The 122,264-nt window shown below is 40.7% G+C and overlaps 1 protein-coding gene across 10 annotated transcripts; it reads left to right on the forward strand.

The window, feature by feature from the left end:
- Window positions 1–14,570: 14,570 nt before the first annotated feature.
- TRIM9 (tripartite motif containing 9) lies at window positions 14,571–117,606 on the forward strand. Of its 10 annotated transcripts, none has more exons than XM_077761249.1 (13): window positions 14,571–15,441; window positions 68,871–68,966; window positions 71,081–71,203; window positions 83,091–83,201; window positions 84,535–84,688; window positions 92,665–92,822; window positions 94,020–94,158; window positions 106,397–106,585; window positions 109,421–109,462; window positions 109,862–109,885; window positions 110,743–111,046; window positions 113,391–113,553; window positions 115,581–117,606. In XM_077761249.1, exons 1-13 carry the CDS (start codon window positions 14,620–14,622, stop codon window positions 115,641–115,643), a joined length of 2,388 nt encoding a protein of 795 aa, XP_077617375.1. In that variant the 5' UTR covers window positions 14,571–14,619; the 3' UTR covers window positions 115,644–117,606. The 10 variants fall into 10 exon arrangements, 9 of the variants coding, with proteins under 9 accessions (XP_077617375.1, XP_077617377.1, XP_077617376.1 ...); XM_077761251.1 differs by having other exon boundaries at window positions 110,743–110,992; XM_077761250.1 differs by having other exon boundaries at window positions 92,677–92,822.
- Window positions 117,607–122,264: the final 4,658 nt, after the last annotated feature.

Consider the following 122,264-nt stretch of genomic DNA (forward strand, 5'->3'; position numbering starts at 1 on the left):
TATCATATGTGTGCACGTATAGGAGGATTAGGAGGAACTTGACGGAGGACCGTGGGGGAGAAGAAGGGCGGAAATGGTGGGGGAAAGGGAGAGAGGCAAACCATGAGAGACTCTTGAATGCTGACAAAAACTGAGGACTGATGGATGTGGGGGGGAGGGGGGATGGGCATGGAGGAGGGCACTTGTGGGGATGAGCACTGGGTGTTATGTGGAAACTAATTTGACAATAAACTATTTGTAAAAAAATAAAAAATAAACATGGAAAAAAAAAAGAAATCTAACTTGAGATCTGGAACCTATGCTTTTCATCTTCCAGGAGCAATCAAGTTGAAAGAATCAGTCCATTCAAGTCTTCATATTCAAATCCAGGATCTTTACAAATTCTCTTATCTTGCAAATATTAAAAAATATATAGATAATAACTTTATTCTTGCTTTTCTACTAGCTCAATGCAGGGAAAAGAGAATTGGACATGACATCATAAGTCCTGGCTTAAAATCCTGGGCTCTGATCATTACTTTGTAAGCTTGGAGAAGTCACTAGATTTCTTTAAGTCCCAGTTTCTGTACCTGTAAAACTAAAGACATCTGCCTAGATTATTTTGCAGAGTTTTGACAAAGAAGATAGTAAATGTGTATGTTTCCTAGAGGTTGTACAGTTCTGAATGAACACAGGCACGTTTGTTATATACTCTGTGATCTCCTGAACAGTTTTTAAAGGTTAAAAGAGAAGATTAGATGGGATGGAAACACAAATAATTCTGTTTAAATATAGAAGAGAAGAATAATGTCAGAGAATATGAAGCTCCAGCCCTCATTACCATACAAAGACACTGACTTAACAACAATATATGGACCTAAATGCCTTTAGAACTCTAGAAACTACTTAAGAAACCTGCTACCCCGAGTGAGTGCAAAGCCAGCTGTGTTAAAACAGCTGTGTTAAAATGGATAAAGACAACCACTGCATTCAATCTGCAGTTACCCCTCACCTCAGCTGGTATAGTTTAAGGGAGAAAAAGCACAACTCAGGGCTTCTCTCTTAGAATAGAGAAGAGTGGAATGTGCCTCTAATGTTCCAGCTGTCAAGACACTGGTTTCTGTCTGTGATGTTGGTACCAGCTTACTTTGTTTGGATGCCGGGAGTTGAGGGCGTGGCGCGGGGGGTGGGAAGGGAGGCAGGGCAAGGACAGAGAACAAAGAGTGCTGGGGCTTGTTGCCGCACCGTACAAACTGCAGTACCATAAACAGACACCAGGAGGAGCAAGAGATTTCAAGCTCCTAACAAATAAACCAGCAAACCTTTCTGATTGGAAAATTACATGCACAACAGGAAAGACACATCCCCAGAAGTCCTCAGAATCTCTGCCCAGTCTGACTAGGGCAGGTATTCCTCTGTACACAACTTCCCATAAAGAGTAGAAGAAGTGGCTGTTTTTTCTCAAATATTCAACTTTCAACAAGAACAACACAAATTCACCAGACTTGCGAAGAAACAGGGGAACATGGGCCAATCAGAGGAACAACAACAACAGAAAGCTCCAGAAATTGACCATAAAGAAACATCTGTGAATTACCTGACAAAGAATTAAAAATAGATGTCTTAAAGAAGTTCAATGTGCTTAGAACACAGATGGAAAACTAAATGAACCCCCTCCTCCCAAAAAGGATACATGAACAAAATGAGAATATAGACAAAGAGATAAGAACTAAAAGGGATCAAGTGAAAATTCTGGAGCTGAAATTAGGTGGTATAAAAGGCAGAATGGGGAGAACATCACTAAAAGTGGAGGAATAAATGACAATTTCATGAGATGAAGCTTCCATTCATGGCCTACTTATGCACAAAATGGTCCAGAGACATGAATTTAAGTGTGAGTTTTCTTTGGGGGATGATCCCGAGGGATACTACTAAGGAAGTGAGTAAAGAAAGACAAGCTATTATCAGGCCACGTTAGGCATCTTGAGCTTACAGGTACTCTGAGAGACAATGTGGAACATGCCTCAAAATTTTCTCAACCAAGAGATGTTAGGAACCTGTGTTTTTATCCTCCAAAACCTTCACCTACCCAGCAATATTGTTGGGGCTGCTTCCAAAGGCATTGACTCCCAGCACTTCCGGCTTGCCCTGTGTCTTGACTGAGCGCACGCCCTCAGTCAGAAAAATCCTTTAAAAACTCACAGATTGTTGCACGAAGCAGCCTTCAGCACAAAGAGGTACATGCTATGAGCACCAACAGCATCTGCCACAAGATATGAATATGTGAGTAATTAAAATGTGACTAACTGAATAATTTGATTTTGGTCTTTTGAATGCCAGGAAAAAAGGCACCCTTAAGCTAACCAAGAAAAGTTAAATATATTGTAGAGATACCAGTAGGTTTTTGAACATACAAAGTAATAAAGAAACCAAAGTAATGCTGGGCCTAATGGGAAATGTAATGAAATAAGCTATTAAGAAGCAGTACAGCTGCTTTGTTTCTTTCAAGGACCATACGCGTGAATGGTCTCTGCCTGTGTCTTCTACTCATCTCCCTTGACTATATTAGTCAGGATAGGCTACACTATGTTACAATAAGACATTCACACTCCTGTCTCTGGCTTAACATGGCAAAAGTAAGTTTCTCCTAAGTTGTTCTCCAGGCACTGAATCAATTCTGAGAGCTGTTTTCCCACGTGCTGATTCAATAATCTGGGCAGCCTCGATCTTATGGTACAACAAAATCTCAACACATTTTTCATAACATTGTACAGGAACTTTTTACTGACTCTGTCTGGTCACCTCTGTACACATTTCTTTGGCCAGAACTGGTCACAAAGTCTTCCCTAACAACAAAGGTGTGGGATGAATAGTCTTCTGCAGGTCCAGGAAGGATCAGCTCCCTGCATAATGCTAGGCACTGGTAATATCTACCACACCATCATGTTCCTTGAAACGTTCGCTTCTGTATAACCATATTGGCTAATTTGGCCTCTACTATACTTCTCATCCTTTCTGCTTAGGCACTCCCCACCTCAACTAATGGACTCAGTCTTTCCATTTTCAAATTTCAAACTCCTGAAGAATTCCTATACTCAGTGTCTTCTAGTATGACCAAAAGTGGTAAGAGCTAAATTTAAAAGAAATTGGGCATGAATGACTTCTGACTTTGAGACTTACACATTAGAGGCACCATTTACTGAACACCTAAAGAAAAAAGATTCTCTTAGCAAATTTATATCTCTATCAAACTATCTTCTTCTTTTAAAATTTTTTTTAATGTTTTATTTATTTCTGAGAGAGAGAGAGAGACAGCGTGAGCAGGGGAGAGTCAGAGAGAGAGGGAGACACAGAATCTGAAGTAGGCTCCAGGCTCTGAGCTAGCTGTCAGCACAGAGCCAGACATGGGGCTCGAGCCCACAAACTGTGAGATCATGACCTGAGTCAAAGTCGGGTGCTTAACCAACTGAGCCACCCAGGCGCCCAAAAACTATCTTCTTCTTCAAGGCAGGGGGAAAATATTTGAAAACTTACAGAATCTAGGGAAATTCACTGGAAAGAAAACTCCTGAGAACGTTATAAAAAACAATGGCATTGGAACTGTATTGAGAGTCCTAAGGCAGAAGTAGCTGTGATTTCTAACACAGACAGAGTAAGTGGTGTAGAGTCAGATTAACACCATAATAGCTTGTGGAAAGTAGAATTCCAAAATATAAGATCAGGAATATAAGAGGGGCTTCTGAATTCTAATATGTGACCATGTAGATTAGCTAGGAGAAAGGGGATCCCAAGGAAAAATGTTCACACTCCTTTGGAAATTAGTTCAAAATTCTCCTGAAAATTATTTATTAGATTACACATTTGTAACATACGCTTGTTACAAACATTGAAATAACCTAGTACCAAAGTATATAAAGACTAAGCCAATCATTTCTCTCTTTGCTCCTTTTTCAGCCCCTACTCAGAAGCAGCGCTGATGATATGGTATTCTGACCCTTTCTCCTTGTTCATACACATACATTCAAGTGAATATATTTATAGTGGTGTGTAGGTTGGTTTTTGTTTTTAATGTTTATATATTTTTGAGAGGGATGGAGGGGCAGAGAGAGAAGAAGATTGAGGATCCGAAGTGGGGCTTGAACTCACAAACTGTGAGATTATGATCTAAGGTGAAGTTGGAGGCTTAACCGACTGAGCCACCCAGGTGCCCAGGATTTGTTGGTTTTTAACAAAAGGGAATCATAATGTGCACATTAGCCTGCAATTTGCTCTTTTTCATTTGACAGGCTATTAGGATAACCATATATGTCACTATCTATACATCTAGGTAATTTTTCTTAAAACATGTGTGTGTATAAAATACATAAGACACTCATAAACTTTGTTTACACAGGTGGGATATCCTTTGTGCTGGCAAAATAGAATTGTTATTTTTAATGACTTCCATACTCTTTCTCCATCTCCACCTACAGACCATCCCCTGACCTCTTCATGTAACCATGGTTTATAATTGATGTACATGCTTTAATAAGTTTCTATGTGATTATATAAGCATATGCAAACATATTTACATAGGTGTTTTAAGGAGATGTCATTGTCAACCTACCAAAAACAAAATCAACTTGTGTATACTCTGTGTATTTTATTTTTCTTATTTTTTAATTTTTTAATGTTTATTTATTTCTGAGAGAAAGAGCACAAGTGGGGGAGGGACAGAGAGAGAGGGAGACACAAAATCCAAAGCAGGCTCTAGGCTCTGAGCCATCAGCACAGAGCCTGATGCAGGGGCTTGAACTCCTGGGACATGAGATCATGACCTGAGCTGAAGTTGGATGCTTAACTGACTGAGCCACCCAGGTGCCCCTCTTCCTTTTCTGAAGCAGCAAGAAGTGATCAAAATCCCTGTAAATCAAATGCTAACCAATTCCTTTCTTTTTTTAACGTCTTCATATTCTATAGTATGGATGCAATATAAGTTATTCAACATTACACTCTCAGTGAAAGTTATTGTCCCCCACTACTTTGGGGACAATCTGAACATCTTGTGAGTCTAAGCTTGTTCCATCCACTGCTCAACAGACCAGTAGTTCGAGAAACAAGATGCTGGGGTATGAAAAGCAACTTTAGAAATCCATCAAATCAAAGAGATTGTACACTATTGTCCTAAAGTACCACCTTAACTTAGCATGAAATTCAAGCTTCTTAGGTTAGGAAGATGGGGAAGTGGCAGATGATTGGAGTCAAAGGAACTGACATCCGTAGGTGCCTACAAGGGTCAAAGGGAAGTCATATAACTTCTTTGTCCTTGGTCAGTTGATCTTTGCATACAGGAATCTGGTCATATTCTTACTATAAATCTTAAATGCAGTGTTGTTACTTTTGTACATGCTTCTTCATCTGCTCAAGGTGGATTTCAGGTAAATGATACTTTTTGCAGATCTTAGCTGTAAGCACATTTCCTTTGATGATTAACATATGTATGTGCAAGGCTAAACAGTGTCTAACCTATAGGTCACAGCAGAAAGGGAGACAGAATCAACATGGAGTCAGGCATACTAAGTTTTTCCCACTACAATCTTTCTACATATTATATAATATTCTTACATATCAATCCTTTTTATAACATAGCTTCCTAGAATTGGTGAGTTGAACTTCTCAACTTTTTAAAAATGGTTATTTTGACTTTAGTACACGTTTCCAAACAGCTTCCATAGAATCTTTACCTACAATTAATTGACAATAGCTATGTGACTCTATTTCTAGATTCTTTCTGTTTCACAGATCTATGTCTGTTCTTAAGCCACAGACACAACATGTTGATTAACTGTAGCTTTACAGTACATCTTAACATAAAATAGTATCAGGGGCGCCTGAGTGGCTCAGTCGGTTAAGCATCCGACTTCGGCTCAGGTCATGATCTTACGGTTTGTGGGTTCGGGCCCCACGTCAGGCTCTGTGCTGACAGCTAGCTCAGAGCCTGTTTCAGATTCTGTGTCTCCCTCTCTGACCCTCCCCTTCTCATGCTGTCTCTGTCTCAGAAATAAATAAAACATTTAAAAAAAACATAAATTAGTATCAATGTTTCAAGTAGGATATTTTTTAAGACAGTTTTGGCTGTTCTAGCTTCTTTGTATCTTTAGGTAGATTTTAAAATCAGCTTGTCAGGTTTTACCCCTCACCCCCAAAAGTCTTCTGAAAATTTTAATTGGAATTGCATTGAATCTATAGATCAATTGGTGGGAAATTGCTATCTTACACAATATTGAGTCTACCAATCTTGCCATTTGTTAATGTTGCCTTTGAATTTCTCTCTGGAATGTCTTGTAGTTGCCAATGTATAGATATTCCACATATTTTGTTAATCCAATTTCATGTTTTTTGATGCTGTTGTAAATGCATCAGTTTTTAGTATCAGTTGCTAGTCGTGCAATGCCAGTATGATTGATTTTTGTATATCTTGTATATCCGATATGTTATCTTCATTCTGGCTGAATGGAATATGAATGATTCCTGGCCCTGTGTGTGCTCTGAAAAATTGTTTGTGTTACAATCCCAGTAATTACTCTTTCCTCAGAAGTCGTGTTGTCCAACCTAGTGGTGGGGGTGCACCCTGTATGCACACACACTGCATTCAGTCAGAGACCCAAGCAAATCCCTATGCTGAAATTCTTTGTCCTGCTCTTATCTCTCTGCAGATTCTAGCTTCCTTGACCTTCCCAAATCCAGTCTGTCTCCTCAACTCAGAGAGATTGGTGGTATTTGTTTGGGTTCCCCCTCCCTGGTCCACTGTCTAGAAATTACCATCTGGTAGAAAGCTTGGCTGAAGGTAGGACTCACCTCTTTGTCCTCTCAGGAATCACAGTGCTACACTGCCTATTATCCAATATCTGACAGTAGTTGTTTTCTATAGTTAATCCTGCTTTTAAGTATTGATGGAAGCAGGGTTATTCCCAGATGGTCCAAAGAGGGAATTGTTCCCCTTTAATTTTCCATGGAATAAATGGTGTTGATAGTTTAACTGATATTAGATTCCTGGGAAAATTCCTATTTGGTCATGGTTTATTAATCTTTTGAAACAATGCTGAAATCTATTTGCTAATATACTAGTTAGCACTTTTGCATCTATTACGTAGGTGATTTTAGCTTATAGTTTTTTTATTTATTGCATTTTCTGTTAACTGTATTATTAAATGTTATTGTTAAAGTTCTGATGGCTTTATAAAGCAGACTGGGGAACATTCTGTATTTTTCTTTAATTTATATTATCTTGATAACATTAACTTACTTGTTTTTAAAAAGTTAACCAGAACTCATCTGTGCAACCATCCTATCCTTTTTAATGATAAATCTGAAATTACCCTTCAAAATTGGTCTATTCAAACTTTTCACTTTGAGAGCATTTGGACATCTTTTCTTGAAGGTTCTTTTCTATTTATTTTTGCAATGTTATTCCATACAAAAGCAATAGAAACATAACAGTGCTAACAAGTTTACAATAGAATATTTGAACAGAAAATCTGTATGCATTATCCTTTACAGCAATTTTGCATGGTAGTAACTGATCATTTTAAAATATTCTTTTTAAACTACTCTGCTCTCTTAACTCTTGGAGTATTATGGTAGAAGGCCTACCTAGTGCTATTTACAAATACGAAATTAAGGCTGTATAACCTACAAAGAATCCATTAATTTAAGAGCTCAACTTATTATCTTTGACTACTCAGTACTCTGTATGAGGGGGAAAAATCTACCTTGATATATTGACAAAAAGCCAAAAGTTCAATTTCCATAAAAATATTAAAGGTATCTGATTCTGAGAATACCTACTCAGATACCAGGAAAGAAAGCTAATGCTGCACTGATGCTGGGTTTGAAGGATTAATTAAGCCAAAATATTTTTGACAGCATTCATTTTCTTTAGGTTTAATTTTATTTTTTAAATGTTTGTTTATTCATTTTGAGAGAGAAAGTGAGAGAGAAAGTGCATGCATATGCCTGAGTCAGGGAGGGGCAGAGAGAGAGAGAGAGAGAGAGAGAATCCCAAGCAGGCTCTGCCCAACTCAGGGCTCAATCTCAAGTTCGTGAGATCATGACTTGAGCCAAAATCAAGAGTTGGATGCTTACCCAACTGAGCCTCCCAAGAGCTCCCATTTCCTTTAGGTTTTAAATTTCGTTGTCCTAGAGTTTCACATAGTATTTTCCCACTGTTTGTTAATTGTGAGTTCTATTGTGCTTTCCATTCTATCAATCATTATATTTCCTCTGGTATGCACCTCATAATGCCCATTTTATTTACTATTGTGTACAAAATGAAAGATGCTAAGTAACCCCTCCAGCCAAAATATTCTATTCCTACCTTTCCCATTTCTTCTCTCTCTCAAGTAATACCAGGGCCTCAGGATACTTTTCCTTTTCCACTAGCTCCTTACCCTTACCATCTTGAGGACCCTGTTAGGAGTTGTATGTTACTCAGTTTAAAATCTTTTCTCTTGGGAGCGCCTGGGTGGCTAAGTCGGTTGGGTGTCCGACTTCGGCTCAGGTCATGATCTCACGGCTCCTGGGTTTGAGCCCTACGTCGAGCTCTGTGCTGACAGCCAGCTCAAAGCCTGGAGCCTGTTTCAGATTCTGTGTCTCCCTCTCTCTCTGACCCTCCTCTGCTCATGCTGTCTCTCAGAAATAAATAAAACATTAAAAAAATTTTTTTTAATCTTTTCTCAAGTATTTTTCTCAGATGGAATATGTGAGTGCTATGTTCTGCTAATTCTTGCAAACATTCTTTAACCTGACAATCAAGTGATCTCTTGGGTGGCTATGAAATACAGGATGGTTTTTGTTTGTTTGTTTGTTTGTTTTTGTTCTCTTTTTGTTTTTGTTTTTGGTGAGGTTTTTTTTTTTTTTTTTTAATTTTTTTTAAATTTTTTTTCAAGTTAGTTAACATACAGTGTAGTCTTGGCTCCCAGTGATTCATCTGTTACATATGCACCCAGTGCTCATCCTGAAAAGTGCCCTCCTAACGTCCATCACCCATTTAACCCACCCCGCAAACTCCTTCTAGCAACCCTGTTTGTTCTCTACATTTAAGAGTCTCTTATCATTAGCCTCCCTCTCTGTTTTTGTCTTATTTTTCCTTCCCTTACCCTATGCTCATCTGTTGACTTTCTCAAATTCCATATATGGGTGAGATCATATGATATCTGTCTTTCCCTGAATGACTTATTTCACTTAGCATAATACACTCTAGTTCCATCCACATTGTCGCAAATGGTAAAATTTCATTCTTTTTCATAGCAGAGTAGTATTCCTTTGTGTATATATACCACATCTTCTTTATCCATCCATCAGGTGATCGATATTTGGGCTCTTTCTATAATTTGGCTGTTGTTGATAGCATTGCTATAAACATTAGGGTGCATGTGCCCCTTCAAATCAACTCTCCCGCATCCTTTAGATAAATTCCTAGTAATGCAATTGCTGGGTCATAGGGTGGTTCTTTTATTTCACATTCTTGATGACTTCAAGACTGTAGAGAGAAGTCCAGTGCCAATCTGATTCTTTTTTCTTTATAATTAAGTTTTCTGTCTAGAAGCCTGTAAGATGTTCTTTTTTCCCTTGGAGTTCAAGAATTACATCCATATATACCTGGGTAATTTTTCTTCAATGCCATAATTCTAAAACCCTTTCAGTCTGCAATCTCACGTATTTTCTTTGATTCAGGACAATTACTTTTTCAGTTGTGATTTTTTTCCTTCCATCTGTGCCTTTTCCTCCTTCTGGGATTCCCATTATTCACACATAGGGCCTCCTGGATTTATCCTCCAACTCTCTTACCTTGATACCAGATTTATGAAACCTCCATCTTCCCAGATTCTCCTCCCTACCCTTTCAACAGTATTAGTAATATATTACTTATAGTTAGAAATACTATAGAATTTGAATATAGTAGTACTAAATGGGCAAAACACTTAATTTAATGTAATATTTTTGTAATTTGAAAGGCAATAGGATATCAATAAGAAATAAATATGGGAGTTATTAAAGGATGGCACAGGGGCACCTGGGTGGCTCAGTAGGTTAAGCATTCGGCTTTGGCTCAGGTCATGATCTTGCGGTTATTGGGTTCCAGCCTTGCATTGGGCTCTGTGCTGACAGCTAGGTCAGACCTTGGAGCCTGCCTCGGAGTCTGTATCTCCCTCTCTCCCTGATCCTCCCCTGCTCGCTTGCTCTCTCTCTCTCAGAAATAAATAAAAACATTTAATTTTTTAAAATAACGGATGGCACAAACATTACAAATATAAAATTAAATATTAATGGGCTAAATTACTCCATAACTTTCCTCAGAATTTCTTTTGAAATAGAACATCACCCCCATCGCTTTTCAAATAGTGCAATTTTTACAAACTACCATCAGCAAAATCCTTAATTGCAAAGCAAATACAGAATGTTTTATATATGTGTCAGAGAATCTTAAAGTACCAGAGCCTATAATGAGCTCGTTTAATTGATTCTTCCCCTTACAAATAAGGACTGAGGGCTCTAGGAGAGAATGCAGGGAGAAGAGAGAGACTTCTTTCTTCTCTGAGTGCTCATTCTTTAGAATCAAAGAGATTATTGTGTTAATAATCAAGCACTGTAGTCATAAAGTAAATAGGAAAGCACCTAAATTTTTCATTGGAAAGCATTTGTTTTTTAAAAAATGGAAAAGCTGCTAGTACATTTTAAATGTGCTCAACTCATTACTAAAGAACATCATTTGGGTGAATAGTTTAGTAAGTTTCAGAGTATAATAAGGCACTTTACACAAACGAGAACATCTGCAGTCACCCCAGGAATGATAAAATTACAGAGCTCTCAATCCTCATGCTTCAGGGTATGGGCTGATCACGAGCTGGAAGAGAGAAGATATTCCCTACAGTATTTCTATAATACCATCAATCATATTCAGATTTTTATTTCCCTTTAAACACAGTTCATTGGAGGAATTTAAAGTACATTATGGCCACATGAGGGGAAAATCTTCAAAAATTTACAAAACATTTTTAGAGAAATGAATTCAAGAAAAACAATAAACTCTCAGGGAAGGTAAACAGAATAATAGAAGCTAACAAAGATCATTTTGGGCGTGACTGGGTGGCTCAGTAGGTCAGGCTTCTGACTCCCTCGATTTCAGCTCAGGTCATGATCTCACGGTTCCTGAGATCAAGCCCCACATCAGGCTCCTTGCTGACAGCACAGGGTCTGCTTGGGATTCTCTCTTTCTCTCTCTCTCCTTCTCTCTTTCTACCTCTCCCTCTTTCTCTGCTCCCCGCCCCCACCACCACCCTTCCCTCTCATGTGTGCTCCTTCTCAAATAAATAAACTTTAAAAATAGAGAGAGAGAGATCATTTTAGGTATTTCTTACACACAGAGCTTGACGGAGTGAGAACTCAGCATTTGTTGAATGAATGAATGAATGAATGAACAAACGAACAAACAAAAAAGCAAAATTACTTGTGCTTGGATTCAAATCCCAGCCTCACCAATATTTGACCGTGAGTACTTTGTTTATTCTCAGATTATTCATCTTTAAAATGAAGATGATTATGCCCACCTCTTTTTGTTATCACAGAGATTGAACTAGGTAATCCATGTAAATAAATAAACCCACTGCCTGGAACAGAATGAACACTTAACAAATTACAGTCATTTTAATAGCTCTCTTGGAATTGATTTAGCTAATTCCTGGCCAAATAGATCTAACAATTAAATCATCTCAATATATTTCATGATAGGTCAATTCTTTGTGTATTGAATATATTATAAATCTATATTGTATCGAGTCTCTGTGAAACCAACAGTGTATTACACTTCAGACGCTTCCTAAAATTATCCTTTATTTTTTTAATTTTTAAAGTTTATTTATTTTGAGAGAGAGAAAAAGAACACAAACAAGAGGGGAAGAGACAGACAAGGAAAGACAGAATCCCAAGATGTTTCCGTGCCATCAGTGCACAGCCCGATAGAGTTCCAACTCACAAACCTTGAGATCATGACCTGAGCCAAGATCAAGGGTCGATTGCTTAACTGACTATGCCATGCAGGTGCCCCAAATTATCCTTTATTTTTAACTTAGGATATGTTTTCTGCTAATAAGCAGACCTCTTAGATGGTGTCTTTGTCTATTTGGGCTGCTAAAACAAAATACCACAGACAGGATAGCTTATAAACAACAGAAATTTATTTCTCACATCTGGAGGCTGGGAATTATAAGATCAAGGTGCCCACAGATTTGGCATCTGGTAAGGGTCTACTTTATCATAGACGGTGATCTTCTCACGGTAACCTCACAGGGTGGAAGAGTGTAAGGGAGATTTCTTGGGCCACTTTTAAAAGTGTACTAATACCGTTCATGAAGACTCTGCCCTCATGACCTAATCACCTCTCAAAGGCCCCACCTCCTAATACCACCACCTTGCAAGTTAGGATTTCAAGATATGAATTTCGGGGAGATACATATAATCTACAGATGATATACTCTGATAAACAAAGTTCAAACTCATAAAAGGAGTAACAGCTGCTCACCTTGAAATGTCCACAGCCTTGGCCCAAGGCTACTTTGACTTTCAGGCAAATGCATACAAAAGTCATGGAAAAGTTAGTAAATTATGAGTGGTACTGACACTCCTTTCTAGTAGTTTCTTCATAATTAACTATTTAGTGTTAGCAAATTCTTTCAGGACATGTAAATTAGATATATCCTGCAGATACAGATAATGTTCCAAGCCCACATGAAGAAACTATATGTGTGTAAACAAGAGTACATATGCCTTTGGATGCTGTGGACCCATGTAGTTAAAAACCAGACTAGTATATGTGATTAGTGTAACTTTAAATAACAATAAGAACTCCCCCCCTCCAAAATAATAATCAAGTGCTATTTTCATTGCAACTGGAAATGTTGGCAAGATAACCTAGTTTATTGGATTGGATTGTTTCTCCAAGGGCAGGATTATGGACCATTTTTTATTGGGCAATAAAGTGCCTTTCAAATTATAAATGTAGCTGCATATAATCAAGTTATCTTTTTTTTGAAGATGAAAATTGAAGATTTCTTAGACCTTGGAAAAAGTTTTTGCCATTTATTTATGAATCACTCAGCAAAAGGCAGGCATGTACTATTTCAAAAAGCTCCTATCGCAGAATGTCACTGTGTCACTTGACTCAAAGATTTTTCTTTCTTTTTTTCCTTTTGTTGGGGGTGGGGGGTGCTAGGGAGAGTTCCTCCTCCATTATCAAATTAACAGTTCTGTGGGCAAGGGACAGGACCAGATATCTCCATCAATGTTTGGGGACAGGGAGGAGAAGGGTGCTTAATATTTAAGGACTAACACTAGAACTAGCCCCCATCCCCCGACCCGCACCCCTCCACCCGCACCCCACGCACTTCACTGGAGAAAAGAGAGGAAAGAGAAAGCACCCACCATTCTGAAGCTGTGGTAAAGGCTCAGGCCACGTGACAGTGAATAATGCTGTTTGGATTCAAACACCGAGACTCCGCAATGACCGTGATTCATCTGCAGCTAGTTACTAAACTGTGGGCACTGAGAAATAGGCAACCCATACCTGCCTCCAACTGAGCCCAAGGTACTGCTGGCCTTGCGAAAGCTCAGCCAGGCGCTGAGAGCAGGGTGACAGCAGAGCTTTGGAAGGCAGGGAGAGTGAGGAGAGGAGGGGCACGTTCGCACCCTAGGGTTCACGCCACGGCTTGAGAAGCCTCTGGAAGCCTGAATATAAAGCGGGAAATGTAGGGGGCAGAGATTTTAACTAATATACCGAGCCTTTCAATCTGGCGACAACACTATGAAATTAATATTACTAGTCCCCTCTTAGACCCCAGGGACTGAGGGTGAAAAAAGCAAAGAGGCTCTTCCCGGGGCTCACGCCCGGCGCGCCAGACGCCAGGGATCGGGGAGAGCCGGGGAAGCGCTGAACCGCGTTCCTAGGGGGGAGAAGAACCGGCTGCGGTACCGAAACCCAGGCCTGGGTGAGGCGCCAGCCCAGGCTGCCAGCAGCGGAAAGAGAAGGGGGGAGGGTGGTCCTCGGAGTCGCGCGGCCCCAGCGGGTGGTAGGTCAGCGCAGAGACCAGAGCTGCAAGCCAAACACAGACAGTTGGCGAGAAGCACCCGCCCCCTCCGCCAGCCTACTCGCCGCGGGGAGGGGTTTCTCACGCCCCCTGCTCCTGGGTGACTGCACCGGAGGTCGGAAGGAAGCGGGGCGAAGGATGAGTCATCCCGCCTAATTCCTCCTTCCCGGTCCCTCGCCTCCGCACGCCGGCCCCCTCCCAAGAGCCTGCAGCCGGGAGCGAAGACTCGCTCTTCCTCAAGAGTCCGCTAAGAAACCCCCTGCGGCCTGCAGATGAGAGGAGAAGGACGGGGCGTGTGGCCAATGAGAGCTTCGCTCTCTCGCCGCCGTCCAATGGGCCGCTGTTTACAAGGTAGGGCGGGACTAGGAGGGGGCGGTCTGAGGCTGGCGCGCGGCGTCGCGATTCCTGGGCTCACAGGGAGAGTGGCTTGGAGAGAGNCTGGAGACGAGAGGCCGTCGGTCGCTTCACCAGCTCAGACAACCGTTGCAGCCGCTGCTGCCTCGCTCCCAGCCCGGTCCTCATGGAAGAGATGGAAGAAGAGTTAAAATGCCCTGTGTGCGGCTCCTTCTATCGGGAGCCCATCATCCTGCCCTGCTCTCACAATTTATGTCAAGCGTGCGCCCGCAACATCCTGGTACAGACCCCAGAGTCTGAATCGCCCCAGAGCCGTCGAGCCTCGGGCTCTGGGGTCTCCGACTATGACTATCTGGACCTGGACAAGATGAGCCTGTACAGCGAAGCGGACAGCGGCTATGGTTCGTACGGGGGGTTCGCCAGTGCCCCCACTACCCCTTGCCAGAAGTCTCCCAACGGCGTCCGCGTGTTCCCCCCGGCTATGCCGCCCCCGGCCACCCATCTGTCACCGGCCTTGGCCCCGGTGCCCCGCAACTCCTGTATCACCTGTCCCCAGTGCCACCGCAGCCTCATACTGGATGACCGGGGCCTCCGCGGCTTCCCCAAGAACCGCGTCCTGGAAGGGGTAATTGACCGCTACCAGCAGAGCAAAGCCGCAGCCCTCAAGTGCCAGCTCTGCGAGAAGGCGCCTAAGGAGGCCACCGTCATGTGCGAACAGTGCGATGTCTTCTATTGCGATCCGTGCCGCCTGCGCTGCCACCCGCCCCGAGGGCCCCTAGCGAAGCACCGCCTGGTGCCCCCGGCCCAGGGCCGCGTGAGCCGGCGGCTGAGCCCGCGCAAGGTCTCCACCTGCACAGATCACGAGCTGGAGAACCACAGCATGTATTGCGTGCAGTGCAAGATGCCTGTGTGCTACCAGTGCTTGGAGGAGGGCAAACACTCCAGCCACGAAGTCAAAGCTCTGGGGGCCATGTGGAAACTGCACAAGGTGAGTCCTAAACAAAACAAAACAAAACAAAACAAAAACCCACCCCTAACTCCCCGCGCCTCGGATCCTCCGGTTTTGCAGCAGACGGTCTCCCTTTTGCGCAAGTGCATCCCAGAGGGGGCGCAATGCAGGTCCTCCTATATTTGCTTCCCCCGTCTGGTGCACTGCAGAAGTGCAGGGGGACCTTACACCCAGCGCAGGGGAGTTGAATATCCCTAGAGTTGTTGCGGGGATGCCTTAGAGCGGGTCTCCCCGAGGGCGCTGCCTAGCACAGGGCGCCCCCCTTCCGCTGCGGAGGCGCCGCTTGTGGCCGCCGCCAGCTTGCTGGAAAGCGCGGCGTAACCTGGCCAGTGCCCGGAGCTCCGAGGCAGAGGCGGCTGCGGTCCGCTGGGACCCGGTGGGGGCGGTGGGGCGGCGCCGAACGCGGAAAGGCAGGCGTTGCGGGTAGGCGGGCGGGGTGATTCGCTGCGGGGGCGGGGAGAACTCCGCGGGTGGAATACTGATGAGTCTGCGCTGCCCCAAACCCGGAGTCTGCACTGGGGCCGATGCGCGACCTCGTGCTTTGCGCCCAGGATGCGGAGGAGTGGGGAGTGTAGCGAGTGGAGAGAAAAATCCTGCGGCCGCTAATGGCAACATGGCCTGATGCCGTTGGGCCCTGACCCTCCCTGGGGCTATGGACCTGGGGCTGAAATAGCAGGACCAGAGGTGTCTACCGTGGTCTGGGCCTGAAAGCTAGGCAGGTGCGTCTCCAAGGTAACCCGGTGCTCCCAACCACCACGCACCCGTTTGTCCGGGCTTCAACCCTTTTCCCCTTTAAATAGCTGTCCTGGCAAGCTTTGAGGCACCTGTTACCGTCAGATTTATCTTTCTGGTCTCTTTTGATGAAGCCTCCACCAAAGCTGGCTTCAAGAAGAGTGCCTTTAACTACATATAGGTCATGCCACTCCTCTGCTCAAAATCCTCCAAACGTCCCCCGTCCCCCACATTTCTTAGACGGTCCCTGGAATGGCCCACCAGGACCTGTTTGACCTGTTCACATTTGGTCTCATCGACCTTATTTCCTCCCACTTTTTTCCCCTCTGCTCCAGCTACACTGTTCCCAACCAACACCAGACACCTTCTGGCCCCCGGACCTTTGCATTTGATGTTCCTTCAGCCTGGGACAGTCTTACTCAAAACCCTATATTGAAATGGCTCACTCTCTTCCCTTCTTCAGATTGTTGCTCAGATGTCATCTTTGCAGTGAGACCCTTCTGGCCACAGTCGCTGCCACTGCTCTCAGACACCACTAGCTGGCAAGCTATATATGTTAATTATCTTGTTATTTTTGTATTTATTTATTGCTTCCCTCCTCACACACTAGAAAAAAAGCTTCAGGAGGAAAAAGATGTTGATAATGTTATGCCCACCCTGCTTAGAAGGAAGGAAACCACTCTTGAGGGGATGTGTATACATTTCACTTTTAATTTTTTAAGACTTAAAAATAATGTTTATTTGTTTATTTTGAGAGAGAGAGAGAGAGAGAGAGAGCAAGAGTGTGAGCAGGGTAGAGACAGAGAGAGGGAGAAACTCAAGCAGGCTCCATGCTGTCAGCGCAGAGCCGGACTTGGGGCTCAATTCCAGGAACCTTGAGATCATCATCTGAGCTGAAATCAAGCATTAGTAGCTTAGCCCACTGAGCCACTCAGGTGCCCCACTTCTGATCTTTAAGTAATTTGCTTCCTTGGGGATGCAAGGGATAAGACAGGAGTTCAGGATTTTTGTAAGGAGATTTTCTTCACATCACTGAGTTGCAAGCCCAAGGATCAGGCGGGGCAGTAAAGATGGTGTTCAGGCCTCCTCTGTGCCCCACTCAGGGTTTCCCAGCATTGCTTGGGGACTAGAAAGATTAGCTTTTGAGAGAGACCATGGGGTTAAAGGTAGAACATTTATATTTTATTTACAACAAGGAAAGAAACAAGGTATCACTATTTTCAGCCATCAAGGAGGCTTTGTGACTCAGTATTCATTGAATGTGACCCATGTTTACAGTCATTTGTGTTCTCACATATAACCTATTACATCTTATCTGTACTGATGAAAACTTAAATCAGCACAAATCTGAGCCCTGCGAGGCACATGCCACTATTTTTAAGACATTTCAATTTAACATTTTTTAATGATATTTATTTAATTTTGAAAGTTTTCAAAACTTTAGTTCACGACCAATTTTTTTCTTCATGTTATGATTTCACTCTTAAACTGCTAACTGTAGCCTCTGTTAAATTACCCTTCAAAGCTATCTTTGGTACTAAGACGCTAATCTCCCTGTCTGAAAAAATAGAGTCACCCGCTAATTAGGACGGTCAAACCACAGCATTATTTTTCTATGATGGAGAGCTTATATACTTTATCCATTAAGACCAAAAGCAACCTTTCATCTTTGTCAAGCCCTGTGTACATGTGAAATGTTAAACCATTCACTTTATGAGAAATGGAAATTGTGAGTAGATCCTGGTGTGGACCGAGTTGAAATTTGGATGTCTGTTAAAAAACCAATAATGTCAAAGCCCTTGAGACCTGACATAAGTAGGCTAGAAAAGGAAGGTTAGTTCGTTGGGGAAAAAAGACCATTCCTTCTCTGATCTATTGCACATTTTATTCCAGAATAGTGAATGGGTATAATTTTTGTTCAGTCAGTATCAGGATTATTAAACTGCCAAAAAATAAGGCAGAAAGATGACAGATTTTAGTATTTGCTTATCATCTTAGATGAACAACAAACATTACTCGCTGATCTTATCTTCTTAATAAAGTAATGTGTTAATGCTGAATTTTCTCATATATAGTCTCTTTATGTTCTCTTTCCACAAAAGCTCATAGACCAGAATTTCTATGTCCTTCAAAACAATGGAGAGCAAAGAATTACATTAAATGGCTTTCCCAAAGTTAGGCAATTAGTTAACAACACAGGTTATTACTAGACCTGAAAGTTTTCATTAATATTCTACTGTATTAATTAGTCATTTCTAGTGGCTAAAATTCTATGAATAAGTATTTCCCTCAAGGACTAAATCATCATCTTACACATTAAGACAAAATGGCTGAAGTTTATTTTTAGAGGCTTTAAATACAACTGGTTGAATTTCACTAGTTGTCAATTACTAAATTAAATACTTCTCACTTATGTATGGCCTTCAGAATCCATGAAAAATAATACTGCATGAAGTTGCCTTATAAGAAAAATATCTGGTAACCATTTATATTTAGTACTAGCATTTGCTATATTCCTTTACCCAACTTATGTTGGTATGAAGAATTGCTACTCAAAAAAATAATTTTGTAGATACTTTCAAATAGGCAATTGGAACCACTGTTTCTACCTTGTATTTTTAATTTTTTTTAATGTTTTTTATTTATTTCTGAGAGAGCGAGACAGCGTGAGCAGGGGAGGGTCAGAGAGAGAGGGAGATACAGAATCTGAAATAGGCTCCAGGCTCTGAGCTAGCTGTCAGCACGGAGCCTGATGTGGGGCTTGAACCCACAAACTGTGAGATCATGACCTGAGCCGAAGTTGGACGCTTAACTGACTGAGCCACCCAGGCACCCCATTACCTTGTATTTTTAGCAATTCATTTCTAAATCTAACATCCTCCTTGAATCCTTGGTATGTTTTATCAATCACCGAATCAGTAATATATTTTTAACTGTTCTTTTGTATTTGTGCAATTGAGCAAGGATTTTCTTTCCTTTCTATACTATCAACTCTGGATCTTGTTTCAAATGTTATTTTTCTCTTACCTTCTTTTTTTAATTAAAATTTGCTATTTAAGCTGCATTTTAAAATAAACTGTCAGTGCTTTAACTTTCAAAGTATTCTGGAAAACAGAGATCTGCTTTGTAGTATGTTGGCATCTCATCAAATATGTGTGTAGCAAAGTGTGTTGTTTAATGTAACTGAAATGATATTCAGTTAACTCTAAGCAGTAAACACAGTATAATCTAGATGTTCCTGTGGTAAATATAACAGGTAGCAGATATTCATGTTTTTTATGTTTTTAAATTTTACTTCTAGTTCAATCAGAACATTCCATGCACAGTGTAACAGATATTAAGGAGAATGTATCAGAAAAGTCAGTTCTTCTTTGTCCCGAGGCATAATAGAAAAAGCTAGATGACAAGAGATCCCATTCCAGACCTGATGCTGCCACTTAGTTGCTAATAGCTTGAAGAAAGTCTTATAAATTCCACGCTTCTTGCCCATAAAACTGTATTTGTGGAAATATTTTGAAAAAACAATTTAAATGTTTACCCATTTCAGTTTGGCACGAGAGAAAGTTTTGTGTAAGACAGAAGTTACTGTCTCCCTGGCCAACAATTATTGCATAAAAATCTCATGCCCCAGTGTGGGAGGCTTTGCTTGCTCCTCTCAGAGCACAGGATGCAGAACAAGGCTAGTCTTGAAGGTGGCCTGAAAGAGTGAGCCACACCACACCGTCATGGCTGGTGGTGGCGGGGGTCCAGAGAATACTCAGTTGAATTAATCTCAAGGAATGAAAACACTACACAAAGATTTATTTATATAGTAAACAAAGGTATTTTATTTTTCAATAACGAAGCTAAAATGATCATTGATAGGACTTTGTTTTTTAAGATTCTCCAATGAAGATAGTGTTATCACTCTGAAGTAGCAGAAATTGTTCTTCCTAGCCTAAGTGTCCATCAACAGATGAATGGATCAAGAAGATGTGGTTTATCTATACCATGGAATACTACATGGCAATGAGAAGCAATGAAATCTGGCCATGTGTAGCAACATGGATGGACCTTGAGGGTGTTATGCTGAGCGAAATAAGTCAGGCAGAGAAGGACAAATATCATATGTTTGCACGTATAGGAGGATTAGGAGGAACTTGACGGAGGAACAAGGGGGAGAAGAAGGGCGGAAATGGTGGGGGAAAGGGAGAGGCAAACCATGAGAGACTCTTGAAGGCTGACAAAAACTGAGGACTGATGGATGTGGGGGGAGGGGGGGATGGGCATGGAGGAGGACACTTGTGAGGATGAGCACTGAGTGTTATGTGGAAACTAATTTGACAATAAACTATTTGTAAAAAAAAAAAAAAAAAGAAATTGTTCTTCCTGTATATACCATGAAACAATGCTATTAATTGAAATTCCAGGTCAAGTCTCAGTTTGCATAAAGTAAGAAAAAATTATCATAGCTGTCTGTTATTGACTAATAAGAATAATACAGTCAAAATTATTGTTATTGTAATGTTATTGTAATTGTTATTGTAAATTTTCTCATCTAAGCATTTCTCAAAGTGTGTGCATGCATATAACTCAACCTTGACACGGGGGAGGATAGAACCCATTACATGGTAAAAAGAACAAAATCCTTCTAAATAATATCATTGTTATCAATTTTATCAGGGACTCTTGGTTATAAGGAACAGAAAACCCACTTAGGTGATCTCAGAGGACATCATGGGAAATGAAACAAAATCAGGTTTCAAAGAGAACAAACTGAAAAACTGGAAACTAAGTTTATTCTCTGTATCAGTAAGGTTAGACTAAATTATGCTACAGTAACAATTTCCTAATCTCAGTGAATTATAACAGCAGTATATAATTTCTTACTCACCTCAGTGCCCACTGAAAATCAGCTATGGCCCTTCTCCACATCTTCTTATTCTTAAACTTCAGCTGAAAGAGCATGTTTGGAACATTCCAACCTTTCGGTAGAGGGAAGAGAGCAAAGTGGAACTACTCAATAGCGCCTGAAGTTTCTACTCAGGTATGGCATGTCACCTCTGCTTATATTCCATTGGCTAAAACAAGTCATGTGGCCGTGCTCGGTGTCCCTGCTGCAGGCAATACACCCTTCCACCAGAGACAGGCACCAGAAAAGGACCCTGTAGAGGGGGGCAGAAGATATTTTGAACAAATAATAAAATCTGCCACATGCTTAACTCCCTCATTCTGTCCCTTGCAGTGGACCTCTTTGGCTTGCACAAGGCCTGGCATGACTCCTCCAGCCCCAACTCAGAATGACATTTCAGTGCAAGTGTCCCTTGTCATCTAAGTAGAGTCTCTGTGTCTCTTTACATTTTTAAGTTTAGAGAAAGAATCTGATTGGCTCCATGTGAGTCAGGTATCTACTGATGGTGCTCCAGATCATGACCTTACCCCTTTAGTGAGGTCCGTGCAGAAGACTAGGGTGAGGCAAATGAGGCACTCACCTTAGGTGCAAGATTTAAGGGGGCACTAAACCTTAGTAGTCCAGGAGCACCTGGGTAGTGCAGTCGGTTAAGTGTCTGACTTTGGCACAGGTCATGGTCTCATGGTTTGTAAGTTCAAGCCCCCATTGGGCTCTATGCTGACTGCTCAGGGCCTGGAGCCTGCTTTGGATTCTGTGCCCCCCTCTCTTTCTGCCCCTCCCCTGCTCATGCTGTGTCTATCTCTATCTCTCTCAAAAATAAGTAAACATTAAAAAATTTTTTCAAAAACTCAATATCCAGATACAAAATATTGTAATGCAATATCTTAAAATATAAAAATGAATGCAAAGAATTGATTATGGACAACATATCAACATTTTAAATAAAGGCAAAGTCAGGGGGCGCCTGGGTGGCTCAGTTGGTTAAACTTCCAGCTTCAGCTCAAGTCATGATCTCATGGTTTGGGGTTCAAGTTCCTCATTGGGCTCTGTGCTGACATCTTAGAGCCTAGAGCCTACTTCGGATTTTGTGTCTCCCTCTGTCTTTGCCCCATTTACATTCTCTGCCTCTCTCTCAAAGATAAATAAACATTTTAAAACATTAAAAACAATAAAAGCAAGGCCAGTAACAGTGCTATGCTGAGCCGTATCACAGCCTGTGTCAAAAAGAAATATCAGTAATATTGGTCCTGTCTTTGTTTACTATTTTGACCTTTGGTTCATCATAGGTTCTTTACATTAATTTTTTATTTAAAAAAAATACTGCATTAAAATACTATTGATGTTGATGACTAAAGTTTTTGGCATTCCCTTAAATTCTGCACCTGAGGAGAGTGCCTCACTCCCCATTCTCCTTCCCACCCCACCCCCAGCCCTGATGGACAGAGTCACATGACAGAACACCTGGCTCCTAGTCTGACTGGTCAACAGGAGGAAAGCTCTGGGCTGAAGGCCTTCGAGAGCAGCGGGGGCAGGGAGACATTGATTAGCACCTCTTGTGCAGTCTAAGAGGAAGGCCTTCTTGGTGCAGAAGAAAGCCCCTTTGCTCTCCTTGGATCTTCTGTATTTTAGCTCTAGCACTAATCTCTTGAGCTGCTTTGAAAGTGAAGAGTTGATGATGATGAAATAGAAGACAGAGAAATATAGAGAACACTGACAGCTGTAGCTTGGTGCTTTCTCTCCCCAGCAATGTTCCACCACCAAGTGGAGGGTGTCGTTATTACTATTATATATTATGGTGAAAGTGGCCACATCTGAGCAAAGCAGTCCCTCATTTGACTTATGTATGAGCAGAGGAAGGAGGACAGAAGGTGCCAAAGCATGATTTTGTACTAACTTTGGGTACCTCTTTTAAAGTATGTAGTCGGGTTAGGAGTAGGAGAAAAATAAAACCATGTAGTTTCATGTCAGTAATTGCATCTACTTCATAGAAGGAAAGAAGAGTTTTAGTAACCATGGCGTTCAACATTTTGTGTTGTCTTTTGGCCTCCTAACAGCAGTAGTCTTCTTGGTCTAGTTAAGTGCTTCCCTCACCAATTCCTACCACTGTACAGGCCCTGTGATTCTGATGGAGCTGCCAATCCTACGCCTTGCCTTACCGGGCCAGGTGGGAGGGCATGTGACATAGGCCTGGCCAATCATCACACCCTATCCTTCTGGCCCAAGTGATTAATTTAAAAGATTAGCGCATGACCCAAGCCAGTCCAACCAGCATCCTTTCTGAGGTTTGCATCTACCAAGTCAGGGACAGAGAGCCTTGCTTTCCTCTGGGCTTCTTGCAGCTAGAAGAATAAAAGCCAGGAGCTGTCTATGTCCATGCCTCTTCCTCCTACCACTCCATAAGTAGAAGCACATAAGGCAGCCCACAGAAATACAGAGCTGAGAAATGGAGAGAGAATTCTGAGAACAGTATCTGAGCTTCTGGAACCCATCATGACTGAGGCCAGCTACCCACTCCTGCCTTTTGAGTTACCTGAGCCAGAAAACCTCCCACATTTTTGCTTTGGCTAGTTTGTGTCAGTTTTCAGCCACTTTCAACTGAGAAGTTCTAACTTATAAAAACAAATTAACACATGTGAACATTTGTATTTGAAGATACTAATTCTTATTTATCTAGATATTGTCTCTAGAATATTATACATAGAAGGCTTGATTCTGATGCCAAAAATACAAATGGAAAGCACTTTCGATTTAATGAAGCAGAAATCATGTGTTATTTAATCTACCGCTGTCTACCCATTCACTGCTGTGTAGCCTCTACTAGCTTATTGGCTCTATTCTTATTGAGGGGTTGCTTACAAAGAAGCCTAAGGAAATTTCTTTTTTACCAACTTTAAATTCCTTGGTGTATGTGGTGATGATACTATTAAGGGCAACATGCTGTACAGGGAGATTCTGAAATCAATAATCAATTATTTTTTTTCAAAGTCAAGAAACTTCTGAAGACGTATGTTGCTTTGACTCGTCCTCTAGGTCAGAGTTTCTCAAACTGTGTTCCCATAAAGTTTCCATAATTAAATAATTTTGAGACCCTCCACTCTAAACGTGCTCCAGATGGTCCACATAGTACATTATTATATCAATGTACTGATCAATTTTGCAGCAAAAATATCCTGCTTGATTTAACCTAGAAATTTCTAAACTTGTCTTTGGAAACTATTTTTTGCTTATTTTTTCATTTTTCTCCAACTTTATTGTATATTGACATATAACATATGTAAGTTAAAGGTGTACAAAGTGATCATTTGATACATGTATACATTGTGAAATGATTGTTGCAATATGGTTTATTAGCACCTCCATCCCCTCACATAAGTACCGTGTGTGTGTGTGTGTGTGTGTGTCTGTGTGTGTCTGTGTGTGTGCGTGCGTGCGCATAGATAACTTTTAAGAATTACACTCTGGGGCACCTGAGTGGCTCAATCAGTTAAGCGTCCAACTCTTGGTTTCAGCTCCGGTCATGATCTGATGGTTCATGTGTTCAAACCCCACGTTGGGCTCTGTGGTAACAGCATGGATCTTGCTTGGGATTCTCTCTCCCCTTCTCTTTCTTTGTCCCTCTCTTACTCTCTCTCACTCTCTCTAAATAAGTAAATAAACATTTAAAAAAAAGAATTACACTCTCAACTTTCAATCATATAATACAGTATTGTAAATTATGGTCACCATGCTGTATATTAGATCCCTAGAACTCATTCATGTTATAGCTGTAAATTTGTGCCCTTTGACTAACATCTGTCCATTCCCCAGCCACCAACCACTGACAACCACCATTCTATTCTCTATTTCTTTGGGTTCAGCTTTTTTAAATTCTACATATAAGTGAGAACATAGAGTATTTGGCTTTCTCTGACTCATTTTACTTTGTATAATACCCACTAAGATTCATCCGTGTTGTTGCAAAAGGCAGACTTTCCTTTTTTATGACTGAATAATATTCCTCTGTGTGTATATATACCACATTTTCTTTATCCATTCATCTGTTGATGGACACTTAAGTTGTAGACTTCTTTTCTGGTGCCAAACAAATTTGGGAGACACTTTTCTAGACAATGATAAGTTAGTAGCAAAGTAGGTGTTCTTAATTTCTTGTGTATGCAGAGTAGACTACTCTAAAACTCTAGCCCTTACATAACTGTTCCAAATAAGACTATCCTTAAACCTTACATTGATTTTTTTTTCTTATTTTGAAAGAAAGAGAGCATGCAAGCAGAGGAGGGACAGAGGAAGAAGGAGAGATAATTTTAAGCAGGCTACATGCTCAGTGCAAAGCCCAACACTCTGCTTGATCTCACAGCCATGAGATCGTGACCTGAGCTGAAATCAAGAGACAGACCCTTAGCCAACTGACCACCCAGGTGCTTCTTGTATTAATTCTTAAAACATGTATTAAAAATTAAATTTGGGGCACTTGGGTGCCTCAGTGGATTAAGCAGCTGACTCTTGATTTTGAGTCAGGGCATGATCTCACAGTTCCGGAGTTCAAGCTTCCATCTGGCTCTGTGCTGACAGTGCAGAAATNTCTGAGCTGTCAGCACAGAGCCCAATACAGGACTTGAAATCAACAGACTGTGAGATCATGACCTGAGCCAAATTCAGTCCCTTACCTGACTAAGCCACCCAGGCACCTCTATGTTATTCTTTAAATATTAAAGTTAAAGATAGAAGTAAAAGCAATTAATGTAAATTTTGTAGTATTTATATACATATGTTCAATATGTATTACTTTCCTTTGTATTGTATTTAACAGAAAAAATTATTTTAGGCATCAGTAATACTAATGTAATATTAGAAATAACTGCTTTGATCCACTTTTGACTATTTTTAGACGTTGTGTACATGATGCCAAGTGACTTATTTGGTTGAGCTTGTCATTAAGTTGTGGTAGATAGAAATAGATTTTTTTTAAGTGCTTATGATTAAGCAAAAAAAAAGATAACTTAAAAGTTTAAACTCTAAAGTTGCTTCTGTGACAGCGTATCACAACAATTTATGAAAGTTCAAAAAGCAGTGCTTTGACTGTTATATTCCAGGCTTTGCTAATATTTCCATTTTTATTTTGACATTTGGAGTCAGTATGTAACCCTAGAAGAAGAGTTAGCTATAAAATGGCCCCAGCACTGTACCTAGATTATTAGAGACCATCTAGGTTTTATCAGCAGTGTGTCTAATTTATCCCAAAAGATATCTCAAAGCTAAAAACACTTTCCTGGGGGTGTTCTCACAACAGTTTTATCCAAACCCTAAACTGGACCCTTGTCTTAAATTCAGAGTGAGATTATTCAGAAAAACCCAAGCAGAATGCACAGAATGCACTTGACACATCATCAGGGAATTTATCACAATTTCACTTCACTTTTGTTCAGCCCTGTCTTCGCCATCTTGTTAACATTGACAGCTATGGTGCAGCATTTTGGCCAGGGATCCAGCCAGACTCCATACTCATCTGCCTATGTTCCCTCTTCCTTCTTGACCTGCATGGCTTGCCAGCTTCCCCACAAAGCCCTCTCTCTGTCCAGCAGCCCTGCCCTCCAGCGTGTTTTAAAACTCAACCTTCAGATCAGCTGAGCCAGCCCTGACCTGCCCGCCAGCCCTGGGCAGCCGGAAGCTCCTCCGTGCAGCTGTCATTCCACCAGCACCCACGCCACTCCCATCCCAGCTGGGTTTAATTACACTTTTTTTTTCTCAACTATAGAGTTTTTTTCTCCATTTTGACTGACTCATTTTAAGCTGAAAAAGCAGCAAAACTTGTCTTGAAATTCTAGTCATGAATAAATAAGCATCACTGACTCTTCTTTCTTCCTCAATAGAGACTCATCTACACCCTGGTGTCGCCTCCCACTTGCACCTGAATGCCTGAACCAGACAGCAGTCTCATTCCCTTTCACAATGTGTTCCCAGACTCTCTTCTATCTTCTGTGCACACCCCTCCACAGCTCCCGTCTCTGTGTTCCAACACTGAGCGTCCCCCACTGTATTCTAATTGTATATGTTAGAATCTTCCACTGGACTCTACTAACTCAAAGTCTCAAAGTTTCTTAATATGCCCTTGTTTCCTCCATTAATGCACTTAGCGGATGTTTGAAAAGGTTTAATGAAGAAAAGAGTCAACATGGGGCTCCTGGGTGGCTCAGTCGGTTAAGTGTCCGATTTCAGCTCAGGTCATGATCTCATGGTTTGTGGGTTTGAGCCCCGCATAGGGCTCTGTGCTGACAGCTCAGAGCCTGGAACCTGCTTCAGATTCTTTGTCTCCCTCTCTCTCTCTCCCTCCCCCACTCAAGCTCTGTTTCTCTCTGTCTCAAAAATAAGTAAATATAAAAAAATTTAAAACGAATGATCAGCAAATATTCTAATATTTTAAGTTTCTCCTATTAGTCTAACAATAATAATTAAAATTGAAAACATATTTTACACTTTTGTTCAAAATTTACTGAGCACTTACTACATGACAGGAACTGTTCTAAGCCATGTCCAAGAACTTTCCCATTTAATCTTCAGAATTCACACATCTTCCTATGACGAAACTGGGACACAGAAAGATTATAAAGTCATACCAGCTCTAAGTGGCAGAGCCAGGATTTGAATCTAGGCTGTCTGACTTCAGAGCTCATGTATTTAGCCACTGTCCTACCCTCTGATAATCACAGGACACACATGACCTATAAAGCACTGTTTTATGATGCTATAAATTAATGTGGCATAACAAAGAACTGAATTCCTTTAGTTCTCATGTATGAAGTCATTTGTCTCCTAAGTTTCCTGGTGACAAAATAAATTTAAAAAGGAAAGTATGAGACAGAGGGAAAGGAAAGACAAATATGTTGAGTATTTCATAGACCAGAACATCAGAGGGGCACTGGGTAGGCCACATTACCTTGGCAGGGGTCCATCTTGCCTCCTTGTCAGAACCAATCAAGCAACGGGCAGGCAGTGGGGTTCCATCAGTTCAGCCACTGATCCATTGTCCTCTTATAACAAAATAATCATCTCAAAATTTATAGGCAGAAATAACATAAAAGATTAAGTTGAGATTTTTTTGGCATTTTAAGTATCTTTATTTCTGCAACTCTAAAATATTTACAGGTCTATTCTGGAAAACACAAAAGTACACTTAAGCCCATAAGCGGGTATCTATCTGCTCTGTTTTCTTGAACCTTTTGCTGAGGTGGTTAAAAGAAAATTCATATATTTGTTTTCGAGGATATATACCTGGCCCTCCTTTCCCGTAAATGTGAAAAGGAATATATGAATTGGAAAAGCCTGTTGTTTAAGAATGGGTTTAAGCACTGCCAGATAAAATTTGTTTTTCATAAGCCCTGCACAGAACCAGAACTGTGCATTTTATACTAATAGCTCTGCTCAAAGAAGAAACTGTTCCTTAAAGAATTAGCTTTGGAAGTAGAATGCTTAACATTGTTCTTCGGTGTGGGAATAGCCACCTTCTGTCATTAGCCAGTACACATAGATGGTTAATTCTCATTGACTGCTGATTTATTCATGTGAAGCTGCCTTTCCAGCCAGATAGCATCAATTCAGCTTTATTGAGATTTTTGTTCACCCTCTCTTTACTGTTACTTTACTTGCAGCTTGCATTTTAAGAAGCAACTGTTTGACACTTACTCTCTCCCATGCTCCAGGAAAAGCCTGGGAGAGGGCCATGCTGCTCTGACCTATGCTATCGGCCAGTCTAAGACATTATCTAATCTCCAAAAAAGCTGGTTGCAGAGAGAAGTAAATGTGAATATAGGGGGATTAAATGATTTCTTCCTAAGGCAGGTCCTCTGAGTGGGCTTTTTGATTTTGTAGGGAGAAAATGCTTGGAAGGTCAAAAATATACTGGCTCAACTGTAATTACGACTCACCCAAAGCCAAAGGGAAATAACTCTATAATATAGTCTGTCATTTTTTACTGCCTTTAATTTGTGTTCATCACTACAAATAACCAACAGCTGATTTTACTATAGATCTGTGTAGTACATTTACATGGTACTACCGATGATGTTTCTGCCATCACCTGGACATACCATTTCATGATGAAATTGATAACTTGACAAAATGGTGTTGCCTCTGCTATGCCATCCCCACTCCTACACCTATGAAATGGTATCCCAAGAACATTCGTCACAAAAAGTCAAATGTAAAATTGGACTTCCATCCAATCTAATAAATCTGTGGTGCTTTTAGCAAGCAGATGTTATTGATTTCATTGACCATCAATCATCTGGCCAGACTTAGCAAGGAAATATGATAAATAGCTTTCAACACACAATCAATACAGTGTGAAGAAGCTTGATGTTTACATTTAACTCATGTTATCTGGCTACCTTCTGCCATTAAGGAAGCAAATCTGCCATTAGTGAAACTAAAATATTCAGCATTAAAAAATTTTTTCTCTAACTTTCTACCTTGAAAAACAAGAAATAAGTAAACAGGAACTTGGACAAGCATTGAATTTCCAGGCCAGCTTCAACAAGCGTAATAAGTAAGGGCACCTCGGGTAACTACCACTCTGTTACAGTTCAAAACTGTCACTTTTCTACCTAGACTTAGGACATGGATTTCTGATTGCTCTTGTTACTGCACAGAAACTAAACAGACCATGGGGGGAGGTAAGGGGAAAAAATAATTTCAAACAGAGAGGGAGGCAAACCATAAGAGACTCTAAAATACAGAGAACAAACTGAGGGTTGATGGGGGCCGTGGGGGAGGGAGAAAATGGGTGATGGGCATTTGCTGGGATGAGCACTGAGTGTCATATGTAAGTGAGGAATCATTGGAATCTACCCCCAAAACCAAGAGCACACTGTATATACTGTATGTTAGCTAACTTGACCATAAATTATATATTTTAAAAAATTCTGTGGAAAAGTTTGAATTGACAGTGACGTCCTGTTATGTAGATATAAAACATACTAGTAAATATTGGTGTTAATTGGCAAGTCAACACATAAATATTTTATATTAATTTTTAAAATCCATCAAACCAAAGAGAAAATCCATACTTCTAGCATTGGTAATATCCTTGATTCTTGATTTCCAAAGAGGCTGTACCATCTTACATTTCTACCAGCAATAAAATATATAAGGTTTCCAATTTCTCCATTTTTCCACCAACACTTTTTGTTTAGAGCCATCCTAGTGGCTGCAAAGGGATATGGCATGCGGTTTTGATTTGCAGTTCTCTAATGACTGGTGATATTAAACATCTTTTCATGTGCTCATTGGCTATTTTTATATCTTTTGTAGAGAAATATCTATTCAAATCCTTTGCCATTTTTATGTGGGTTATTTCCCTTTTATCGTTGAGTTGTAAGAGATCTTTTAAATATTCTGGCCACCCATTCACTCATTTAAAATGGAAGGAACAGAGATGTGAAACTCTTCACTCTCAAAGACACAGAAAGTAAAATGCAGACACAGAGCTGAGTATGAGGAAAACCTTATCAAGACTGTGGCCCACCAGGACCTGCTGCTAATTTCTTGCCCAATAACCTCCGTCAGCCAATTCTGAGACAGAACTCAGAAAAGCTTTACAAGAACTGGCTCCTGATGAATAGGAAACATGGAAAAGTCCAAAAGTAGGAGGAGGAAATAATTTGGTTATCAAGGTACCTGGATATGGTGGCTGGACTGCCTCCTCAACTTGAGCTACTCTTGTGCCAACGATGGTGGTGGTATTCACTTAGTATATGATAAAGTCCCAGTGGTGCTATGGCTTCTCTTACTTATAGATTATCACCATGGTATGAAAAAAAAAAAATCACCACCACCTTAGGGTTTCAAAATGATGGATTCTTCCCCTATATTTGAAAGTTATGAGTTGGATAAAATTGGGACACTAGATGTTTGAGATCACTTTCTAACCCCCTCCAAAAGGAAAGGAATATATCCCAGAATACTTCAGTAAATTACCAAAATAACACAGCATATATTACCAAACACACACAAAAAAAACAGACAAAAACAAAAAAATGTTGATTTTTTAGAACTTATATTAAGAATTCTGAACATCCCAGGACCATTTTCAGTTGTTTCTCTCTGTGTGTGTGCATATGTGTGTGTGTTCAGTGAAGTTCAATGAAAACACCTCTTCTCTTTTAGAGGCTCTTCTGTGCCCCTAGACAACTATAATCACAGTTTTTTCCTAAATGGCATGATCACAACTATCTAAGTTTACCTTAATCTTGTTGTTCTCTCTTTAAGGGGAAATTATATATGTTTATAGTATTGAATTAATGTCCCTCCTTTATAAATATTATTCTTTTTTAACACTGGCCCTCAATAGACAGTGCCTTTGCTCAAAGGATCAATTGAACATAGGAGTTTCAGCATAAAAGCTGGAAAGGGAAGAGTTTGTAGAAAATAAACTTTGCTTTGTCCCTTACACAGGGAACACTGATGCATTGCACTATGGCTGTCCCTGTGGATTGGCGGTCTGATTGGGTCCTGCCCTAGCCAAAAGCACAAAAGAAGTTTATAGGGTGAAGCAAGAGAGAGTGCCCTGTTGCTCTTCTCTCCTGCTCTGGTACACTAGTTGACAACTCTGTTGGCACCTTACTGACCACCAGTGCTCTCTGTTCCTCCCCTCCCCTCCCACGGTGGTCTCCCGTGAATCTTCTGGTTTCTGCCTACCTGTCTGAAGGGCTAGCTTTGGTTCGAATGTTTGTGCCTTTGTTTGGTCATCTCCATGCCTTGCTCTGACCCTTGTGTATACATTCTGTTCATCTAACCCTAGCTAGACCCTTGACCAGCAACTTCTGGGAAAGTCTCTCTGCTTAGCCCTTCTGGCTTGTGCATCCTCTGCCTCCAGCCCAACACTGACTTTCCTGACTGGCTTCCTTCCCAGTGAAGGACCCAGTGCTGACAGTTCTTCAAATCATACCTCACGGGTAACAGCTTCAGTCCTGGCACTGATCCCAAAAATAGATTACTATAATGTACTTGGCCCATCACCTGTAATGTTAAAATAAGATTATAACATATACATCTAGGTTGTATAAATAAGCACTCACATAATTCTTTTCCTTTGAAAACATGTCATAAGATGATTCAACCAAATACAAACACAGAATCCATTGACATATAGCCACCACTGAAATGAAATATGATAGCTATTTAGTGGAACCTGGACATTCTACTTACGTTGAAGGCAGAAAGTAAGAAATAATTTAGAAATTTCATCTGTAAAACAGGGAAGGAATGAATTAGTTAGTAGAAGATTATTACTCAATTTGGAGGCTAGCCAGAGACTGGTAAATTACTGTCTTCTGAGTGGAGCCAAATACTTCAATTATATTATAGTTTTACTCCCATAGGGCTTCTATTTACTTATATGAGAACAATGTCATCAGTTTACCATTTATATTATTTAATTTGTATGTGATGATGGTTTTTAGGTTATGGTCAATTATTAAGTTTCCTAAAATTATATGTACAAAAGGATCTTATTGTGATAGAGCCCTCAAAAGTTAACCCAGTTTTTTAGAAAAATTCTTGAATTAGAATGTATATCTGAAGAGATTATAATAAAATTTACATAAATATTAGATTTTAAAATTAATTTCATTTAGTATTTGTTCATATCTCATGATTTTCTTCAGGGATTAAGTCATATTTACCAGTGGTATACTAAACCCACTGCATTCTTTCCTGTCCTGCTGTTCGTTAATCTTCCCGGCCATGTTAAGGAATTTAGATGATCTGTATTCACAACTCCATCCTCACTGTAACTACTGTAAGGACCAGTGTGGGCTGAGTGAGGCCCTTCCTGTTGCTGATTCCAGTTTAGGATACAGGTGGTATAGCATGAGACCACTGGCTATTTAGCTGACCCTGGGCTCCAGGTTTATTCAGCAGCTCAATGGGAGAAATTCACACAGTAAGGGAGATTTCCAGTTTGACCACATAAACAAAGCACTTTTATGTCCCAGAAAGAGGACTGGATAATGGTTACACAGATAATGGCGTGTGACCATTTCAATTCCCAAGCACTCCAAGAAGAACTTGTTCTCATAATGTATTAAAACCAAGGTCATGGAACAGCTGTTGCTAGAACAGGATTTGCTGTGTGCACCAGTTGCTGTAAGATGCGATTTTATATCAGACTGTTTTTTCCCCATGAACTATTTCTTTGATTTAATAGCAAGGGTCATTAGAACTGGTTTAGGAGGGCTTTGTGTATATTGAAGCTGAGACTGAGGGCCGGAACTTAAGTCTGACAGCTCATGAACACTTTATCTCCAACCTTAAAACACCCTGTCAAGACTTTCATGTCTCCTACTGGAAACATGACACTCCTTCCTCCCTGCTCCTAAAAGTCATGCATGCCTGTGAAGTTGCCACATCAGTGCCTTGCTGGCTGAGGGCAAATGGTAACAAGCATTTGACTCTCTATATAAGGTTGGAGAATCTAAGATTCACATCAAGAATCAGGTAACAGACAATAGAATAGTCAGGAGAAACAGGAAATAGAATGAGCATGGTAGAAATGCAGAAACCGGTCTCTGGTTAAGCCCTTTTATTGCAACTGCTAAAATGAGGATTAGGACCAAAGAACTCAAGCCAGGCTCAAGAGGCTGAAAGCTGTAGCATGGACTGACTGCATGGTTTTGTGCAGCTCACGGGTATGGGGTCCAAAAACCTGGGGTCTGTTCCTGGGTCCACTGTTATCCAGACAACACAGTGAAAGGTTGAGAACATGGGCCTTAAAGCAGACTGCCTATATTTAAGAGCTGGCTTTTCCACTGCTTAGCTGTGTGAACTTGGGTAAATTACCTGACCTCTCTGTGCCTCAGTTTTCTCATCTATAAAATGGAGATAATAATCAGACCATGTAGAGTTGTTGAATCACTATGTTGTACACCTGAAACTAATGTAACACTGTATGCTAATTATACAAGAACTTAAAAAAATTTTTTTTTAAATCAGACTAAACTCCAAAGATTGTTTCGAGGATGAAAGGTAGGATACGTACAAAGCCCTAGGAACACAGCTTGGCCAGAATGTGTGCATGATTAATGTGTGCTATTGTTACCTATGAAATGGGGCTTGAAATTATAGACATAGATATAAATTACATCATAATCTATAATTTTTTTCATAATCTATAATTTTATACTTATGTGATTTTTATTACATATTGAGTTACTATAAGGAATTGGCTCATACAGTTGAAGGCTGAAAAGTCTCATGATCTGTCACCTGCAGGCTGGTGACAGAGGCAAGTTAGTGATGTAGTTCAGTCTGAGTCTGAAGGCCTGAGAACCACGGGAGCTGATGGCGTAATTCCCAATTCGAGGACAGGAGAAGACCGATGTCCCAGGTCAACAATCAGTTAAAGAGATTCTCCCTTCTTCCACTTTTTGTTCTTTTCAGGCCCTCAATAAATTGGATGATGCCTGTGCACACTGGGAAGGGCAGTTGGCTTTACTCAGTCTACCAATTCAAATGCTAATCTCATCTGGAAACATCCTCACAGACACACTCGAAAATAATGTGTAGCCAAATACCTGGGCATCCCATGATCCATTCAAGGTGACACAAAGTTAACCATCACATTGGTTTTGTCAGAAGTTGGCCAAGAGCAATGAAAAATTCAGATAGATCAGATTCCTCCCCCCAAAACCTTGAAAGTTAAGGCAGCTCAGCCTTCTGCATTTGCCCATTGTTCTTGCCCAGGCTTCCTGTCTCTCACTCATCTCTGGGTATTTGCAGGGAATTTGGGCAGCAACTTCAAGGAGTGCAGAAAAAATGGAAAAAAGATTGACAGGCAACATGTGGCTTCTGAAATGCAGCCCCAAACAGGCATGTGTTCCTAAAAACTTTATGTAAACCAAACCATAATTTAAATGTACTAAGACATTTCAATATAAAGGAACCTTTGGTGTATGTTTTCCAAATGTAAATATCTGTTGTAAAGCCACATTGCCTGGATTCCAGGACACCAACAAGTTAATAACAGGCTTTTAAATAGTTTTCTAGAAAAGAGCCAAAAAGAACAAGAATTTTAAAAAGAATTGTAAGATATATCCCAATTTCAGCAACATTAACGTGGTGTGAGAGTGGTGGTAGGGGTCCATCAAGAATTGAGAATACTAAGGGCACCTGGGTGGCTCAGTTGGTTAAGCGTCTGAATTCAGCTCATGATCTCATGGTTTATGAGTCCGAGCCCCATGCCAGGCTCTGTGCCAACAGCTCAGAGCCTGGAACCTGCTTCAGATTCTGTGTCTCCCTCTCTCTCCACCCCTCCCCCACTCATCTCTCTCTCTCTCTCTCTCTCTCTCTCTCTCTCTTTCTCTCTATATCAAAAATAAATAAACATTAAAAAATTTTTTTAAAAAGGTGAAGAATTGAGAATACCAGCAGCAGCCACATATAATAGGAAAAGCAACAGATGCTGAGCTAGGGGCCTCTGTTTTGATCCTGTATCTACCTCTTGGGCAACCCACTTGACTCCCCTGAACCTCCAGCTTCCCATATAGAGGATAAGGGTGTAGAATTAGATGAGAGCAAAGATCCCTGTCAGTGGTGAATTTAATTGGGATCTAGATTTATTGATGTTTCTCTGGCTCAGTTCCTGAGAAGAGTTTCTTGGATAAAACTGTCTGCTACCTGCTGCTTGTGCCTTTATAAAGAAACACTTTAATTTTCTTCCTGTGTCAAGTTTCTCAGCTGGGGCTTCAACATTTGGAAATCAAAGGCAGATCAGCCAGATAGTGGCAGCCATCTTCTAACCCTCTCATTTTACCCAGGCCTGGGCAGTGCACGGGGGCTCAAGAGCTACATGGAGGGCGCTGATGGGTGTAATAGGCAGTGGCAGCTAAGTGGGGCGAGAGGCACATGCTGCCCAGCTTTGGCCTCTGCTCCTCCATCCTGGGTGGAAAAACCAGTCCACTGGTGGACCTGTAATGACCCTTGTCTACAGATGATGCTCATTGTTATTTCCTTGCAGAGGAAAAAAAGTGTGGGGTGGAGGGACATGGTCAAGAAGGAATAAACAAGCTGTTTTTGACTATTTACTTCGGGAAATGAGAAATAAGATTCCACTGAGAGAGGTAAAAGATGGAAACAAAATGGGTAAATAATACTTATGTCTTCTCACACCCCCATCATGGGGATTTTGAAGATTTAGTATTGATGTGAACCTGGCCTCGAGTTCCTAATTTTTTTAGATATTTATTTATTTTTGAGAGACAGAGACAGAGACATAGCGTGTGAGCAGGGGAGGAGCAGAGAGAGGATGACTGAGAATCCAAAGCAGGCTCCAGGCTCTGAGCTGTCAGCACAGAGCCCGATGCAGGGCTCAAACCCACAAACCGTGAGATGATGACCTGAGCCAAAGTCAGATGCTTAACTGACTCAGCCACTCAGGCGCACCTCGAGTTCCTTATTTTAAGGTAAGAGCTAGTTTGGTGCTAAACTTGTAAAGGGAATAAGGTATGTTCCTAATTCTTTCTATTTCAAGTGATTATCATTTATGCAGAAGAAATAGATATTTGGGTTTTTGTTTTCATTATCATTGCTGTGATACAGCGGTGTACTGTTAAATATGCAAATCCTTGATTTCCAGCCTTTGCCAAGGCTGACTTCCAGCTACCCTGACATGAAGGCACTGACCTTGAAGTTGAGAAGAGAGTCAGAACAAGCCAGCTCCAGCACACCACCACTTATTGTTAGTTCCTTTGCTGTATGTCAGACCAGAGGAAATGCCAAATTGAAAGTTTTCTAAAATTATTTAAGCCTGCAGCTGGGGAAAAAAAAAAGATATGGTACAGAAATTTTTAGTATAGAAATCATGAATGTACAGCTCAGTGAATTTTCGCGAACTGATTACACCTGTATAATTAGCAAAAATCTAGAAACAATATTATCAGCCCCCTGAAGGTCCGCCCCCCACCCCCATGCTCCCTTTCAGGCAATAGCCAACCCACCCCTGCCAAGGGTAACCAGCAAGTACCCTGCTTTCTAACAGCATGTTAATTTTGCCTGGTTTTGCATTTTACATGAACGTACTCAGAGTGTCCTACAACATGGCTTTTTTTGCCTCGTCTTTATGTTTGTTGGATTCATTCACATTGTTGCATATAGTCTTAGATCATTCTTATTGTTTTATAGTATTTTATTTTAGGAATATTCTACAATTTGTCCATTCTGCCACTGGTGGTCATTTGGGCAGTTTCCAGATTTTGGCTATTACAAGTAGTGCAGCTGTACATATTATTATACATGTCTTTTGGTGCATAAATGTAAGCTATTCTGTTGGTTTTATCACTAGGAGGGAAATTGCTGGGTCATACAGTACTCATGAGCTCAGCATTAGTACATGCTGCCAAACAGTGTTACCAAATGGCAATGCCATAGTGCATTCCTCCAGTAGTAACCCTCATTGTCACCACATTTGCTATTAATTATTTTCATTTTAACTATCCTGATGGCTATATTACAGTACCACAGTGTTGTGGTAACCACACGATACCATGTATTAAGGACATTTTTATATGTCTTCTGGTCCTTTGAATATCCTCTTTCATATGGATTCTAAGTAATTTGTCCACTTTTTGATTGAATTATCTACCTTTTTCTTTCTCTTTTTTCTACCCACAAATACCAAAAAACAAAAACAAACCTTAATTCTGAAATAAGCCACTTTTTCTTGTGAGCCAAAAGTACTAATTAGAAAAGATTTACCCACTCTGTTTCCTTGTGTAATTTCTTCTCAATGAAGAGTTTCTCCATCACTGTATATTGCTCTCTATCAGGTCCTTACCAGATTTGGGGCTTAGTTCATAGCTTCACTTAGAAATATTGTAAAGCAATTTAGGGAGAAGGGTTTGTTTTTTAAGAAAAAGTGCAAATGGAAGTGCATTTTCAAAAGTGAACCATTCTTTTTTAAATGAACGTAAGAGCTATTCAAATAGTCTGTAAGAAAAAAAACAAAGTGGAACCTCAATTACCTTAAAAAAAAGTAATTCTGATTTCATATTAAAAACGAATTTTTAAAGTTTCCAGAGGTAATGCTTCATTTTCCTTTCTATTATCTCAATAGAAAAACCTCGTTGCTTATCTCTAAGTCCTTTTTTAAAAAACCATGTTCACTAAAAATTGAATTTCTCCTCTGTATTGTGTGAGCTGTCTTAGTTTTTTAAATCCTTATTTAGAAACAGGAGTGCAATCTATTCATCCAAAACTGATTCTATGGCAAGAATATAGAAAATTTTAAAGAATAATTCACTATTTCAGAGATTAAGGAACTTTCCCTGGGCAACTGAATGTGGGTCAAACATACCAAACAGTTTTTTCATAGAAGCCCAATTGCTTTACCTCCTTCATCATTTTTTCTCATGTAACAAAATAAGATAAAGTATTATGACTACTGTTTCAGGAGAGTTAAGTCTCCCCATGAAGAAGAGAAAAGAAATTTCTTTTTTTTTTTTTTAATTTTTTTTTAATTTTTTATTTCTAGGAGAGAGAGAGACAGCATGAGCAGGGGAGGGTCAGAGAGAGAGGGAGATACAGACTCAGAAACAGGCTCCAGGCTCCGGGCTGGCAGTCAGCACAGAGCCGGATGCGGGGCTCGAATCCACGAACCGCGAGATCATGACCTAAGCGAAAGCCGGATGCTTAACCGACTATGCCACCCAGGCGCCCTGAAAATAAATTTCTTAAAATGTTCCAGAAAGAATTGGGGATATTTGCAGAACCACCTGAAAGCCCAGCATACTGCCCCCAAAGGCGAGGCTTGCCTGATCCTGCCATGTGTGCCTTTTCACTGCACATGACAAGGGCAGCCCAGAGCAAAACTGGGAAGAAGAGAATTTCCCTTCCATGTAGTCTGCTTCTCTTGTCCCTATGCTGTCCCTTCATGGTGCTTCCTCACATTGCTGCAACCAGGATTGGCAAATATAAAGTACCTTACCACTCCTCTATTCTGGGCCCATGGCAACCACCATCCTCCATCATGGCACTTTTCCCAGTAAGTCCAGGTATAACCCAAATGCAGCTCAGGATTCTTAACACAGTTCACTGGAAAAACAATACCAGTCTATCAGAGTTGTCATCTAAGATGGTACCTACTTGCCATCACTTTCTTAGGTAGAATGACTCTTATTCCATCTTCTGCAGCAGCCCCAAAATGTAAATGTATTACATTTCCTGAGATTATTTACGTCACCTTACATGATGGTTCTTGTTGTCTCAATCTCTGATTCATCATTTTCTATCTACTTCAAGACATCTTCCATCTCAACCAAACACAAAAACAAACAAACAAACAAAAGCCTAAGACTGTGAGTCAAATGCCTGCAAGAACCAAATGATACAAGCAAGTTTTTCATATTTAGTCCAGAACAGCAATGGTTTTCACCTTCAGAAAGAAACATGTTGTCCCATTTTTCAAGTAACATGTGCCCCTTAGTCTACCTTTGGCTTATGCACTTTTGAAAAAGAGATACCACTTATTCACATTATCAAAAGTTGTTATATTGCATAAAGTCACCAAGAACACTGAATAAGCAAATATTGAACCATTGCTTCTAGAGGAAATTTATGATTATGTTCCTGTGAGTTCTAGTCACATTTTTGACAACTGATCCATATATAACCCTGTTTTATGTGTTTTTCTATTTATAGGTTCCTTGTTTAATACATATTGTTAATTTATTATCATTGAACTCATGGCCAACAGCACTATAACTCACGCCTGAACAAAGCTTATCTAACACATGCATTTTTCCATAAGGCACATCACAGCTTTCTAGCACTTCTTGCACATCAAGCAGCATTTAAACACTACCCTTGGGGATCATTTGAAATAGCAAAATCACTGATGAAGCACAGAAATGCAAAAAAAAAAAATATGGCACTAAATAGATCTGAAAAGGATAGTTGTTTACTATGAGAGTTGACACAGAAGGTGGAACACGTACCTCAGCTAGGATGTGTACATTGGACAGCTCAGATTGTCTACTGCCGGGTCCATGGATGACCATGAAAGCACTATGAGTATTGATTTTCAGATTACAAATAAATTTTAGGAAGTAGGCAAATTTACCAACGTAGAATCTGCAAATGACAAGGATCACTTGTACTGTTGTACCATAAGGAAAATAATAGTGTAAAGCAAAGATAAATGGTAGCTGAGTTTGGTCTCAGTAGTAGGAGAGAAATTGGGAGTTGTAAGAGGAAGGTGCAGTTAGTCAGTTACAGTCAGGCATCACCCAGGTGAAATTTGGAGCCACAGTTGGCAGATTTTCCAAGAGAAGCCTGCCATCTGGATCATTTTAATGCGAACTCTCTTGGTTTTAAATGTTGACTTAAATTAAAAACAACAGCACCACAGAACAAACTAAACACACCTTCTTACCTTGTCTGACTTGCCCTGAGGGCCTCAGGTTTACAATTTGTCCCTATAGTCTAGAGCAGAATTTCTCAGTTTCAGCACTATGTCAGTAGTGAGTGATTTGGAGCTGGGTAATTCCTTGTTGGGAGGTGGAATGTTATATGCATTGTAGAATGTTGACAGCATCCCTGGCCTCCATTGGCTAGGTGCCAGTAGAATATCTACCCCTCCATACCACCACCTATGACAACCAAAAATGCCTCCAGGTATTGCCAAATGGGCCCCTGGGGGGCAAAATCACCCCCAACTGAGAACCACTGGTCTAGACTGAGACAGATGACTAATATAAAGGCACCTATGACTCAACCTTTCTCTGTTCCTGAGATTGTCACCCTCCTGATTATCCAGGCCTGAATCCTCCAAATACTTGGATATTTCCCTTTCTCAGATGTATTCCGTTTCTAAACCTATCAGTTCTTATAGTCAGCTCTCCCTTTATTCTTACTAAAAACCTTACCTCAGTCCCCTATTTCCTCCTGTCTAGACTATTGAAGTAGTCTCCTAACTGGGCACCCCACACTAGTTTACCCTTTGTGTTTCCATCAGACCATCACTCTGAGTTGATATTCCAAGACAATGCTTTTTTTTACCATGTTGTTAACCTCATACCATCCCAGCCCTCACTCAAAAAATGTTAAACGTGCTTCTTTTAATAAGGAATCATTGTTAAACACCCAACAACTCTTGAAGAGCTTATCAGAAGAAGCATGAAGGCATGGCAGGAGAATAAACAGGTATTCTAGAATACCAAGAATCCTGAATTAAGCTTTGGCTCTGCATCACAGTCTAGCCTCTTCTAGCTCCTCCTCTTCTAATTTTACCCAATGTCCCATCCTTCCTATTCTTCTCAACTCATATGGAAGGAGTAAGTCAGTAATAAAAGGCATGGCAAAAGGAATACAGACAACAACATTGGAATAACGATGTAATGGGACAGATGGTAGCTCCTTGTGGTGAACATAGCACGGTGTACAAACTTGTCAAATCACTAAGTTGTACACCTGAAACTAATGTAACATTGCATATCAACTCTACTCAAATAAAAAATAAAATAGAAATGATAAGACTCGAACAGACACTTTACCAAAAAATAGGAATAGCAATTAAGCACATGAAAAGATGTCCAACATCATCAATCATCAAGTAGAAGTGAAGTAAAACCACAAAAGGATACCATTTTATATTATACATTATTTTATATTTATATTATTGTTTATCTAATTAAAAAGACTGACAATACCAAATATTAGCAACAGTATGAAGCAACTAGAACTTTCATCCATTGCTGGTGGAGGAATAAAATGATTTTTGGAAAACTGGCAATTTCTTAAAAAGTTAAACATTTATTCATGCTATGAATCAACAATACTACTGTTAGAAGAAATACATGTCCACAAAAGGCTTGTACAAGAATGTTCATGGTAGTCATACTCATAATAGCCTAATACTATAAGCAACCCAAATATCTATAAATACGAGCATGAATAGACACATTGTGAAACATCTACATAATGAAATACTACTCAGCAATACAAAGGAATGAATATGTGATACCTGTGAATGAATCTCAAAAACTTTATGTTGAATAAAAGCCATTGACACATACACACACACACACACACACAAAAACACATACTGTATGGTTCTGTAAACATAGGAAATGTATGATAATAGATAGAGAGTGCTATGATGTTGACGTCAGAGTACTGAGGAGGTAAAGAGGTCAACTAGATAGTAACAGGACAATGGGGATGATAAAGGGCTCCAAAGGGCGTGAGGATTGACCAAACAAAGTAATAATATTTAGATTCTTAGATACATAATATAATAGAAATGTTTCTGAAATATTGTCTTCACAAATGCAATTTGGTTTATAGAACAAAGAAACAGAAAGCTAGAAAACCCATCACAAATTCTGATGTGTTCTAGGTAGGAGGAGGTGATTCATCTGTGTATTCCAGTTTGATGGAATTCTTTTTGAATGAAAGACCTACAAAAATCTTCAAGTTATGATAAGACATTTCTTTTACAAAAACATATTCCATATTTGCCACTTAATGTGTTATTTAGAACCTGATTTTATGGCCTTGCTAGTACCCAATATTCTAAAGAAGCTACATTGAAAGCTTAGGTATTCAAAGCCATAGTAAAGGACTAGGGCTGTATTTTTCCCCCGTTCTGTTCATTGTGCCCCTGATTCTGTGCCTCCAATTTGAATATTGGTGAACAATTAAAGCAAATGTTGGAAAATATATTGTGTGTATTTTTAACAGATTGCTTATATGTTCTATTAATAATGAGGGCACCTGGGTAACTGCTATGCTGTGCTAGGCCACAATTGCTGTTTCTGTAGAAATTAATTCAAAAGTCATGTGGTAACCATGGTAACATGAGGCAAAGTTGTAGAGAGGCGGTTAGGGGAAATGAAAAATCTCTGCCCTTCCTCTGCTCTCTGATCATCTACTCTGCACTGTTTTTCCTCCCTGGAGGAATGAGTTGATTACCCAAGGCCGGGATTTGTGCTGATACTGGTCTGGTCCTCGGCCTGGTCAACTAAGCCTCTATTTCATCAGTTCTTCCTTTACAGACATATTCTGACCTGCCCTAGAGAACATGGAGAACTGTGTGGTCAGCCCCAAGGTTCCTGAAGAAAAACACAAGCAATCACATGAGAATTCTTCTATGTGGAGAAGCATAACCTATGTACGCTTCTCAATCAGCAATATATTTTTTTTTATTCTTCAAACAGCTTATAACAAATCCCATCCAAAATCTTCAGGGCATTTGTCATTCTGAATTGGTGTGATAGGCACACCACAGGCAGCTGAATTGAAGGGGCTTCAACAAGGTAGAAACTCATTTCTTTCAGGGAAGAGTCTGAGCTAAGCATGTCTGCTGCTGGAGCAGTCACTGGGAACGTGGGTGCCTCTGGTCTTGTCCATCCTCCTCATTGCTCAGGACACCTCACCTCCTGCATTCTCCCCACAATGGGAAAAGGCATGGTGGGGGGGGCATGTCCTGGGGAAGGCCTTCCCCCCACATCCAGAGTCCAGTCGTCATTCTAGGGCCACATTCAGCTGCCGGAGAGGCTAGCAAATGTAGTCTTTATTCTGGTAGAGAGAATTCACATGCAGCTGAATCAATAACCTAACTAATACATATATGATCTCACGTTGTTTTCCTAACCAGTAATGATGAAGGAGTAGGCAAGGCAGAAATAACTCTCCTTTCTGTGGATGCCAGGCTCGCAGCATATGCATATTCACCCGGGGGTACGCAGGCATTAAGTGGTTATGTCTGGATTAAGCTCTCGGGTTCTGAGTCCCAGTGCCTGACTGTGTTGGGCTGTAATGGCAGGGACCTCCTCAGTCGGCTGTGCTAGCCAAGACCCCTGGATTTCCAGGAGACTTTTTTTCCTTTTCACTTGGTTTTCAGTCTCTTTACTGACAGGCTATCAGCTCTTACCTCTTGTGTAATCTTTTTATAGAAGTGTCACCTTCAATGAGTTGTAGATGTAGAAAGTAAATAAACAACGTTGTTAGAATTTAACTTAAAATCATAGTAAATCTGCTTGGAATAGTCTGCTTGGAATCAGGAGCCTAAAGTCCTCTCCTTCGGGTAAATTATCTTTAATTGATCTTTAATGGATAAACCTGTGTATCAAGTTGGCTCTGCAGGGCATCATTTCCATTTACCTCTTCTTTCTTATTTTAATTCCAGAGAGAAGGTTTAGTCTTATGCAAATGTTTTAGTCTCAAAAGAATTTTTTTAACTTATAGATTTTATAAGCTTGGCCTATTTTTTTAAGTCAATAGAGTACATTACTAGAAGAAAGGTGAAGAAGTCAGAAGATCATGATTTTGATTTTATAACAAAAATAACACATGATTTTCATACCTTCTGAAAACTCCTGATGTACTCTGTTACTTTGCCTGTGGATGTAATGTTTTTAGTGCATTAAACAGTTAATAAGCAGATTGTAAAGATGGGGAAAAAAAACCTAAGAAAAAATTTCAAAAATAACAAAGCAGTGTCTTACATTTAGTGTTTTATTTTAGCAGATAAAATATTACGGTAAAAGGGAGCTCTCTTTAATAATATTAATTGTGATGACTTCCAGAAAACAAATCTTTTCCTTTCATCTGTAAGGGGAGATAATATGACTTTCATTATAACCATCATCATTGAAGACAACTAAAGGAATATTTAATCTGTAAATATTTGTAAATTTCTTTGGGTTATTTTAGAAGACAGAAACATTTTAATTCTGTAAAAAGAGGAGCACTCCTGATAATTAGGCTAATAACAGTATTAGAAGGATTCATTAGCTAAGTAATTTGCTGTCATGGCCACCCATTGAAAGTGTGAGCGATTTCTACTAAAGGGTTCTGTGGTTTTTTGATTTGACATCAGTGATGATGCAGATAGAATATATCTGAGCCCCTATGCTGGCTACCTAAATGCTCCAGAAAGTAAAAGGTTCCAGAATGGTTGTGTTAATGAATAGGAGCTGAGTTCATTTATTCATTCTCCTATTTGATAGGGAAAAGCTAAGCCAAGCCAAATGAATATTAGCATATACAAAATATTGTCTTGAACCTCTATTTCACCCTAATAAATACTTGCTTCTTGATCCCTGAAGCTGGACACACTGACCTTTGATTTGAAAGAGGTAAGGGAAAAGCTTGGGCAAATTGTATTCCATATGACAAGACAGCAATGATAGAGGAGACAAAGAAATGGAAAGAAAAAAATCAAGTTCTTGGACCAATTGCAGTGAAGATCCTGGAATTGTGAGACTGGAAGGATAATGGCATAAAAAAGCAAAATAGTGTAATAGTCTTTTTTGTTGGTTTGCTGAACTGTTGATCCAAACAAATTGCCTGGGTCATCTGTTTTGTATTCAGAGTGCTTTGCTCTCTGACTGATAGCTTGCTGTGCACATGTGAAGTGACATTTCCAAACTGCCTGAAAAATGTTGGACTTATTTTGTTTAATGTCAAAGTTTTATATGTGAGTTTATGAGATCTGGGATCTAGAGTGTGGCATATCTGGTGCTGGGGATTATTTCATGATCAGTTTGTTTTATTGTTTTGTTAGAGGTTCAGCCTTGGATTTAGGTAGTACAGTTGCAAACTATGTTTTTGTACAGAATTAATGTATTATGTGGTGGACCGAATGTTAACCAAGAATTTGATATTTAAAAATATTTTAAATCTAATAAATGCCAATTAATGCTTTTTAATTCATTGCATGATAAAGATTCACTAAGTAAACATTTTTTTCAATGTTTATTTATTTATTTTGAGAGAGAGAAAGAGAGAGCAGGGGAGGGCCACAGAGAGAAGGAGACAGAATCCCAGGCAGGCTCCATCCACACTGTCAGTGCAGAGCCTGATGTGGGGCTCCAACTCATGAACTGTGAGATCATGACCGGAGCTGAAATCAAGAGTCAGATGCTTAGCTGACTGAGCCACCCAGGTGCCCCACTAAGGATAAAATTAATCTCTGACCTGATTAGAGAGGTTTTAATACTTCTGGGATCTTCTGACTTTCTGGCTGGATCAAGCACTTTGAATGCATAAGCATAATTTGTGCCCCATTGTAAAAGCTTGCTTTTCCATGTCTGCAATAAATAGAAGCTTTAAAAAATCAGAGACATGAAAGGAGTACTTTCATGAGGTTGAGTACTGAGGTTGGGCTTTGGACATATAATTTATAATTCATGAATCCTACTGTATAATTTATATATACTAAGATAGTTGTCCCCTAAGGCAGAGGAGTACCGTAATTAAGCTTTTCAAGATTGTCTAAAACTGTTTATTTATGAATACTAGTTGAACAAGTCTTATGGATTTATATATCTAGTAAAAGTTAAATATTACAATTTCAAATTTGTACAAGTTATGTTATAATCATGGATTATAAGATGTATATTGTAGTAGTTTTCTATCGCTGCTATAACAAATTATACAAACTTAGTGGCTTGAACCAATGGAAATTAATTATCTTTGACAGTTCTCTAGGTAAGAAGTCTGATACAGGTCTCTCTGGACTAAAATCAAAATGACAGCAGAGCTATAGGGGAAAATCCATTTCTTTGCTTTTTCTAGCTTCTAGAGGCCACTCACATTTCTTGACTCACAGCCCCATCCTTCGTCTTCAATTTTTTAATGTTTCTTTTAATTTATTTCTGAGAGAGAGAGACAGACAGAGAGAGAGAGAGAGAGAGAAAGAGAGAGGCAGTGTGATCAGGGGAGGGGCAGAGAGAGAGGGAGATACAGAATCCGACTCTGAGCTCCAGACTCTGAGCTAGCTGTCAGCATGGAGCCCAATGCAGGGCTCAAATCCACAAACCATGAGATCATGACCTGAGCTGAAGTCGGATGCTTAACTGACTGAGCGACCCAGGAACCTCCCCGCCCCCATCCTTCATCTTCAAAGCCAGCAACATTACTTCTTTCTGAACATTCTTCTATAATCACATCTCCCTCTAACTTTTCTGCCTGTCTTCCATTTTAAGGACCCTTGTGATTGCACTGTGATTGTAATAGAGAATACTTTGCCCATCTGCTGATTAGCAACCTTAATTCCACCTGCAACCTGAATTTCCTGTTGCCATGTAACCTAACTTTTCATTCATTCTAGGGATTCAGATGTGGACATGTTTGGGACTGTTATTTTGCCTACCACATTTTATCTTTCACATTTTATCATCTCTACAAACAGGATACATCTTATAATCAATGTGAATAGAAAATATTCTTTTTTAGTTTAATTGTCAATTCTTTTCTTTCTTATTGGAACATAAAATAATGGTGTGTCTTAAAGTTAATGGCATTTAGACTTAATGAAATAACTTATTGTAGCTTCACAGTAATAAACCAAATGAGTACAAGATTCAATTCTTTCTCTTTTGTGTGAGTCATAAATCATACTCTCAGAATGATGTCAAAATGATTTCTATAGAAAGATTAATAAATTCTGTGATAGTCTCTGGATTTCAATTACCAAATTTTAAAATAATGAATTTTTAAAATTCAGGTTAGCGATTCATCTATCTTTAGAGATGGCAGCTGACTAAATTGACAATTTCCTTTATTAAAGATTTTAGGAAAGCTGAACCTTTAAGCCTTGCCCATAAATATTTTCTTTACATTTTATAGTCTTTATCTTTGAATGATCATTTGTAGCCCTTCATCCATAACAATACCTGTTCTGATCAATTTGACAGTTGAACTTGTGTTTGAGGCACCCCCAAAGAGCATGAAGTGTGTACTACAAACTGAGTGTTGAATGAACTTATCCACATTTGCTTTTTTTTTTTTTTTACTGTTTTATTTATTTCTGAGAGAGAGAGAGAGAAAGAGACAGTGTGAGCAGGGGAGGGTCAGAGAGAGAGGGAGATACAGAATCTGAAACAGGCTCCAGGCTCTAAGCTGGCTGTCAGCACAGAGCCTGACCCGGGGCTCGAACCCACTAACCGTGAGATCATGACCTGAGCTGAAGTCGGGTGCTCAACCTACTGAGCCACCCAGGTGCCCTGAACTTATCCATATTTGAATTGAAGCATCCCCTATTGTCAGTGTGCATGTGTATCACTTCCCCATCATCAGACATGTGCGGGCGCGCACACACACACACCTCCACAAAGACTCAACTCTTTAAAAGGAAATACTGAGAGAAGCAGAGGATTACCCTCAGGACCTTGGGAGCAAATGAGTATTTATAAACTTGAATCCTCTTGGGACCCTTAAGAGTCTGGTAAATACTAAGAAAGTACCTAAAATAAAGCTTATCTTATTATCATTAGTAAAACATTCCATAAATATGAAGTAGCTTTCGGCAAGGCATTTTTCAAGATTCTTTTTGATTCTGAGTTTTCTTGTTTTACTCTAAAGGTACTAAAATGACACGTTCCCTCTGTCAGTGCCAGGAATGAGGTATGAGACTGATATGGTGCACCAGTAAAGTGGTGTGAACTGCCCAATTCTAAACCCTCAACGCATAGAGTGTTGGCACTAGTGTCTGTGTCTGGAGTCTAACAGGGCTGAAGAAATCTGCGTATGTAATAGAGTCTGAGTGCACAGTGGCGGCAGCTCACTGAGTGCTGTAATCCTGGCAACCTCAGAACTCCTACTTTGAAATCAAGGACTCATATCATTGAAGAGTGATGACATGTCGATTCAATGGTGCTGCTTCAGGCAATCAGAACCATTGTCTCCTTCCCATTCAGAATCAAGCCCGTAGGGAATAAATACAAATTAAGTGTTGCTAATAACAGTAGTAGTCAAAATACTAAGGGATGAGGCAATGATCACATTAATTCCCAGGAGAAAAAGAATTCAGCAGACACACAATAGGGGATAAAAATGTTTTGAGAAGTCATTATTAACTAAAAATTAATTTCTAATCTTGTTTACAGACCTTGGCTCTTTTGTTATTTCTAAAGGGCCTTTTCCAGTATTAGGGAATTTGTAGTTTGCTTTGCGGGAATTATAGGTCTCTTTTTCACTGTATTAATGATTTGGGGAAAATATATGTTAAGAGAATTAATTTAATGCCAAGCCAGATAAGGATATCAGTAGAATTCAGTAGCTGGATCATTTTGACTGTCATATAAAAGACTCAAGGAGCACTTGGGTGGCTTAGTCAGTTATGTGCCCAACTCTTGATTTCACCTCAGGTCCATGATCTCAGGATCATGAGGTAGAGCCATGCTGCACCCTGAGCATGGACTCTGCCTAGGATTTTCTCTTTCTGTCTCTCTCTTTCCCTCTTCCCCTATTCCCTGCTCACACACACTCTCTCTAAAAATAATTTAAAAAATAAAAGATTTTTATTGTCTAACTGCCCTCTTTGTCTTAAGGGAGCCCACATTTGTACCTCACTAACAATTCACATTTAGAAAGATTTAGCTATTTGCATTATACTTCTCTGCCAAGTAAACCCACACTGGCAAGTTACATGAATGCATCTCTTCCTGGATGCTTTAGGTAAAAATCTCTGATCTCCCAACCTCAGTGTGCAACAAAGTCCTGCCAGGTCAGAGTTGCCTGCCTCCACTTCCCCCAAGCCAAATTCCTCTTTGATCTTTCCTCCACAGTCAATTTCACTAAAAGAATCACACTCCTCTGAGTGGCCTTGGGAAGGTCACAGAGGGAGGAAATAAGAATAACAGAGTCAGAGGCTATAAGCAGTGAGTAGGGAGAAAGATCCAGATAGACATTGAAGGGAGAGCAAGGATGGAAGAGATGAAACAAAGAAATAGGAGGAAAGAGAAAAAATATATAAAATGTTTAGGGACAAAGAGGATTTCCTTTGTTATCTGGTTATGATCTTTTTTTTTTTTTTTTTGTTAACTGGTAAATCAGAGCATATCAGTTCTTTACTAAAAATACTCCAGTGACTCTCCATCATACTGAGAATCAAATCCAGGATCCATACTATGACCTATAAGGCCTTACATGATCAAGCTCTTAGGTACCACTGAGTAACTAAAAGTAATTCATTATCTCTCACAGTTTTTGTGGGCCAGAAATCAGGAATGGCTGAGAGTCTGTCCTACGATTGAAGTCAGATGTTATTTCACATCAGAAGCATTGTAAGATATGAGTAGGGTTGAAGAATCAATTTCCAAAGAGGCTCATTCATATGGCTAGCCAGTTGATGTTGGCTGTTTGCAGGAAGCTTCTATTCCTCTCAACATAGGTCTCTCCAGGTAGGCCAGTCTTCCTTACAACTTGGCAGCTGGGTTCCAATGGTGAACATCCATGAAAGAAAGAGAGAGGGAAAGGGGAAGAGAAGGGAGAAGTGGAAGAGGGAGAGAGGAAAAGAAGGAGAAAGGGAAAGAGATTGGAAGCTAAGATTTTCTATGGTTAAGTGTTTATAACTCTTTTGTATAACTGGTAAATCAGATCATATCAATCTGTCCACCCACTTTTATCAATTAATTCCAGAATTTCTTAAAAGCTCACCATTCCTGACCAAGCCAGCCCATCTTACACCTCTAGGCCTTTGCCCACTGTGTTCACTGTTCTGGGAATGCTGCAACTATTTAGCTTACCTCCTCTCTGAAGCCAACATACACCTACCTCAGAGTAGAACCAGGTACTCCCTTCTGTTCCCTCCATAGTACCCTGTACACACACCTTTCCCAGAATTGTAACACTTTTTTAAATTTAATATTTTGTGTGCCTGCTTCTCCTGGATCACCAAGAGCATGAAGGCAAAGTCTGGGTCTTATTGGTCTTTGGACTCCACCAAAAAGCCAATGATTTTTACATAGGACACACTCAACAGGAAACTTTCATAGATAGATAGATAGACAGACATATGAGGGAACTTTCTTAACAGTGCTTTACCAAGAGAAGTCTTGAGGGTATTAGAGAAGGGTATTAGAGAAGACTTACTCACTGGGGGAAAGGATTGGTGGCTCTCTTCCTGGACTGTCCACTGAACATAGCTCCTAACTATAAGATCGGTGAGATGAGAATTCTCCGGACTGGCCTTCATGGACAGAGCTTCGGGGTGTTCAGCATGGCCTCTACATCACATACAATTGAATGCTAACAAGGCAAAGATTGCCCATGCAGTGATTCTTCCATAAGCAGCTAGACAACCATTTTAATTCTGAAAACCACTGCACTGCACAACAATGGGGGATTTAGTTTGGTAAAGCTTGATATTCATTATTCTAACATTAACAACAGCATGATGTGTGAGTAAAATTTAGGAAAAGGCATCTTGGAGCAAGCTACCGATCAGGAAGGAAATGTTACCTTTTGGTGTCTGAATGAAGGCATGTACTTCATGGTTATAACATTCACTAAGGGGATTTTTTAAAATAATAAATTACGTAAGAATACATATACTCAAAATGGATTGTTCTTTTATCTTAGGGGTTTTTTAATTAGAATGAAATACAACGTTATGTTAAAGTCCATTGAAAATATTTTTTTACGTAAAACATTGGTAAAAGCTATAGATTTCCATTGAAAGTGTTGTTCTTATTCTCTAAGATGTGGTCTGTTATTCTCACTTGGGGGAGAAAAGAATCTCAGATTCACACCACAGCATTTGGTTGATACCGTTCTTTGGCCATTTTTCTTACCAGACACAGATCATATGTACAAGTCTTTCCTATACTAGACCATATGTCTCTTGAGTATGTGCCTTATCCTGCTTGTCTTCGTACAACAGGGCCTAGACCAGTGCCTTGCACATGTTAGGTGCATCATGAATATTTTAATTAATTGCCCATCAAATAGCTTGCTGCAGTGTTCATTGTCCTCTCTGCTTCCTAACTGTAACACTTCTGATAATTTATCAGTCCCGTGATCTCATCATCCTACAGAATGGTTTTCTTTCTTTTTTAAAAGTTTATTTATTTATTTTGAGAGAGTGAAAGCAGGGAAGAAGCAGAGAGAGAGAGAGGAAGAGAGAGAGAGGAAGAGAGAGAGAGAGGGAGAGAGAGAGAGAGAGAGAGAGAGGGAACAAGAGAGAGGGAGAGAGAGAATCCCAAGCAGGCTCCACACTGTCAGCACAGAGCCCAATGTGAGGCTCAATCTCACAAACCATGAGACCATGACCTGAACCGAAACCAAGAGTCGGACGCTTAACCGACTGAGTCACCCAGGTGCCCCAGAAATAACATACTGTGCAGACAAGTGGTAATCCCTTTTTGTTCCTCCCCAGGGATAGTCCTCTCCCTGTTACCAGAGGTATTTCTGTCCTGAATTTGTATTTACCCTCTTTATGCATTTCTTTATAGTCTTACTGTATATATGTGGATTCCTATCCTAGTAATACCTACTTTCAAACTTTGTATCAGTAGTATTCTAGTGTTCATATAATAAGAACCAGCACTTAAGATGTGCCAAGCACTGTTGTGAACATTGTAAATATATTGATCCAGTTAATTTTCACAACTCAATGATGTGGGTACTATTGTTATTCCATTTTACTAAAAAAGAAATTAAGGTTCAGAGTTTTTAATTTGTCCAAAATTTCACAAATAATAAGTGGTAAAGCCAGGATTTACTCCCAGGCAATCTGGTTCCAAAGACTGAGGTTTTTTTCTCTTGGCTTTAAATGTAATTTTAGGGGCACCCAGGTGGCTCAGTCAGTTAAGTGTCAGACTCTTGATATCGGCTTAGGTCATGATCTCAAAGTCGTGAGATTGAGCTCCATGTAGGGCTCCATGCTAGATGTGGAGCCTACTTGGGATTCAGTCTCTCCCTCTCTCTCCTCACCCCCCTCAAAATGAATAAATAAACTTTAAAAATAAGCAGATAAAAGTAATTTTATTAATGAGAATCACCCTGTTTTTCTGAGAGTGAAAAATTTTTTAATATTCTATCATAGAACAGAAGACCAAGAATATTTTCCAGTTTTTTTTTTTTTTACATCTGAAGCAATGTTTCTTTTTAAATTAAGAAAACTATAGATTATACACAATTGTAGGAAATAATTTAGAGATATCCCTTCTACACTTTTCTTAGTTTCCCTCAGTGGTAACATTTTACAAAACTATAATACAGTATTATAATATCACTGGGTATTGACATTGATACAATCCACCACTTTTATTCAGATTTCCCAATTTCACTTTTATGCACATGTGTGTATGTTAACTTTTATACAACTTCAGCACTTGTGGAAGTTTATATAGGCACGACCACTGTCAATATGAGCAGTAAGTCCAACCCCCCAAAGATTCCTCATGTTATCCTTTTAAACCTATCATACCTCCTCTGTTGCCCCCTCAACCTGCTCCAGCCCCCTCCCCCAGCCCCATCCCTAACGCCAGGCAACCACTAAACTGCCCTCCATTTCTAAAATGTTATCATTGCAAAGCCTGAGTTTTTAGCTCATCTATTGTATTGCAATTTTCTTCTTTTCCAATGAACATTATATTTTCAAGATTGATACATTATGTTGATGTATGTTATCCTCTTCATTGGAACTTCTGTGTGGGTATTGCCTCACTTACTTATCTTTCTTCAGTTGAAGGACATTGAGGTTGGTTCAAGGTTTTTTCCACCTTTATGAACAATTCATGAACATATCTCTTTGTGCATAGTATTGCTTCTTCATACTTGAATTAGGGTCTTCCTTTGATGACCAGAGAAAGATGAATGGTAAACATTATTTATTATGGCTAATGGACAATTTGCTATAAACATGCCCACTGGAAAGATCTTATCAGGACCACTATCCTCTTTCTAATGAACATCCAAATTAGTATATCATCCATAGTGTGGCATATATCAGTACTTCATTTCTTTTTATTGCTTAATAATATCCCATTGTATGGATATTTATTTACTCACTAGTTGATGGATATTTGGATTATTTCCATTTCTGGGCTTTTATGAATAATGCTGCTATAAATATTTCTGTAGAAATTTTTGTGTAGACATGTTTTCAATTGCTGTGGAATTTCTGGATCTTTTGGCAACTCTATGTTTAAATTTCTGAGGGAAGATGTTTTCCAAAATGGCTGTACCAATTTACATGCTCACCAACAGTGTATGAGATGCTAACATCTCCACACTTTTATTATACTCATCCTAATGGGTGTGAATCAATGGGTTTTGATTCACATTTTGATTTGATTCTTATATGCACAGTGTTCTTGGTCATTAAAGAAAACTTAATTTGCCTATGCTAGAATTAAATGTCTTCAGAACCCTTCTTACCTTTTGGTATCAGTCAGGATCCAATCAAAGAAGCATTTTCACTAGGAGGTATGGTTACTTCCTTCCTTCCTTACTTAGATGGATTTGTTACAAGAATTTTTATACATTTGTGGGAGTAACTGATACATTAGGCAGTGTCTGTAAGACTGTCAGCTTCACATCCGGAAGATGTTCACAGGGCAGAGTTAGCAAAGGCCAAAATGTACAAGCACAAGCTAGAGCCCATGAGGTTAGACTGAAACCCATGTCACTCCTTGCTTCTGACCTTGGTGATGTCATGCAGGTATCCTGTAGAACCTGGGACCTTTTGTCATAGAGCTAAACACACACATACACACACACACACACACACACACACACATACACACACACACACACACACACACACACACATGGTAGAGAAGTTGGAGAAGCTAAAGAGAGGACCTGGGGAAAGTGGAACAGATGCTGGCTCCTCTGCTGCCTCATGCCAACTAGCTGAGGCAGCAGGTGTGACCATGTGTGTGAGGTACAAAATGACTGATAATTCAGTTGCTCCCTCCAAATCTCCCACAGAAATCTCTCTTGTGGCCCACCCTAACTATACATACAGGAGAAGGAATTCTGGGGGATGTAGTTCTACCTACCTTGACACATTTGGAAGCTACGACTTCTTCTGGTTTCATCGTATGACCATGAACTGAAAAGCATTCATACAGTGAACTGCCTAGTTCTGCTAACTGTGGTTGCATGCCAGATAGAAACAGATAAGGAATCTCTAAGTTATAGGTCCTAATATTTATTTACAGATTTCATATAACCTCTGTGGCATTGCCTCCCTCTGGTTCCTCAGGTTAGCCCTCTTTGAGGCCATATCACCTAGCTTTTGGTGTTAGAATAGATAGAATTGATCAAGAGTGCTCTGGAGATCACAGGCATCTCCTTCCCACCCCACATGGTCTGATATTTGATTCTAACTTGTTCCCCATCTTCCCTGTGCATATCTCTTTACCTTCCTCCCCTTTCCATTGTCCCCACCGTTCCCTGTCCTCCCTCTGGACGTTCCTCCCCACAGCGTGATGCCTCTCTCAGCTGTGCTCTGTGCCTGAGACCACATATTCCACACACTGTGGTTTCTACCTTCCCCAGCACCTTGCCCTTCTCCACACCTAACCCTCATCAGTTAGCCATTAGCATAGCTGAGTTCTGTCATTTTAAATATATAAATAGAAATAGGCAAAAGGTGATGTTCTAAATATAAGACATTCAGGAAGATGCACTCCACTCACAACATTCTTTGTCAGAAATTCAGGGATAGAAACACAATAGGAGATAAAATGTATCCATTTTAGGACCTCCAAATGGCATAATGTAAGTTATGCCATTGCCATTATTGGCTATGAGCTTAGATCACGTTTTATGCCAGGTTATATATCGGAGGAGGCAGAGACAGAGGCTGGCCCTTTGCTCACACAGAGGAGGTTGAGGACAGGTCTGCATGAAGAACTGCTGGCATGTCTGTACCACATTGGGCTTGGCTCCTGGGTAAAGCTCATGAAGAAGGGATCAGTTCCTCCACCACCACCTACTAATAGGACTAGGCCTCCAGTGACCTCAGACAGATTCTTTTGCCCTAAGGACAAGATGCCCAATGAAAGGGGTAGGAGAAAAGAAACTTCATCCTAAAAAGATAGTATCATGTTTGTCTTTGTGGCCAGCAAGGTAAAATAAACGTAATTTCAAGGTTCCCTTTCCTACGCAAAATTTTCCCCACTTTTCTACACATTACTGAAAACTTCCTTAACTACAAAATCTTTCATTTGACAACTAGAGATGAAAAATGTAAAAAGGAAATCTTTGGTTTAGATAAAAATTTAATGTGCATGAATTTCAGTGAGCAGCTAATGGGCTACTTGGCCCATCATTCTTAAGAGACTGATATTAGATCCTTCCTAAGCTTTGAGAGGAGGAATGAAAAGGCAAGTGGGCATCAGAGGACAGCCTGAGGTGACAAGAAAAGTGCACAACATGGAGATGTGGACTTTACCAGACTCAGCTGTAATTATCTTCTGCTGAACGGGAACAGCGACAGGCTGGGCGCTGAGGGATTTCTGTCACATACCTGCCCAGCTCACTGAGCATTAACGCATCCTCATGCTGGGGTGGGAGGGAGTTGATTTAGCTATTAAATTTGCACTTTGCAAAGCTCATCCCAGTCCTGAGTACTTCTATCCTTATTCAAAGCCGCACATTCATTTCCTCTTCACATCTCTGCTGAGGATACCACCGCTCTCTGCAGAAGTCCCTGCTTCAGCAGCAAGTCCCCGCTGTTCAGAAGGAAACCTGGCTTACTGGATCCATGAATGGAAGTGATGGAATGCTCTTTAATTGTATACCACTCGGTTGATAGCAATTATTGTCTTGCAGATGAGAATTAACCATTTAATTTGTATGTTATTAGGAAAATATGTTCATAAAACATTATTTGAAACACTTAGCATCATGTTAGGTTTTAAAATGAAAATTAAAAATCTGAAAGTGTTGCTGTGTATTTTTTAATTAATATGATAAGACAGACTACTAAAAAGGGAAAATGATAGTGAAAAAGAGTATTTTTATACAGTAGCAGCAACTAACTTAACAGAGAAATAGACATAAGCCATCAAATTCATACCATGCTGGATGCCTTAAGCATAGCTTTGGGAATCATGTCTTTTCAAGGAACTAATAGTTTCTGGAAATAAGAGGAAAGACATTTGGGGGTGAACACTTGTCATTTGCTATGAGGTTGCTCTAAAATCTATTCCCTCCTCCTAGAATTAAAACATCATTGAAATTCACGAGAGGGCCAGGCTCTGCACCCCACATCTGGTGGGTGCAGAACAGAGCAAGCTGCAGCTCAAAACAGGCATTTCCTGGCATGTAGCTCTGTGTGATGTCAGCAGCATATTCAGCAGTCACCTCACATAACCTCCCCTTGCTCATGCAAGCTTTTAACAGGCTTTTCTTTGGAAATGATCGCACAGTTATTTAGTCGTTTACAAAATCAACCAATTCCCATGGTGAGATTTATTTCTATGGGAGCCAAATCTTAGATTCTAACTAGCAGAGCAAAAATCTGTTGTCATGGAAACCATTCCCTTTTCACTAGGCTGGCACTGCACTTGACTTGCATGGAGATGGATTGACAGAGATGCAGAGGGAAAGGGTGAAAAGAACTCAGACATGGCTGAAATCCATTTTCCTGAATGATATTGATGATCGCTATTAATTTTATGTTGGATGGGAATTGACCTATAAATACTGAATCCTAACGAAACTTTCAATACTCGGGAGAGAAAAACCAAAATATGTTTTAGATGCTATCTAAGATAGCCCAAAGAGTTTCTCTTTTACCAATGAGAATCATTTATTAGAATAAGATAGTCTTTTACTGTGTTCTCAGAGGAATTAAAGCAATTGTAGTGAAAAGGAGAGTTCTGTTCAGGATAATTTAATTTCCTGATATTTGGGCTTTATAAATTAAATGTTAGGACTGTCAGATAAGGAATATGGATTTATTACCAAGAGGAAAGGATCGCATACCTCTCAAGCTCATAGTCAAAGTAAAGGAACCAAGAACATCTACACACAAGTTCTTCTTCCTACAAACTTATGACATCATGAGTTGACCAAAAAGAGCACATGTACATTAAGGAACCTGATGGCATTTGTGCCTTCCCAAAGAACAGGACATTTCTGAGGGTGGGCAAGGATACTGGCAGAGTGGAATTCTTCTGCAACAGGAGAAAAGTGCCACAGTGACCAGAGGAAGGGCATGAAATGACCCAAGACTATAATAACACCCTGCAACTGGAGGGCTCCCAATATCAAATATTAAACAAAATTGTGTGAAATATTTCTTTGGGTCCATTACAAGATACTTGAGGGTTTTGTAGATATCTATTTAAATTCAGAGGTTAAGTTGAAAAAACAATTCCATCTGCAAACTTTTTTTCTACACAGCATGGGGTCTTAGTAAGCAGAGACTGATTATATAATAAGTAGTCATCTTTGAGGAAAAAGTGGCCATTATTTTAACCTATTTATGTATTTATTACTGAGGTATAATTGATATATGACATTATATTCATTTTGGGTGTATGACAACATAATAATAAGGAATATATCATTAATGATATATTAATGATAATGAATATGTTGCAAAATATCACCATAATCAGTCTAGTTAACATCCATCACCACATGTAGTTAATCAAGAATGTGTTGAAGGATTTAATTCATGAAATTCATGTCAGAAATTCTTTGCAAAAGATGAAAGCTCTAAAATAGGAAATTAGCTAAGTCAATTATGATACATTTACACATTTGGTTAGTGGTCATAGTTCAGTGGTTGACAGATTAGATTCTGGCCACAGCATCTGCTCAACAGTTTTTTCTTAATGTTTATTTATTTTTGAGAGAGAAACAGACAGAGCATGAGTGGGGAAGGGGCAGAGTGAGAGATGGACACAGAATCTGAAGCAGGCTCCAGGCTCTGAGCTGTCAGTACAGAGCCCCGTGTGGGGCTCAAACTCATAAACCATGATATCATGATCTAAGCTGAAGTCAAATGCTTAACCAGCTGAGCCACTCAGGCACCCCTGCTTAACAGTCTGGGACTACATAAACTCCCTTCCTTAGTTCTAACCTACAAAAATTTTGAACAATAATAGTACCCACCTTTCCTGTTTTATGTGCATGTGTGTGTGTGTGTGTGTGTGTTATATTATATACATATAATGCTTTTTATATGTATAAAGCATTACGAGCAGTGCTTGGCACATAGTAAATGTTATCGAGGTGTTAGATAGCTATCACAAAGGAGAAAGTAGCATATTTTTAGTCAGATGGGGAAACATTTATAGCATATTATGTACAAAGAGCAGATTTCAAGACAGAAATGGGTATATGCCATTATCCCAAATTTGTTGATATACATCATATAGAGGCATACATATCTGCCTATCAATGTATACAAGAGCTCAAGGATTCATTATAACATTAATAATTAATGCTGAATCAGGCTCCATGCTGACCATGCAGAGCCTGCTTGAGATTCCGTCTTTCTCCCTCTCTCTATGCCCCTCCCCTGCTCATGTTCTCTCTCTCTCTCTCAAAATAAATAAATAAGCTTTTTTAAAAAAAATAAATATAAAAAATAATATATCTGGTGAGATAACTGTTTACTTTTTTTAAAGTCTTTTATTTTCTGATTTTTCTGAAAGGAACATGTTCTGGTTTAGAAATATGGGGGGGGATGGGGCGCCTGGGTGGCTTAGTCGGTTAAGCGTCCGACTTTCCGACTTTCGCTTAGGTCATGATCTCGTGGTTTGTGGGTTCGAGCCCCGCGTCGGGCTCTGTGCTGACTGCCAGCTCGGAGCCTGGAGCCTGTTTCAGTCTGTGACTTCCTCTCTCTCTGACCCTCCCCTGCTCACGCTGTCTCTCTCTCCTAGAAATAAATAAAACATTTAAAAAAGAAAAAAAGAAAAAAAAAGAAATATGGGGGGGGGAGTTGTTTCTTGAAACAAAAATGTCTTGCTCTTACTATTAGTTACTTAGTTATTACCATTAGAAACGTGAAGAACAAATACTGGTCATCAGCTTTGGCACTTAATACTCATGTCTCTGAAAGAGCACAATGAAAGCATTTCTATATAAAAAATAGTTCAGTGATTTTTTTTAACTTCTTCATATATAAGGGCATGTTTTTAATTATTTAGAGGGGCACCTTGGTGGCTTAGTCAGTTGAGGGTCCAACTTTGGCTCAGGTCATGATCTCTCGGTTCACGAATTCAAGCCCCACATCGGGCTCTGTGCTGACAGCTCAGAGCCTGGATCGTGCTTCAGATTCTGTGTCTCCCTCTCCCTGCACCTCTCCCCTGCTTATACACACACACACACACACACACACTCTCTCTCTCTCTCACTCACTCTCACTATCTCAAAAATAAAATAAACATTAAAAAAATATTTAGAGAAAAGTCTTCATTTGAAGAATGAAAGTTTCCATCTGGGACACTTAAATACTATAGAGAACTAAAAATCTATAGATTTCAAGTCTGTTTTGGTTATATTCAAACTGTTCCATGATAGTATCAGACAGTGCAGACTGCTATACCACTGGGAAGGACATGGTGGACCAGTGTGGACATTCAGGCATCCAGAGGGATCCACAAAGAAAACAGCTTTCTGGGAAAGGACTCAGAGCCTGCTGACTGGGGCCCTAGAATTCTCCCTAGAGAAAAGGCAACATACATACAAAGGAGATCTATCTAGTCGTCCATCTCTGGGATGTAAAATCCAATATTTACACAAAGGCTTAGCCCAAGGAAGGCATATTTTTGATCCTTGGCTGTAAATACTTAGTAACTGCCTAACAACATACATATCATGATTTTGAGTATCCATAGAAAAGCATGCTCTCTGACAGAGCCTTGGGCAGGGTGATGTTGACCATGCAGCCTATAGGCTTGCTACTTTATTAAAGTTTCATGCCTTCCCTCGCAACAGTTGCTGCATAAATTCTTTCACTGCTTCCACCACTCTGCAAAAGCCATAGAGACGTGGCAAATTGATTTTCCCCCAAGAAGCTATGAACATTGGGCAAAGCAACAGGTTTTTTTGGTTTTTTGTTTTGTTTTGTTTTGTTTTTACTGTGCCTCGAGGCGAAAAGTGGCTCTTCTATCTTAGTTGCTGAAAGGAAACCTCCATGTTGATTCACATCTCCAGCTTGAGAGTTTCCTGTATAAGGCAGAGAAATATTTTAAGTTGGGTGGATAAAGGCCACACATAGTTTATGTCTGGAATTCAGACTCTAGCCAGAATTGGCTATGTCTGGCGAGGAAAGCAGATACTTCTCATTTGCCCTGAGAGGTGGAGAAGGTACATTTCTGTTGTTAGTTGTTAGAATAGTCTAGTCTTCTTCTGCTTCATTGAAGAGTCCATAGAGAGAACTTTTAAACAGACATTAAGCTCAGAATGGTGGTGGTTTCAGAACAGTGACGGTTCCATGAGGGAAGGGATTGTATTTACTTTCTTTATCATTGTTTGCATGAACTAGCATGAATCACTGTGCCTGGTCCATAGCAAAACTCCATGAATATTGATTAAATTAAATCATAAAGGAATAGATTATAATTGCTATCTATCTTAATCAGTTTTGCTACAGTAACAAACCACCCCTAAAATCTCAGTGATAAAGGTTTATTGTGTTGTTAATGTTCCAGCGTAGGAGGTAGTCTGAAGTTCTGTTCATATGTCTTCTTTCTGAAGCCCAAGCCACAGTGTGGGATGTGCCCAGTGGTAGCAGGAATCCAAGTACCTGTTCGTACCTGCTCACAGCTCCAAAGAGTTAACAGTACACACATCTCTTCTAACTTCCCCTTCAGTAATGTCATGTTGGTAGCCTACAACCAACTACATATTTACACCTTTGAAATTGGCAAACATTACAATCAGAATTTGTTTCTTGAGAGCCAGTTTATCAACATGCCACTGAATTTGTGAGCCGGCACAAAATCACAACATTTCTTTAGCCTAAAGCAAATCACAGGGCCAGGAATAAGAATGGGGCAGGGACACCTGCTCCCTCTACAGGAAGCACCACAACTTATGTGGCAAAAATGAGGAGGGAGCAAATAGTTGTGAACAATACTCCAGTCTAGGGCACTGTCTGAATAATCGTAATTGACCAAACCCCAAATTGGGACATATGGTGTAACAAAATGTTTCAATGATTTATGCATGTACATTTTAACGTAATTCTTATTATAAAAATAGAACTATTTATTAAATGCTGACAATATGCAGGTGTTGTATAGAGGAACTTTGAATACATGATTTCGTGTAATCCTCACTACAGTCCTATGATGCAGGTACTGCTATTATCCCCATGTCGCAGGCGAGGGAACTGAAACCTAGCAAGCAAAGCGTTTTAAATTGGACACAGACTCAGAGAGTTGTGAAGGGATGATTAGTTGCTCAGTGTTCTCAGTAGATCCACCTGTGAGGAAGTGAGAAGGCCAGGGTTGAGAAGAGGGTGAAACTGACCTACAGTGGCCTCAGTCAGGTCTGCAGGGAGTTCTGGAGCTGGGACAGTCCTTCAGGGGTTTTTCTCTGCTCATGGCAAGGAGGCCCAGTCAGTCACTCATGGGACACCCTGGATGTGGGCACAGCCCTGAGCAATGAAGTTCCCATAGGCAAGAACAACTCCTAGTGTCATCTATCAACAGTGATATTTCCAGCAGCTAGAAGAAGGACGCAGCAGCCTTTAAAAGAGAATCTGGGCAGAGCACCACAGTATCCACTACAATTAGTTGATATGTCCATGGTCACACAGCTAGTAAAATGCTAGGATTTAAACCCAAGTCCATCTGACTTTAAAGTCTGTCCTCTTAACCCCAAAGCCAGATTAATCCCCATTGCCCTGTCTATCTCATTCAGTTGCTATCTGGTGAAATAATATAATTTCTGGTCCCTATTTATGCTTTAAAGAATGACTAAAACAGAATGTTTGGATTTGAACTGTTGTTAAAAAGGAGGTAAATGGCACTATGCATTAGCTTTTAGTGTGTATATTACTGTACTTGTGTGTGCAGATCTAGCACCAAGGAATGGGAAAGGGCATAATATGGAACAGTGTGTTGGATTACAGGTGCATAAGGTCTTCCTCCTTTCTGTCCTTCACACAGCTTACAGGTCGTGTTCACGTATTACCTGACTGCTAAGCATAATCAAATTGCCTCATAATCAGTCATCATCCCCTCACCAAATCGCCTTCTTTGGTTTTATATGCTCTCACTGCAGATTGTTTTTATTCTTCCTGCATGAGTAAGAAAAGACTTCTCTTCTTTGGGCGGCTGAAGCAAAGAGCACAACTTTGGAGTCAGACTAGGATTTGTGTTACTGCTCTTTTATATATGAGTTGTAAAACTTGGGGAGACTGGCTGGCTCAGTTGGTTAAGCGTCTGACTCTTGGTTTCAGCTCAGGTCATGATCTCACAGTTCCTGAGATCAATCCCCATGTCCAGTTCCATACTGACAGCAAGGAGCCTGCTTGGGATTCTCTCTCTCCTCTCTGCCCCTCCCCTGCTTCCCCTNTTAAAAATATATAAATAAAACCTAAAACCTAAACTCATGTGTATCCTCTCTGAGCCTCTGCAGAATGGCAGGGTAGTGATTGGGATTAAATAGGATACACATTAAAAGCACCCATCAGTTCCTTGCTAATAAGAAACAATCAGTATATTATAACTATTAGAATTTCTTGCCTTTTTTTTCTTTCATAGTTTATTGTCAAGTTGGATTCCATATAACACCCAGGTACTCGTCCCAACAAGTGCCCTCCTGCATGCCCATCACCCACCTTCCCCTCTCCCCCACCCCTATCAGCCCTCAGTTTGTTCTCAGCATTCAAGAGTCTCTCATGGTTTGCCTCCCTTCCTCTCCTGAACTATTTTTTCCCCTTCTCCTCCCCCATGGTCCTCCGTTAAGTTTAAGAGAAGCTAATTCTTTATACACGTTAAATGCCTTAGGGCATTAAGGCTTAATTCTCTTGCAGACTCTGGTTGAGAAAGTCTGCCAGCCTGATGTCTACCTAGCACACAGCCTGGCACACAGCAGGTACTGATCTGTTGCATAATGAATAAGCACACATTCAAGACCAAATTCATGCCTCCTGTCCATAATCCTGCTCTTCCTCCTGTATCATTACAATGATAAAGGGTCTGGCAAGCCTCCAGTCACCCAAGCTGGTTGAGACCAAAGTCATGAATTGTATACACTCACTCTAATTCACTCTTGCCGCTACAACCTTCATGTCTCCTCAGTCACCAGGTCCCCCTGATTCACATTTCCAAACTCCTGCCTGAAGATCTTAGCATCTCTACTGCCCCTGCTGTAGTTCAGGGTCTTCTGATTCCTTGCTGGGATTATTGCAAATATCTTCTGAACTGGGCCTCCTTCTCCAATTTTGCTCCCTTCTCAATCATCTTGCCTTTACTTTTTAATTATATAATGTCAGTACTGTAGTAAGACTTAAAAAATCAGTATCTCTTCCAGAAAAAAAAAATGTTATTCTCCTAGGGGCCTTACTTCAGAATCACATTGCATCAACTGTTACTTTGCTCCTGTGTTTTGTGTTGACCCTGGTACCTGGGAAAGAGGTATGCACTGTCACAGGGTCACAGGGGCCATCAAGCCACTGTTGCTGGTTTATCACCTCATCTATTTTGTACTAATTCTTTGGTTGACCCTTTTTGACCCATCCCATGCCCATAACTTCAAATCACAGACAGCCAGGAAGTTCCCTTCATTTGCCCCCATTGTGTCCATCTAATATTCATAGTAAACTGAGGGAGGAAATGACATGTGAATAATGTTCATGGCAGGGCACCCTCCTCTACGTGGGCATGCCTTGGCAGCTGGGCAGATGCTCAGGCAAGTGAGGAGTTGGTCAGGATGAACTGAATCCGATACCCACTTGCTGAACCTAAGTAATAATGGGTTGTGAACTGTCCTCCCCTGGGGCTTCCAGGTTGAGCTCCTGATCCCTCATAACCTCCACTCCTTTAGAAGGTGAGGGGAATCTGAGTGGAAGTTGGAGGGGAAAAGCAGCCAAGGAAGGAAGGAGGAGGCAGAGTGCTTTGTTTCTCTCCTTCAAACTCTGAACAACTTGCCATCTTTATGGGAGATCTTGGTTATTCAGAGCATGCTCTGAGCTCTTGCCTGGAAATTTGTCAGTGCCTCCTCAGCTGTATCATTTCCCCACTCCCATTCACTTTCTGATCATGGCATCTTTTCAGAAAATTGGAAAACAAATATCCAGGAAATCAGAATGTCATTTCTTAGGCATTATAAACCACTTCTAATGGCGATGTGTACAGCCAAAGAGGCTGTAACGAAAGCACACACTAAATATTTTCATCTTTCGTATTCTGGTATAAATTTACAGGGCTGCTCTGTGGTCCTGAATACAGAACTTTTCTGTTAGCCCAGAGCAGGAGTTTAAATGCTTCTGGGAAACAAAATCAATCAATAATAATGTTCTTCTACATCAGATTTAGCTTTATAAATGTGATCAAAAGACTATCCTCTAAAAGCAACACACACATAAATCCTTATAATAAGAGCATTTTCTAGTGATAACGAGTTTTCAGGGTTTTTCATTGTCTCCTGCTCAATTTCTACAAGTTGGCAAAGCTTAATAGAAAGGTTTTTAGATCTTTATCTTACAATGCAGTTGTTTATCAAATACCAGACCAGCATTAGTCAGGTAGAAGGCATTCTTGGGGCTGAATATAGACACAAAGAGAGGTAATCTGCAAACAAATTGATTTTTCCAGTTCACTTATTGCTTTGCCATATCAAAACCTGGGATTGGATGAGGCCAGCACTCTTTGTATATTATGGAATAGTTTTTTCTAAGTAGATAGCAGTACCTGATCAACAATTTTTTATGGGTGTCAGATCTAGCTTACATTGTACAATTAATTGTAGGTCTAGGATACAACAAATCAGGTCACTTCCGTTCTGTATAGCTGAATGAACTTGGCTTCTGTACTCCAACATCCAAATGTGGTTACTAAGACATAGGTTATCATAAAAGAGGGAAGATGGGGCACTGGGTGGCTCAGTCGGTTAAACGTTCAACTCCAGCTGAGGTCATGATCTTGCGGCTCATGAGTTCAAGCCCCGTGTTGGACTCTGTGCTGACAGCTCAGAGCCTGGAGCCTGCTTCAGATTCTGTGTCTCTCCCTCTCTCTGCCCCTCCTATGCTTGCTCACTCTCTCTCTCTCAAAAATAAGTAAAAACATTTTAAAATTTAAAAAAAGAGGGAAGAAAATGGTGGTAGTCAGCAAACTTTTGCTCATTCAGAAAAAGAAGGGAAGTGAGTTTAAAGTAACAATGAAAAATGTCTCCTTTAGAATATGTCTCTCTCATTTTTTTTGCCTGCTCTTCTAAATGAGACCCTACTATTCTCCCTCATCCCCTCGGCTCTTGAAAAAACTTCTTGAGGAGAAAACTTTCATCCCAAATTATAAATGCAGTTGGGACCTAGTAATAAATAATTGAGTAGCCCTTCTAGCATTGCAAACTCTTTGTGCTTTTTCTTACTTAGCTGTGTTGGTCTAGCTTCCCAGAGTCTGAGTACATAAATCAGAGTACAAGGGATGAAGAATGTTCTCCAACAGAACCCGTTCCAGGAATCTGTTCTGTGAATCTCCCCAGTCAGTCTGCAGGTGTTTGTGAGCATGAAGGAAGAAGGTGAATACAGCCAACACTGATTAATCATGCAGCATGCACCAGAGAGCTTCTGAGCTTTAATCTAGTGTCTCATGCAATGCCTATAACACCTAGGAATAGTAATATTCTTCTCATTTTATAGATGAGGTAAAACTGTGTGCAAAATGTTGAACAGCCAGTAACTGGCAACACTTATGAATTCAGAGTAGTTGCCTTAACCATTACCCTTAGCTAGCAGGAGTTTTCATATTGGTGAATGCACTAAACCCTCACAGTAACCCAACCAAAAAATGTTATTATGCTTCCCATCTTTTGTCTTGGAGAAACTCAGGCAGAGGTAACACTCTCAAGGTCACATTTAGTAAGGGACAGAGCTAGAATTTAAGCCCTTCCAATGCCTATGTTCTTTCTGCCTCATCACATTGTTTATATCAAGAATTTGACATGCATATTTTTGAAGAGATCCAGTGCCCAACTTTGTATTTAAATCTTTTTTTTTTTTTATTTCTAAGAGAGAGAGAGACAGCGTGAGCAGGGGAGGGTCAGAGAGAGAGGGAGTCACAGACTGAAACAGGCTCCAGGCTCTGAGCTGGCAGTCAGCACAGAGCCCGATGTGGGGCTCAACCCCACAAACCGCGAGACCATGAACTAAGCGAAAGTCGGACGCTCAACCGACTAAGCCACCCAGGCACCCCCCAACTTTGTATTTAATAAGGCAACTATAAGAAGAACATTCACTTAGCATTATACTCTATAGATCCATCCACATTCTTGCAAATGGCAAGATTGCTTTCTTCTTTATCGCTGAGTAATATTCCATTGTGTATATATGTGACACGTCTTCATCCATTCATCTATCAATGGATACTTGCAAGTATGGGGTGCTTCCATATCTTGTTATTTTAAATAATGTGGTAAACATAGGGTGCATATATCTTTCTAAATTAGTATTTTTGTATTCATTGGGTAAATACCCTGTAATGGAATTATTGGATCACATGGTAAGGTGAAGGAGGTTAAAAGGACACTTATCTTGATGAGCACTGAGTAATGTATAGAAATGTTGACTCACTATATTACACACCTGAAACTAATATAACACTGTATATTAACTGTACTGGATTTAAAATAAAAAAGAAAGAAAGAAACATTCATTAGACCAAGACATATAATTTTAAGATTCTGCCCTTTTACTGAGAGGAGAGAGGCATGAAGCTTTGTGTTGGCAAGGAGGAAAGTGGGCTTTAGTTTTTAAAGAGGGTATTGTCGGAAAGGAGTTTGTCTCTGTAATTTACAGGAGAGATGAAAGGATACAAGAGAAGGAATTTTGCACTAAGTACAATGGTGATGGCTCAAAGTAATGGAAAACCCCAGTACAGGAACTTAACAAGGAGTTAATTTTCCCCACAAACAAGAAGCCTAGTGGTAGGAGACTTCAGCTGTTGTTCAGCTGCTCAATGATGCCAATGGAACCAGGCTCTTTCTCCTTCCACTCCTCCTCCCTTACCATGTTGACCTTCACAGTGAGACATCTGCCATAAAGTCACGAACAAAAGGGCAGAGGTTACACCAGCCACACTGGTCTCATGTTAGCAGAAAAGCAAGAGCTTTCTCAGACCCTTCCTCACCCCCAGCCATCCTCCACTTGAGTCTCATTAGTTAGCAGTGTGTCCCACGGCTGCCCCAGCTGACAGGGAGGCTGGGAAAGCAAGAGTTTACCTGTACACATGGCCCCCAGCAGAATTGCATTCCACATGGATAGGACAGTATGGAAAATTAGGAAGAGAGTCTGCCTTGGTTTAGGAATGGAGAGGAGTTAGGGCAACAGGGCTGTACTTGGGAGAAGAAAGGTGACCTTGATGAGAAGGAATGTGTTTGTGGCTTTTGTATTTGTTATTACACTGAAATGGCCCCAGAGCATCACACCAGTGCTCTAACTCTTCCTTCCCTCATCTTGTTCTTGACCCTATTCTTTCTGCCCCACCCCAAACCAATAGCACTTTGGCCTAAATAATTTTGATAATTATCAGATCATCTGACTCACTGTTTGCTTTTAATTTTAAATTAAATAAATTACTGCTGAATTAATTCACTAATTCATGAGATGTGGAAATTCCAGGTAGATATCAGCTGGTGAGGGTCTTTGCAATGACCAGGAGCTTTCGCTGCCTGAGAGGAGAAACTTATCTGGATGCCGTTAGCACCAGAATCCATATGTACAGATGTCGGCTAACTGCCCCAGGCTCTGAGGAGAGGAATCTGAAGAGCTTGAGGACTCTTGGGTCTTGAATCAAAACAGCTCTGTACGACCTTGTTGCTACTTCCTGTGGTTACAGCTTCACTGCTTCCTTCTTTATCGTTGCAGAGCCAGCTCTCCCAGGCGCTGAACGGACTGTCAGACAGGGCCAAAGAAGCCAAGGAGTTTCTGGTGCAGCTCCGCAACATGGTCCAGCAGATCCAGGTATTCGCAGCACCTGAGACAGAAAGCAAACTCCGCAGACTCCGCAGGTTAAGATGTAGCTGTGTAGCGGGGGAGTTTGTTTCTTCTACCTTAATGTGTTGTGGGGAAATTCCAGTTATTCTTTTCTGCTCTGTCCCTTCTAATACAAACACACATACAGGCCAACTTCAAGCACACCCCTTCTTGAGGTAGTTATAGTTTGCCAACAAGCCAGCAACACAACCTAGTTTTCCAAATAGTTGCTACCTTCGGCACTGAGGTCCCAATTCTCTACTACTGTGCATTTAGAAAGAGGCCTCTTTGTGAATTCAGAGTCATTATTGTTGAGTTTTTAAAACTCTACAGGTTCCCAAAACACCTTGCAATTATTATATCTTATCTGATAACAAACGGGTAGCATTTTCTCTTTTTCCCTTCCTCCCTCCCTCCCTGCCTCCGCTCCTTCCTTCCTTCCTTCCTGCCTGCCTGCCTGCCTGCCTGCCCATAGCAATGCTTCTTCTCTACTTAGATACTTAAATGTTTTCCAACCATGACCCCCCTGGCAACTATAATTTCACATTGCTCTGTTTGGACACAATGACCCACAGATCAGCCAGCATTTGAGAGCTCATAAGTTCTCCACTATCGCTAAAGGGAAGAAGCCATAAACTTCATGAGATGCTTAAATAGTGAACTTCTGCACTGTTTACTGTTCTTATGTTTTGAGGTCTGCCTCACAGAAGTAACCTTCACTCTGGCCTTCAGTAAATCGGCATTCTGAGTTAATATTTAACCCATGTCAAAGTAGAAATGTCTTTTTAAACATAAGCCAGGCTTTCAAAGCATCTTGTATTGATTTCCTCACCCTTTTTTGCATGCATGCTCATGTTAAAACTTTTGATTCCCTAACAGCCTAACAGTTGTATACTTCCTTCTGTTTTCTGGAGCAGCAAAGGGTTATCAGTCAGTCCCTTCTTTGCTTTTGCCCTGCACCTCACCTCTTCATCAGATCAAAGCTTTCTTTCTGCTCTAAATCAGAACCTGCAAGAAGGCTGCCCTCATCCTCCTAGCATTTAAGAACAGTTGTCAAATACCTATCAGTAGATCCTTATATTAAGAGACATAGTTCATTATGAATTTGGGAATAAATTAGAATTTGATAGGCTTAGCTATTCCTTCTTTGCCAGCCCCCCAGAGCTTATAGTTGACTCACTCGGGTACTATTTTTTCAGTGGTATTCATGTATATGTGAGTATTCATCTTTCATTTGCTATAAATTACAATCATCTTTCAGATTATAATTTGCCAATCAAAATTACACATGTAACTTATTGAAAGGACTATCATTAATGAATGCTTATGATTTAGGGAGAGAATTGCTTGAAAGAAATGTCTATAGCATTTACAGATTTAAATCAAGGAAATAGATCCAACATTCAATGTAAACATCACAGAGAAGCTATAATTCATTTAGAACACAGTTAGTGTTCCCCCACAAGCTCTTGGTTCATGGCTTGACTTTTAGGCCTGGGTAGATGTCAAGCCAATTGTTCTTGACTGTCTATGCTCATTAACTATCTGTTTTCCTTAACAAAAGCAGCAAGTACTTTTGCCCATGATTATTCTTACAAACTTCTGTCATTGGATTAGTGTTTAATATTGAAGACCACTGCTATCCTCTTTCTTCTGTCTTCTCTTGAGTTTAATGATTCTTTGACTCTCATGCCTCCACAATACCCCACCCTCTCAGGCAGCCAGCCTCTCCGAACACGACCTTCCACCATTCATAAGCAAACATCCGCCAGCCTTCAGAAGGATTCATGTTCGACTCCACAAACTAAAGCTTTCTTTTACACAATATAATGTGAACTGTGGGGATGATTTCCTTTTGACAAACATAAATTTATTAAGTGATATTTATCCTTTTCAATTTAAAGTTAAAGTGAACACTACCACTGTAGAATGAAATTTATCCAGTTATTTAAAAAATGTGCAATGTGCACTGTGGATGGAGTTCCTTTTTATCTCCTTCAGCAGGGCTTTCCACCCCACAAATGGACAGGAAAACTCTGTCTTCTCTGGCAGCCCAAGGAGCCCAGGTGCTTTGCAGCTGAGAGATGTGCTTTCTTGTGCAGGAGAACAGTGTGGAGTTCGAGGCTTGCCTGGTGGCCCAGTGTGATGCCCTCATCGACGCCCTCAACAGAAGGAAAGCCCAGCTGCTTGCTCGTGTCAACAAGGAGCATGAGCACAAGCTAAAGGTGAGTGCTGCACCGTGGGGAGAGCAGAAAGCCAAGGAGCCAGGCTCCCAGGGCCGCGATGGACAGGCTAGATGGATGGGTGGCCGGTGGCCTGGAGGACAAGGAGAAAACATCCCTTCATTCCTCACACACTCCTTCATTTACCTCACTGATATTTATTGAGTGACTCCCCCAGGCCAAGAATTGCTCTGGGTATAGGCACAATTAGATAAATAAAAATCGCTGCCCTCATGAAGCTTATATTCCACCAGAAGGTATAAACAGTAAGCAAGATAAGTAAGTAAAATACGCAGTATTTAGTAAAAAAAAAAAAATGCTAAGGAAAATAGTAAGGATTAGGGGCTTGACGTACTAGGAAAGGGGGTTGAAGTTTTAGACGAGGTGGCCAGAGTAGCCATACAGAGGCAAAGGTGTTTTTGAAATGGGAATGGAAACCATGCTTTCCAGAAGACAAACAAGATTTGTCTTAACTTCTGAAGTGAACCATGTGACTGGACGGCTGCACAGACTTTTGTCATCTCACAGTGGAATCAATTGATTATGAATGTGGGGCCCTATTGGCAAAAGGATTTGTCTTCTTCCTTGAGGGTGTTATGCTGAGTGAAATAAGTCAGGCAAAGAAGGACAAATACNGATTGGTCCTCCTGGAGATATCTGATACCCTATCCACTCCCCCATTGGAGCAGGACAAGATGTGAGAGCAGGCTGGAGAAATGGGAACAGCCCCGCAGGAGAGAGCCCAGAAGTAGGCGGTCTGCAGAGGTCCACATGCACGGCCAGTAAGCCCCAGGGTAGCTACCAGTGGGGAGAGGATATGGGGTGCACAATGTTGGACTCACATTAGTGTTGGGGGAGAAGTGAGGTCTGACCACAGGCCCTTTGTTGGGGTTAGGCAGTCAACTTCAGGGAGCTAGTGATGTGGGCGGCAGGAAATGGATACAACTTTGTGGGGGCTCGTGAATGGCCCCATGAGCATCAGATACCCCCAGCAGGTTTGGAACAGGCTGTAGTCCCTGAAGAATAGGGGAAGGCCCCATTGCTAAACAAATGGGATTCTGGTAGGAAACCCAAGGAAGAAATGAAGAAATTGGAGAACACAGCTTACAAGATTTGGGGCTCAAGCTTAGTGACAGGGAAATTTCATCAAGCAGGGCCAGTACCCATCTCATGGTTACCAGAAACAAAGCAATAAACTAGTTGCCAACTAGGGTATGAGACCTGGGCAAGACCCGCAGCAAGACTGGCAATGCTGAGCCCTGAGCAGCAGTCACCAACCTTCTAACTTTGTGCCCCAGCCACCCACCAGGACCCAGCCAGAAGGCGGGAAGCCAGGCAGCTTGATACAGAACATCCTCTCCCCAGGGAAGCTTGACAGTTCTCCAAAAGTAAGAAAACCCCCAACTCTAGTTTCCTCTTCTAAGAGGCTCCCTCCTCCGCTACCCACCTGCTGCAAAACACATTTAGAGCCACCCACCTGCTTCTTCCTGCCCCAAAGTCAGGGCAATAATGTGGCTGGAATATAAACCTTTCTTGCCTGCCTTTGTGGCTTGCCCAGGTGTCACTCTGAGAGGGCCTATGAAACTGAATCAGGCAGGAGGCAGAGCTGGGGCAACAAGGTCCAAGCCAGAAAGAGCTCTTGAGGGAGCCCTTGAATGATGAAGTTTGCTGGCCTGACCTCCTCTGGTGCTATATCAGGACATGTCTCTCCACATGTTCCTGATGAAGGAGTAGCAGTGCAATCTTATCAAGGAGAGGCACAGTGGATTCCTTGATAAAGAAAAGTGCATGGCCTGAAGTTAAATCTGAACCAGGAGTTTGGAAAGAAAAGTGCACAGGGTTCTAATGTTCAGAGAGCCTCTCTTGTTGGTTTGGACAGCCAGCCGAGGCTGGCAATTATAACTGAGATGCCATTACTCTTTCTTGGTGGTGGGTCTTATGGGAAAACCCTCTTAGGTTCATCTTAGAATGGACTCAAACCTGTTTCCATCACCTGCTCTAACATTACTAAAAGATTGTTGCTATTGCCCTTCATTGAACACCCTTCAGAAACCCAGAACTTTTATGGTGGAATTCAAAATACCACTTGAACCACCTAGAGCACCTAAAATAAAACTACAGCTATCTTCAGGAAATGAGCTGGACAGCTGGATTTTCTCTCAAATAGTAGAGCAACCATTTTAGTATGCAAACACCAAATTTTAACTGGTTCTCAGTGGAAATCTCTTTTTTAAAGCATTTCAGACACTTTCTTGGTATTTTTAAGCAGAATACAGTGAGCCATTTGTGATAGATTGTATAGTGACTATAGCAGCAACTCCAGATTCTCTACATGGGAGAGATCTGGACAGAAAAGGGAACCAAGGATTGAGAAAGCATTGTTTCTCCACATCAAATAGTAGGAGAGGAGCGTGAAAGCCCCCCAGGTGCTGCCCCTCAATGTTGCCTCCGCTATAGGGCCTTTGTGAAAGTCAGGTATGGGCTGCGCTGCGGACACAGGTGGAGGGACCACACAGGAACCTGGCGACCTGCCCCCGCAGAGCACAACGATGTGCCCTGGGACACTGAACAGGGCAGTGGCCTGCTCCCATTCTGCCTGCCCAGGGTGGAAATCCCTGCCCCTGATCCCAAAGGGCTACAGAAACAAGAGACAGGTGGCTAGCTGTGTCCCACGGCAGGAAAGCTGTTCTGTCTTCTGTCTTGAGCGATTTGTTTCTCTGCTGTTTCCAGTGGACTGTGTGTCACTGCTTCTAAAAACAGCCAGCAGTGCCGATGCCGTGACTACTGATGCCAGCCTCCAATCTCCCTCCCTCTGCTTTTCCCCCTCCTGCCTTCTCTTCTTGTAATTTCTGTTGCTTCTCAGATTTGTGAGAAAAGACTGGCCTTTTATAGACATCACTTGCCAAGCACAGTACTTCTTTCTGTCTTTGTTGGCTAGCCCATCAGTCATAGTCCGGCAAGGATAATCTTATGGTCTTCCGCTTCCCTTTGGCAGAGTTCTCTAGAGGCCCTGCTTTTTGCTGACAAAGAGGAGAGTTGTGTGTGTATTTTTCTGGCAACTTTCTCTTCTTGAGCAATCCAATAGGCTAAGGATGCTGGAAAGTGAGTGTGTATAAAGGCAGTCTTTATAATCTCCTCGGGCCCTGCTCTGAAAGCACTGATTGCTTGAGCAGATTGAATAGTTCTGGTTCTGAGGCAAGATGGCACTGAGAGGTAAAGATCCCAGATTCTGTGTCACAGAGAACTGGGTGTGAGGACACACTTCCTCACTTAGTAGATCTCTAACTGTGGGCAAGCCTGTGGCTCAGTTTCTTTCACCTGTGTATAAAATCAGGCCAGAAGTAGTCGTCACATCACCGGAAATTGCCAAGCACTTAGCACAGTCCTCAATAAATATTAGCTATTATCACTCTTATCACTGAGAGAGAATGCCTGGAAATCTGGTGTCACTTCATGAGTACACTGAAGAAGTTCTCCAAGGGACCCACTTTTAGTACTAGGGAACGTGGTGTAGAATTAGCCTATACACAGATGTAATTGTCTCTGGACCTAGGAAAGTGACTTGAGACATATGTGTGCAGCTATGACTGTATTTTACAAGTATTGTTTATTAATACTATTCTTTGGTTTGAAGAAAACCACTAGGAGACACATATTTATTTTCAGAATGTGGTCAGGAAATGTCAGAAAGCTACTGAAGGGGAAAAATTGCTTTTGAGCTTTCAAGAGATATTACTGACTCATGTTTGGGACGACTTGGGCAATATCCCCACAATAATCACAGTAAACCAGAACCCCTGGGTGTCTTGTTCAAACTATATGGTTTTTTGAGTTTTTTAAATTGTTTTAATGTTTGTTTATTTTTGAGAGAGAGAGACAGAATGTGAGCAGAGAAGGGGCAGAGAGAGAGGGAGACACAGAATCTGAAACAGGCTCTAGGCTCTGAGCTATCAGCACAGAGCCCAACGTGGGGTTCGAACCCACCAACCAGGAGATCATGACCTGAGCCTAAGTCAGATACTCAACTGACTGAGCCACCCAGATGCCACATGAACTATATGTTTTGTTAACATCCTTTCTGGACTTTCCTGACCTGAGTAGGGCCTTAGAGTATCTTTAGCATCTGTGATCCTCAGAGGGAATTTGTGACAACACTTCAGTGTGCCATTAATGAGATCTGTTCTTTTCTCAGGAAACTGACAATGTCATTTTTCTTTTGGTAGGCCCAAAGAAATCTCAGAAAATTCTTTTTATTAATGCAACACTCAGAATTTGAAATAGTCCCACAATGATCTTAAATGCATACTTGCTCTGGTATTTTAGAGTAAATTCATATGTTAATAGTACGAAGTGACAGGTATCTTCTTGGTCACCTTTCAATTCTAAGATTCTCTGGAAGAAGAAAAAGTTATAGCTATTCAAAAATACCCTGAAAAAATATAATCTTTAATTTCCACGTGTGGTCGGTAAATGAATGTACCAAAATTACATAGTGAGAATGCTGAGGGATGAGAATAAAGTGTACTTTTCTTACAGCAGGCCGACACATCCCAACTGTAATTATATACAGAAGGTTTGATTTTTAATCCAAGTGTACTGTTGGGTCTTGTTAGAATCATTATCATTATTGTCACAATTATCTTTGTTATTATTTACCAGTTATTGCCGGTCATGTTCCCATTATGTTTATTAAAAAATTATATGGTCGTATCGTTAAGAGTACAAATTTACATTGGGAATATTACTGGCTTGTCAAATTGCTTACTTAAGCTATTTTGCCATTGCCTCAAAATAAACAAGTAATCCTTTGATTTAGATTGGGATGGGAGGTGGGGAAGAAAGAGAGAGAGAGATGGAGGGAGGGTGGAAGACAGACCCACCCAACTTCACACATTTTTTTTTTAATTATCAGATATGATTTAACTGGCTACTGCCTTTAGTAGAAAGAAAAAAATGGGACACCTGGACAGCTTAGTCAGTTAAGTGTTCAACTTTGGCTCAGGTCACGATCTCCCAGTTTGTAAATTCGAGCCCCATGTCAAGCTCTGTGCTGACAGCTCAGAGCCTAGAGCTTGCTTCAGATTCTATGCCTCCCTCTTTCTCTGCCCCTCCCCTGCTTGTGTGCTCTAACTCTTTCTCTCTTTCTCTATCTCTCTCAAAAATAAATAAACATTAAAATTTTAAATAAAAATAAAAGAGAAAGAGAAAGCAACAAATTTAAGCCAATAATCAGTGCAATCCCAATAAAACTACTGGCAACAAGTTCTGTTAAGTCCATTACAGAGAAGACATTTGGAAAGATCAGGCACACAGAAACACTTGAAACCTTTGACTGCCATTAGGAGGCCAACTCTAAAATTTTAATCACAATTATTTTTTATTATAAGCCTATCATTAGGGGGGAATTGGTTTGGCAAATTCTGTGATCCTCTGCTTCCTACCACGTAGAAGCAGAAGTCACAGAGGGACTGTACAGAACAGAGCGCCCAGGGTGCCCATGGAATCACCAAGGTGCCACCACACACAGCTGGAGCTCACCAAAGTTAGGGGACATAACTTCTGACCCCCCATGCCATTCAATGTCAATGAAGGGCAGTCACAGACCTTTAATGCCCTTTGCCTAAACCCAGACATGAGTGACATTCCTTACCTCCTGAGGGCACTGAACACATACTTTGAAGATGATAGAGTAATCTGGTGTGTCTCCCTGCACCTCACAGCCTATGAAACACCGTATTGTATGCATCACTTCTACCGCAGCCCAGCATAAATGGTAAGTGTTCTCCCATGGGGGGGGGGGGGGGCTCCACACCACCATGCGTATCTCTGCAAATGACTTGGATTTCTTCACTTACTTCTCTGTACAAGGGTGCAGTATTCTATACGCTAAGAGCATGCTTTCTTTTCATATTCCACTCAATGTTTATTGATAAGGGTATAGGTGACATTTACATTTCTGGAATGGAAAGTTCACAGTGTTGCTGTTAAAATCTCAAGCCTTCCTCAAAACAGGTACATGTTTTATTTCTTTGATAGGGCTAAATGATCCTTTTCTTGATTAAAAACTCAAAGCCTAAAGACCTATCTTTGAAATGATTAGTTGCCAATGTGGGTAAATTAATAACACTAGTACAGAGTGTGGTATCAAGAGAAGGGGGAAATATTTGCCTATATCCATGTGGGAGAATGGTGGCATGTGAGAAATTAAAAATGCTCTTCCTTAACTTAAATGCCTCTAAGTTTCAGTGAATATAATGATAATATGGAAGATAATATTATACTCTAGGGGGAAAAAAAACAAGAGAATTTGTTACTTTACTAGATGAACCTCGTGGCCAAAGCACTTCACCTATAACTCACAAATGAGTCACTTCCAGGCATTACTTGGTCACCTTGCTTCAGGAATGATGGTACATATAGAAACTGCCCTCCACTGACCAAAAGGACCTATGAAGAATAAAGTTTTCCAGCTTGCATCTTGAAAGTACTTGTACCTTCCTAAAAAAAAAAAAGATTATCTTATACATGGAGGAAACTGTTTTAAACTGTGATGGGAAGGGATATATTATATTTAAGAATGAATTTCTTAAAATAGGAGAGAGGATGTTAGTATTTACTTATACTAAAAATTCATTAGTGGCTTCTCTCCAGACTCCATCATAAGAGAAAATACTACAAGTGAAAGCATTTATTAAAAAGAATAAATAAAGAAAAAAATTTAAAGAGCCACATGCAAGATGGGAGAGATGAATGGAGGTAGAGAAAGGGTGTCAAGGTCAAATTGGATAAAATAATGAAATCAACCTTAATCGGCTTCAGTTCTTGCTTCTGGTTGTGTTACATGAGCTGAGTGGAGGGAGAAGATTGGTCTGCTAGAGATGGGATGGAAAAATGCAGTTGTAGATAGAACAAAATTTTACCCTTATACTGTAGAAGTTTCATGGATTACTCTATGCTACCAAAAAAGTTCAAGCATTCAGAGGGACACAACTGTCCGTTCTCAAATTCTCCCTTTCTGAAGTGTCAGTGATATATCTTGACCCAAGGAATGACCTTCATAAATTTGCCACTTAGCAAAATAAGGCCGTTCAAGTGATCAATAAGACTTGCCATCCCGAACAGATGGGGCCTGCTAATAAAATTGGGAAAGCTGTCTCTGAAACCATGAACTAAAGATTAATTCATTGTCTCCAGAGTGGGTTTAGGCTTTACTGCAGATGAAAGCAAGAAGATTGTTTCCCAGTCCCTATTTGTGTCATTCCTGCCACTTGCACATTTCCTTCCCAAGAAAAGGAGCTCTTAACTCCGGCCAGCAGCAAACATGGTGCCAACGGTTTCTCCGGAGGCTCCGACCAACTGCACTGAAATGTGGAACCCAAAGAAAAAGTGACATGGCCTTGCTTCCTAGGAATTGTTTTCCATACAAAAAATATAATGTAAAATAAAAAATAATAGTAAATAGTAGAAATAGCACAGAGTGAAGAAGGTAATGAGAAAGCTGATAAAAACACTCAACTAGAGAAAAAATATTTATACTCTTAAAAGAGCTAATTATTTGGATGATTTCCACAAGATGGGAAATCTTGCCAAATTAATTCAAAAACTAGATCTCAATTACAACACATCCAAAAGTACTGCTTCTAGGAAACCTGAAGTTTAATTTTGAGCAGTGATTTTTTAAAAATTTTTAATGTATATTTATTTTTGAAACAGAGTACAAGCAGGGGAGGGGCAGAGAGAAAGAGAGGCAGAGAATCCAAGGCAGGCTCCAGGCCCTGAGCTGTCAGCACAGCCTGATGCAGGGCTCAAACCCACAAACCATGAGATCATGACCTGAGCCAAAGCTGGACGCTTAACTCACTGAGCCACCCTGGCACCCCAAGCAGTGATTTTTATCACAGTCTAACTGTGATCATTGTGAAGTGATTGAATAACAGGTAAAATGATGGACCCAAATCCATTATTGCAACAGTGAGAGTTGAGAGCCAGAAATTCAGGAATATTAAGTCCTTCCGAGAAGCTTGAACCATGGATACAGGAGCCAATGGCAAACCCCCACTGAAACACCAACTCTTTGGCATTGCAACAATGAAACTTCCTAAGAGTAGAAGTCAGAGAGACCCAACACTCAGCTCCTTTGCCATCAAATAAATCTTACTTGAGAAGGAAATTTATAGAAGCAAACAGAATTTTATGAGGCCTGATTAACATATTTATTTCAGCTTTTCAGTCATAAAATTATCATTGATCTGAATGCTCTTGAAAGTAAAAACAGCAATTCAAGTCTATTTTGCCTCAAAAGCTAACTCGCTTTTGATCTAGTCTGTGCTTGTTATTCAGACTTTAGCACTAGTCAGTTATGCACAGTCCTAGGACAGGATGCCATTTGGCTAATGACTGATGACTGCTGAGGTTTCTGCTACCCAGAAGCACTGAGGCACTGGCTACCAAAATATAAAAACATTTTCTGAGAGCAATTTAGTTTAGCCTATCATAGCAGAGAGGAGTAGCAGATTAGCTTTAGGTCACCTGTCCTGCATTTTTTGTTTTACGTAGGGGTGAGGTTCCCCTTCACCCACCCAAGGAGCAGAAATTTACCCTTCCTTGCTATTAAAAAAAATAAAATAATTTTCATTCCTTGAGCAGAATACCAGATGCCAGAAGAAAATAAGTCAACCAATGAATTTTAAATTTGATCTCCCTTCTATCCACCAAAATCACCATCTTTACATCAAAGTTGGTTTCTTTCACCAATTCTGATAAGGAGGTTTTAAATCCTACATTTAATTTTTAATTTTTATTTTATTAAAATTTAAAAAGTGATGACAAATCATCTGTCAAAAAATTAGTAGATTCCATTGGGCCAAAACAATAGCATAAAGGATAAAATTGGAGTTCTCACACTTCCTGTTTACATAACTGCAAAACCACAATAATCCATACAGTGTAGAACCGACATGGAAACAGACATATAGGCCACTGGAACTGAATAGAGAGCCCAGAAAAAAACACACATATGCGGTAAAATGATTTTTGACAAGAGTTCCAAGACCATTTAATGGGGAAAGGGCAGTTTTACAGCAAATGACACTTGGAAAATTGGCAAAGCTTGCAAAAGAATGAAGTTGGACCATGACCTAACACTGTATACAGAAATCACCTCAAAATGGATCAACGACTTAAATGTAAGAACTGAAACTATAAAGCTCTTAAATGAGAACACACGGAAATGCTTCACAATACTGGTTTGGCACTGATTTCTTGGATATTGCACCAGAGGCATAATAGGCAACAGAGGAAAAGGTAGACAAAATGTATAAATTTTGTACATCAGAAGATAACCACAACAACAAAACAACCCAATTAAAAAATGGGCAAGACTTGAAAATAGACATTTCCCCAAAGGAGATATATGAACGGCCAATAAGCACATGAAAAGATGCTCAACATCACTAGTTATTAGGGAAATGCAAATCAAAACCACAATGAGCTGCACTTCACACCCATTAAGATAGCTATTATTTTTTTTTTAAACCAGATAGTAATAAGTATTGCAAGCATGTGAGGAAATTGGAACTCTTGTGCACTGCCAATGGGAATATAAAATGGTGCAGCTGCTGTGGAAAACAATATGATAATTTCTGAAAAAATTAAAGCAGAATTACCATGTGATCCAGAAATTTCACTTCAGGCTATCTACCCAAAAGCAGTGAAACAGGGACTTCGACACATTCTTGTACAGCCATATTCATAACAGCTTTATTCACAACAGCCAAAAGGTGGAAGCAACCCTAGTGACCATCAACAGATGAATGGATCGACAAAATGTAGTGTATACCTGCAATGGAATATTGTTCAGTCTTAAAAAGAAGGAAATTTTGACACCAGCTACAACATGGATAGACCCTGAAGACATTATGCTAAGTGAAACAAGCCAGTCATATAAGGACAAATATTATATGATATTATATTATCTGAGAGTCCTAGAGTAGTCAAATTCATAGACACAGAAAGTAGAATGGTGGTTGACAGGGGCCGGGGGGAGGGGAGAATGCAGAGTTAGTGTTTAATGGGTACAAAATTTTAGTGTGGGAAGATAAAGAAGTTCTGGAGATGGATGGTGATGATAGTTGCACAACAATATGGATGTATTTAATGCCACAGAATTATCTGCTTAAAAACAGCTAAAATGGTAAATTTTATGTTATGTACATTTCATCACAATAAAAAAATTAGAAACAAAGACCAGCAATAATAAATGGATGAACCGTCAAAAAATTAGGAGGAATTTAGGGGCATGTGGGTGGCTCAGTCGGTTGAGTATCCAACTCTTGATTTCAGCTAAGGTCAAGACCTCATGGTTGGTGGGACTGTGCCCTGCATGGGCTCTGTACCAACAGCACAGAGCCTGCTTGAGATTCTCTCTCTCTTCATCTTTCTCTGCCTCTCCCCTGCTCACACGTGCATGCCTGCGCACGTGGGCTCTCTCTCTCTCTCTCTCAACATAAATAAATGAACTTTTTAAAAATAAGGAGGAATTTAAATATCCAAAAATAGAGGAACAGGAATGATTAAATAAATTATGATAACCCACTCAATGGGATATTTATGTATCCAGTAACATTTATTGATGGTGGTAACATAAAATGCCTATGGTATAGTGTTAAGTGGGAAGGAGGTAAAATTGTCATATATTATGATTACAACTATAAATATATCTAGCTCAAGGATAAAATCTAAAATGAAATATCAAAATGCTTTAAAAATCTGCATTAGAGTGATGAGATGATTGCTTTTTTGTCTAGTTTCCAATTGCTTTTGAAAGTAAATGTAATAATCTTTAATGGAATGTGTATAATCAAAACTGAAAAGAAGGAACAAAGAAAAAAGTTTTGAATAATTATTATTAAAACTCCTTTTAGTGATTATTTGTAAAATCCAGAAGACTGGATATTTTTGAGACTTCTGCAAAGTAGTATAAATATCGAGGATGTAAGTAATTGAGGTTCCTAGAAAACTCTTGTTCACCTCTAGCTTTGAAACCACTTCAGGATTTGGGTCACTAAGCAGAGGACACAGAAAATGAACATCTTTGAAGAAAGAAACTTTTCAAGGACTGTCATGTGTTTGACACTGAGCAAAGACAACTTCCCAGAGGCAGAAACTGCATGTTCAGAGAAAGGCCTTTCTAGGTTAAACCAGACTCACAGCATGGTAAACAGAGAGCCTTTAAAACTGCTTTCCCACATGAGGCAGTGATTGCTTCTAAGTGGGTTATTGTCAACACTTAATTCTGCATCCGTCTTTCTCTGGCTTACTTGTTGTTATTAGCTCATTGTCTTTTAATAAGCGAGTTTCACCTCTAACCCCACCCTGCCACCCCCTCAGGAAAAAGAATCAGAATGAGAAGGAACTGGTCTGGATGGTGATGTCTGCTCTTTAGAAGAGACAGACACAGGGTGGGAGCAGGTGGGTGACTGTTCACAGAACAGAAGCTGCAGCCACACCTCAGGTTACTCAGCTCCTTTGTAGACTCTCGACGACCTCCCACTTAACAACAACTCACAGTATCTACTTCCCAGAAGATGGAAGCAAGGGTGGGTTAGGAAGATGTCCCTTCAGGCACCACAGCAACCAGCTTCCTAGGCTTCCACCATCTGCGTGCCTTTCTGATGAGTCCTGTTGTTTACCAGTCCCTGTAATAATAGCATTTATATAATCTGTCTTCTGGAGCCATTGTCCACAGCAGACATTGCCACAAAACATTCTCATACATTTATTCCATTCCGTGATGCTCTTGGAAGAGTTTGAAGAAGCATTCTAAAGTCCCAGTTTGCTTCTTTTTTACCCTCTGCCACTTTGGACCACTCTGTTCTCGCATCAATCATAGGTGGTTCGAGATCAGATCTCTCACTGCACCGTGAAACTGCGCCAGACCACAGGTCTCATGGAGTACTGCTTGGAGGTCATTAAGGAAAATGATCCCAGTGGCTTTTTACAGGTGAGTGTCAGCTAGTTCCTACTTCAGATTCTCAATATCCCATGAGACTAAGTCTATGATGGCAAGGATGGACTCCCAAAGGCCCTTGGTGAGCACGGGTCCCCTCCACAATGAAACCCACCTTCAGACTACCATGCATAGATGGGTGCCAGCAAAACTCCATTGACTTCTTGAAAGTCTAGGTCCCCATGGGCTACAAGATGGAGCAGTGCGTGGGCTTTTCAAAATTTGTTTTTGTTCATGTTTAGTCATAAAAATGTAATTCCCTATAAGTTCCTCCAAAGCCACCCTACTGACTTGCCTAAGAATTGAGTCTCTTTCTACTACTTTCTTGGACAGTTTGGTCAGCTAGAAATGTCTAAATATGCAAGGCTTCTACCTTCTTGACAGTTAATCAGTGATTTCCCAAATACAGTGAAGTTTTTTTCATTCCTTGAATTTCTCATGATTTCTTCAGTATTGATTGTTTTAATGAGATGTGATGATGTCAGTTGAATTTTACTTAAGTTTTCATCTTAATGATTAAGGGACCTTTAATTAAGGAATACATAGATTATCCTTCCAACTCACATTCTATCAAACTGGCCAAGAGTGACAGAGGGAGATTAAATAGAAGAAATGAAAGAGTTCTCTATCAAAGAATAAAGTGATGCAGTCAGATGATCTGCTTAAAGTGTAAGAAATTCCATTTTACAGGTGACCATATGCAGCCTCTCTAAGCTATTTTATAAAACTCATTTCTGGAGCACCTGGGTGGCTCAGTTGGTTAAGCATCTGACTTCGGCTTGGGTTTGTGGGTTTGAGCCCCACATCAGGCTTTGTGCTGGTGTTGCAGAGCCTGCTTAGGATTCTCTCTCTCTCTCTCTCTCTCTTCTCTCCCTCTCTCTCTCTCTCTTCTCTCCCTCTCTCTCTCTACCCTTCCCCACTTGCATGCTCTCAAAATAAATAAAAAAACTTTTTAAAAAACCCTCATTTCCAAGTTTTGACAGGAAGCCCACACCTCCTATTAGAAACTTAGAGTTGCTGGTGCTAGTAGGATTAATTGACCACCATTATATTATGATCAGTCATAAATAGCATGAGCATATATCCACGTTTGTCTATTAGAGCAATTAACAGCTGCTGATTACTTCTAGTGGCCCCCTCTGACTCACAGAAGCACCCAGATTTGCCTGGGCCACTCTTATCATAACAGACTCCTCACTGCCTGCATGGAGACAGGGAGGGAGTGAGTCCCAAAGTGGTTTGGTGATGCTCCCAGAGAGCAGAGGAGCAGTGTTCTGTGTCCAGTGTGGTGTTATATTTCTTAGGCTGTGGTCTTTGATGTGATTAGATTTCTGACGCCCTCATAAGGAGAGTGCACTTGACTGAGGATCAGTGGGGAAAAGGCACGCTCACTCCCAGGATGACCACGGACTTCGACCTGAGTCTGGACAACAGCCCTCTGCTGCAATCCATTCACCAACTCGACTTTGTGCAGATGAAAGGTATGTGCCTGCATCCCCCTAACAGAGCAACATCCTGAGTGGATACTGGTGCTTGAAGCAGGATCAAGGCTTTGTACCAGATTGCAGAAAAAAAAAAAAAAAAGGCAATTGCCACATTTATGAATCACCTAAGGGGTGGGAAGGTAAACACACACACTTCTGGTTAACGGTTCAGAAATTTAGAGTGGCTCCTATCTATCTTATCACATAAAGGAAATATATCATTGCAGTAATGTGACCTCCCTCTCAGAAAGTCAGATAAACTCAATTCTTGCCTCTTTGTGTCTTAGAAATTTTACAAGCCTAGCACCAGGGGATAGCTGACATAAAAAAAAAGTTATGGAGTTAGAGATGGCATCACTATACATAAATAAAATCTTGTTACAGAAAGTCACCCAGTTACTGAATCAAGGCAGTTCAGAATTGAAGTGACTACTTCCACATGGATAGGTTGTGAGCAAATGGTTGAGCATAAGTCAGGAGGAATTTGAGAGGATCCCCATTGGTTTGCCAAAACTGGTTGGGAAAATGCAAGCCTGGTTACAGATGGAACATGAAAATTTGAAATTTTAACTTTTTAAACTTTTTGGCTTATGTGATAAAGGGATATTGCAAGATCTCTTTAAGATGGTTTGGGTGACGGAGGGGAAGTGCAAGTGCCTAAAATTACTCTTTCAAAGAAAAATAAAAAGCCAACCATGCAACTGTATTTTTACGGCCGTTTAAGTAATATCCGTTTGAAAAATATTCTGACTTTTTTTTTAAACTTTCACTTTGCACTATGGATACATTCACAGGAAGATGCAAATATAGTAAGGAGAGGTCCAGTGTACCCTTAGCCTAGTTTCCCATCTTGCATACCTGTCATATCAAAACCAGGAAGTTAACATTGGTATGGTGCATATGTATGATTCTGTCCCATTGTGTCACATGTGAAGACTCATATAACCACCGCTGCAATCAAGATGCACAACCACAGCATCACCACGAAGATCTCATGCTAACCCATTATCGCCATATACTCATACCCACGCCCCTCCCCTCTACTACCTCCAATCCCTGGCAACCACTAATCTATTCTTCATCTCTGTAATTCTGTCATTTTCTAATATTTTTGAAAACTGAAGAAATTTATTTGCTCTCTGCTTTCCCCAATTTAAGCATCCACATAATAAAGGGTTTAGAATCCAGCACTTTAAATTTTTCTTTTTTTTTTTTTGAGAAAAATCTACATACTTCCTTTCATCAAGCAGAGAAAACCATCTAACCCAGCAAGTTTTTTAAATTTTTTAATGTTTTTTATTTATTTCTGATAGAGAGAGACAGTGTGAGCAGGGGAGGGTCAGAGAGATAGGGAGACACAGAATCTGAAGCAGGCTCCAGGCTCTGAGCTAGCTGTTAGCACAGAGCCCAATGCGGGGCTCAAACCCACAAACCATGAGATCATGCCCTGAGCAGAAGTCTTAACCGACTGAGCCACCCAGGCGCCCCAAACCCAGCAAGTCTTAAGGCTATATGCTTGTGGCTCACATAATGCAGCTAAACTCATCCCTGTACCTTGTACGGGTACCTCTCTCATCCCTTTAATAGATTTTTGCTCTTTTCTTTTCAGTTTTCTCACTTTTTGTTTAATATGCATTGTTTTGGGATGATGCCTTCATTAATTTTTAGAGTAAGTACTATTAAGATTGTAAATCAAAGCACTTTGTTGCAGTAACAAAAATCTTTCACATTTGCTGAGTACTTACCAAACTAAATAGTCTCCTAAGTGCTTCACGTGGATTAACTCAATTTATTCTCACAGCCCTCGTACATATCTGAGGAAACTAAGGCACAAGAAGACTGGATAACTTGCCTGGATTCGCACAGCTGGGAGTGCCAGGGCAGGGATTCAAACCCAGGGAGTGAGGTTCCAGAAACTCGCTGATCCTCATTATAACACAACTTCCAGTTTGTTCTGTGATGTTACTGCATAATGAACTGGCTTCTTCAAGGATAACTGAATTCCTCTTGCAAACTTCAGAAATTTAATTTTCTGTTACAACGAGTCTTTCTTAATGTTTAAAGTTTTTCTTTCACACCCACATGGTGACCTGTGAAATAACAGCCATCTGAATAATACAGAGAGTCCCAGGTAAATCGGCCTCAGTCAGCCTCTCTCTGTATCTAGTTCTTTCAATAAGGTAAAATCATTAAAAGGTTATGTCACAAACAGCTCAGAGGAGAAAATATGTCACAAAAGGGCAATGGAAGGGCTTTTGGTGGAAGAGAAAAAAATGAACCAACCCAATTAGCCTTGGTGATGGAACAGGTAGAGGGTAAAAGCCTCAGGGCTTTGAAATGCTTTCATTGGCTGACAGAGCCCTCTCCTCCCCCATTTGCTGTCCTTCTGAATCACATCCATCTGCTCAGAGTGGAATCCAGGCCAGTTGGCAAGACGGACAATTGTGTTGGAGTGAACGGGCCCTTCATCCGGTAGGGGAATTGCAGACACGTGCTGTGCATCACGGACCACGCTGCTAATGCAGTGTCGCTTAGCCGTGTAAGGCTGTCACTTAGCCGTGTAAGGCTGCCTACAGAAATATGCATGAACGTGGCTGTGCATACACTCCCTTAAAGTCTGTACACACGGCAGAGAACACCAAGCACTCTAAGGACCAAAACGCAGAACTCACTCACAGCAAAAATTCACCTGGAACACAAAATTGTCCCAAACAGTTATTTCTGAAGTTCATATAACAGGCCATTTGGTATGAGACTGGATTATTCAATTTTCCTTTTCTTTTTAACACTTCATATTAATTTAATTTACTTCTGATTAGTGTCCTTCTACAGAACTCATTTATATGTTTTGCTTTGTGCTCATTAAGTTTAATTAATTCAGTGAGAGCCAAGTCCTCTTTAGACTCTAAATAATTTTTATCTGTCAGATGTTTTCCATGGAAAGAGAATGCCAAAAGGTCATTATGCAATTGAACTTGGCTAGCTGGAGCTAAGACGACTACTACCGGCCTTTTTGAGATCCGTTAACATACACAACTGTGCCTGATGTAGTGTTAGACATTTTTTCCCCTTAGGATATTCTTGATCAGTTTAATTAACTGCACTTTCACAGCTTGTCAGTAAAAATAATATCTCAAGAAACTGTACCCCAGAATCCATGAACAAATGGTCAAAATTTAAATAGCATTGGGATTGGTGCTAAAATAATCTGACATCATTAATACAATACGTGTAGTTAAATATATGTTTTCTAATTGTGCTAAGCAGATTACAGTAGAAAGTTAAAATATTTTCAAGGCTACTTAAAATATGCATTTAAAGTTATGACTTAAGTTGACAACAAAAATATCTGTTTCTTCCTTCACTAAAAATTTTAGCATCTCTCTAGTTTTGAGATTTCATCTCAGATGCTTTTTTCCCCTTGATATCAAAGAAGATAGGTGTGTTGCTGGTTTTTAAACATTTCCAGTTAGGCCGGCTACTATTCAGCAAGAATGCACTACCTAAAATTATTCTTTTATTAGCCATGGATTTAACTGATCTGCTCTTTCTGATTCTACATCACCATCAAGCAATTGAAATCTAAGTGGAGAATGCCAGAACCTTCTTCATTCTAACATCCCTAGAAAAATATTGTCCCAGAACTGTTTAAGTATACAAAGTATCCCAAGATTCATGAGTCGGCACTGAAATGAAATTCCAGCATGTTCATTCTGAACCAGGATGAAACAGTGACCTAATGCTTTCCAAGCCTTTTTAGCATATAGACCCAATGGCTGTTAATCCCTTAAGTGCCTCTACTCACCTCAGAACACATTTATCTTCATTAACCCATGTCGAATGTAAGAGCCCTGACTATGCACCAAGGTCATGGGCAAGGTCAGTGCCAAGTGTACAGACCCTCTTCTAAGTCATGGAGAAAGAACACGTAGAGGTTTGGTGGGGATGGGGTTGAGCACACGTGCTGACTCACATGTAATTTGTTCACGCATGTGATCTGTTTATGGTTTGGAGGCCTGAAATGCATGTCAGAGAATTGTACACTATTCTCTTTAATAGTGTACAAATGAGGGCTTTGCAAAAATGGCTTGCTGTTCCTCTAAACTCTAAACTTTCCCCAGATGCCACTTGCCATTTTTTCAGCTACTGTAAAAAGGAGTGATGGTCCACAAAGGAACTTTCAGACAAGATGACTCAGTAGACCTGCATTCCCAACCACTGTAGCTCTTACCATGAAATGTTTCTTTTCTTTCTTTTGCGATTTTTGTAAGTATAGTTGACACACAATATTACATTAGTTTCAGGTGAACAACATAGTGATTTGGCCAGTTGATACATCATGTTAGGTATGGTGAAATATTTCATTAATTATAGCATCAAGTCCTGGGGAACTTTATCATTAACATTCCAGGAAGCAAAAGGAAACATTCCCCCTGGAATTAGGCTGGGGACTTCCCTCTAGGACACTATTACTACACACCAGTGTAGTGCAATGAAACACAAAGCCCCTGGAGTCAGCCTGCGTGGCTTCACATCTGGCAAAGCCAGTCAGGAGCCATGAAACTTTCTGTGTTTCAGTTTCCTCTTCTACAAAATAGAGATAATAATGGTACCCATTACTATCAGGGTGCTGTGAAAATTACATGAGTGACTACACATGTAGCCTCACACCACACTGTCAGGCATTCAGGAAGTGCTCAAAAAACATCCCTTGCCATTATTTTTCATGTCCAGGGTGGGAGGCCATATTCCTCACATGTCCTCGCCACATTCCTGTGACCTTTCACAGAGGAATTCTGCCTAGTTGTGAGTGTTCACAATCTGAAGGATCTGGAAAAAAATTAAGTGATTATATTTTAAAAAGTAAGCTATAATATGAACTAGAATGGCCTTTAAAAAGGCCATTTGAAAACTTTAAGGAGACACTGTTGCAGAATTTCATTTTGAGCCCAGGCTCCCCTAGTCCTCTTCAAGGAGGTCAGTAAGAACAGGTGCTCCTTGTAACTAAGAAGAGAATTTTTAGCCAGAGGCTTGATTTTATGGGCCACAAAAATGCTAAGCAATAGACTTCTGATCAGGTCAGGAGAAACTAGTTCTCCAGGAAAAACATCAACATCCAAGAATGATCATGAAAGTTATAGGATTAAGACAGCTACTCCCAGCAACAGGAGTTTCAATAAAATAAAGCTTTCTTAGAGGTTAGCCCAGAAACCATGATACCATCCATTTCCAAAACACAAATAATAAGTTAATTTGAAAATACTTTGGATTCTTATAGACCATTTGTTTTATACCTAATAAAGTGAAATAGAGTAATATAACACCCACTATAAAATCTGTTTTGCTAAAATGTCAGCCTTAGTCTTTACTAATGAGGCTGTAATTTTGTCACATTTGCCTTTTATATGCAACATCACTTTGGGGTAAATAAGGAAACAGAAAAAATAATTCTGAGCACATCGAGAAATAGATTTAAACATGCAAATGTCTCTGTGTTCCTTCATTTTCCTCTCTCTCTCTCTCCTTCTCCCTCTCCCTCTCCCTCCCTCCCTCTCTTTCTCAGTTAGCTTTTTTGTTTGCTTATTTGTTTAAATCTGGACAATATTAAAATCTAAAGATTAGTGAGTGGTTATACTTTTTATTATCTTTCTGATCGTTTAAAATGTGTCCACTGAGGATTTACAAATGAAGTTCTCATGTTTTAATTACACATGACACCATGTATTTCAATTAATCTGTTAATTATACCTATATCTATACAGGGAAATCTGAGTTTCTTATCAGAGCCATTGCAAGCATTTGCATGATTCAAGTTGAAACCATCTTGTGATCTTATTCTTTGATTTAAAAATTGATGAAATGTAGGCTGCCTGAAATATGAACAAAGAGAAAATGAAGATTGATAGGGGAGTTGATGAAATAAAGAGAGTCCAAGGAATTGCTTTATGGTAGGCTCTGATTAATAAGGACAGCTAAAAGCAAATATCCCTGGGGAGAATCATCCCATGTCTCTAGAAGCCCTTTGAAGAACCGGTTGCTTAAACTTATCATAATTTACTCCACTGTTAATATGTTAAAATTTATTATTTTTATAAGGAAAAACATTTTAATGACAAAGTAGTTACCTAATACATGATAACCTAAAGTTGGCCCTCCAATTACAACTGTTAGGTGGTGCCTAGTTATGTGTAGATGATCATTAGAAGGAGTTAGATCTTTTCTCTCCTCCTCTTCCCATCCAGTCCTGTAGTCTAGTCCTTGAACAAGGCAATGAATTTATTTCCTCTCCTCCAATTCCAGATGTTCTGGGACCTCCGAGGCTGCAGAAGCCACTGGTCTCTCCTAAGACCAGCTGAACCCCATGCCATTGAAACCCGAAACAAGTAGGGGTGCCCGGGTGGTTTGTTGGTTAAGCATCCAACTTCGGCTCAGGTCATGATCTCACGGTTTGTGAGTTTGAGCCCCATGTCAGGCTCTGTGCTGACAGCTTAGGATCTGGAGCCTGTTTCAGATTCTGTGTCTCCCTCTCTGCCCCTCCCTCACTCATGCTCTTTCTCTGTCTCAAAAATAAATAAAACATTTTTTAAAAATTTAAAAAGACTGCTAAGACAAAAGAAAAAAGAAACCTAAAACACGATTTCCCTTCCTAAACTCACCGCCTCCATTAACTGGTCATACTTTTGATGTAATTGTGTTTGATCTAGTCAGGCAGACACGGTTTTCTTGTATCACAGTCTTTTCTTAGGTAGAATTGACCTGCATCACCTTCCCATCTTTTGTGTTATGGTCACTGCTTGTGTTTTCTAGGTGGTCTACCATAGAACCTGCTTCTTAAACTGCTATTAAATAATCCGTCTTTTTGGTTGAGGTGATGGCAGGGAGCATGTAACTCAATGCATGACACAGAGTCCAATTTGGTACAGCATACCAGGTGCTCTACAATTAACATTTGTTTGCTTAAATGTCCCTGGGCGTGGTCCAAACTGTTCCCTCCTATTGTTAAAGTGCTTTAAAGATAAATTAATGTTTTGGTGCTGAAAAAAAAATTTAAGCAGTTCATAAAAACATCATTCCCAGATACATATACTGAGTTTATATATTAGGAACTGGGATTATGTGTTACCTAATGTTGCCACATCTGTGTGTCTGAAGGCTCAACCACTCTGCAGTTTTAGGTAATAGAAAAGACTCTCAGCTCAAAATGGAGATGGGGCATGTTGTGACTATTAATACTGTGGCAGATTCTCACAAAGTCATGAGGACACCTTGACCCTCCCCTGCCAGGCCCCTTCTGCTCCCATACTGCTCTCCAGGCTCACAGTTGGCGGTTCTACGCCTGCAGGAAGAGTGAACTTGAGCTAGCATAGCTACCTTACAAGAATGAGGTCAAGTTCCTCAGAAGATTCAAAATGGCAAAGTAACTGTTTTTGTGTCACTTGGTATGAAATTTTCAAAAGCCGCTGTTGTAACTACTTAATGCACACAAGACTTTGAGTAGAATCACTGGTTTTAAAAAAATGATAGAACCTTAGAAATACAATGGTTTCAGAGCTACTGCTTGGAAGGCAGTTCCAAGTTTATAAACTGGGGGGTCAATGTTCAGAATAAATTTTATGATAAGATTTTCAGCCATGTTATGGGTTAAATCAGCTTTAGTGGGCTGGGCTGGAAACCCATTCCCCATGTAAAACGTTTCCCTTGGGGATGATGTCTTCAGTCCCCAAGGGGGCGAGAACAGAGCAGTTGTCTCCCTTCCACTTGAGATAGGAAGTGCCACCATGAGCTTGGGAAAAGGCAGCACAGCATCTCAGGGACCAGCCCCACTCCTGGAGACTCTGGAAAGGATCCAGTTCAGGTCTCCCCGGGCCAGTTACTCAGTAGAACCCTCTGTTGGTCAGGGGGATGTTAACATTCCAAGACACTGAAATGTTTGCAACTCAACTGAAGCCAGGGTTACACTAATTTCTGTTTAGCTTCCTCTCCAGTCCCAGCAACCCCCATCCTGCAGCTGGAGGAGTGTTGTACCCACAACAACAGTGCCACACTGTCCTGGAAACAGCCACCTCTGTCCACGGTGCCTGCCGAAGGCTACATTCTGGAGCTGGACGACGGCAATGGTGGTCAATTCCGGGTAAGCATAGAGCCTGCTACTTACTAACCAAAGCCACAGACCACCTCCGAGAGCCCATCTTTGGGTCTCCGGCCACACTCCCCCACCTCTCCTAAGACCAGACCACCCTTGCAGGGCCTGCCTGCCCTTCAGCTAAGGCTTGCATTCTCCTTGAACCATTAAAGATGGATGTAGGAGTCTCTGAATAGAAACTGTCCTACCCTTCTTAAGAGAAAGCAGCCGCGGTGCTGTAAGCTCTGAGGGCAGACTGCATGCACTCATATCTGGACTCTACCATGTAGCTGTGTTACTGCCCATGTCTCACCTCGTTGAGCCCTCAGGACCCCCTCATCTGGAAAATGGGAAGGATAATATTAACATGTACCTTATGCATTGTTGTTAAGAGCCAGTTAGACAACCCGTATAAAATTCTTAGCATGCCAGGATCCCCGACCCCAATCTTGTTAGTATCCTACCAGCCAGTCGTCATTTTAAGGCTGTGCTTGGAATACAAATTATTTTTACTCATTACATCAGCATAATATTGCAAAGCATACAGCTAAAGAGGGAGGCACATGCCTAACCTATGCTAAAGATGCATTATGCTACAATTTATTTTAAGCCTTTGAAATGTCATTCTTCCTCCAGCCCCTGTTTCCTCCCCCTTCCCTCTGTACCACGATAAAACCGATATTCCTGTGACTTTGAGGGTAGTCTTTGTGACAGTTCCTGAAGTTACCAGTGGAGTTATAAACACAGCAGAGACCACCCTCATGTTTTCAAACCAGTTTTTACAAATCTCATGGAAGGATAAAGAGCTCGGTAGGTATAACATATTTATAAATGCCAAGTTAATGATAGTAAGGCAGAATGCTAACTAAAGCACCCATTTTAAACCAGTTAATCCCTAGCCACTAGTAACTGCCATTCATTAAGGCAGGAGGCCCATGCTAAATGTAAGTCACTGTGTCAGTTTGCACACATGACCTCTGTATGTGATCATATAGCAACCTCGTAAAGTGGGCATTATTGTCCCCTTTTTACAGATGAGGAAACTCAGACTAAATGAAGTCAATTAAATGGCTTAGGATCTCACAGGATTTGAGCCAGATCAGGCTGACACCAAAATGCTTGCTCCTTGCCTCTGAACAACACTGCCTCCCCAACCCCTCACAGGACTTGGCATTAAACAGTGCCCTGTGGTTTGTTGACCCTCAGGAAGTGTATGTTGGAAAGGAGACGATGTGCACTGTGGACGGTCTTCACTTCAACAGCACATACAACGCTCGCATCAAGGCCTTCAACAAAACAGGAGTCAGCCAGTACAGCAAGACCCTGGTCCTCCAAACGTCTGAGGGTAAGGCCCTTCAGCAGTATCCCTCAGAGCGAGAACTTCGAGGCATCTAAAATGGCTGGCAAGCCCGGAGGTAACCCCACCACTGCCCACATTCTCAAGTGTTTCCATGACTTGCTCTGCATTCTGGCACAAGGCCGCTGTTCCTCTCCTGCCGTTAGAGAGCCCATGGTATGTGGATGTGATCAAACCAAAGAGTCCACAGCAGCAGTTCAAATGGCCTGGGGCGTCGGCTTCCTTTGATAACATTCTAAATAAGCTGCAGTTGAAGAAGCTGAAAAATGAAGGCCTGAATGTCCCCCCCCCAACCCCCCCCCCCCCCCGGTGTGTGAAACAAATGTATCTAGGCTCTAGGGCAGGCTCCCATTCTCCACGATACACACAACTTGCCAATTTTGCCCAGATGATTCTAAATTGCTGTGTAGCGCTTGCTTGTTTCGGAGGGTGGGGCCGAGGTTCTTTCCAGCTGTGGATTTGTGTGACTGAACATATTTCCAATGGGTGTGGGGTGCTAGAGCTGTTCAGAGAGGGCCGTCGGCCACTCCTGGCCTCCCCAGCGTGGACCGCTTCCATCTCACACCCAAAGCCAAGGCCGGCAGCGCCAGGACTGAGGCTTCCTGTGGGCACCGAACAGGAAATGACCAGCAACTCCGCATTACCTCACCATTTTCACCTTTGCCCGTCCCTCTAGGCTTGGTTAGGCCACCTTAGGGCCACGATACAAGGTCACTCTCTAGCGAACGCTCTCTTCTTGGCTATACTGTAAATAGTTTGGTCATCAAAGACAAGCCATTCCTCTCGGAAGAGGGGCTTGAATTTGATGACCAGGTATAACCTCTGAGGCTTTTAACGTTTTCATTTAGAAGCAATCACAGCACATAAAATTAAACCTATGAAGAGGTATTTGTGGTTGGTGCCAAAGCATTTTCAGACCCTCTGGGTATCATTTTAATCATAGAAGTCACCGCCACTGGCATTTGCCCATGACCTCCCTCTGCAGAACTATAATTGTGTTGATTTTGTCCAAATTCAAGATGTTAGCTAAAAAAACTGTGCTGGTGTTTTTTTTCCCCACATCCCACAGACCTTGGCATGTGCCAACCACCCTTAAAATGGTTCACATGGTTAAAAACAAGCACAACTTCAAATCCCACAGCAAGGTTGACAGGTCCCTAGCGGTACAAACCGTGCCTGGGGAGCAGGGGTAAGTCTGTGACGGATGGTATTCAAAGAGAAGGGTTTGCTGAAGGGAAAATGACCCCATGACCTATTCCCACCAGGTTATGGGGACGTGGTAGCTACAGCCTCCTGAATGATCATTCTAGCAACTTCTCTCTGGGATGACCTATCCGCTTGAGAGCAGTTGCCTCTTTTCCCAAAGTACCATGCTAACTGCTAATGCCCTCCAAGCGTTGTCTCGATGCAGTGCAGAAGGCCCTTCATGATGATGGCCTCATTTCCCACGTGCGTACCAGGCATACAAGGCGGTTTGACTGAAGAGTGAAGTGCATGCCACCAGAGCAGGGAGCCAGTTTGCAGCAATGTTGCTAATGTGCGTCACGAGCCCTCCTATTTCTTCTCATAATACGTCATGGAAATCATATTCTTCTGCTAAAACCAGTTATTAGCATAGCAGCTTGAGCATTCACGTTTCTCTTTTCATCCTGCAGGAGGATGTAGTTTCTCAGTTTCTCTTAATGTTCATAAGATTATGGTGTCTAATAAATTCCAGGATTGGAACTGCGATCCCCATCACAGAACTGGGGGTCATTTTCTAAAAGAAACTAACGGAACAAGTCCTCTTCCAACAAGGAAACTGTACTGTAGAAATTAATTTCCTCCATGAATTTTATATATTGTGTACAAATATAAGGTATGTATCTAAATACAAAGAAACCCTTATCATCGTGTAGATATCAGTATTCTCTGTTACTGCACAGAAGTGATTTTCTCATGATGAAATAAAGTTCACACACATACTTTCTCCATAACTTTGGTTTGTTCTATTTGTTTCTCCCTCATTCTGACCCATTCAAATGGTGAGACAAGGTTTAGAAAGCAAGAAAAATAAGATCATGAATGGCCAATTTGAAAGAAAAAAGGATTTGATCAACCTTGTAATGATAGAAGAAGACTAGAGAATTAAAGAATTCTATTTATATATATATATATACATACAGTTTTTTAGAAATCAGTGAGAAAAATGTCATTGACAGAGATCAATACATCAACTGAACTTATATTATCCTTTATTAATCTTACTTCCTACAGTTCCTGGAAAGGTTTGCTTTGGAAAAAAATGTTTTCTTTGCTGCTATTGATGGTAACATGGTGGTTCATTTTGGCTTTCTACTGTAACAAAATCTTGTGTGGTCTTTATAGCAGGAGCTAACCCCTTTCCAAAATTCAGAACAAAAATCTGTATTACAGAAGGGTATGATTTCATATGTGATAGCAAGTCTGAGTTGTATTTACATGCATTCAGTCTGAGGTTTAAATCACTTATCACTTATACTCTTTGAACTGTCATAAAACCGTCTGCTGACTTCAGGTAACATTATGCAGGGGAAATCACATGTCCACATTGTTGTAAATGCTGTTCATTTTTTCTGAAAGCAGTTCTGTTTATTTGTTGGGCAGTGTTTGGTAAATGTTCACTCTATGTTATGCTGTGGATATAGAGGTTTGAACAGATGTCATCCCAGCTTTCATGAGTTATAGTCTAGGAAGAAAGATGGTCCTTAAAAAACAGACACATAACTAGTTATGTGCTGACAAGTTATTATAAACACGGGGAAGGTAGGAAAAAGGACTAGCAGGAAGACATAATTTGTATGAGGGGATTGGTCAGGAAAACAATGAAAAATAATTTAATTCAATGGAAATTACACAGAATGTGTTATTAAAAGGGAAAAGGAAAGGAAAATACATTATTGGATGAGTTCAAGGGTGGTTAGTTCCTTGTTTGGGAATATACCTAAAGCAGCCATGCATATAAAGCCAGTTGCAGTTCTAAACCAAATGACCCTGCCTGAAGAAGAAATATAAATGGAAGCAATTAAGAATCTTAATGAAATTTTAAAATAAGGCCCACAACCCCATTTGTATACATTTTTAAAGTAACCAATTTAATAGCCACCCTGGCTGTGTCGGTCTTTGAAATCATCTGCAAAAGAGTACCCGTTATGTAACAAGCCCTTCTTTCTACTAGAGTTCTGGGGCTTATTCTGTGTGGGAGGCTCCTCCTGAAAGAAAAAATTTTTTAGGCAAGGCTGAGAACAGAACAGGAAAATTGCCTGTTTATTTTCACCCATTTTTCTCTCTACCTAACTAAACAGACTTACCTTTTTCTTTTTCTATAACCTGAAGAGGAAATGAAATAGACCGAAGGTAACATTCCGGGGGCTCAAAGAACTCACTAAAACTGGCTGAAATGACAGGGTCTCTCTCTGACCCCCCTCTCAGAGGAGAAAATTGTGATGGAATTGCTTCACACAGTCTGAGCAGAGGTGGGAGTCCTTCAGGGAAATTAGAACATGAAAGGTGGCACCCTTTACTCAGTATATACTCTCCAACAAAATCTTTGTGTAAAAAGATAATCATCCTTGGACAAATTCTTAGAATTGGAATTACTGGACCAAGGAGTATGAACATTTTTAAGGCGCTTGATCTGTTTCTAAATTGCTTTGCAGATAGATTTTACACTAGAAATGTATGAGCCATTCTATTTTTTTAAATCACCTTACTTCTATTTGGAGTTTAATTTCGACTAACAAGCAGCTCCCTAAAAGTAAGTGTTTCTAAAACAGGGCTTTTTAAATTTATATTTTCATGGAAATAATATTCCGATTGTTTCACATCTAAGAGCTACATGAAATATGTTACAACATATTGCAGGGAAAATGAATATGATCTAAAAAGGAGAGAAGACTTCCCAGAGAGTAGAGAGACAGAAATCCAAACACAAGGAGTAACTGTATGCAAGGCACAAACTTCAAATTCTGCCTTGACCTGGCTATGATAAAGAAACCTCACTCATTCAAAAACATTAATTGAGCATCTCAGTTTTGCCGGGCAATGTGCTGGGCTCAGGGTCACAAAGATGCATGAGGCATGGCCCCTGCCCTGGAGCATATGGGCTCCACCCCTCCTCCTTCCTGAACTCCACGGCAGAACTCAGAAAGCCTAAAAACTATGGTACCTCACCTCCTTAGAACTAAGATATCCACCTTGCAGTCTAGATGGTCATCTTAACAATCAGGAAGTAACAATGCCCTCTGATTGGCCAAAAAAAAAAAGTGACAAAGAGACAAAGTTCAGGTGTAGACACTCCAGTGTCTTTACATCAGGGGCCCTGGTCTCCTTCAGTTCTCGCTTACTCTTACTTTCCGCACAAGTCCACTGAGCTCCTTGACCCACTTGGGAAGACCACAGCAGACTAGGATCATCTCCTTAGAAGAGACAAGAGAGGGGTTGGTGAGTAGGGAAGGCAACTGGGAAGACTGAGAACGGACCCGGGGGCTGGGGGCAAAAAGTCAAAAGAGAGTATTCTGTGGCTTGTGTTCTGATTAAGAAAGTTAGAAACTATACAAGTTTCAAAAATATTTCCACCTAAAACTCAGTACATTATCTGGAACCCTTCATAATGGGCATTAGGTATCTCTCAGAGGCTTTATGGAATCACAGTACAAAATACACTGAGAAAACTATTGCAATAAACCACCTCATTTCTCCACTGTCCAGTAAAAGAGTCCATGAAAAATGACAGCAAGATGACAGCCAGCAAGTATTTTTAGGAGACTGAAACCCAGTGGAGGAAGTATAAAAATTACCCATTCTATGTTTCACTATAAGGTTCTGAGGAAAAACTTTGAATTTTTTTCTGTTCACTCTAAGACAGCTGTTTAGACTCCAGACTACACTTCCGTGCCCATTGCTAATGTAACGTCTAAACCCTTCTCCTGTTCTGTTGCTGCAATATTCCAGATTTACCTTGTGTATTAATTCCCTGTTGCTGCTCTGACAAATTACTACAATCTTAGTAGCTTAAAACAACACAGATTTATGACCTTACAGTTCTGGAGGTCAGAATCCTAAGTGGATTTCACAGCAGAGATGCACTCCTTCGGGCAGTTCTAGAGGACAATCTGTTCTCTTTCCTTTTCCAGCTTCTAGAAGCCACCTGTATTCCTTGGCTCCTGGCCCCTTCCTCCATCTGCAAAGCTAGCAGTGTAGCATCTTCCAATCTCTTTCTGACTCTGAGCCTCCTGTTTCCCTTTTATAAGGAGCCCTGTGATTATCTGGGGCCCATCTGGATAATCTCTCCATCTCAAAATTCCTAATGTAATGACATCTGCAAAGTTCTTTTTGACAGTAAGGTAACATATTCACAGATTCCAAGGACTGGAATCCTATCACACTCTAGGAGGAAGTATTAGCATTATTATCTCACCCTGTGTATGGGAAAACTGAGCCTTCCAGAGGTTAAGTGACATGTCAGACCCAGGCCTTCCAGTCTGTCTGCAGTGCCCAGCGCAGTGCACCCTGGTGCTGACATTAGAACAGTTCTATTTCCAAGCAACCGAAAGGAAGGAAAGAGGGAACCCTATCCCAAGTCTGTTTGATAAGTGTGTGAAATCATCTTGTCAAAATGCAACAGCATTGCATAGCTACTTCGTATTTTCATCCAGAAACCCCAGCCAGAAATGGACTTTAACACTTTCAAACAGTCATGTTAGAATTTTGGTGAAAAAAATAACATCCTTCCTCTAAGAAGGAGGTGTGGAGAGGCTGTCCTTTCCAACATCATATCCAAGCTCCTACTCAAGTCCTGTTCTATTCTTCTGTCTCTGCATTTCTACTTGCTTTCCCTCTCTTCCCTTCCTGGGGTGAGCTCTTCCCTAGAGAGGCCCTTCTCCCCTGTTGGTACTAGAGCATGCCATTGGCTGGCAGTGACAGGTCACTGCTTGGGGGAAAAAAAGGAATGTCAGAGCCACCTTTTCAAGGTCCTTGAAAGATCCTACCAGAGGAAGTCTGGGTCTTGGAGATCTTGTGTTGATGAAACCACAGAGCCATTTCTTACAAAAGCTCTCAACCCTCCAGATCTCAATTGTGAGGAAACTAGAGAGAAAGTAAATAGTGATAAGTAGAGAATCAGTCTTTAGAGGATGATCTCCAGCATTTTCTTAGCTGAATGTCCACAGGAGTCATCTCCCCAATACTTTTCAGGACTGTCTTGTCTAATGATAATAAAAGGATTAAGATTCCTAAAATTACATCTTAGAAAATGCTTTCTAAAAGGGGGTATAGAAAATGTTATTCATAAAATTAAAATGCCTATTCCCCCCGCAGTAGATTATTAGCATCATACTACCCCTTCCAATGTGAAAACTCCTTCTCCCGTACATTAAAGGAAATAATCCAAAGAATATTCAGTGGTAGAAACAGAATATGGCCCCGGAATAGCCCCAGATGCATCTGTCCAGAATCTCTTTGCAGATATTTTATAGTGATTTTGGATCAATGTAAGTACTGCACTCTTAAACCCTGATGTCCTGAAATCCTACCCCCAACCCCCACAGAGAAGCTATAACCTTGTTAGGGAAAAGGAACCTCATATGGTCTCAGAAGAACAACAGCAGGAAACTCTCTGCTCACCCACTCCCCATGACCAAAATCCCAAAGGGGAGGCTCTCCATCCCTAACCACTCCAGTGCCCAGAACTGGTCCATTTAGAGAAGAAAGATTCACCCTCACTCAGTACGGTACAGGATTTGGAGAACTGCATTAGGTTCATCTGCACAAAGCCTGGCCGCCTCTGACACCACTGGCATGTGCCCATGGCCTGTGGCATAAACTTTACCTTTTATACATTTCCAAGGCACAGAAGGAAAGCAAAGGCCTTGTCACTCCCAAAGTGTGATCCCCCAGGAATTGATCCTGCCTTGGTCCCTATCCTGTCCTACCACAACTGGCAGTGTGACTTGGGAGGTGTCCCTTAACTTCTCTGGACTTTAGGAGTTTTTGTTTTGTTGTTGTAGTATTTGGGAAGGGGGGTTGGGGAGGCTGCTTGCTTTGGAGGGTGTTGCTTTGTTTTTATTTTTGTCTCTAAAACTAGAGACTTAGAGCAGATAACCTGAAAGTTCATTATAATCTGTACCCCCTGGTTTTCTTGTATGGTTTCTCTCTTCAAAAGTACTTCTGACATCTGTCAACTGTTTTGGAAAATGCTATGAACAGGCATAGACACCTCCTGCCTCCTCCAAGGGTCTTAATAGGTCTTAAAGATCTGCCTATGATACTGAGAATTTAACAATAATAGAAAATACTTGTTAAAGGATCCTACAGGGAGAAGTATACTGTCCACTGGAGACATTTTTTCCTATGCCTCTGCTTTATTTTTCCTGACTCAGAGCATCCGAGCTCCCAAAACATTATTTAGTTAGAAGAATGTGCATTTCCAGGACAAAATGCTCAAGGTAGGTAAATAATACCTGGACAAATTTGGGTAAATTTTACAAAATTCAAAGTGAGAGGTAAGATAGGTTTCAGAAAAGAGAGACACTTTGTTCCTCTCAATTTTGACAACATGCATAATATCGCAGGGAATTTCCTGAATTTTTCCATTGAACTGAACTGGATCCAGACCCTGTCTTTAGTTTGGGGGAATATGCTTTGCAGTTGACACTCTGGAAAGCAGTTTAGTCCTTTAGGATATGTTGTATCTATTTGAAATGTAGGAATTTTTAGTTCTTCTGGTGGTAGTTACTTACAAATGGTGCCATGATATTCTAAATTGGAGTGGAGGATTTGGTGACAAAGTATGCAATCATCCCAGGGGTGGTAAGAGACTATTCATTTCTTCTCTTAAAAGGAATCTTTTCAAAACAGATCTGTTTCTCACTTCCCAACTGCAATTAATGCCACACTTAAGAGAGCTTAAATACCACCTTTCATTGTAAGTTATGTATCATTTGGACATAATTGTGACTTTGGATGCTTATTAGACCATTTAAGGAAACTCAGCCTCCTTCATTCATTTCTTTGTCTCCTAAAGAAGGCAAATAACTTTACAGATGGTTTAAAATTGAGCTGAAACTCACGTTTAATGCCACTTGTGCAGTTCTTACTGACGTATCCTGACTCACTGTGCTTTGAAATGTAACTGTCTTGCCAGACCAGCACCCAAGGGCTGCCTGAGCTATGAAGCCATTCACCACCAGACAAAAAGATAAGCAAGAATACTACTAGTCACAAAGAAAGCTGGATTAGCATACACTGTCATAAGGAAGACCTGTCGGTTTGCTTTTCCTCTTTGAATTCCAAAACTAACACCTTAAAGACTGATGAGGAATATTTCCAAAATATTCTATCACACTACAGAAATCTTTTGTACTCTGTACATGTTGGAATCGGTCAAGAAATTCTATCCCTGGAAGATTTTCTCTAAATTATTATTTTTCCTATAGTCAGCTCTCCTTTCACAGCTGCTCAGTTTTAATACAATGCCTGGCACATGATAGGTGTTCAATAAATGTTAACTAATGAACAACAACAAAAAAAGAAGTATAAACAGTAAGGCAAACAAGAGTACAGTACCTTGATATTCTTTTTTTCACCTTGAACCCAAAAGTTATTAAATAATAAGTGTGAGCCCCAGCTGGCCTTTCCTTGGATAATTCTTAACTGCTTCTTTTAAACAGAGGCCTCAACTCCAAAATCCAGCCAATGCTGGGTGGGAAGGGAAAACAGTCTAGGCAAGGGCAAGAGGAAAACGGTGGTCTTTGATAGAGTTGATGGAAAGCGTGTCTTGACACATTCCCATTATGAGCACAATCTCCACTCCCCAGATTCAGCTGTGCCTAGAGTCACCACACCAGTATTCTGCTGACATTCTACTGATCTTTCCTTTGGTCTTTCCTGATACACTGCTTTTACTCAGCAGAACTCTTCAGCAGACAGGATTACTGCATGAAATGAAACATGATAAGAAATTAAAAATCTTTTAAGGAGCTACTTGTCTTTCTCTTGTGATCGATACATTAAAAACTAATAGTAATGATCCTGTGAGGAACCCGGGTGGCTCAGTCAGTTAACTGTTTGACTTTGGCTCAGGTCAGGATCTCACAGTTCATGGGTTCAAGCCCCACATCAGGCTCTGTGCTGACAGCTCGGAGCCTGGAGCTACTTTAGGTTGTGTCTCCCTCTCCCTCTGCCTCTCTCTCTCTCTCTCAAAAACAAATAAGCACTAAAGATTTTTAATAAATAATAATAATCCTGCATATTAGCTATGATTTGAAACATGGCTTCCATGTCATGTATTTTGGAGGGGAAAAAAAGATAAACTTTATTCCTATTTGTCTTGGCTAAATGAACATTGATGACTAGGAAGCCTTCTCCAGATCTCAATAGTTGTGCTTTCAAGGGGAGGTGAGGGAGCAGGATATACATCCTTCCTGCATAGCCATGTGTATGTTCATTGTGAGTTGTGTGAGTTGGCTAAAACAGCGAGTGGCAATACTGTCCTATTGTCTTTGGCTCATGTTTTTTAATATGTCCAGAGGGACAAGACAAGGAAAGTAAATATTTGAAATCCATATCATAAAAAAAGGGTTGGAAATAGATTCTATTAAGCCCAGAAAAGGAATGCTTTAAAGGGGTTTGGTGACTGCCCTCAAGTACTTGAAGACCTAGAACTATCTTGGCCCCAGATAGTAATGCTACAGTTAATGAGTAGAGATCCCAAAGAGGAAGATCAGATCAACGTAAGCAGTAACTGAAAACTGGAGAGGGGTTGCCCAGAGGCAATGAATTCTTCAACTCAGGATATTTCAAGGGGAAGCATGATGATTGCTCCTTAGATGTTACCAGAAGAAGCATCTTCCTCTAAGACTCCTGTATCCTAAGATAATATCAAGTAACAGATGACCTATAGGCAACTGAACAAACATTTGTACTTTGTGCCCTTGGGGAAAGGCATAAAGGGGCACTACTTGTTTCCTCTGGCTGGCTGGTATCAGGTGGAAAACACTCTCTCTCTTGTAATTCATTTGGAAAATTTTCACAATGAGGTAAGAAATTTTTTCAGGAGTTCATTAGAGAAAATGAGGTAAGAGCCCAGCATAAGAGTATGGGAGGTCATAGGTGGGGGGGAAAAGACAGAGATGAAATGGCTGGATATTAAATAAGCTTGCCTGAAGAGAGGGCATAGTTCAAGAGTCAAGAAAAATTGGGTCATCAACAATTAATGGATCCTCATAAAAGGATAGAAAAACAGTAACTATTTTAGTGTCAAGTTATTAATTGTTTCAATGACCACAGCTACTCACAGCCCCCACCCCACAGAATGGTGCCATCACCAACTCGGTACTTAGAATAGGAAAGGTGAGTATGATTCATGACGGCTTGGATATGATCTCCAAGGTCTGGATTCAGTATACATCTCTTCATTGGTTTTCAGATGATGACTTGGAGGTTCAATATACTCTGGAATTAATTTCACTATGTATGTCCTTTCCCTTAATTTTTAAAACAACAAGTATTTTCAATATAATGAATTGATTGCTACCACCTGGTGAAAATACATTTCCAAGCAAATTCTTGTTAATAAAAAATCTTCTACTGACATAAATATGGCCTTCTCTTCCTAAACGAAACCCATGTCAGTTTGTGGTGCTCTGATATATTTCAAATTTTTCTATCAAACTAAAAGATTAATTCCCCTTTGAGATAATTACAACAGGAATCATTTCTGATTTAACATTTTTGAACAAAGAAATGACCATGTACATCAATTCATTGAAATTACATGAAGTTTAGGTAGAAGAAACTTTAATATACTGTGACTGGGAACACACCACCTTAACTCCATAAATAGCAATTCCTTTTCTCTGAGATCTTTTTATACTTTTCTTAAAAAAATTTCCCAAGGATAAGAGTAAAGCCTGAAAAGCTCATTTTAATGTTGTAAATTCAAAAGTAAATGGGACTGACTCTTGGCAGTATCAGTTAAAACCAACTAATCCCCATGTTCTGAGATTTTCAAATAGGATCATATTACACACACACACACACACACACACACACACACACACAATATTTTGGCTTGAACATGCCCACAATAGCATTTTAATAGGATGAAGGTATGTTCAGCACAGAGAAGCATGCTGACAGACTCAAACCAGAAAAATATTCCTAGAAATATCCTCTGGCCACCAAAACAAAATTATGTTTTCAATGAAAAGATGATTGTTTAGACATTTTGGATATAGAATATAACCATTGTGCCATCTCTATTTCTTAAATTATTATTGTCAAATTGTGTTCTAAGAAGGCCCCAATTGGCAAAACGTCTGTCTCTGACCAGAACATCCTACTGCATAGAACCAGCTCTTGTTTGACAGAGGAGAAAGGAGGGATTTTAGTAACTTAGAGAAACTACTTAATCAGCCCTTCTAAAACCAGATTGGATAATTGATAAGTCTTTATTTAATGTAATAGTGATATTCATCCCAAAGCCAAGTATCTGAAAATAAAGACGTTTCTCCCCCCAATGCACGTCACCACTGCCCCAGTCTATTTATTATTAGACAACCAGAGATGTCCAAGTGGCATTGCTGGAGTCTGATCTTAATTTGGAAACAAGGGTAAGGTTCCTTTCCTGATTACTTGCTCAGTCCTATCTCTCTCTCCTATTCAAGAACAAGTCTTGAGTGTCCTAGTACAGAAAAATCATCTCGTCCATTCAGAAATGGAAATATATACACAAGGGAGAAAAGGTGAAAATATGGAAAAGCAAAGAGTGGGTTAAAAATCATAATTTCCTAAACAGAAACCCTTTAAGAGGCCGTTATTATACAGGTAGTAACTAACAAGATAGCCTAAGGGGGTAAAGTGTTACTCTTGGTCATAATGGGTAGAATCTACCTCTAAAATTTCTAAATTCATCTGTAAATATTGAATTGAAAGGGACCCTTCCAAGGTACTTTCTCTACCACTGAGAACTGGGAGAAATGAAAGCAATTGTCTGCAATATTTGAGGCATCGTCAAATGTGGTCTTGAGCGCTGGCCTGCTGAGAATGCCCTCCCAGCCCCAAGCCACATTGGTTTTGTAAATGTCTCCTGGCACCTGCGGGATGGATGAGGTTTTGTGCAAATGCACTGGTAAGGCAGGTCTTGGGGAACCGTGAACGGGCAGGTACCAGATTTCTGATCTCTAGTTTGCATTGATCTTACGTTTAGACACAGATTCAGAAGAACAGACACTCCCTTTTCCAGTGCCTTCGGAAAGATTGCCGCTCCGTAGAATGAGTCCTTTCTCCTCCACCCTTAATCTACAACCCAGCTTCCCCGGGAGATCCTACTTTGATTTCCGATCCTCACCCCACCAGCTGAGCTTGCATTCCTCTTTGCAGTCTCTCAATGCACCGGGTGAGCTGAGCTTTCCCCTTGATCTCTCTGTGCCTTGATGGCATCTCCCGAATACCTGTTTTGTTCTTGCCATTCATGTGCATGGAGAGGGCAATGAGCTAGCTAGTCTCTATGTCTGTGGCCTGCTTCCGGTCTGAGGAGCATTTGGATGCTGGAGCTTTGTGGCATTGTTGTTTGTGTGGTGTAAGGCCCAACCATTGAGCTGTGGTCAATGTACAATGGCATTGGAAGGTGACGAGCGAAGTGGTTCTTTTTGCACAAGCTGGTACCACCACAGATAACCTGCTCTGTCATCACATGCAGTGGCATAGCACGGCATAGGCGCTGGCTGAGTGGAGGCTGTGGCCTTCGTTTGGAGATTTGCAACCCTGCTGTATCCAGGAAACCAGCTGTGTCTGGGAGACTGGATCAGTGCATCCAGCCCATAGTGGTCTGATTAAACATAGACTCAAGAGATCTTTGTTGGAAAAATAAAGTAAAAACACACCTACAGCAAAATGCATCCTACAAAGTGGGCAATCTAGAGAGCAGAAAGTGAAAGTATTTTCTGCAAAAGCCTGTGCTCACTGGTAGGACTGTCCGGCTCATGGCTGATTTTTTTTCCCTAGCGAAGGGGAGGGACCATCACTAGCCAAATTAGAAACCCTCAACTGGCCTAAGACCCGAAGATCCAAGTCATGGAAAAGGATGGCTTTCCCCAAGTTTCCCACAGCCAAGCAGGTTGTGACAGGGCTTCGGGCTGATTTCAGGGAAGCTAGACATGTGTTACTGTGCAATCAATCCTGTCTAGCAAATAGAACCTGAAAACATCTCAGATGCAGACCTATTTGATCTCTTCAGGACTATATTGTAATCGTGGATACACGTGATGCACATTTCACATTTCCAAAGGTTCCTTTTGCTTTTATTTTCTTCTTTTTGCTCATCCCACATCCCGGAATGAAGAAGGCCACAGCATGACAGTGCAAAAAGGATGCAGGGACTTCAAGCTCCCTTTAAAATGACCTTTTTCTTTGTGCTTTTACGTTTCTTACTGTTTTCCTGTGCACTATTGGCTTTCAAGACATGCTTTGTTATGGAACTCTTTTCACTTGTGTCCAATGTACTAAAATATTGTTGTAGTCTTTGTAACGCGTACTGTCTCGAGAATAAAATGAAATGTGGGTTTGGAGACATGTGATGGCTGTATTTCACAGCACTGTGTTCATTGTATCGTTGAATCTTAAATGTATGGTGGTATGTTTTAAATAGTGTGCAAAGATTTCGGAAAACTTGTTTTGAAAAAGACTTGCACAAGGCATGATTCATTTAAAACTTTGAAAAGCCCTATTCAGATCCTACAAATTTATTTCCAAGGTGGAATAGGCGATTCAGCTTTCATCAAACCCCTTGTGGTCAGTACTCACTATGCTCTAACCCGTGAATAGGAATTTACGTGATAATTGTGGAAATTAAATTAGCCATGAGTTGAGAGAGGACGATTCTTTTCTCTGTGAACTCATCCCAGAGTGAGATAAAGTAACCAAAAGTAAGGTCACACCTTTCAATTTTGTTTTTTAACTCAATCATTAGTCCTTTTTTATGGCAAGTTGCTAACTTAATTCTAAAATTATTTTAATTCGTTGCATTATCCTTCAATTGTTTTAGAAATTGGTATATAAGAAACTTCTGAGTTAAAAAAATTAAATGATCCTTTCTAGGGGCGCCTGGGTGGTTCAGTTGGTTAAGCGTCCAACTTCGGCTCAGGTCATGATCTCACGGTTCCTGAGTTTGAGCCCCACGTTGGGCTCTGTGCTGACAGCTAGCTCAGAGCCTGGAGCCTGCTTCAGATTCTCTATCTCCCTCTCTCTCTCTGACCCTCCCCTGCTTGCTCTCTCTGTTTCTCTCTCTCTCTCTCTCTCTCAGAAATAAAAACATTTTAAAAAAATGACCTTTTCTAGGGAATACCTTAGTGCTCCTCAGAAATGCATTTTCCAGCTCAGTCCCCAACACAACTTGAAACTATAGTTTATACACCTTTGAACATTTTAAGACTAAGCTGCTTCCATCACCCCAACCCAGTTTCTCATGGGGGAGGTAGGGGGAATCCAAATCTTAGAAGGAGGGGGTGAAAAAGTTCCACAGGTGACTCTAATATCTCTCTAAGACCAACTTACCTCCACCAGGGCCCCCTCCCCTCCCTTAAGAAGAACTGATTTAGCAAAATGATCCAAGAAGGGGATGAAATAATTTGTTTTACTACATTTAATTCATGTCATCATTAACTATCAGATGCTTTTATTAAGATACAGGTTACATTCCATGTTCATTTATACATATATGTGTCACTTAATTTGGGCCCAAGTCACGACAACGGCCTTCCTGTATCACCAGAGTTAGAAGTGCATGGAAAAGTAATATAGAACAGAGTTTTATCAAGATCCATTGGTTTCTCCATTTCAATGGGATGAATTTTTTTCATTTTTATTTATTTTTATGTAGCTTCCCTCCCACCCCGAATTTTTCTCACTTTTAAACCGTAAGCCTTCTTCAGGTGGAAACTCTCGCGGAAAAGATTGACCTTAGAGAGATGATAAAAATTTAAGCTGTATAGTTTAGCATCCTTTGGAGGAGGATTTGTTAAATGGAAAATAAAAAAAGATGTCCTTTTCGTTTTGAAAGAGCAAGAGAAACAATTTTTACCCAGCAAAATAAACGAATATAAAAAGGGCTTTGGTTTTTCATGAATCAGGCCTCTGGTGACTCTTTTCAGCTGGTGCTTTTTCATTGTATACAGATAATTTTTATCAACCTGGTTGCTGCTTCATAGCTTTGATGTGTAGTATCTCTTTATAGGATGCAATTTTGAGACACAATCTGCACCTTACTCTCAATTAGGCAAGTACACCTATTGTAATTGTCATCTTTTACCTTTGTGATTGGCATGCTCAATTTCTTTCAGCAAATAAATGGTGGCAGCTTATTTTATGTCAATAAAATTGTCTAATTGTCATTAAAATCCTACTATAAGTTTCTCAAATACTTGGAAAAATGTATTGTTAAATTTTATACCTAGAAGAAGATTACATTTTTCCCATTTTCCTTAAATATCAGTGAACTCTCTATGAGCGCTAATGTGGGTAAAGGTACAAGTCAGACCAACTGTTATAATGTTTGCAGTGTTTTAAATTGAGCCCTTTTTTGGTATTAGTCTATCAAAAGAGACATGTTTTCTTATCAATGTCAATTTTGCTTCCTATTTCTCTCTCCCATGCCTTTCATTTGGAATGACAACAGTTGACATTAAAAAGCTGTTGGCAGGTATGGAATAACCTTATTCTGTTACAAGTAGCAAAGACCAGAGTGCATGTGAGGTGGCTCACAGGTTCAATAAATCAGCAATGACATCTCTCCGGAGTGTGTTCTTGGTGGGCAGCATTTAGAGCTTGGATCATAATGATGTGTACAAAGATGTCATTCTGTCTTCACCTAATGTCCAAAATACCTACTACTGCTCCAGCAAAATATTTTACATGTTACTGTCAGGAGTAACTTGCAAACTGTTATTTTTAAGGTACAAAGAAAGCAACCTCTCTTATGTCCAAGACACAGTCACTCATGAGAATCAGCTCATGTTGCAGATAGCTTCGCAGCCTTTGAGCTTCCATTAACCACTTAAGGAAGTTTTCAAAATGACTAGATTTCAACACTTCTGCCGAAGGGATATTTGCTGGTTTCACTCAGTGTGTTTTATCCCTCCTCCATCTAGGACTGTAGATCCTAGCCTCCCCGCCTCAGGGTTACACAGGCATCTTAGCGCACCCTCTCCCTTTATGTCTCTGGTGTACTGTTGTCCCAGTCACCGGGTGAAGGGACTTGCACCTTCCAAAATCGATGCCACCTCACTCCCGGATCACCTGGTTGGGAGTGCAGTCTGAGTCAGGTAACCCCTGCTGAATCGGTCTTGTGTCCTCCATCTGCTCCTGGGTGCAGAGAGTACCACCTCCCAGGACGTGTCCCCGGTCTGCTCACTCAGGGCCCCTCTGGCCCCAGAAGCCTCCTTCCTGCATGGCAGCATGAAAACGGGACACAACACTCCTCACCCGCGCAGGAGCGTGTTGTGGCGTCAAGCTCGCCGGGTCTGCCTTAGTAACCCTGCTTCCTTCTCTTGTTCCTAGTGGCCTGGTTTGCTTTCGACCCCGGCTCGGCACACTCTGACATCATCTTCTCCAATGACAACCTGACCGTGACCTGCAGCAGCTACGATGACCGGGTGGTGTTGGGGAAGACCGGCTTCTCCAAAGGCGTCCACTACTGGGAGCTAACAGTAGACCGCTATGACAACCACCCGGACCCTGCCTTTGGCGTGGCTCGCATCGATGTGATGAAGGATGTGATGTTAGGAAAGGACGACAAAGCGTGGGCAATGTATGTGGACAATAACCGGAGCTGGTTCATGCACAACAACTCGCACACCAACAGGTACCCAGCGGCCCCCAAACCGAGCCTTCTTCAAGTTGGCTTCTGGTCAAAAATGAGAGCCCAGGTTCAAAGTCCTGTCAAATAGACAACATCAAGGAAGCCAGCCAGGTGGTCTTCAGTTGGTGGCACAGGAATTCTACCACCCTCCATCTCAGTGTTTACATATTTTTATTTATATATATATATATATAAAACATTTTGCATAATGCCAGAGACGTGAGCACTTTCCTAGACCCTTCACTGTTCTATTCCGCCATGGCAAGGAACTAAGAATCTCGATGCATCTCTATTTCAGGAAAACCTCCCAGGATTCTAACATCCAGAAGTACAACTTTCCAGGAAAGCCATTGCGTTTTTCTGAACCTTCATCTCCAAATCCACCAAATTAGGATGATAATATATTTTTTCATGTGGGAGTGTTCTCAAGATTAAGTGAGATACGGGAAAATGCCTCACATCAGAGACATCTGAAAACAGAAGCCATTGTTCTTGTTACGATCATTATTATTAATACCTATGCCCAGAGTAGAAGCCATTCATTAAACTAAATCTTATGGATGTCAGTTTGGGTAGCTTTAGAACTTGTAGGACTCTAATTATCGTGTAAATTCAGAGCACCCAGTTTGCTGGGGAAAGAGAACATAGTAATCTCCTTAGTTTTACCTCTAACAGCAAAATATAAGCAATTATCATTTAATCCATGCTATACATTTCCCCCTACACTTCCTCTATCATTCGTTTTGTGTAAGTAGAGTGGTGTCTTTCATGGATCTTCATCCACCTTATTCTCAAAGATTTCCCTAAGATACACTCTCACTGGTGTATCAAGGGAAAAAAATTGAGTTCTATTCAGTCAGATGGAAAGTGAGTCTGGCAGTGGTAGGCTGGTGGGCTACCAGCTACTGTCTCAGCTTTTTCTGGATACATCATCACTGCTCCTTCTCCAGCCAGTAGGATTCCTAGAACCTCCACTCCCTGTTCCCTAGCACATTTTCTATACATCTCCATTTTCAGGTGTGTGTTGTTCACTGTCACTGAACGTGAACACGCCTGCCATTGCAGCCCGATATCAAATCCTACTTGATGTAGATAAGCTGTCATCTTTAGCGACTTACACTTGGGGGAGCCCTCAGTCACTAGATTCCTGATGCCACTCCCTGATGTACCACACTTACTTTTCCCTTCTACCTTCTTTATTTTGGAGTAGAGGAGTAAATAATAACACAAGTGTCACACTATGCAAAAAACACGTTCTTAAAGCAGACCACGTCTGCTCGTGTGCAAACTGCATGTCACCTGTGCTGTCAGTGTTGAAGCTGTGATTAACAAGATGCAATTTATAAACCTGTCTTGTAACCACTATGTACAGTCTATATTCTGCATGCCGGGGGGAAAGAACAACATCTACCAATTTGTGTGCTCTGCGGAGATGAGGATAAAGTTCAATATTGCTAGACCTCAAAGACTTGGCAGGGGCGAGGGGGGGTGGTTGTAAGGCAAATCTGATCATCCATGTTAATGGCTTTTGTGAAACCATCAATTGAAGCATAAGACATAATTTGTTTTAAAATGACATTTCAGTACAGGTTCTTTAAAATCACTCCATCTCCTACAACATAATTATTTCACTTTGCAGAGGAGAATCCTCTTCAATGTTGTCATTTTATCAGAGCCTTCTCAGTTCAAACTCAACATGCCCAAAATTAACATCTTTCTGGAATGAGTTTTTCTATTGAATGAGTAGCATAAGGCACCAGATCCAATTTATCATGCATATGCTTTAGATTTAGCTTAAGTGCCTCTTTATTTTGACTTTCAAATTAAGTCATTTTGGAGTTGATGTTCAATCCACACCATTTGTGCAAAGTGCATGACACAGCTGTACACAGAGCTCCGATAGCCCAAAGCCTACTTTTTTTTTTTTTTTTTTTTTTGCTTGCATTTTAAAAGTTTGTTTTCTGCTGCTATGGCTCAGTAGAGACCCTCTGAGAATGAGTTCACCCTCAAGGTTGACTCTATGTTCTCTACAGGGGACACAATCTCCCCCAAGGGAGTGAAAATTAGTGTGGGGGTTGGAGGCAAGCAAAAAATGTTACTCTTTTTATTTACAAGGCACAGATATATACACAACGCATAAACAGATATGCAGTATATCTGTGGCATTAAAATTTTATGGGAGCTGGGGTGATTAAGGGAAAAAGGTATTTGAAGATGCTCTTGGGATGTGAGGAACAATACTCTTAAACAGGCTGAGAAATATTGGTTAGTACAAAAGGATTTGTACATTAAGCACAGAAAGGGGAGCTTCTAGAATGACGACACGCGATATTTTCTTTTCCCACAGAACTGAGGGAGGGATCACCAAGGGGGCCACCATCGGGGTCCTCCTTGACTTAAATCGGAAAAACTTGACATTTTTTATCAACGACGAACAGCAGGGCCCCATAGCCTTCGAGAACGTGGAAGGCCTGTTCTTCCCGGCCGTGAGCCTGAACAGGAACGTGCAGGTAAGCACTGTGCCCCCGCGTGTCACCGCAGCTTCCGCTCGCTCTGCTTCAAAGGCTGCCCGCGGGCGGTACATTGATCCCTGAGACAGGGAAGCCAACCGTGTAAGGCCCAGACCAAGACACAGAGGAAAGGCGAGGGGAAGGGGATCAACGGTGACAACTGAGATGATTCCAGATCAGCATCATTCCCTTCGTTAAGCTTGGACACAGTCTAATTAACAGCGAGTGGGAAATCGGAACTCTGTTCATGGTTTGCTATTGATCATCCCTGAGGCCTAGATTCATCCCTAATAGGAACGAAACCCTTGAACCAGCTGGCATGAAAACAGATGGAATGACTTATGCAGAGTGCCATGAGCGCCCCAGAAGTAAAGGTGTGAGACTGAAGTTTTAGCACCATTATCAGAAATCCTGAACAACTTCTCTGCACTCTTACTCGATGGGGATAGAAAACAATCCCTGCCCACGGCCCACTTAGGATTTACTGCAAATGGCAAACTACAAGTTCTTCTCATGCATTCATTCAACAAACACCTACTGGGTGCCTTTAAATATGTAAGGCACTATTATTATAATTACTGTAAGTATTGTTGTTTATCAGTGAAAACAAAACAGATAAAAATCGCGCCCTCATAGAGTTACAGGAGATAGAAGAAATAATAAGCACAATTACTATGTTAATTATACAGTGTGTTAGAAGACAATAAACATAGAGGAGACAAGGCCAATGGCAAGGTGAGGGGGTGGAGAGTCCTGGCGTTGGAGGGGCAGCCGCAGTCTCAGGGCACCCAGTGTGGGTAGGTCTTATTACTGTCACAGGTGAGCTGAGCCTTGGAGGGGGGCAGGAAGTGAGCTGTGTGGAGCCTTCCCAGCAGAGGGAACAACAGGACAAAGTTTCTTAGGCATGAGGGGACTCACAGGAGCAAGGGGGGACCAAGGGGCCATGGCTGGGCAAAGATCAGAGAGCGTGGGGTGCCCTGAGGGGCTGTCCTTGCCCTTCCCGGCTGGAGCTGTCATTACCAGCTGTGCACCATTCAGCAGCTGGCTGCCTTAAGAGACACAGGCCTTGGGAGTCAAAACACTGCAGGTGATTTTTGCTCTGTTCAGAACCGCAGTCTCGGAAACTATTTAAAAAAAAAAACATTGTTGTTTATCAGTATGTACAGTAAAAGTGATTGCAACCCAGTGACCTCTGCCCTTCTCTCTTCCTGCAACTAGACGGGGTTTTCTGGGAGGCTGAAATCTAATCTCTCAGAGCTCAGCCTCTACATTGGAAGAAAGAAAACCATAAATTGCCCTAGAAGTGAGTCTTAGAAAAAAACCTTCGAAGTTTTCCACATTTTCAGCTGTTTCCCCTTCCAAGGAATATTGCACTCGATGCTCTTCAGCGGTTTCCAGGATGTTCTGAGTATCTCTGGAGAAAACCTCTTGGGCTGGGGAAGACAGGGACGAGAAGGGGAGGGATAACCGCCCCACAGGGGACAGTTCCAGCCTCGTCTGTGCAGCTTCCCACTGAAGTGCAAGGCTGCACCAAAGCCGGTAAACAGTATAAGTGCCCATGTTTCTTCTTACTTGGCAATCACCTATCCATTTCCCAAGCAAAAGGCTTGGGAGTTCACTGGGAGTTCACTGGTGGACACGTTGTAAGGGAAGGGTTGTCTGCTCACCTGTTCTCTATCCATGGATTTGGCAGTGTCACTGCGTCCTGACCAACAGGTTTGCTACCCGCAGATCAATGCCTGTGTCTTCACTCCTAAGGAACACAGTCTTCCCAGGATCCTTAAAAGAGGCAGGTGGATGAAAACCGTATTATCAAGTGTCTCCAGGATTTGGGAGCCTACCGCGGTGGCCAGGCTCCTCACACAGGCAGAATTCTACTAGAATTCTCTTTAACGTCTACCAGAATAGATGTTAAAGAAAGCCAACCGGGCCCCTGTTGAATTAGGAACACATGCACTGCGCCCTGGGGAGGGGCATGCCGGGAGGGTTCCCGCGGTGCCTCCAGGACTCACAGTCTCGTCCCCCAGGTCACGCTTCACACCGGGCTCCCAGTCCCTGACTTCTACTCCAGCAGAGCGTCAATAGCCTAAGGATGACGGCCCGTCCTCACCTCTGCCTGAGAGAGCGACCGCAGGAGCTCGGCCAGCACACGGTGGGAGCGCTCAGGAAGCAGAGGGGGAGGAGAGAAAACCTGGACCCTGTGTTTTCACACCCCACAGCTCCACCGCTTCCTTCCCAACCCCCCTCCGGCTCTGATGCCTGCTGTCACTTCCGCCTCCAGCAACAATGGACCTAGACAGCCCACCGTGTCACTTAGCTTCCGCTCCCAGATTTTGATTTTATTTAACTTAATTTTTTTTTAATGTAGGTGAGTTCTATTTTGTTTCTTTTCTGATCATGTTATTGATGACTTACTGTACTGGTACTGCCAAGAGAATATTCTCCTGATAACTTTTTTCTTAAGCCTTCTGACAAAGAGGTTGTAGAGAGAGGTGGGGAAGAATGAGCTGAATTTGGAGCTTGCAGTGTACCTCCTAGAAAGTTCTTGCCCTGTCACCTCTCATGCAGGGTTAGCCCTGCATAGCTAATCTTTGAGAGGTGGGCAGAATGCATGCAGCATTGAGAAGTTTTACTATCTATCGAAGCACAAAAATATTAGCCATAGGGCTACACAGAGGTTCACAGCAGGCAGAACGAATAGGCCAGAAACCCTAATCATCGAATCAAACTAGCAAGTCTCTAGATGTAGGCAGACCAGGAGATTTATGATTTGGTTCATTTATTTAATACAAGTTTTTAGTTGAGAACCTACTATGGACCAGGCACTGTTCTAGACACTGGAGACACAGTAGTGAATACACAGGCGTGGTTACTGCCCTTCTGGGGCTTATAGTCTCATAGGAGAGCAAACCAAAAATAAAACAATTACAAAATTGTCATAAGTCCTAGAAAGGAAATAAACAAGGGACAAAGAGGCTCATTGGCAAGATCTCTCAGATCCCCAAGAGTGATGCTAAAAATCTACACATTCTGGCCAGCGCAGCAGACACATACCAACTCAATGCCTTTTCAACAACGCTGTTTTAATTATGGTACATGCTGCCATTCATCACAGAGCCCTTCTTTGGCAGAAATGATGTCAGCATTCTTATTTGTTAATGCTGCAGTGACACTGAGCCTTAAAAAAAAATGTGAAAAAAAAAAAAAAAAAGCAACCAGAGGGAGAACCCATTCTCAGTAACGGGGGATCTGAAGTTTCAGTCCACGGCACCCCCATTCTCAGGATAAACGCGCTTGTCTCCATGAACACCTGTGCCTGTTATAAATGACACATCCGTCCACTCTGCTGCCATGCACACTCAGCTTTCTGGAGTCGTTCAAACAACGTGTGGAAGAAAAATGCAGTTGTGTGTCGTTGCTATGACGGAGCACAGACTATAATGCTCATTACTTCTCTGTAGAGATAGACTCATGTAGGTTACCTTTCAGAATCTTTAGTTTGACATGAAGTTTTAGAAAACATAGAACATGGAAAGAGGTTCTGATCAGTTGTCTAAGCATTTGCCAGTGAGCCAAAATAATCACCATGAAGAAACAAGAATAACAAATAAAAGAGAAGAGGTAGAATGGGAAAGCTAACAAACTAAAGTCTTGGCAACAAATAATATATGTAGATAGCTAATTATTTCCTTTTGTGCTTTATTTAGGTCATTTCTATCAGTTACAGTGTTTTTCTAGTTAAGCGTACCTAATTTATTGAATGGGTGCTATCCTGTTTATGTCCATCTTGGTTTCTTGGCTACAGAAAAACTCTGTTGCAGGGCAACACTAGTTTGATATTTGACTTACTCTCCAATGAGACTCGAAGGCTGGGCCGCTATAGACTCATAGTTACTCTCGTTCTTTATTAAGTTCATCTTGCTAATTAGATTTCTAGTGACTTGTAACACGTAGTTTACACAGAATTGCCATTGTAGATGCATACAGCTACTGTACTAGAGAAAAATGGATATTTCTGGTGTGCCAATAAAAGGTTTTTATGAGAGAATATCACATGTCTCTTTAGAATGTCTTAGTTTTTATCTCGTGGGATGACAATTCACCTTTGTCAGAGCAATATTTTTTCAGCCAAGTGTAACTGGAAAGTCCCCCAGAGCTCTTGAAAGTACTTGCTCTTCACCTGATTTCCTTGGGAGCCCGGCGCTGTCTGCTGGTGGTCCCTACGTCCTGAGTCTTAGCTTAGGGTGAAACATTTAGAGTTTAGATGTTGTTTGGGTTTGCCTCCAAATATTGGGAACTTGCTTTAACAGGCTTGCTCCTGAAAAAGGCCATAAACGTGTACTACAAAATAGTGTCGCTGACTTTTTCAAACCTGGTTCCCACAACATTGCTTTGAATGCCTGAACCATACAGTTATTTTTAAATAATCACAACAGTATTGATCTCCCTTACACTGTGATTACCCTTTTAAAACAAACGGGTTTTTTTTTTAATGTTTATTTATTTTTGAGAGAGAGAAAGAGGCACAGAATCTGAAGCAGGCTTCAGACTGAGCTGCCAGCACATCTCAAACCCACGAACCACGAGACCATGACCTGTGCTGAGGTCAGATGCTCAACAGATTAAGCCACCCAGGCACCCCTGTTTTGTTATGTTTTGTTTGTTTGTTTGTTTGTTTTTTAAAGAAAACCTCACCTGTAGGTGCCTGACCTAGGTTATCACCTCCAAGCAGCACACTCAGCAGTTGGCAGCAGCTCCTGTTCTGTGCCTGCCCAGGTCTCCCCACATCCTCACCCCTACCCTGACACTTCCTTCTGCTTCCTCTATGGCTCCCATTGCTCTCGTGGTTTTCTTCCCTTCTGTTCTTTACCTAATGCAACACATTAGCCACTTTCTAGTCTTCTCATGGCACTAATGGAACTTCTGATTCCTGGCATTGCCTCAGAAGATGATGAAGTGATTTGCAAAAGTCTCATCCTATTTTCTGGAAGTGAAATCCCTTTTTTCTGCCTTTAATGTGTGCATTAATGTTTTGCTCATCTATTCAACTTACTGATAAGAAATGAGGGCTTTCTGTTGAATCAGGATTTGGGATCATGAATCAAAGGAACTATAGTAATTAAAGAGGTTCTCAGATCACACTACCTTATAATTACTATGTACATGCTAAAGATGCCCACATATGTTCTTCAAATATATGTACCAGCTACTTTCATGGATACTGGCATTTATGGAAACTTGAGTCTGACATAACACATCACAGGTAAGTGGGCTTCCTAAATCTTGTCTTTATCCAAAGAGCCAGCGTTTCAGATACACACAGAATTTGAGGTATTGAATAAGACTGAACAGTGGAGGCACCTAATTAAATACACAGAATGATCAGCCTAGTTTTGGATGTATTATCTGCTCCACTCTGCCACAACTGTGCTAAGAAAAGCTTCAGGTACAGAATTAGGTGTCACAGAATTAGTGGTGATGGTTGCATAACCGGGTTATTGTACCGCAGATCACTGACTTGTACACTTGAAAGGCTGAAGGGCCATGTTGGACATGACCAGGACTCTCTTTATCCTCTACCTCCAACTACACCCATATCTATTCCTCTTACCCCCAGCCTGTCCTCTGAGATAAAGCCCAAGGCAGAGGGAGGGATGTCAAGGACCTAGGAGCAGACCTCCTCATCCTACTTTTTCCTTCCCTTCCCATATTCCCTAGGTTGGTGGAAAGGCTTTGATTGGCTTCCTCTTCCTCTCTGGTGAAGATTGCCTCTCAGTTTCATTCTCAGCCTCTCTAATAGGGACTTTAACTTGCCTCTTTCTTGAGGGCCATAGTGGCGGAGAGAGTAAAACCCTGGCTCCCATTAAGGAAGCAGTTAGAGATAGCTCTAACACACCCTCTGTGGTTATAAATCTTGCTCACATTTTTCTTCCTTCTCCCACCAGGTAAAAATAAACGTTCACCGTAAAATCTAAAAGAGTTAATATTTTGGTTGGTAGATCTTCCCCTTTTTTCTCCAGTATTTTTTTCCTGAAATTCTCTAATGATGAATATAATAAACAATAATACCATTAATAATATGATTGGATATTACATTTTAATTACGTGCTAACAACTTACAAACCATCTTTTGATGTATAGCCACAATTTGTAATGTGCACAATAAAGGAAAGCGTAAAGCTAAAGAAACCACTTTAATGAGAGAAACATCATGAAGGTATAAACCAGTGGTTTTCAACCCTGGCTAAAATTCTCTAGTAAGGAGAGTAAGTTCAACCATGCATTTCTATATGTTCTGCACAAAGGAAGGGGCACAAAGTGAGATCATGCATGTAAAAGTGCTTCGTGAAATTGAGATGAAAGACGTGTTAAATGTATCAATTGTTAAGTAACCTCTACACTCTGCATTATCAGACGACCCTGAGAGGAATAAAGTATAGTGACCACGAGCAGCATCTGGCAGTGACTGTCTAAATTTCGGTCCCGGCCCCAAGGTATGCCAGCCATGTGCCCTGGAGCACATGAGGAAACTCACCCATGGTTTCTACAGTCTAGAGATAACAATAGAATGGTTTTGAGAGAGAAATCAAATAATGCATGTAAAACACTCTAAGCAGCACTTATCCCGCGATGAGTGCTATGAAGTGGTAGGTATTACTCATTTGTGTGCACTCGGTTCACGATGCCACTGTCCCATCCCCTCCCTTTTCTATTACTAAGGTCCCAACTGAGTGTCAATAATGATTCATCTAATCGTCCTCTTGGGAGACAATGCTTATCTCTGGAACTTGACAAAATAATTCTTTTGTTAAATTAATGGAAGACTGTAGGCAAGGACATTCTCAGCAAAAGCAGTGAGTTAATTCGTAGGACACATTAAAATCTATTTCAAAACCACAGTAATCAAAATGACTTACTATTACTCAAACCAACTACAACTCAGAAACAGATTTCAATACATATTGAACCGAGAATCACAAAGGAGGAAATGAAAATTATTCAAAAATGTTGAAAAATATTTGAAAATTGGTCATCTATTCAGAAAGCAAAACTATGTTCTTAATCATAACACAATCCAGATATTAAGATATTAAACATAAAATATTTAAAACTTGACTAAACCAGAAGAGATTACAAATACTCATCTGCTCTTTCTCAAGGTTTATGTCACTGTGAATTACTTTATGCAAAAAGCTTATCCATTTTCTCAAACTCCTCTACAACTTATATTTTACATTTTGAACCGTCCTTTGTTATCCCTGCCTGTATATCATAATACCCAATTGTTTCCTTCTTTAATTAACTGGGCCCATCTTTCTTCTGTGTAAACCTACTTCTAGCACTATAGATTTATTGACTGTATTGATTTATTGCTATGCCACCATTTAACAAACTACTTTTAAGGAAAGATGAAAGTATTAATTATGAACTACTCTGCACTCTGTTTCTGGACTGTATTTTCAACCTAGTAGTTAGTTAATGAATTTATAATGAGCATGTTTTCTGAGGTAAATGAGGATCCTAATGCTTCCTTCTATAATGCTGATTTCCACATGTGATCTGTGAAAAGACCGCTCCACTCAATATATTTTCCTAATTGCCTGGCGGGCAATTAGACAGTGTGGCTGTCAGATGTGATGAAACAAGTCCCCAGTCTTCTTGGTTGGCAGGCTTAAAATGATGAATAGGTGAAGGTTAATTGCAGCTTCTCCTGAGGTTAGTTTCGTTGCTGGCAATACAATAGGCTTTGCAAATATGCAAACTTTAATACCTAGGTATAGTGATATGCTCAGACCTGATAGACCTGCAGCAAAAAACCACAGGTACCTATCAGAAGGAAATCAGTCCATCTTAGACATGTCATGCAGTTAACCCCTACAGTTACACATACTGTAGGCTGCTTGGCCATCATCCAACTTGGAAGGACACTTTTTCCTGATGTTAGGAGAGTCTGAGATCTGTTCTCCATGACTTGGGGATGGGTAAAGAGAGGATCCCACTAGACCAGATGAAGCACTGAGGTCCAGTCCTGGAGCATTTGGGATGCCAAAACGGGCTCAAAGGGGACAAAAGAGAACGGGATACAGGTACAGATTCGTCGACAAGGAGCATTAGATGCATTCTACACATTTTTTTTTCTCTAGAGGTCTTGGGTGTCAGGCTTCCTCATTAAGCCTTTTGTCAGGTCTTTGGCAGTAACTAAAGGGAAGGCAATCACTCGGACACATTCCTAGTAGAATCTATCAAATGTTCTATCAAGGACAACAAAGGAACATCAGGTTTTCAACAAAATGTGTCTGACCCCATATGTTATTTTTCATGGTCTGAATCTTCCTGGGGCTGGGCTAACAATAACAACGATAATACCCTGTTTCCTTATTTCTTAGATGCAAAGGTTGTTTGTATGTATGTATGTATTTATTTATTTACTTACTTACTTATTTTTCATACTTTAACATCTCTGCAATCAAGATACGTCTTACACGTGTCAAAAGAAGGTCACCAGCCACTGATACAGTGGTGGTCCTCAATCTCCACTGCACATTGAAATCATCTGAAGAACTGTAAAAATAGTGATACCAGGCTACTTAGTTTGGGATTCAGCCTGAGACTGTGGGATCTTTTAAGGTGCCCACATGATTCTAATGTGCAGTCAGGCTCAAGAAGGCAGAGGATGAGTGGATGGCATCACAGTTTTCACCGCCTCTGCA

The sequence above is a fragment of the Crocuta crocuta genome, unplaced genomic scaffold (genome assembly GCF_008692635.1).
Source record: "Crocuta crocuta isolate KB4526 unplaced genomic scaffold, BGI_CrCroc_1.0 scaffold163, whole genome shotgun sequence".
Taxonomy (NCBI): domain Eukaryota; kingdom Metazoa; phylum Chordata; class Mammalia; order Carnivora; family Hyaenidae; genus Crocuta; species Crocuta crocuta.

Coding starts and splice junctions, on each gene's coding strand:
- TRIM9 (XM_077761249.1), top strand. CDS start 14,620: ATGGAAGAGATGGAAGAAGAGTTAAAATGCCCTGTGTGCGGCTCCTTC. Junction 15,442..68,870: donor CCATGTGGAAACTGCACAAG/GTGAGTCCTAAA, acceptor TTATCGTTGCAG/AGCCAGCTCTCCCAGGCGCT. Junction 68,967..71,080: donor ACATGGTCCAGCAGATCCAG/GTATTCGCAGCA, acceptor TTTCTTGTGCAG/GAGAACAGTGTGGAGTTCGA.